This window comes from Pan paniscus, chromosome 2 (assembly GCF_029289425.2).
Source record: "Pan paniscus chromosome 2, NHGRI_mPanPan1-v2.0_pri, whole genome shotgun sequence".
Lineage (NCBI taxonomy): Eukaryota > Metazoa > Chordata > Mammalia > Primates > Hominidae > Pan > Pan paniscus.
This window is the reverse complement of record NC_085926.1, coordinates 135,904,695-136,027,633: the sequence shown is the minus strand read 5'-3', so window position 1 is coordinate 136,027,633 and position 122,939 is coordinate 135,904,695. Positions and strand designations below refer to the sequence as shown.

The following is a 122,939-nucleotide window of genomic DNA, read 5'->3' as shown; positions in this document are numbered from 1 at the left end:
CTACTGGTTTTCAGCTCTCCTGACTGTCTCCACAGGTGAGGATTTCTAGGGCTAGCTGTCTTAGAGACAAGCAGGGACACATACATTGTCTCTCCCTTCTACATTTGGAGAATGCATGACAAATGGTTCTTCAACTATTCCTGACCAACAGGGTTTTGAGGGGTTTGATTAGAAATATTTTCGATATTTCAAAAATATGTGAATTGGCCATGCACATTGGCTCACGCCTATAATGCCAGCACTTTGGGAGGCCATGGTGGGAGAACTGCTTGAGCCCAGGAGTTTGAGATCAGACTGGGCAACACAGCAAGACCCTGTCCCTACAAAAAACAAATAGCCAGGCAAGGTGGCTCACCTGTAGTCCTAGCTACTTGGGAGGCTAAGGAAGGAGGATCACTTGAGCCCATGGGTTCTAGGTTATGGTGAACTATGATCACACCACTGCACTCCAGCCTGGGCAAGACAGTGAGACCCTATCTCAAATACATAAAAAAGTAAATAAATGTACACACACACACACACACACACACACACACAAATTCATTTTGACATTAATGATAATTTGATGTTTATGGGGAGCTTTACCTGGCAGTAAATTATGTTTTTGATTAATAAAAAATGTAGCAAATAAAATAATAATGTATTACTTAATGAATCCAGTTTGCTTAGTGAAAAAGAACATTTCAAAACATGGTGGTGGTGATGATGGCAAGAGTAGTAAGTGGTAAGAAATGTGAGGTTCCTGGGACCCCAGATAACCCTGGATTCCTTCTGGCCTTTTGTGAATCTATGCCATGAATTTATATCAGGCTACATTTTGCAAATAGGCTCATGCTGGTGTTTTTCCCTGTATTAATTTTTTTTCAAATCCTACTCATTCTTAGAATTTCAAATAGGATTGTGTGGGGCAAAAAGTGAAAGTGCGTGTTGTGTACTACTGTCATGTTTGTAGGTACCTCTCGCTCTTTCTCTGCATATATATTCACGCTTATTGGTAAGAAGTCTCTTCCAAGTACCCTGCACTGCCATCTTGTCTGCCCTTGCTTTTTCTCCAGGACTCCCATCCACAATTCAACAGGGCTGTCTCTTTCCTTCTCTAGGGTAAGAGCCAGCATCAGTGCTGATTGGTTGGTATCTGTGCCAGACTCGTTAAATATTTTGAATACCATTCCTGAGTTTCTCATATAAATAGTTAAAAAAAATACAAATGGAATCATAAGATACATGTTATGGCCAGCCATGGTGGCCTATGCCTGTAATCCCAGCACTTTGCGAGGCTGAGGGGGGCAGATCACTTGAGGTCAGGAGTTCGAGACCACCAGCCTGGCCAACACGATGAAACCCCGTCTCTACTAAAAATACAAACATTAGCCAGGCGTGGTGGCGGGTACCTGTAATCCCAGCTACTTGGGAGGCTGAGGCAGGAGAATCGCTTGAACCCGGGAGGTGGAGGTTGCAGTGAGCTGAGACTGTACCACTGCACTCCAGCCTGGACAACAAAAGCCAAATTCTGTCTTTAAAAAAAAAAAGATACATGTTATTTGTATGTTGTTTTTCACTTTAAAAATGTGTATGTCGTAGGTACCTTTTTTCATTAGCACATCAAGATATAATATACTTTTTTCTTTATAATGGTTGCATAGTGTTTCATTGTAGGATACATGATACATAATCTACTCAATCATTATTCGATTGCTGGATATTGACATTATTCTAATTTTAATAGTACATATAATACTATAGCAAAAAATCCTGATTACTGCATTTTTGAGGACTTTAAATTTTGATAATTATTTTTCAAGAAGGCTGTTTGAAACTGTCCATTTTCCCACTTTTCACCAGTTTAAAACATCTATTTAATTTTGGCCAGTATAATAGTTTAAAACATGTAATTTTTATGTTCATTTTGGTAAGGTTGTTTACATGTTTAACTGGCAATTTTTTTATTCTATGAATCATCTCATCTTTTGTCCACTCTTCTTTTGAGTTGTTCTATTTCTTGTTGATTTGTAAGCACTCTTTATAAATTAATGTCACGAATACTGTATCATTACACTGCATTTTTTTTAGTTCTTTGTTTTTTAACCTCATTTAGGATGTTTTCACCACATATGTTTCAAAATTTTTATGTAATCCAATCTGTCTTTTTTTTTTGTTTTTTGGGTTTCATGCCATGCTTCCCTACCCTTCTGTCACCCTGCTCCCCTTCAAGAAATAAAGGCAGAGCTCTCTCACCCAAGGGAATTGTCAGGACCCTGAATCTCAGATGTATCTTCTAAACTAAGTTACAAGGTTAATGCACTCTCCTTGGTGGTATTGGGGCAGGGATTCTTAATTTAGGGGGCTGTGAAGAGATTTTGGGGGTCTGGGAACTTACTTTTTATTTTTACTAGCTGTTAATCAAAATGTATCATTCCTTTCAATTATGAATGTAGGCCACAAACCACAGTAGTATTAGTAGAACCTGTGACTTTGTCATTAAATATTAGTTTTTTCCTATCACATTAAAGTTATTACAGATATCTTGAAATAATTGTTTACACTCTTACTACTTTTAGGTCAGATGCTAGATCTTGCCATTTAATGCATCAATAAACAAAAATGCTATTATTTTACACATTTTCTTATGTTTTCATAGCTATATTTTCAATATTTTGATGTCCTCTGTAATTCTATGTTTTGCTTGGTGCATTTAAAACCATTCTTAGGCCGGGCGTGGTGGCTCACACCTGTAATCTCAGCACTTTGGGAGGCTGAGGCGGGCGGATCACAAGGTCAAGAGATCGAGACCATCCTAACCAACATGGTGAAACCCCGTCTCTACTAAAAATACAAAAATTAGCTGGGTGTGGTGGCAGGCGCCTGTAGTCCCAGCTGCTTGGGAGGCTGAGGCAGGAGAATCGCTTGAACCCAGGAGGTGGAGGTTGCAGTGAGCCGAGATCATGCCACTGCACTCCAGCCTGGAGACAGAGCAAGACTCCGTCTCAAAAAATAAATAAATAAATAAAAAATAAAAATAAAAACCATTCTGAGGAAAGGGTGCAGGCTTCATCAAACTGCCAAAGAGGAATCCCTCCTCCAAAAGGCAAAAGCCCAGGCAGGAGGCAGCTGGGGCAGCTCCTTCTAGATCCCACCCGCCCATCACTGCCAGCCAATGAGGGGCCATATCACAGCCACGCCTTAGGCCAGGCTTATCCAGCTCTGCATTTTCATTTTTTGCAGAAGGGACGTTTTCCTGAGAAAGGAGGTCTTTTCGGTAAGTGCTCAGACTTCCTTCAAAGTGATCTTTTCAGGGATTGGGCTAGAATGTACGATCTGCCTAAGAAAGTTTCCTCTCAGATCCTGCCAGTTCTAGACATGTCAGAGTGCAGGCCTTTCTTTTGTTGCTAGATTCTTAGATTTTTCAGAAACCAGCAAACCAGATTTTATGTAAAATCCCCCTCTGACTGTATGCCTGCCTATCTATACATCAACACAGAAAACCCAACAATACACTTTTGACCTAAAATCACCTCAGGGCTCATTAGTGGCCGGCATCCCAGCGCAGGGAGACCTGCCCCATACACCTCAGACACATTTCCCTTCAGGAGAGTGGGATCCAGAGCAGGTTTCTAAGGTGTGATGCCAGCATTTGGCAGCAGAGGGCACTCCTATTACAGGCTGCCTAGGCTGTGTCCTATTTCCTGAGGTGTAGGAGGGAGACTGTCTGTGAAAGGGGCTGAGCCGGGTCAGAGGGCGGGTGCCTAGTACTGGGCTGAGGAGGGAGTGAGGGGCCATTGGGATATTGAAAATCCATCCTCCTGTCCTCCCACCCAGCAGTTATGGGCCAGCTGCTTGGGGTGACAGGAATGTCTCCCGGACTAGCCAGCTAGGGCCAGTCTCCCTTGGTCTATGCACCTGTCCCCACGGCTGATGCCAGAGCTTGTGTGTGCTACAGTAGAGGTGGGCAGCAGAAATGACAGCTTTCCAGTGCCAAGTGATCTAGTCCTCTAGAGGCTGTTGGTATCCTTGGGACTAAGAAAATAACTTGGCACATGATGGGCACGCAGTAACTCCTCCCTGTGTTGAGTGTTGAACTAAGGCCCAGTAAGGGAAGAGTGTGAGGGTTCCATGCATGAGGTCTTAGTCAGCTCAAGATTCAGGATTTGGTTTTTGGCTAAGGTAGATCTGGGTGCATGTCAAGTCTACTTTCTTACACCAGCCCTGCAAAGGAGGGCACCCTATTTACACATGGGGAAATTGAGGCTGGTGGAAATAACACGCACAAAGGTATCCTCAGAACTACTTTCTGCAAATTTCAGGGATACAGTGGGAAGAGAGCTGAGAAGCAAATGTCCTTGGCGATTTCACAGTGTCAAGTCAGGAGGGCACACCACTGACTTGTAGGCCCAGGGCAGAGCCTACATACAATTTAGCTAATTTGATTCTAACAACTCTTCTAGGTAGAGTTTACTTTTCCCATTTTACAGAGGAGAAAAATGAAAGGTCAGAGAGGCTACGTGACTTTCCCAGGGTTATGTAGCTTGGGAATGTGGAATGTAGATGTGTCTTTGACTCCCAAGGCCTGGACTCTTCTCTTTGCTCTTGTGGGTGGCAGAAAATCCTGGGGTGAAAAAAGTGCCCTGACTAGGAGAAGACGGCAGGAACAAGATCCCCCATCCGAATAGATGGTGCACAGATATCCCAACTTAGTCCTGGTCCCTGCTCCATCCACTATTTTTTTTTAATGTTTAAAAAATTGTGATAAACTGTACATAATGTAAAATTTGCCATCGTAACCATTTTCAAGTGTACAATTCAGTGGCATTAAGTACATTCACATTATTGTGCAACCATCACTACCATTTATCTCTGGAACTTTTTCATCATTCCCAAACTGAGAATCTGTACTCATGAATCAATAACTACTCATTCCCCCTCCTCCAGCCACTGGTAACCACTATTCTACTTTCTGTCTCTGTGAATGGACTATTCTAGGTACAAGTGGAATCATACAATATTTCCAGGTATAAGTGGAATAATACAATATTTGTCCTTTTGTGTCCAGCTTATTTCATTTAGCATAATGCTTTTGCCTTGATCTGAATGTTTGTGTCCCTGCAAAATGGGGTTGAAATCCTGACCCCCAAGGTGACGGTATTGGGAGGTGGGGCCTTTGGGGGGTGGTTAGGTCATGAAGGTAGAGTCCTCATAATTGGGATTAGTGCCCTTATGAAAGAAACCCCAGAAAGCTAGCCAGCCCCCTTCTACTAAGTGAGGGTGCAGTGAGAAGAAGACAGCCTATCAACCAGGAAACAGGCCCTCACCAGGCACCGAATCTGCCAATGTCTCGATTTTGGACTTCCCAGACTCCAGAACTGTAAGAAAAAAACTTCTATTGTTTATATGCTACCCACTCAATGGTATTTTGTTATAGCAGCCTGAATAGACTAAGACAGTTTTCAAGGTTCATTCATGTGTCAGAATTTCCTTCCCTTTTAAAGTTAATATTACATTGTATGGATATACCACATTTTATCCATTAATCTGTTGATAGACATTTGAATTGTTTCCACTTTTTGGCTATTGTGAATAATGCTATTATGAACATGAGTATACGAATATCTGTTTGAATCCCTGCTTTCAGTTCTTTGGGGTATATACCCAGAAATGGAATTGTTGGATCTTTCGGCAATTCGTGTTTAATTTTTTGAGGAACTACCATTCTGTATCCACAGTAATGGTACCATTTTACATTCCCACCAGCAATGCACAGGAGTTCCAGTTTCCCTGCAAGTCTTTGACAATGCTTGTTCCCATACACATTTGCTTTGGCTGTCTCAAAATGTAGAGCTTGGCAGATTGAGATTGTGGTGGGAAGAAAGCCTTTGAAATGGGAAAAAGAGAAAGAGGGAGGGAGGGAGAAGAGTTGCGGAGTGGAGAGAGAGAGAGTGTGTGTGAAAAGGAGCTTTTTTCCCACTCTTCCCTGACCCTCATGGGGGCTGCAGCGACTCCTAGAACCTTCAAGCAGCGAGACAGAGGTTCCCTCCACCAGGCGCAGAGCTCTCCTTACACCTGGCCTCCTATTCCCAGCAACTTTAAGGAGATATTTTTAAGTGGCCATGGTTTTATCAAATGCCTATTAAGTTTTTGCCACAAAAGGATTTTATTTAAAATAAAAATAGGGGTAGGTATTTGACTGATGTCCCTTGTGAGTGCTCTAGAGAAGAGGAATGAATACTGACATGTCCTATCTTCCCAGATGCAGAATTGTAAAACAAACATAATTGCTTTTCACATGTAAAAGAAAACTGGCTTAGAACATACTAGCGTTTTCTTTGCCATGAAGGAGTTCACCTTCAGTGACTAAGCCAGAACTACTAGAGTTGCCGGGCCTAGGGACAGGAGACATTGCCAGTGCTTAGCCAGGCTGGCCAGGACTAACCATCTCTGCAAGGAGTCCACAAGAAGCCTCAGGGCAGCGTTTTCCTGCTCCTATCAATTTGAGTTGAGCAACAAACATTTTGACCAAATATCAGCTCCATGGCACAACTCACAGTTATGGTGCCCACAAAACAGAATCTCAGCAAAGCAACTACTACTATGGGAAGAGATCAGGGACTAACATCAGGAGAAAAAATAAGTTTTTCAGTCCTGGGTTTCCAAGTTGGCATCCCCAGGGCAAACCAGCAGGTTGGGAGGGTAGGGGGTGGTGAGTGGGGGCTGCGGAGGGAAGGTGGCTGCCGTCTGTCTGATCAGACCTGGGGCACACCCTAAGAACTCTCCTAGCTTGGGATCCGGTCAGGAAGAAACCAGGACGGTCCCTTTAGGAGGGTGGGCAGGGCTATCTGCCCGGGGGGGGGGGGGGTGGGCTGCGGCCGCCCCTGCACAGCAGGCTATCGATTGTACCGGAGGCAGGGTGTGGGGAAACCGGGGCAAGTCCAGCCTCTCAGCAAGGCCAGGAAGCCATTTACTTGGATCCTGGATTTTACTAACGGATTAAACGTGGCATTCCCGCCTTCCCCCATCCGTTACAGACCTAAAAATAGCTCGTCCCAGAGGGGCCGGGAGAGGCTCCACCTCTTCTTGAGGTGGGGCGGGGCGGCTGTAGCAGGAGCTGGAGGCACCAGAGACCTCAAGCCACGAGCTGACCGACGCACCGAGGAGCTCTCTGTCCGCGGTCCCGCAGGTTGGCGGCATTGGAGTGGGCCGGGCAGGCTCTGCCTCCGCCGCAGAGAGCGCCCGGACTGCGGGGGGCTGGGGAAGCATCCCGGGAACGGCGGGCGGTGAGCATTCCGGGAACCATCTCTGGGCTGTCTGGGGCGGTGGAGCAAGTCTGGAGACGGACGTGGGGCGAGTAGGGGAGACCCCACGGTGAGCGGGCCGCGTGGGAAAACTATGCCAGGAATTCGTCCCGGGAGCGGGGCGGGTGGGTAGCTTGGCTGCAGTCCGAGGGATCAGCGATTCGGGAGGTTAAACATTAGCGGGGGCGAACTCCCTGCCGGGGTGCAGCGGGGCGCGGGAGGAGCCAGCTGCGTGCGTCCGCGCTGCCCAGGGCGCGCCCTTCTGGCCCGGCGCCGCCCTGCAGCCCGGCCCCCTCGGCCTGCTCGGAACTGCGGCGCCCGGGGAGGGAAGGACCCGCGCGCGGGGGGCGAATGACGGGATGCCCCAAGACTCGGCTTCATTGGGAAGACGGCCTTGGGTTTTTACTTTTTGGAAAAAGAAAAGTGATTTGGGAGGGCTTGATGATCTGAGTGCCGTAGGTAAAGGAGGATTCTTTTAGTAATGAGGTGATTTAAAAGCAATCGCATTGGCATCTTTCGTTCCCCTTCTTCCTTTCCTGGGCTGGACCTCAGCAGGAGTCAGACGTGGTATTTTCATCCCGAGGTGGCTGCGCATAAAGTCCACTGAAGACCTGCTCAGTGCAGGACAGGGATCAGGAGGCAGGGCAGAGGAGGGGGTCCGAGGCTGCCTGGGCAGGGCCTAGTTCACGGAGCACTTCCTAGGGGCCCAGGGCCTAGGCTGCCCCTGCCTGGTCTCCTGGAATTCGATTTCTAACAGGACTTTGGAGAGAGGCCTGGGAAGTATGGGGTGTTCTGACTTGGCTTCTCACACCCTCATCTGCAGATAGGGTGGGTGATCTCCCTTCTCAGTTGCAGCCCCTAGCACCTCTCCTCCCCCTCTCGGATGTGAGGACTGGCCAGTGAGAACAATCCTGCTTAGGGAAGGCTGATCCTCCAGTCTAGTGGCTGATAAGGGGCCTTCTGACAGTCTTGGTCAGACACCTCCCTCATCTGGGAATATTTTTTGATACTATCTAACTTGATAAAATGCCTCATGAAGTTGTATGCTTCAGGTTGGGAACAGAAACCTGAATTCATGTGGGCACCATAGCTGTGGGTTGTGCCATGGAGCTGGTATTTGGTCAAAGGTTTTTTGCTCAACTCAAATTGATAGGAGCAGGGAAAGGCTGCCCCTGAGGCTTCTTGTGGACTCCTTGCAGAGAAGGTTAGTCCTGGCCAGCCTGGCTAAGCACTGGCAATGTCTCCTGTCCCTAGGCCTGACAACTCTAGTAGTTCTGGCTTAGTCACTGAAGGTGAACTCCTTCATGGCAAAGAAAACGCTAGTATGTTCTAAGCCAGTTTTCTTTTACATGTGAAAAGCAATTATGTTTGTTTGTTTTACAATTCTGCGTCTGGGAAGATAGGACATGTCAGTATTCATTCCTCTTCTCTAAAACACTCCCAAGAGACATCAGTCAAATACCTACCCCTATTTTTATTTTAAATAAAATCCTTTTGTGGCAAAAACTTAATAGGCTTTTGATAAAACCATGGCCACTTAAAAATATCTCCTTAAAGTTGCTGGGAATAGGAGGCCAGGTGTAAGGAGAGCTCTGCGCCTGGTTGAGGGGACCTCTGTCTCGCTGCTTGAAGGTTCTAGGAGTCGCTGCAGCCCCCATGAGGGTCAGGGAAGAGTGGAAGAGGAGAACACCATGGAATCTGAGAATAAGGCTAAGCTCTGCAGTGGCAGTACTTCAGGAGAGCTCCCAGGTCCCTGTCATCTCTGTTGAGGTCTCTGGAGCTCCCTTGCATACTGTGTGTGCATAGCCTGTTTGCAAACTGTGTGAAGGTTTCCTTGGCAGCCACAACAATTAGCATTAATGACACGCCTGAGATCCCCCAGTGGGCACTGCTGAAGTTAGCTTGGGAGCCAGGGCAGGTTTGTAAATGATTGCCTGGCAGCCACCTTGGAAACTTGGCTCCCTCAAGTTCTCCTCTTGACTGCATTCTTGAGGAAGCAGAAGAGACAATAAAGTGGTGATGTTGTTGTTGTTGTCTAGCTGTCAGTTTATGTTAAAAAATAAGGTGTTTGGCCAATTTCGAGGAAGTTATTTTTGACAGATTATTGGTGGGCCGGTTTTAGAAGAACCATAAAGTCTCCAGGGATTGTTTCACAGTGGGATGGCTGTCTTGTGAGGTGGTGAACAACTTGTCACTGGGAGTGTGCAAAGCAAGGGTGGTAGATGGGTTTTCTGTATTCTAGATGGGTGTGGGATTGTCCCAGGCAGAAACCAACTCTTAACAATGAAGCAAGTTTGAATGTTAACACAAATATTCTTTTGGGTCCCTTATTCATAATATTGGTCTAGGATTGGGAAGTTTCCCAAAACCCTGTCAATATATCTAAAGGTGATTAAACAGCTTCAGTTTTCCTAATGACAGTGAGTCATTTCTTCTCTCTTTTTTTTTTGAGACGAAGTCTCACTCTGTCGCCCAGGCTGGAGTGCAATGGTGCGATCTCGGCTCACTGCAACCTCTGCCTCCCAGGTTGAAGTGATTCTCCTGCCTCAGCCTCCCGAGTAGCTGGGACTACAGGCATGAGCCACCACGCCCAGCTAATTTTTGTATTTTTAGTAGAGACAGGGTTTCGCCATGTTGGCCAGGCTGATTTTGAACTCCTGACCTCAGGCGATCTGCCCGCCTTGGCCTCCCAAAGTGCTGGGATTACAGGCGAGAGCCACTGCGCCTGGTTGACAGTGAGTCATTTCTTCCTTGTGTTTCTATTCCCAGATGTGGGAAAAGCCGTCTGCTCACAATTCGTCTGAAAAAAGCACGATGTCCTTGCCCCTGGGGTGTGTGGTTTCCAGGTAACATGCAACACTCTCATTTGGCTTTTTGTCCGCCTATCCTAATCAGGATGCAAGCTGTGGAGCTGAGTCGGGTTCAGACAAGCCCTGCTGAAATACAGGGAGAATTTAGAATCCCCAACACTAACCCTGTCATGATTTGCTGTAAACTCTGTCAGCGCTTGCACTTTGGTCAAGAAAACTCAGGTATTGTAATTTCCATAATGGAAAATAATTTGTATATCATTATAATTATCATAATTATTAAGAGTTTGGCATAATTCAAAAGCTCTGGAGTCAGATAGAACTTGGTTGGAATCTTGGCTTCATTATTTAGTAGCTGAGTGAGCAGGGCCCTTAGCTTCTCTGAGCCTCAGTTTCTACATCTGTGAGATGAGACGAACCATAGCCATCTACAAGGCTATATGAGTTTAGAATTACTACTTTTAAAGGCTGGCACAGTGCCTGACATATAGATGTTTGATAAATATTACCTATTATACTATCATCATATCATCATAATCATCTTCAAGTTCCACAGTTCTGCTCCATCTTTTTTTTTTTTTTGAGACAGAATTTCGTTCTTGTTGCCCAGGCTGGAGTGCAATGGCACAGTCTCTGCTCACGGCTGACTGCAACTTCCACCTCCCGGGTTCAAGTAATTCTCCTGCTTCAGCCTTCCAAGTAGCTGGGATTACAGGCACCCACCACCATGCCCAGCTAATTTTTGTATTTTTAGTAGAGACGGGATTTCACCATGTTGGCCAGGCTGGTCTTGAACTCCTGACCTCAGGTGATCTGCCTGTCTCAGCCTCCCAAAGTGCTGGGATTACAGGTGTGAGCCACCACGCCTGGCCCTGCTCTATCTTATAATGCCAGAGCTCTAGGACATCTAAGAATTGGACCCTTAGGGTTCTAGAAAAAGACATGAGTAATACTTTTGAGGTGCATTAAAACCTCATGAACTCAGACCCCTAATTCTGTGTAGCTGGGAGTGGGGCAGCCACCTTCTGTGTTTATGGAGTATGCTCAGAGTGTAAGTATGAAGGTTTCAGGGCTGCTCAGGAAGCAAGCTCCAACACTGAGGCCATATCTTGACAGTCAGTGTGGGCACTGCGACTTCTCATTGATATGCCTGATTCCACCTGCCGGGACTCCTGCACTCTCAGCTCATATTAGTAGCCCATGGGATTAAACTCTGGATGCAGATGGTCAACAAATAAAGCATTTACTAAGTCTGAATGGCATTTCCCTCCAATGAGTCCGAATGAGGGATTCCTACTCAGCTTTTACTCTTTATACTAACTCTTGGCAGTCCATAGCCCCATTACTTCAAGACCCTAAGAATAACAGAATTTTTAAGTCAGATATTCTGAGATTTCAACAGTTTTGCTCCATTCAGTAGCAATCTGGGTGCCAGGTAATGGTCTGGGGACTGGGATACAGCAGATACGAATAAGCCATGGTCTCAGCCCCTGTAAAGTTCACAGCCAGGGGAGTGGGGGAGGAAGGAGACAGAAGTGTCCTGGTATGGGCCCCTGCTTGGTGTTCCCAGAGAACCCTTTCCCAGCTCCTGTCTTGGCACTTGCCGCTCTGTGAGTTAATTTCTGTGTATTTTTCTGTCTCTCTAGAGAAAAAAACTTTGGAGCCAGACACTATCACTTACTAGTTGTGTGACTGTGGGAAAGTCATTTCCCCTGTTTGTTTCCTCTCTCTGTTTCCTCTCTTTGTTCACACTGTGTTTCTTCATCTGCATAATAGGTTGTTGTGAGAATTAAGTGGGATAATACATGTAAAGCCTTAGCACTGTGTATGGAAAATAATAGAATTCCAGAAATGTGAACTATTTTTATTAACAACGGCAGGGATAGTTGCCCAGGTCATCGTTGATCCCAAGTGCCAGTCATGATGCCTGGCACTTAGTAGGGCCTCAAGAATCATTTGTTGATGGGATGGAGATATGAATGTTGCAGAGACACCCTGACAGACAAAGTGTATGCTCTGCGCTCTGGAAGCCCAGGGGAGGGGCAGGGAACTTTGACTGTGAGCCTAGCAGGGATTTATGGTGATAATCATTTATTTATTTATTTATTTATTTATTTATTTTATTGTGGGAAGTTTTTTTTTATTATTATACTTTAAGTTCTAGGGTACATGTGCACAACGTGCAGGTTTGTTATATTATGTATACATGTGCCATGTGGGTTTATTGTACCCATTAACTCATCATTTACATTAGGTATTTCTCCTAATGCTATCCCTCCCCCAGCCCTCCATCCCCCAACAGGCCCTGGTGTGTGATGTTCCCCTTCCTGTGTCCAAGTGTTCTCATTGTTCAGTTCCCACCTATGAGTGAGAACAGGCGGTGTTTGATTTTCTGTCCTTGTGATAGTTTGCTCAGAATGATGGTTTCTAGCAAGGACTTCATGACTAAAACACCAAAAGCAATGGTAACAAAAGCCGAAATAGACAAATGGGATCTATTTATTTTATTTTTAATTTTACTTTAAGTTCTGGGATACATGTGCAGAACGTGCATGTTTGTTACATAGGTATACATGCATGGTGTTTTGCTGCACCTATGAACCTGTCATCTAGGTTTTAAGCCCTGAGAGCTGGGATATCAGGAAGCCCGGTGTGTGATGTTCCCCTCCCTGTGTCTGTGTGTTCTCATTGTTCAACTCCCACTTATGAGTGAGAACATGCCGTGTTTGGTTTTCTGTTCCTGTGCTAATTTGCTGAGAATGATGATTTCCAGCTTCATCCATGTCTCTGCAAAGTACATGAACTCATTATTTTTTATGGCTGCAGAGTATTCCATGGTGTATATGTGCCACATTTTCTTTATCCAGTCTATCATTAATGGGCATTTGGGTTGGTTCCAAGTCTTGGCTATTGTTAATAGTGCTGCAATAAATATATGTGTGCATGTATCTTTATAGTAGAATGATTTATAATCCTTTGGGTACCTACACAGTAATGGGATTGCTGGGTCAATTTGTATTTCTGGTTCTAGATCCTTGAGGAATCGCCACACTGTCTTCCATAATGGTTGAACTAATTTACACTCCCATATGGTGGTAATCATTTATAAGCAGGGCCTTGAAACATGTGTCGACCTTTAGTTGGAACAAAAGGAGGTGGCAAAGGACCATCTATACCAAGAGGCAGCATAGAATAGAGGCTAGCCCAGACTGGAGCCAGGCTGCCTGGGTGTGAATCTTGCCTCTGGATCTTGGGCAAGCTTCTTTATTTCTCTGTGGCTTAGATGATAATAGTACCTCCTCAAGGGCTTGTCCTAAGAAATAGATGAGTGCTTCTTTGTAAAGCATTTAAAAACAGTGTCTATACATAAAATAAACAGCCCAGAAGTATGAAAGTGTGGAAGGCAAGTAATATGGTAAATGGGAGATGCAGCTAGAAAGGTACTTTTGGAAACAGTTCATCGAAGTCTTTGAATATCACTCAGTGTATTTGGAATTAGCCAATAAGGAACACAAAATCCATTCCCCTGTGACTGGAGCTCAATAGTGGTTTCCCACTTTAAACAGGGCCTGCACTCTCAGGTTTGCCATAATCCCTAATGTTTCCTAGCCTAGCACTCCACAGATTTAGTGGTTCTAAATCAGTAAGTCTGGGGATCTGCATTTCTAACAAATTCCCAGGTGATGCTGACGCTGCTGGTCCAGAGACCACACTTTGAGAACCACTGCCTTATTGTATCTTGGATACTAAGATGGAGAATGAGTTGCCATTTATCATAACACATGTACTGTGGTTTCTTTCATATCTGCTACATTTTGTGCATTTAATGTTACTTTTCTGGCCCTGGTGGAACTTGGGTTTGCAATTCCTGGCATAATCAGTATGGAATGGTTGGGTATAAGATCACAAGAGACCGAGGGGCTAGAGAGAAAGAGATTTGGGGGTGACTGAGGCTCAGCCTAGAGCAAGCCTATAGTAGCTGAAGCTGTGAGCTCATTCCTAGGGATAGCGTGCAGGGAGAAATGGGTTGCAGGTGGATAGCAGAATATCAAGGGGGCACTGGCACACCCTGTCATAAAAGAAAGGGGAAAGAATAGTCACTGTTTAAGGAAGAGCATTCAAAAAGGTAGGAGGAGAGATGAGAGAGAGAGTGGCTGATGGAGAGTTCTTGACTTTATTATTAGAGAGAGGACTGTTGGCAAACATCTGACGCCAAAGCTTAAATAGTTAAACAGTACAGTTCTTAGGTGAGCTCACCTAAGAGCTGGGACATCAGGAAGCAGGTGTCTTATTACCCTTGCCCACAGCATGCCTGGTAACCTGCTGTTGCTCCGAGGCACAGCTTGTTGTGAGTAGTCGTCTCTGAGGCTCTGGTGGCACAGTTGCAGCTTTGGAGCTAAGCATGGTGAGTATCATGTCACCCATCTCTACTCAAAATACAAAAAATTAGCCAGGCATGGTGGCGGGCACCTGTAGTCCCAGCTACTTGGGAGGCTGAGGCAGAAGAATGGCGTGAACCTGGGAGGCAGAGCTTGCAGTGAGCCGAGATCGCGCCACTGCACTCCTTCATAACATGGCAGAAATGTGCTAGTCTTCTCATGGCCATGGTGGGGGTGCTTATGTCAGGCTGGTTTTCTTTTTGGAGTACTTGTTGGGAAAGAGTATCTGAGAAAGGGAAGGATGGATCTGAAACTGAAAAGGTGGGCAAGTGGCATCCTGTAGGCAGTCTCAAGACCAGGCTAAGAGGTTTGCGTTTGGTACAGTGGGAATAGGGAGCTATGCTGAGCTCCAGGGTGGGGAGCAGCTGTGTGGTTAATATGGCTCCATAGCCCAGAACCTGAGCTTGGGCTGGGCCCACATAGGCATACTATAAATGAGGAGTGAGTAAATGGATGAATTGGAGGTTTAAGGGATAAAGGATGATAATCTGATCAAAGCAAAATTTTAGGAGGAATAGCCCCAAGAATCAATGTTGAGTGGTTCAAAGTCCATAAGCTTTGGTGCCAGATGAACCTACAATTACACTTCAAATCTGGTCTCCTGTTTTCATCCATTTTGTACTGCTGCAACAGAATGACACAGACTGGGTAATTTATAAAGAAAAGAAATGTATTTCTCACAGTTCTGGAAGCTTAAGTCTAATATCAAGTCCAATATCAAGCTTGAAGTCCAATATTGGGCAAGGGCCTTCCTGCTGCATCATTTCTTGGTGGAGAGTGGAAGGTCAAGAAAGCATAAGAGCAAGAGGGAAGGGGACTGAATTCCTCCTTTCATCAGGAACCTACTCCTGTGATAACTAACCCACTCCTACAATAATGACATTCATCCATTCACGAGGGCAGAGTCTTTGTGACTTAATCACCTTAAATGTCCCATCTCTCAACACTGCTGCATTGGGGATTGAGTTTTCAACATATGACCTTTGGGGGATGCCACTGAACCACTCCAGAAACCAGTTTCCTTATTTGTAAAATGAGAATAATAATACCTGTTTGTAGGTTTGTATTAGGAGTTTGTATGTAGCACAGAGGGTGGCACTCCCTGCAGAGCTGCCATTGTTATCACTGAGCACCTTCCCCTTGCATCTTCTCCAAGTCTCATAGCACCCTGTGAGGTAGGCAGGGCTGGCCTGTCACTGCCTTTCACAGAAGAAGACTGTGGCTCAGTGGGGTCAGGGGCTGTTCCTGGAGGCCCTTCTCTCTCTCTCTCTCTCTTTTTTTTTTTTTGGCCAACCTAGTCCTACCACTTTTTTTTGAGACGGAGTCTCGCTCTGTCCCCCAGGCTGGAGTGCCGTGGCGCGATCTCGGCTCACTGCAAGCTCCGCCTCCCAGGTTCACGCCATTCTCCTGCCTCAGCCTCCTGAGTAGCTGGGACTACAGGTGCACGCCACCACGCCCGGCTAATTTTTCTATTTTTAGTAGAGACGGGATTTCACCATGTTGGCCAGGATGGTCTCAATCTCTTGACCTCATGATCCACCCACCTTGGCCTCCCAAAGTGCTGGGATTACAGGCGTGAGCCACCGCGCCCAGCCTAGTCCTACCATTTTTTAAAGGCCTTCCTTCTGAAGCTGATGACTTCTTTGACTTTCTATTGCACTTTTTTAAGTGCACTTTCTATTGCACTTTTTAAAGTCTGAATCATGGGCCGGGTGCAGTGGCTCATGCCTGTAACCCCAGCTCTTTGGGAGGCTGAGGCGGGTGGATCACGAGGTCAGGAGTTTGAGACCAGTCTGGCCAACATAGTGAAACCCTGTCTCTACTAAAAATACAAAAAATTAGCCAGTTGTGGTGGAGTGTGCCTGTAATCCCGCCTACTCTGGAGGCTGAGGCAGGAGAATTGCATGAACCCGGGAGGTGGAGGTTGCAGTAAGCCGAGATCGCGCCATTGTATTTCAGCCTGGGCGACAGTGCGAGACACTGTCTCAAAAAAAAAAAAAAAAAAAAAAAAAAAAGAAAGAAGACTGAATCATGTAATCTCGAAAGACTTGATTAAATAGGGTAAAGTGTACCTCTTGTTGCCTTAGTCAGATTCTCACTTCTGCAAGAACTGAAATTCTATGTTTTATTTTAAAAAATAATAAAAGTGATAGAAGATGATAAGAACTTTGAATAGTACAGAGAGGTAGAAAGTGAAAAATAAAAGTCCTGTAATCTCCATTTTCACTTCCCAGAGGCAGCCATTGCTAATAGCTTCTTGTCTATCTTTCCAGAAACAGTCTATGCTTATGAAATAATATACATAAGTGAATCATATATATGAATTATAAATGAGCATATTTTATTCATTATAAAACTAATTATAACAAATATGAGTCTTTCATATGTATGTGTGTGTATGGGTGTATATATATGTTGACTCTCCATATCTGTGGATTCTGCATCCGCAGATTCAACAAACTGCGGATCAAAAATATTTGGAAAAAAAGGATAGTTTCTTCTGTACTGAACATGTACAGAGTTTTTTTCTTGTCATTATTCCTAAATAATTAAGTATAACAGCTATTTTTATAGCATTTACATTGTATTAGGTATTATAAATAATCTAGAGATGATTTAAAGTGTGTGGGAGAATGTGTATAGGTTATATGCAAATACTACACCATTTTGTATAAGCAATTTGAGCATCTGTAGATTTTGGTATCTGAGGAGGGTCCTGGAACCAATCCCTCATGGACACTGACAGATGACTGAATATGTGTGTATGTGTGTATGTGTATATATATATAAAATGATCATCATTGGTCTGTGAAGGCCTATTTACCTGTCTATCTGACCATCACCACCCACACACCATCCATCCATTTATTTATCCCCATTCCACACTCCCATTTCCTTCCCTCCTCTCATAGACAACCATTCTAATATGATATATATCTTTCACTTTGGTGAGTTATTAAATGTGATTATATTAATATGTCATTAAAACAGAAATAGAGGTATATATGCCTATTTTGTGTGTGTTTACATATATATATATCGGAGATTATCATTTCATATCAGTACATGTAAGTCTGCTTTATACCAATCAATAGCTGCATAATATTCCATTGCATAGAGATACATTGTACTTTGCTTTCTTCTACTTTTTCTTTTACTTTGCTTTTATAAAAGATGCTACAATGACAATTTTTTCACAAGTACCTTTGTACATATGAGTTTGTAGCATAATTATAATTTTTAGTAGTGGAATGTTCAAAATTCCCATTGATATTGTCAAATTACTCTTCAGAGAGAACAGTTCATATGCTCACCAAGAGTTTAGAGAGTAGAATCTGAGTCTTGGCAAAGAAACTGGAGATCTTTTTACTTAACTGTTAAGTTAAAAAAAAGCCCATGATGGATTGAGCACCATGTGGCAGAGACTCCGTGACTCTCTTAAGCCCCTCCTGACAGGGGTGGACATCATTTCACTCACATTCTAGGAGAGAGAACTTAGTCATATGATCACACGTTATTGCTGGAGAAGCTGGGAAAGGTAGTTCACTCGTGTTCCATTAGAATCCTGTAGTTATATGAGAAAGAGAAGACAGGGTAGACATTAGGAACCTTGGTCACTCACAGCAAGTTGTCGGACTTTATCCTGAGATAAAAATAGGGTTGCAGAAGGACCCATTTCTAAATTTGATAGTCACCTGCTGACAAAGGCCTTTGCCAGGCATTCCTGCAGTGGAGATGGGCTTTGCAGAGGGGGCTCACTGAGGACCTGCTATGTGCCAGGCACTAGGCTGGGTGCTTCACTTGCCTCATTCCTCACCACAGGCCTGCACAGTGGGACCCATGTTCCTCCTTAGACACAGGAGGCTTAAAGATGTGCAGGGACTTGCCCAAGGCAGAGCATTCCAATCCACATCTGTGTGATTGCAAAGCCCATGTTTTCTTTCCACAGCTCTGGCCATGTCAGCACACACCATGAATGCTACAGCTGCTGCACAGACACCTCACTTTGCCCCGCTTAGGCCCTTGCTGGCCAGATATACAGTAGGTGCAGCCACACACACCTCACCTAACTTGGACTCTCTTCTTATTTTCCAGGCCTTCTCTCAGCTCCTTGGCCTACTGCCGTGGCCTTGGTGCCACCCTCCTCTGGTGGTCAGCTCAGGGCTTCCTCTGCCCATGCAGTCCCCAGCTGCCACTGCTGAGGGCCTCAGTGGCCCCCTCTTTGGGGCCTACACGTTCCCCACCTTCAAGTTTCAGCCTCGCCATGATAGCATGGACTGGAGACGCATTAGCACCCTGGATGTAGACCGCGTGGCCCGGGAACTGGATGTGGCCACTCTGCAGGAGAATATTGCTGGCATCACCTTCTGCAACTTGGACCGGGAGGTGTGCAGCCGCTGTGGGCAGCCTGTGGACCCGGCACTGCTCAAGGTGCTGCGCCTGGCGCAGCTCATCATTGAGTACCTGCTCCACTGCCAGGATTGCCTGAGTGCCAGCGTTGCCCAGCTGGAGGCACGGCTGCAGACCAGCCTGGGCCAGCAGCAGCGTGGTCAGCAGGAGCTGGGACGCCAGGCTGACGAGCTCAAGGGTGTGCGGGAGGAGAGCCGCCGGCGTCGCAAGATGATCAGCACCCTGCAGCAGCTGCTAATGCAGACAGGCACCCACAGCTACCACACGGTGAGGAATCTCCACCAGGCAGGGAGAGTGGGAGGGCTGTGTGCCCCAGCCACTGGGGCAACTGTTGCCACTGGGCAGCACTGCTGGGACCATAAGGCTGCTGGGGGGCTGTTCTCACTGGTTAGGAGCAGATTTCAGAGATGCTGCTCATGGCCAGAGAGCCTGGGGGTGTCTCATTAGGTTCTACTGTGTGTGTGTGTGTGTGTGTGTGTGTGTGTGTGTGTGTGTGTGTGTGTGTGTAGATTGTACACGTGTGGGAGGTGTGCGTGTTTATGGAGAGGGTACATGTCTAGTGTATGTATATGCATGAATGTATGGAGAGTGTGTGTGTTTGTAAATGATGTGAACATGTGTGTGTGTTTAATGTGTGTGTGTGTGTGAATACTTGAAGGGTACCTCTGTGTGTATGTAGGGTGTGTGGTGTGTAATGTGTGCTTGTACTATGTTATAAAGGATACAACTCTGGAGCATGTATAAAAAGGTGTATTAATAGTGTTTGTGACCAAGAAGCAGCTTCTCTGCTCCTTCTGGAATCTCCGCCTGGTTCAGCCCACCTGCCTCCACTCCTGCTTCCACCATGTTCATCAGGGTGACCCAGAAGTCCTACAAGGTGCCCACCTCTGGCCCCCAGGTCTTCAGCAGCTGCTCCTACATGAGTGGGCCCAGTGCCCGCATCAGCTCCTTGAGCTTCTCCTGAGTGGGCAGCAGCAGCTTCTGGGGTGACCTGGGCGGAGGCTATGGTGGGGCCAGTGGCATGGGAGGCATCACTGCCATCACTGTCAACCAGAGCCTGCTGAGCCCCCTTAACCTGGAGGTGGACCCCAACATCCAGGCCATGTGCACCCAGGAGAAGGAGCAGATCAAGACCCTCAACAACATGTTTGCCTCCTTCATGGACAAGGTATGGTTCCTGGAGCAGCAGAACAAGATGCTGGAGACCAACTGGAGCCTCCTGCAGCAGCAGAAGACGGCTCAGAGTTAACATGGACAACATGTTCAGAGCTACATCAACAACCTTAGGCAGCAGCTGGAGACTCTGGGCCAGGAGAAGCTGAAGCTGAAGGCAGAGCTTGGCAACATGCAGGGGCTGGGTGGAGGACTTCGGGAACAAGTATGAGGATGAGATCAATAAGCATACAAAGATGGAGAATAAATTTGCCTTCATCAAGAAAGATGTGGATGAAGCTTACATGAATAAGATAGAGCTGGAGTCTCGCCTGGAAGGGCTGACTGACGAGATCAACTTCCTCAGGCAGCTGTATGAAGAGGAGATCCGGGAGCTGCAGTCCCAGATCTCAGACACGCCTGTGGTGCTGTCCATGGACAACAGTCACTCCCTGGACATGGACAGCATCATCGCTGAGGTCAAGGCACAGTACAAGGAGATCGCCAACCGCAGCTGGGCTGAGGCTGAGAGCATGTACCAGATCAAGTATGAGGAGCTGCAGATGCTGGCTGGGAAGCATGGAGATGACCTGCAGCATACAAAGACTGAGATCTCTGAGATGAACCAGAACATCAGCCGGCTCCAGGCTGAGATTGAGGGCCTCAAAGGCCAGAGGGCATCGCAGATGCCGAGCAACGGGGGGAGCTGGCCATTAAGGATGCCAACGCCAAGCTGTCCGAGCTGGAGGCCGCCCTGCAGCGGGCCAAGCAGGACATGGAGCGGCAGCTGCGTGAGTATCAGGAGCTGATGAATGTCAAGATGGCCCTGGACATCAAGATCACCACCTATAGGAAGCTGCTGGAGAGCAAGGAAAGCTGGCTGGAGTCTGAGATGCAGAACACAAGTATCCATACAAAGACCACCAGCGGCTATGCAGGTGGTCTGAGCTCGGCCTATGGGGGCCTCACAAGCCCTGGCCTCAGCTACGGCCTGGGCTCCAGCTTTGGCTCTGGCGCAGGCTCCAGCTCCTTCAGCCGCACCAGCTCCACCAGAGCCACTGTGGTTGTGAAGAAGGTAGAGACTTGTGATGGGAAGCTGGTGTCCGAGTCCTCTGATGTCCTGCCCAAGTGAACAGCTGTGGTAGCCCCTCCCAGCCTGCCCCTCCTGCGGCTGCCCCAGAGCCCAGCAGGGGAGGCTGCTGTGCAGGGTAGCACAGGGAACGGGAGACCCACCTGAGGCTCAGCCCTAGCCCTCAACCCACCTGCGGGGGAGTTTACTGCCTAGGGGCCCCCCTTTCCCATGCCTCCAGCTACAAAACAATTCAATTGCTTTTTTTTTGGTCCAAAATAAAACCTCAGCTATCTCTGCCAAAAAAAAAAAATAGTGTTTGTGTGTGTGTGAATGAATGAAGGGTATATATGTGTGTAAGAGTGTGTGTTTGTACTTATGGAGAGTGTGTGTAAGGATGAGTATGTAGAAGAAGGATGTATATGTGTCTAAGGGTGTATTTATAGAGGGTGTGAGTGCGTGCATATTTATATATGATGGAGGATTTGTATGTATATGTAGAGGAGTGTATTGTGTAAAGGTGTGTGTGAGGGGTTTGTGTGTGCATGTGTTGAATCTATGTGTGACAAGGGATTGGTGGAGCCAGGCCTATTCTGGAATACTGACTCCATTATTCAACCAAGTGACAGTTCATTTCCCAAAGCAACATGGAGTGTTTGAATGTGTCTCCATGGAAGTATGGATTAGGGACATTTGCCCTTTAATAAAAATTGTCATGGTGGCTAGGCCCTGTGCCAGGCTCTGAGGATGTGGGCACAAATCATGCTGGTTCAGGTTTTTAAGACATTCATAGTTTATGGATGGATGGGTTACCTATTTCTGCTTATAACACTTCTGACACCAAATGTGTGTTTTTCTTCCTCACACCAACCAATTCTCCAGTGCCACCTGGGTGCCCTTCAATTCAATTCTGACACTATCTACCTGGAGTTAGCATCAGATCCCATGAGTTAAGGGATCAGTCCCACAAGACTGGCCCCACTTCAGATACCTGGGCCTCCTGTACTTCTGACTAACTGGCTACAAATTGAGGGTTCCCATAACTCCATCTTGAGGTTCAATAATTTGCTAGAATGGCTCACAGAACTCAGGAAGAAGACACTTTATTACTAGTTTATTATAAGGATAGAAGTCAGAACAGTCAAATGGAAGAGATGCACTTGAGGACAAGAGAGGACAAGGTATGGGAGAAGGGACTCGGAACTTCCCTGCCCTTTCTGGGTGTGCCATCTCCTAGCACCTTAGTGTTTACCAATCTGGAAATTCTCTAAATCCCATCATTTAGGGGTTTTATAAGATTCCACCAAGCATGCATAATTGATTAAATCATTGGCCATTGCTTAGTAGTCCAGCCCCTCTTCCCTCCCTGGAGGCTGGAGGGTGGGGCTGAAAGTTCCAACCCTCTACCCATGCCTTGGTCTTTCTGGTGACCAACCCCCATCCTGGGAGGATTACCTGAGCCCGGCATCTTTATCGTAATGAGAGCTGATTAGCCAAAAAAAAAAAAAGGATGGGGGTTGGTCACCAGAAAGTCATTTGCGGGGTGGGGCAGAAGGTGCCCAGCCAACAGTCCTTTCATTAGCATACAAAAAACACTGTCTTAGTAAGTTTAGTGTTGCAATAAAGGAATATCCGAAGCTGGATAATTTATAAAGAAAAGAGGTTATTTGACTCACAGTTCTGCTGGCTGGAAGGTTCAAGACTGGGCACCTGATGAGGGCCTCTGGCTGCTTTCACTCCTGGTGGAAGGTGAAGGGGAGCTGGCCTGTCCAGAGCTCATTGCAAGAGAGGAAGTAAGGGGAGAGGAATGCCAGGCTCTTTCTAACAACCAGCTCTGTCAAACTAATAAGAATGAGAACTCCCTCACCCTCAAGGGAGGGCATTAATCTATATATGAGGGATCTGCCCCATGATCCAGATACCTCCCACTGGGCCCCACCTCTCAACACTGCCACACTGGAGATTAAATTTCAACATGAGATTTGGAAGGGACAAACATTCAAACAATAGTAGACGCTCTTATTACTCTGGAGATTCCAAGGATCTCAGAATCTCTAAGACCAAATATTATTACAAAAGGTGCTTTACTGCCCTTATCACTCTGAAGATTGTAAGTTAGGTGTGTCCAATCTTTTGGCTTCCTTGGGCCACATTGGAAGAAGAAGAATTGTCTTGGGCCACACATAAAATACACTAACATTAATGATAGCTGATGAGCTAAAAAAAAAAAATTCCTAAAAAAATCTCATAATGTTTTAAGAAAGTTTACAAATTTGTGTTGGACTGCATTCAGAGCTGTTCTGGGCCACATGTGGCCTATTGGCTGCAGGTTGAACCAGCTTGTTGTAAGTGTTTTAGGACCTCCTTGCCAGAAACTAGGAAGGAACAAAGACCAAATATACATTCTTTTTTATTTTTTGAGACAGGGTCTCACTCTGTCATCCAGGCTGCAGTCTGATCATGGCTCACCACAGCCTTAACCTCCCAGGCTCAGGTGATCCTCCCACCTCAGCCTCCTGAGTAGTTAGGACTACAGTCACCTACCACCATGTTTGTCTAATTTTTTTAGAGACAGGGTTTCTCCAGGTTGCCCAGGCTGGTCTCGAACTCCTGGGCTCAAGTGATCTGCCCACCTCAGCCTCCCAAAGTTCTAGGATTTTAAGTGTGAGCCACTGTGCCCAGCCTACATTCTTATTGTATCACAATATCACAGTGGGACAGAAGGAATCGTTATGATATATTATTAATTGATAACAAATTGATATAATTGATATGATGTTTATGATTAAAAGGGTCAGAACCCTTTTAGTAGTAAGTCCTGTGGACACACCTGGTTGCTAGGAAGGTTGGGACATAGAGTGTTTATTCTCATTGGCCACAGACTTACTATTACCAAGGAAGAAAGGGAAAATGGGTATTGGGGGACAACTGGCAATTCCTGTCACAATTGTCTGCAAAGATAGCAAATAATCTGCCTATGGATTAACTAACAATGGCAGCCTCCAAAGCTGTGTTGAGAAGAATTCTGAAATTTTACAGTGAGAAGACGATGTGATAGATTGCTTATGTCTAAAATGTCTTAGGAGAGGGATGTGGAATTACAGATGCTGTTTATTTGCTCACCTCTGCCTCTGGTGTTTCTCCACCCTGGGATGGGACCTAGACATTGGCATATTTTAAAAACTTTTTATTATGGAAAATTTCAAACATGTACAATAGTAGAGAGAATAATATAATGAACCTTTATCTACACACTAACAGTATCAACCCATGGGCAGTGTTGTTGCATCTCTTCCCCTGCCCACTTTCCCCTACTTCTGGATTATTTTGAAGCATATTAGTAATATGATTTTATTTGTAGTATTTCAATGTCTCTATTTGTATCTCTAAAAGAGAAAGACTCTGACTTTTAAACATAGACAAACACCATCATCACACTCTGAAAAAGCAACAGAATTCCTTAGTATCATCAAATATCCAGTGTTGACAGTTTCCCGGGACACTGGTAGTATTTTAAAGCTCCGGTGATCCTAGTGGGCAGCATGGGCTGACATCATTGCCTTGCTCAGTAAATTAAATTCTTTATTTCTGAAGCAGCCCAGGGGTCCCAAGGGGATGGGGGCTTTGATATAGGGAAAATCCCAGGCTGACTCAGGTGACCTAATCTTGTACTCCCCATTGCTTCCTCTCTGTACAGTGCCACCTGTGTGACAAGACATTCATGAATGCCACCTTTCTCCGGGGCCACATCCAGCGCAGGCATGCAGGCGTGGCAGAAGGTGGTGAGTCCGGACAGCAGCCTGGGCCCCTTCTGGGACTGTGGAAAGGGCTGGGGCTGGTATTCAATGGGTGGTGACCACCTATAGCACCCAAAACTGCTCTCAGAACCTCACTGTCCAATTGGGGATGGGATGATCCCACCATCCACCACCGGGGGAGCCCACATGGGTTGGAAGGGTTTCTGACCCCACGTGTAAAGAAGGGCTGGGAGTCAGACAGGTAGATTTCACTCTTAGCTCTGTCGCTATTTATTATGTAACCTCGGTCCATGCTTTCCCCTTTGTGTCTCAGTGGCCTTCACTGTGAATGGGGCATTCAGATGGAGTGACTTTGAAGGGCTCTTACCTTCCAGCCTTCTGCGAATCTGCAGTTCCCTGATGCCAGCCATGAATAAGCCTAATGGGGTGAATGGGCAGTCAGACCAGTTCTTTGACTTTTCTACATACTTGAGCTTATCATGATCTAATCACTTTAATTTTACAATTTCAGATTCCAAAATGAGGAGCAAGGCTGTATGTTTTCCCCATAAAGAGATTTGCATATTTTACATTCACTTTTCTTTTCTTTTCTTTTTTTTTTTTTTGAGACAGGGTCTCACTCTGTCACCCAGGGTGGAGTGCAGTGGCTTGATCTCGGCTCCATTGCAGCCTCCACCTCCCGGGCTCAAGCAATCCCCGTACCTCAGCCTCCTGAGTAGCTGGGACTACAGGCACGCACCACCATACCTGGCTAATTTTAAAAATTTTTCGTAGAGATGAGGTCTCACTGTGTTGGCCAGTCTGGTCTCAAATTCCTGGGCTCAAGTGATCTGCCTGCTTTGGCCTCCCAAAGTGCTGAGATTACAGGCATGAGCCACTGCACTCAACCTATATTCACTTTTTGAGGTTCAACAAGAAATATTTGTTAAAACACAAAATATAGATGTAAAAATGCCATTAAGTAAAACTTTTCCTCCTATTTTCCATCATTCAAATTCTCTTTTCATAAAAAAGAAAAAAGTACCACTTACCTAAAACTATGTATTTAGTGTATATCTAATTCTTTTTAGTTCTGCATTGGAGGCTAAGGAAAAATAAATTTTCCATGCCTTAAATTTTTTTGAATAAAAATATGTCTCTGGTATAGAAAATTTAAATATAGGAAAGTAGAAAAGAGAAAATAAAAACCATGGATGGTATCACCAGCAGTTAATATTTTGGTGTATTCTCTGTCATTTTTTTCCTGTAGACATATATAATCATATAATGTGCGCTTTGACTATTGCTTATTTTCATTTAAGAATATGTCTTATTTTCCAATGTCATTAAATTATCTTTGAAAATGTGATTTTTTAATGGCCAAATAGTATTTCATTAAGTGGCTATCATAATTTATTTCACAATTTCCTCCTGTTGAATATATGGCTTACCCCAACATTTATTTATTATAAATCACATGATGATTGATATTCTTGCATGTAGATCTTTGAGCATATCTCTTATTTCCTTAATGTAAAGTGCTGTAAGGAGAGAGAAATGTGTTCTTAAGATCACTTTTGCTATATTAATGGTCATGGCCTCTTTATTCACAGGCAGCTGACTTCCCAGATGCCCAGCTCTCCTATTCCACAGTCGCCTCAAATCATGTTATTAAACCAAATTAATTTCTACTGCAACTAAAAATTGTTTGTTTGTAAAATGTCCAACCTGAGAAACGCCACATCTCTTTTCAAAGAAAAGGCTTAGAATTTTAATAACAGTATGATTTATCTAGTAATCACTAAATATGCTTTAAAAAGTAACAAATGTTCAAGAATAATTGTATTCTTTTTTGACCCTTAACTCTTGCTTTATCATCAGTATGTGGTTTAGTTAGGATGTTTTTTATAATTCATGCTGAATCTTTTTGTTCACTTAAACAATTTAAAGTATACACTTAAAGGAGCTTTGGTTCTTTATAATACATGCTGCTTTTTTTTCCATTTGAAATTTATTTATTTATTTATTGAGACAGAGTCTCGCTCTGTCTCCCAGGCTGGAGTGCAGTGGTGCGATCTCGGCTCACTGCAACCTCTGCCTCCTGGGTTCAAGCGATTCTTTTGCCTCAGCCTCCTGAGTAGCTGGGATTATAGGCACCCGCCACCATACCCGGCTAATTTTTTTTGTATTTTTAGTAGAGACGGGGTTTCACCATGTTGGTCAGGTTGGTCTCGAACTCCTGACCTAGTGATCAGCCTGCCTTGGCCTCCCAAAGTGCTGGGATTACAGGCATGAGCCACTGCGCCCGGCCTGAAATTTACAACTATACACTTATATTATTGAAAAAAGTGAACTTAAAACTACAGTGATTTTTATTACTTTAAAATTCTCTCTGATTACTGTCAGGATACATGGATATGTTCTTTGTATTGATAATTGGTGTACATGCTATTTGATATTCCGTTCTGTTACTATAGTAATTTTAAATTTCTATTTCCATGTGTCAGTACTGTCAAAATACTTATTTTAAGTGACAGTACAATAATAATTCACATTTTTTGAGCTGTCGTGCCAGACACTATGCTAAGCACTTTGCATTCTCACATTTCATCCTCACAGCAGCCCTCTGAGTTAGGTGCTATTGTTATCTCTATTTTCCAGTTTGGGGAAACAGAGGGACAGGGAGGTTATGTTCTTTGCCCAGTGTCAACGTACTAAGTAGCGAAGCTGGTTTGAGACCGAGGTATGGCTGATTGACAAGGTGAGAAACTACACTCCCTTGATTTTTGGACTTAAACTGGTCACCTGTCTTTGCATGGACCCCACAGGAAAACAGAAGAAACAGGAACAGCCAGTGGAAGAGGTGTTAGAAGAGCTACGGGCCAAGCTAAAGTGGACCCAAGGGGAGCTGGAAGCCCAGAGGGAGGCAGAGAGGCAGCGGCAGCTCCAGGTGGGCAGGGAGAGAAAACATCAGGGAGACTTGGGTCATGGACTACCCAGGAGACCCTTGATGCACATGAATCCCACAGGGCAAAAATTCCAGCTAGTTTCCCAGAGCTGGGAGTCAGAGCTGGGATAGTGCCTTCTTGGACATGGCAAATGATTTTAGGTAGCCTGGAAAGGAAAATTGAATTGTTTTTGCCAGACTTATGTGGACGAGAGTAGAGCAGAGAGATGCAGTTTCCTGCATTAGTCAGCACCCTCTGAGGACATTTGAACCTGAATTTTAGCTTCGTACACAATGCTGTTAGTTAACTTTTTGAGGACAAAGACTGGGTTTGATTCTGAAAGCTCCAGAACCCAGCCCAGAGAAAATGCTCAGTAAATGTTTGTAGAATGAAAATACATAAGTTGCCCTGCTCATCCCTTCATTATTCATCCCCTCAGCATGCATTTATTGAGCACCAGCTGCATAGTTGGTATTGTGACAAATACAGGCATACTTCTTTTTTTGTGTGTTTTGTGTGCTTCACAGACATTGTATTGTTTGCACATTGAAGGTTTGTGCCAACCCTGTGTTGAGCAAGTTTATCAGCATCATTTTCCAACAGCATGTGCTCACTTCATGTCTATGTATCACATTTTGGTAATTCTCACAATATTTCAAGCTTTTTCGTTATTATTATATCTGTTATGGTGATCTGTGATCAATGATCTTTGATGTTACTATTGTAATTGTTTTGGGGTGCCACAAACTATCCATATAAGATGGCAAACTTAAACATCTCTCACTTTAAATCAAAAGGTAGAAATGATTAAGTTTAGTGACGAAGGCATGTTGAAAGCTGAGATGGGCTGAGAGGCAGGCCTCTTGTGCCAAACAGCCAAGTTATGAATACAAAGGAAATTTGAAGGAAATTCAAAGCACTACTCCACTGACCACACAAATGATAAGAAAGCGAAACAGCCTTATTACTGAGATGGAGAAAGTTTTAATGGTCTGGATAGAAGATCAGACCAGCCACAAAATTCCCTTAAGCCAAAGCCTAATCCAAAGCAAGGACCTAACTCTCTTCACTTCTATGAAGGCTGAGAGAAGTGAAGAAGCTGCAGAAGAACAGTTGAAAGCTAAAAGAGATTGGTTCATAGGTTTAAGGAAAGAAGCCATCTCCATAACAATGAAAGTGCAATGTGAAGCAGCAAGTGCTAATGTAGAAGCTGCAGCAAGTTATCTTGAAGATCTAGCTAAGATAATTGATGAAGGTGACTGTACTAAACAGATTTTCAGTGTAGAAAAAACAACCTTCTATAGGAATAAGCCATCTAGAACTTTTATAGCCTGGCTTCACAGTTTCAAAGAACAGGATGATTCTCTTTTTAGGGTCTAATACAGCTGGTGGCTTTAAGTTGAAGCCAATGCTCATTTGCCACTGTGAAAATTCTAGGGCCCTTAAGAATTATGCTAGCTCTACTCTATCTGTGCTCTAAAAATGGAACAAGAAAGTCCGGATGACAGCACAGCTATGGTTTACTGAATATTTTAAGCCCACTGTTGAGATCTACTGCTAAAAAAAAGATTCTTTTCAAAATAATTACTGCTCATTGACAATGTTCCTGGTCACCTAAAAGCTCTGGTGGAGATGTACAAGGAGATTTGTGTTGTTTTCAAGCCTGTTAACACAATATCCATTCTGCAGCCCACGAATCAAGGAGTAATTTTGACTTCCAAGTTTTATTATTTAAGAAATACATTTTGTAAGGTTATAGCTGTCATAGATAGTGATTCCTCTGATGGATCTGAGCAAAGTAAATTGAAAACCTTTTGGAAAGGATTTGCCATTCTGGATGCCATTAAGAAAATGTGTGATTCTTTGGAGGAGGTCAAAATATTAACATTAACAGGAGTTTGGATGAAATTGATTCTAGCCATCGTGGATGACTTTGAGGGATTCAAGACTTCAGTGGAGGAAGCCACTGCAGATGTGGTGGAAATAGCAAGAGAACTAGACTTAGAAGTGGAGCCTGAAGATGGGACTGAATTGCTGCAACCTCATGATAAAACTAATGGTTGAGTAGTTGCTTCTTACGGATGAGCAAATAAAGTAGTTTCTTGAGAAGGAATCTACTACTTCTGAAGATGCTTAGAAGTAGTAGACTTAGTAGGCTTAGACTGGTCCTCCCAAGTCCAAAGAATGGGAACTGTGGGATGAATGCTCTTTGGGTCTCCATAGTGACTTGCATAGACAAGGAGGCCTAAGTAGGTTCTTAGTAAATATTTGCTGTAATGTGGAATTAATCATCATATTGTTCTTGCTCTTCTTTTTAGGAAGCAGAGCTCATTCATCAGAGGGAAATAGAAGCTAAGAAAGAATTTGATAAATGGAAAGAACAAGAGTGGACCAAACTTTATGGGGAAATAGATAAACTAAAAAAATTATTTTGGGATGAATTTAAAAATGTCGCCAAGCAGAACTCTACACTAGAAGAGGTACCCAACATAAAAGGCTTTTTAAAGTTTCTTTGTTGGAAATCTGCTTATTCTCAAAATTCATTTCTTAGTTTGTACTGGTTTTATTTCATCTGCTGTTGGAAGCTAAAACACTGTGAGGCCAGTTATCAGAGGCCTGATATTAGAGGCCCAGATTTCAGACGCCTTGGGGTTGAATCACTGCTGTGTCACATTCTGGCTGTGAGACCTTGAATGAGTTAGTTAACCTCCTCATGCCTCAGTTTTATTTCTGTAAGATAGGCTGCTGAGAGGGTTAAATTAGTACATATACAGTATGTAACATTATCCAGCATATAGTAATGTATCAGTAGTGTATCTGGTATATAGTAATATCTCTAGGTATTATTCTTATTTTTGTGAAGGGCTTTCATCACTGGACAAGAAATGGGGCAAAATTTAAATGAATGCATTTTTCTCCCAACAAATATTCCCTGAATACTGGTTACATGCCAGACATTCTGTTGGGGTCTTCAGAGGTCACATGTAATACCTAACATTTATGACTGTATTTACTATTTTCCAGCCCCCATGCAGTATACTTTATATACACTAACTTTTAATCTTCATAGCAATCAACCATAACATTCTCAGAATAGGTGCATCACTGGTTTAGTACTTTCTTTTTAAAGTTTTTTTTAAAAAAAGCTATTTTATTTCTTTCTCTCTTTCTTTCTGTCTCCCTCTCCTTCCTTCCTTCCTCCCTCCCTCTCTCCCTCCCTTCCTTTCTTCCTTCCTCCCTCCCTCCCTCCCCCCACCTTCCTTTCTTGCTCTCACTCTCTCGCTGTGTCGCCCAGGCTGGAGTGCAGTGGCGTGGTGTCGGCTCACCGCAACCTCCGTCTCCTGGGTTCAAGTGATTCTCGTGCCTCAGCCTCCGGAGTAGCTGGGATTACAGGCGTGTGCCACCGTTCCTGGCTAATTTTTGTATTTTTCATAGAGATGGGGTTTCACCATGTTGATCAGGCTTGTCTCGAACTTCTGACCTCAAGTGATCCACCCACCTCAGCCTCCCAAAGTGCTGGGATTTACAGGCATGAGCCACTGCGCCCGGCCGTCATTCTTTCTTTATAGGTGAAGAAATTGAGCCCATATAACTTGCCCAAGGTCACTTAGCTAAGAAGAGATGGAGCTGGGATTTGAACCCAGCTCTTTAATTTCCAAAGGTCCTATTCTTCTACTGGATATACTAACAAGTTTATGCAGGATAACCTTATTAAAGTTATCCCTGGGCTGGGCGCAGTGGCTCACACCTGTAATCCCAGCACTTTGGGAGGCCAAGGTGGGTGGTTCAGCATGACCAACATGGCGAAACCCTGTCTGTACTAAAAATACAAAAATTAGCTGGGTGTGGTGGCAGGTGCCTATAATCCCAGCTGCTTGGGAGGCTGAGGTAGGAGAATCACTTGAACCCAGGAGGTGGAGGTTGCAGTGAACTGAGATCACGCCACTGCACCCCAGCCTGGGTGACAGAGTGAGACTCCTTCTCAAAAAAAAAAAAAAAGTTATCCCTTGACCATATCTTCCCATATAAACCTGTGTGACTAAAACTGTATCAAGGAAAAATATTTTTTAAATGTATTTATCTCTCATTGGTCCTCCTAGATCAAGGAGAATCTTGTTTTTGAAAATGAACTGTCTAATAGCGTTTTTCACAATCATTCCACGTTTTACCTAAAGAAGCACCTAGGCAAATTTTTTTCAAAAGGAAATTGTCATATGCCTGGAGTCTTGGGTGCTCCATCATCCCTGTCTGAGATGGAAAGCCAAAGGTGGAAGGTGGAGGGGTTGAAACGAGAACTCTGTGTGCACTGGGGTGGGGATGGGGGCTCCCTAAAATGACGCAAGCCCTTCCATCCAAAATGCTTCCCAGCTGGGCCAGGGATGATTGTGGCAGAGAAGATGCTGCTCCACTGTTGACCTCATGCTCCTAATATACAGCTCCACACCCATCCTTCCCAAGCGCATGCAAACATCTCCTGACCCCCACACTTCCCCGACACAGTGCTAGCTGACTAGACGTTTGATAAATAGGTATTGACAGGAATTTGAAGTTGTTGTTCAGAAACCACCTCTTCAAGGGTCAAAGGGTTACTTTTGGTCAGAAAATTATGAGTTTTGGTGAATGAGGACATAATCCTTACCATCCATGATATCCTTTTTAACTTGGATCATGTTCTCCTAAACTGGAACATGCTATCTTTTTTTTAATTAAATTTATTTATTTATTTATTTATTTATTTATTTATTTATTTATTTATTTATTTATTTTTTTAAGACAGGTTCTCACCCTGTTGCCCAGGCTCGAGTGCAGTGGCACAATCACGGCTCACTGCAGCCTTGACCTCCCAGGCTCAAGTGATCCTCCTTCAGCCTCCTGAGTAGCTGTGACTATAGGCATGTGCCACCACACCCAGCTAATTTTTGTATTTTTTGTAGAGATGGGGTTTCGCCATGTTACCCAGGCTGGCCTCCTGGGCTCAAGTGATCTGTCCACCCCAGCCTCCCAATGTGCTGGGATTACAGGCTTGAGTCACTGCGCTTGGCCCATCTTACTCTTTTTAAAAAACCTTTCCCCTATAGGATTACTTATATTGTGTTTGTATGTTTGTGTGTCTCACCCTGTCTCCTTTCAATATTTTATTGTTTTACTTTTATTAAAGTATAGGAATCAAACTGGATACCAAATTCTCAGTGTAGTTGGGTAGTCATTTTGTTAATGTATTTTTAAAAAATTTTAAGGGTAAAACCCAGCAAGATTCCATTTAGAATGATTGTAAAAAAAACACTGTAAGATGTCCATTTTCAAAATGCAAAAAATGATTCTTCCTGATGTTAGGAAGGCCAATGAAAACTATATGTATATTGAAAATATTTTTTCCTCAAAACTTTTTCCCTGATACAGAAGTCTGAGAGCTTACTTTGGCTACATTACCTGACTAAAGAGAGAACTTTAGATTAGACCTGGGGTAAATTGAGATGCCAAACGAGTGTCTAGCTAAATGGAAATACCACGAAGGTTTGTAATGCCAAGAAAGTCAGCTCTGTGGTGTGTCATAAGCAGCATATGGAAACCAGGAGTGACACATTAGAACCCAGGAGTTGTGCATACATCTGATCAAGCATTTGACTCTGAAAATATTCAGGGAGTTTAGAAATTGTTAACCTTTGGAACCAGTATTGTTTAGCAATAGTTGAGAAGTGTTAGCAAGAATGATACCAAGTTAAACTTAGGCACTTGGAGTTACTTCCTTAAAGCCTTAATAGGGCTTATGAGTTTTATACAGTCATACAGATAGAAATATGTTGCTTTTGTTACTACGACAGTCATATATTATAAGAAATAATCAAAGGTGGGTGGAAAGGCATCCTCTCTTTGATCCAGTTTTCTGTACCTTTTCCTTCAGGTCACACACACTGCTAGCCCAGGAATCACCAGGTATTGATGACTCTACTTCAAGCTGTGCAAAGCCCTTTCTGGAGACAGCCAGGATGTTTTGTAGGGAGAGAGGCAGGAGTCCTCAGGGAGTGGCCTGGGGTGAGACCCTCCCATAGGCTCTAAGAGTCTCATTCTCATCAGTGTATTCCAGACTGAGGAAGAAATGGGGCAGCAGTCAGGAGAGCTTGGGATTTTGAGTATAGCAGAATTTAAGTGAAATGGAAACTACCCTCTTTAATTTGTTCTTCCATGGAATTGCTTTTTCTATGCAAGGGCTGAGCCCCCAGGAGAGCCCTTGTGAAGGGAATGCTGATTTGTGTGAATATCTGTAGGCGAGTAGGTATCTAGTGAGGATGAGTTGGGAGGATGAGTTGGGTAAGGTGTGCCCCTCTGACACTGTTCTGGGTATAAAAGACAACATCATGATGAGATCTTCATCTGAATAAAACTATGCCCTGGCCTTTTCAGAAACTGCGGGCACTGCAGTCCCACAGTGTGATGGAGTCCAACCTGGGATCACTGCGAGATGAGGAGTCAGAGGAGTGGCTCCGGCAGGCACGGGAGCTTCAGGCCCTGAGAGAGAAGACAGAAATTCAGGTGAGCTGATGCTCCATGCCTTTCTTCCCAGAGGAAGCCAAGAGCCATCTTCTCTTCCAATATATTCTCTCATTTATGAATGTAGAGAAGTTGAAGGACATCAAAGTTCTATATTTTCAGACCTTCTGCCAGTACATGAAAGCATAGAATAGGGTTCTCAGGTGAGGCTGGTGGTATGTGTGCAATGTCAGATTTGCCTAAGATCTTTTAAAAAATACATACAACTCTGTCTCTTATTTGGCACCTTTGCCCCATTCTGATTCTAACCCAGTTGGAAGCAACTCTTAGAAACTGTGACAGTCTCTTGGGTTTGAAGATATTTGGGATGCATCCATTGTTGTGATGGTAGTTGTTTAGCAACCAGCTCTCTGGAATTAAAAAAGCTTTAATTTGTAGCATTTGCCAATTTCCGTGGTGTAAATACTCCCAGCATGGCCGATTTCCTGCTATCAATGTGAGGTCACTGAATGGAGCCAGGAAGACTTGTGCACAGTCTGCTCTCACCAGCTGGTAGAAGGTGGCTCTGGCCACCGCTGGATGAATTTTACTGCAGTCTGGTTATAAAATGGTCTGTATCACTGATAATTCCATGGCAAAGAAGGGTAGTTGGTACAGGTGTTAAATCATGTTGTGCTTATCTTTCTGCTGTCCAGGATTCTTGAGAAAAAATGTAAAGTCTAGCTAACAATCAGCAGTAAGGTGTTTCTGCCGATTGATGTTTGACAGGTTTCACATTATAAAGAGGCCATTCTTTTCCTGAGAACTCTGTTCACATTCTTTGCCTACTTTTCTATTATTGATGTTTCCCCTGTCAATTTGCGAGTTTGTATAATGTATGGAAATTAACTCAGCCCTTTGTTGTTCTAGTTGTGGTTATTTTCCCCAGTATTCTGTTGGTCCTTCAATTTTGTATATTATGGTTTGGCCATATAACAAAGAATTAATGTTTATGTAGTCAAAATTATCCAATTATTCATATTTTCTTTATGGCCTTCCCCATTCTGAGATTTAAAAAGACAACATTCCTGTGTTTTCTTTTAGTACTTTTTGGCCTTATTTTTTGTGTTAAATCTTTGACCCACCTACAATTTATTTTGCTTTAAGATGTGTAATAAGGATCCAACTTCCTATTTTTTTTCAGGTAGCTAGCCATTTGTTCCAACACCATTAGTCAATAATCCATCTCCCTCTCCTCATACTTAGTTTCTATGTATTTCCATCTTTGTCTGGATTTTCTATTCTATTCCACTACTCTGTCTGCCTACCCATGAGCCAGTACTTTTAACTTCCTGTAGCTTTATAACATGTTTTAATACCTGCAAGGGCCCATTTGATAAGCTTTTAATCTTTTTCAGAAAACAGAGTGGAAAAGAAAAGTGAAGGAACTGCATGAAGAGCACATGGCTGAGAAGAAAGAGGTAGCTTTTGTTGGGTGATCTCGGGGAGCTTGGTTTCCTGTGACCTCCTCTCAGAATTCAGCATTCTCCACGCCCCCTCACCCACCATCTCCCCTATCTCACCTGGAACTGGTTGGCAGATGCTGCAGATATTGCTCCTGGCTACTGTCCCCATCAGTACACAGAAGGGGTGAGCTGTCCAGCCAGCAGCTTCCCTGTTCAGGAGCAGGGGCCTCCAGGCCTTCTCCTCTGAATCGAACACATCCTTTGTTCTGTGGTCTTCTTTGCAGTGACCCCTTTAGGCCCTCCAGGGAGGGTTGTTCGATAAACCTCAGATGAATCGCCTGGTCGTTTCACGTTTGGGCTCTTCTTTGAAATTCCCCCACCCTTGGAGAGAACGAGGTGGCTGTGGGCCTCAGTGATAGTTCAGCAGGAGTCCAAAGGGAAGGACTTAGATACCGAGAACAGTGAACAGGGAGCAACAGGCCTCAGGGCAGAGCAAACAGCTTCTGTAAAAATGTCCTGAGCAGGAGGCAAGTTGAGGAGGAAGCTGGTTCATAAGAGCCCCAGGTTCCGCCTGCAAAAAGCTCAGAAGATGAAAAGGCTTAGATCAGTCTGGTCCATGGTAGAGCTCCTCACTCCAGTGTAGGGAAGCACGATCACTCACATGTGATGGTTTTATTTTATCTGAAGCATTTTCTTTTTTTTTTTTTTTAATTATTATTATTATACTTTAAGTTTTAGGGTACATGTGCACAATGTGCAGGTTAGTTACATATGTATACATGTGCCATGCTGGTGTGCTGCACCCATTAACTCGTCATTTAGCATTAGGTATATCTCCTAATGCTATCCCTCCCCCCTCCCCCCACCCCACAACAGTCCCCAGAGTGTGATGTTCCCCTTCCTGGGTCCATGTGTTCTCATTGTTCGATTCCCAACTATGAGTGAGAACATGCGGTGTTTGGTTTTTTGTCCTTGTGAGAGTTTACTGAGAATGATGATTTCCAATTTCATCCATGTCCCTACAAAGGACATGAACTCATCCTTTTTTATGGCTGCATAGTATTCCATAGTGTATATGTGCCACATTTTCTTAATCCAGTCTATCATTGTTGGACATTTGTGTTGGTTCCAAGTCTTTGCTATTGTGAATAGTGCTGCAATAAACATACGTGTGCATGTGTCTTTATAGCAGCATGATTTATAGTCCTTTGGGTATATACCCAGTAATGGGATGGCTGGGTCAAATGGTATTTCTAGTTCTAGATCCCTGACGAATCGCCACACTGACTTCCACAATGGTTGAACTAGTTTACATTCCCACCAACAGTGTAAAAGTGTTCCTATTTCTCCACATCCTCTCCAGCACCTGTTGTTTCCTGACTTTTTAATGATCGCCATTCTAACTGGTGTGAGATGGTATCTCATTGTGGTTTTGATTTGCATTTCTCTGATGGCCAGTGATGATGAGCATTTTTTCATGTGTCTGTTGGCTGCATAAATGTCTTCTTTTGAGAAGTGTCTGTTCATATCCTTTGCCCACTTTTTGATGGGGTTGTTTGTTTTTTTCTTGTAAATTTGTTTGAGTTCATTGTAGATTCCAGATATTAGCCCTTTGTCAGATGAGTAGGTTGCAAAAATTTTCTCCCATTTTGTAGGTTGCCTGTTCACTCTGATGGTAGTTTCTTTTGCTATGCAGAAGCTCTTGAGTTTAATTAGATCCCATTTGTCAATTTTGGCTTTTGTTGCCATGGCTTTTGGTGTTTTAGACATGAAGTCCTTGCCCATGCCTATGTCCTGAATGGTAATGCCTAGGTTTTCTTCTAGGGTTTTTATGGTTTTAGGTCTAACGTTTAAGTCTTTAATCCATCTTGAATTGATTTTTGTATAAGGTGTAAGGAAGTGGAGGCATCACGCTACTTGACTTCAAACTATACTACAAGGCTACAGTAACCAAAACAGCATGGTACTGGTACTGGTACCAAAACAGAGATATAGATCAATGGAACAGAACAGAGCCCTCAGAAATAATGCCGCATATCTGCAACTATCTGATCTTTGACAAACCTGAGAAAAACAAGCAATGGGGAAAGGATTTCCTATTTAATAAATGGTGCTGGGAAAACTGGCTAGCCATATGTAGAAAGCTGAAACTGAAGCATTTTCAAATGGGAAATACATTCACATTCACATTCACATTCACATTTCCTGTTCCAGAAACAGGAGAAATATATTAAGATATAAGACACTGAGTAGAGTCTCACTCCCACCTGTCCCCATCTACCTGTCTCCAACACCTACTGCTCAGGTGACTTTTATGGCTTTCTTTTGTATTCTTCTAAAGTTTCTTTATGCAAATATTAATAAATATTTTCACTTTATTTCTGCTATTACATCAGAAGTAGCATGTTAACTTGTTTTCTTCACCTCTTGTTTTCACCTAAAAACATCCATTTGATGATTTTCAAATGGTTTTAATTTATCTGACTGTTCTTCAATGGGTGGCTACACCTTTCTCTCCTGGTCTTAAAGGCATGCATTCCATTCTTACTTCTTCTCAGGCACAGCACAAAAATGTCCCCAGACTGGAAGGTTGTCTTGTTAGAAAGCCTGTCCAGGTCTCAAAATCCTTTACTGTGCTTGCCTGGCACTTGCCTACAGGTGCTGAGCCTGCAGACACCAGGCACTAAGATGTCCCTGCAGACATTTGACTGACCAGCCATCTTGTGCCCGCCAGCTACAGGAGGAGAACCAGAGGCTCCAGGCCTCCCTGTCTCAGGATCAGAAGAAGGCAGCTGCCCAGTCCCAGTGCCAGATCAGCACCCTCCGTGCCCAGCTGCAGGAACAAGCTAGGATCATTGCCTCCCAGGAGGAGATGGTAGGTCTGCCCTTCCTTTCAGCCAGGCCTTGGTGTCCCTGGGCCTCTTTCCTGTGAGGATCTCCTTGGATTCTTCTGGGCTCATCAGTGCTAGTCTCACCACTCAGGCTCCTTAAGGAGAGAGAAGAGTCCTCTGGCATGAAGGGCACAAAATGATAAGGCTGTAGCTGCCTCCTTCCAGGCTGAAGATGTGCCATCTCCTTAGGGGCTGCTGGCAGATGGGGCCACTCTAACAGCAGAGACCATATAAAACGCTCAGCACCTCACTGATACTTTGCTTATTACCTCATTTAAGCCTCACTACTATCCTTCAAGGTAGGCATCCCCTTCTCCCCATCTTCATTCGACAGATGGTGAAATACGCTGGAGAAGGGAAGTGCCTCACTCAAGTCCTCATGGGGCACTCGGTAAGTGATGAGATTCAACTCCGGCCAGGCAGGAAGAATGCAAAGCGTGTGTTTTTTACACAGTATTCTTAGGCAGAATTCCTTAACCAGTACCTTTTTCATAAACGAACAGCCTCTGATGAGGTGAGAGATAAAGCAGTGTGATGAAAAGGCACTTAGTTAGCACCTTTCTCCTAAAGCTGGCCCCTGTGACTCTTTACCTGTTGCTGACAATTCTCTGCCCAGTCGAGGCTGAGTTCCCCCTCCAGAGCCCCAGGTCTATGGAAAATCTGTATCTTCCTCTGCTGCCACCCACCTCATGGACCAGGCTCCACACAGCTTCCCTGGACTGAGCACCCACTGTTACTGTCTAGTCCTGGCCTCTTGTTCCTGCACCCCTTGCTATTTGTGCTTTCCCACACACCCAGCCACATTTCACCCAGGTGACATAACTACCCCACTGTCTTGCCACTTTTCAGTTTCCCCCCAAAACACTCAGCTCTGCACTAAGCTCTAGTCTGGAGGTTTCCCTAAGAAGGAAACCACGGCAGAGTTTCCACAGTGTTCCCTGCTGGCTGTAATGTCCTGTATGTTACTCAGAACTCTTATTTGCAAATGATTCAGTTAGGAACCTATTGGCTAAAGATAACAGAATAGTCTATTAGGGACTATTATTTTTATTTTCACAGCAAGAGAGGTGACAGTTGCTGGGCTTGGTTAGCAGAAGTAGTATGCCATTGTGAATCCAGACTGTGTTTTTCTTTTTACCATCTTCAGTGTGATGACTTTGTTTCCCGCTTCACTTTCATGTTGCAAGCAGACTACTGTAGCCCCAACCATACAACCATATTTGGCAGAAGAAGTTGATGAAAAGGTCCCTTCCCAAGACTTGTGCTTATCTATATTATTGGTCAAAGCTGTGTCACATGGGAAACTACAGCTGCAAAAAAGGCTGGGAAAGTAAACAACTAGTTTTGCAGTTTGGAGTAGAGGTAGGCAAAGGAGACAGCAGTGGGGAATGGATACTGGATGAGTCATATGTCAGCATGTGCCACTGCAGGTAATAAAAAGCAACCGAAGCTTAAGTAGAAGAGGGAGTTTGTCATAAGGGTAGATGGAGCATCTCACAGAGCTCACGGCAGGGAGCAGCTGAGTCTGGGAGTAAACTGAAACCAGAGACATGAATGTGGTCATCAGTTTTCCTTTTCTGTGTGTCTCTGTTCCTTTCTCTATAACTGCTTTATTTTTTCCTTTTACCCTGAAGATCAGCTTCTGCTGCTTATCTGTTTTATGTGGTAAAACAAATATACGAACCAAGAAAAACCACAAACAATTGGCTGCCAGCAGCTTTGACATCATTCATTACCAGTCCAGAGCTCTTTGCCTTAACTTGGATGTTGGGTCCGGCTGTGGTGTGAAGTCTCATTGTTCACCTGTGGCTGTCCTGCCTGCAGCCATGAAGGGGGAAGGAACAGGAACTTCTTGGAGCGGGGGGGTTGAGCAGACAGTTCAGTGAATGTCTACATCTGGCCTCCTGTCCGGGAATGTGTCTGACTCCTTCCTCCCAGGGAGTGCTCTGCTCAGACGCCCGCATTGTGGGAGGGAGCCTCTCCCTTGCCCTGGCTGTTTTCCATGAATTATACCAATAGGAACAACTGTGTGCCTGTCCCACTCTGTTTCTATGGGGCTCCTGCCCTCGAGCCATAATTCTTCTTTGAAGAGGGGACATTCTTGCCTCCCCACCTTGGAAAATGGAGCATGCTGCCATTCCCTTTCACACACGGACCCCAGAGATGTGTCAGGGGGCTGGGGTGGTGCATCTGAGCTCCTTCCAGTTCCCAACGTGAGTCATGGAATCTGTAGCCATCCCTTCCTCACTGTGCTAGGCAGACACACTGCTCAAAGCAGAGTTCTCACAACGTTCTCTGCTGGTTGTAACCCGCTCTATTCCACCTCTTTGCAGATCCAGTCCTTGTCTCTCAGGAAGGTGGAAGGTAAGTGTCTACACAGGGCAGTGTGTAGCAGTCTTGACTATTGTCTCTGGCTTTTCTCCCTCCTTTTCCCTCTCCCCCAGTCAATTCATGGGTGGTGGATTGGTGACAGCAGCCTGTGGACATGTAGTGTCAGGCTTCTGGGCCACACAGGCTGCAGCTCTGTTTGTGCTGAAGGCTTTCCATGCAGCTGGCAGGGCTTCTTGCCTGGCTTGCTCCTGTCTGTAAAGGGATGGAGGCAGTGGGGAGGAAGGTGGTTATGGGTGGAGTGGGGGCTCATGAGAAGGCTTTTCTAATTCACCATGCCTGCAGCGAATGAGGAAAATCAGGATTCAGGGTTGCCAGCAACTTTTACCTTGTTCCCAATGTTCAGCAAGTTGACCCCAACCCCATGTGAATGTGTCCTGTTTGGCATATACAGTCTCCTCCTCTTGGGTACTCTGGTGTGGGGATGCGTGTGTCTGTGTGTAATGGGGTGCAGGTGCTGGCATCTAAAGGTAGACGGCAACCCACAGGGGACTGCTCCTGTTTAGAGGACCTTGGACAGCCCCTTGTGAAGCTTGGCCCTTCATCCTCCACCCCCAGCTCCCCTGTCCTATGGCTTTAGCTACACTTCTGCCTTTTATTGCAAACTCACATTTCTTCCTATCCCTTGCCTTCCGCCCATCCCCTTCCCAGCCATGTAGCCAGTTCAGACAGGCCCGACCCCTGTGGCCCTGAACTTCTTGAGGGTTGGAGACCCTCTTGAGGGATGGAGCTAGAGCAGAGCCATTGATAATAGACATGTGCCACACCCTTCCCCAGCCACTTCAGATTCATCATCTCATTACATGGCTCACTATTGAATTATCCTCATTTTCTAGATGGGGAAACTGAGGCTTAGAGGGGTTCAAGGACTTGCCATCTCTTGCACAGATAGCGAGGGGCAAAGCTAGTGTGTGGACTCTGATCTTTCTGCCCCCAGTGTCTGCTCCGTCCTGCCTCTCTCCAGTCAAGATGCACTGACTGGAGGGTTTTCTCTTTCTGGCTCATACTCAGCTGGGGTTCTGTACTTTTCTTCTAGTCAGGGATGGGGTCCAGGGCACTGGTGCCACTAACTGTTCCTCCTCTCTTCAGGGATCCACAAGGTGCCAAAGGCTGTGGACACAGAGGAGGACTCTCCGGAGGAAGGTGGGACCTTACTTTCTTTCCTGGGTGTCCAGTGCAGAAACAGATTTGCTGCCCTCCTCCTTGTTTAGTTTGTCTCTACTTAACTGTATCTGGACATCCGAAGCTGGAGTGGAGGGAACTAAGGACATGAAATAATATTTCTTAACACCTTCTGTGTGCCAGGCATGTGACATGCAGGTACTAACATACAATCTGCTGGTTTAGTGATGGGGAAGCCCAGGCCTAGAGAGGGTCATTAGCTTGTCCAGAGTCACAAAGCTAGCAGGTAGCTGAGTGAGGATTTGGAGGGACGTCTGATTCACAGCCTGCCCTACTGACTCTCACCTGCGACTATGCAGAACAGTGGAAGAGAACTCGCTGAGTTGACTTAAAATGGCCTTTGCTGTTTTATTCTACATTGTGAGTGTGCTGCAGACAGGTCCCACAGGGCCTGACTAATGCATAGGAATCCACCTCGGCTCCCTTTTCAGAGCATTGGGCACCTGCTGTTTTTATTCACCCTATCCGGTGACTGACTCTGATTTGCAGACCTCTCAACCAGATGTAGCCAAGGGATGCAAAAGAAAAGTGAAAAAAAGAGAGATGCTCCCTGACTGCAAGAAGATCTTAGGGATAGTTAGGGAGAGGAAGCTCCCAGGACAGATGAGTGAGTGCTGACTGGAAAAGCTACTGACCAGGTCCCGTTTGTTTGAGCAAGGCAATGATATGACAATTTCAGAGTTCCCCAATGGACACACCCAGACAAGTTTTAATTGTGCCATCAAAGAGCTCATCATGGGGTATTTTATTTTTTAAGTAATGTTTTTCTTTATTTTTGAGATGGTAATCTATGCACTTTGGGAAAAAAAAGGAATGGTATAAAAGGGTATACAGTGAGAAGGAGGCCTCCCTTCTGCCCAGCTATCCAGTTTCCTCTCCAGAAGTTTCACTGTTAATGGTTTCTCATTTATCGTTCCATGCTACATGGGAATATGTGCAAATATAAGCACATGTGTGTACCCATTCTTCTCCCTTTTCCCAAATGGGAACACACTGTACACATTGTTCTGCAGTTAGTTATATTGTTAACAACTTACTTAGGAAATGGTTTCATATCTCTTTAAAGAGAACTGCTTCATTATTTTTTCAGGGCTTTGCAGTCTTCCCTTAGATGGATGAACTAAAATTTATTTAACCAGTTAGTCCTCTACTGCCTCCGCCTACCCTCCCAGTGCATTTAACCTTGGGATACAGTTGTAAAAATTAGAATTGCATATCACTTTTGAGGAAGGTATCTGTTGAGTAACTCAGATAGGATGAATCACATCTTCAAACAGTGGATGCAGGGTTCTAGAGAGGAGGAGGCTGAGACTGATGAGTCAGGGGATCCCGTGGCCATGCCCCTGCTGTTACAGTGGAGGTTTTACTTGCTTACTACACTGTTTGTCTACCTCTTCCTGTCCCAGACCAGCAGGCAAGAGCATCACTTGGGAATTTTTTAGAAATACAAAGTTGTAATTCTCAGGCCCCATGCCAGACAAATTGAAGCAGAAACTCTGGGGGCAGGACCCAGCAGTCTGTTTTCAGACACTCTCCAGGGCATTCTGATTCTTGCTCAAGTTTGAGAACCACTGTGAGACCAGTGGCTGTCTACAACTGGCTAAACATTAAGAATCACCCAGGAAGCTTGAACTGTCTGGAGGACCACGCTACACCCCCACATTACCTAAAGCAGAACATGGAGTGGGTGGGTTCCAGGCATCAGTAGCATTTAAAGCTCCGCAGGTGATTCCAATGTGCAGACAAGGTTGAGGCTCATGTCCTGGTGTAAACTTTATTGAGCAGAATCACGCAGGGTCAGAGGTGAATGGGTGGTAGGGGAGGAGTTATTATAACCCAGATTTTTGGGTCCCACCTGTAGAATTTTTGATTCAGTAGATTTGGAGTGGGAGCTGAGAATCTGCATCTCACAAGTTACCAGGTAATGCTGATGCTTTGGCTCACAGTTAAGGACCATTGTCCTAGAATCATTGTTTCTCAGGCTTCGCTGTTTATTAGAATATCTAGAGAATTTAAAATATAAATATCAAGCGTTGGGGTCCACCTTGAGAGATTCTGATGGAATCAGCTTGGGGTGATTCCAACTCGCAGCCAGCAGTGAAATTCACCACCCTTGATTGTGAGTGAGGTCCTTCGGGGATGAGAGATAGGCTTCTGTGTCCTTAGCATCCAGCCCTAGCCTGATTACACTCATGCTACTTGTTCAGTTAATGTCTACTGAGTGAGTCAAAGGGCTTGGTCCTGGTCTTACCACAGAGGCCCCCAGATGGAACCTGAAGAACACTGTAGGAGGCCTTCCCTGACTCACCTTGGACTGCTCCTTTGTAGCATTTACCACATTTAATTGTAATTGCTTATTTTGCTAGCCTCAGGTCAGTATTTCTTAAAGTATGGTCTGTGGCTTACCTCCATCAGAATCATCTCAGTATGTTAAAATGTAGATTCTAGGGTCCTCCCCCAGACCTATGGAATCAGACTCTTCGGAGGGTGAGGTGAGGGACTATTAATTTTTAACCCATGCCCAGGTGATTCTGATATATGCTAAAGTTAGAGGGAGAATCTCCGGTTTAGACAGTAAACTTGAGGGAGCAGCGATCTGTCTCTCTTGTTCACCAGTTTATCACCTGGACCAGAATTGAGCCTGGCATGGAAACGAGATGAGGGTATCAGGTGGGGCTAGGATTAGGCTGGAACCCACAGCAGTGGGGCCTGGAATCTGAGATCAGAAGGGAGCCCAGAGAACAAGCTGCTTTAGGGGCTCAAGTGCAATCTCCAAGTCCTGAGTTAACCGACCAGGATTCCTGGCAGTGTGAGGGCTCGGCAGGTGCAGTAGGGCTCTGGGAATGGAGAACTCAGGTGCCCAGGCTGATCTGGGTGATTGTCTCATGCTACAGAGATGGAGGACTCCCAGGATGAACAGCACAAGGTGCTGGCAGCTCTGAGGCGTAACCCCACTTTGCTGAAGCACTTCAGACCAATCCTGGAGGACACCCTGGAAGAGAAGCTCGAAAGCATGGGGATAAGGAAGGTGAGTTTCAGGGCCATCGTTTTGAGGGCTGATACCTACGATTTAGACACTAAGTGTTCTCAGACAGACAAATGATCGATTGTTCTTTGCATTGTGAGCTCATTCATCTCACTTGTGGCAGCCCGGGCTCCTCTGGCATCTGCACGCCTTTCTCACTTCACAGCGGCAGTGTGATATCTTTCCTCTGTTTCTCCAGCAGCTTCTCAAGACTGGCCCTATTTGGCTGGTGATGCTACCCTGAGTCCTGATTGCTCAGTGTTCTCCACTCATTGGTTACTTCCCTCTGTGTCTCTAAATTTTTTGCTAGAGGGAATTTAATTGGGTCAATCTGGCCTGTGGATAGGTCCCCCCTTGGGTAAGTATCCATCTGCAAGCCCATCATCTGTGGTACATGTGGCTGTGTCCACTCAGCAGGTGGCTGTGTGTGGGCATCACTGAAAGCTGTGTCTGACACCAATTATTTTTTTTTTTGAGAAGTAATAACTTATATTTTCCTATAGATTTTTAGCAGTTACATATATGTATGTATATACATGTATGCATGTATATTTTATTTTCAGATAAAATATCTGAAATTTAATTTTTTTTATTTCAGTGGGTTTTTGGGGAACAGGTGGTGGTTGGTTACATGAATAAGTTCTTTGGTGGTAATTTCTGAGATTTTGGTGCACCCATCACGTGAACAGTATACACTGTACCCAGTGTGTAGCCTTTTATCCCTCGCCCCCCCCATGCCCTTTCCCCCAAATCCCCAAAGTCCAATGTACCATTCTTATGCCTTTGTGTCCTCAGAGCTTAGCTCCCACATAGGAGTGAGAACATACGATGTTTGGTTTTCCATTCCTAAGTTCACTTAGAATAATAGTCTCCAATTCCATCCAGGTTGCAGCAAATGCCATCATTTTGTTCCTTTTTAGGGCTGAGTAGTATTCCATGGTATGTATATATATCAGTTTCTTTATCCACTCATTGATTGATGGGCATTTAGGCTGGTTCCACATTTTTGCAATTGCAAATTGTGCTGCTATAAACATGCATGTGTAAGTATCTTTTTCATGTAATGACTTCTTTTCCTCAGTGTAGATACGCAGTAGTGGGATTGCTGGATCAAACGGTAGATCTCCTTTTAGTTCTTTAAGGAATCTCCACACTTTTCCATAGGGGTTGTACTAGTTTACATTCCCACCAACAGTGTAAAAGTGTTCCCTTTTCACCACATCCATGTCAACATCTATTAATTTTTGATTTTTTGATTATGGCCATTCTTGTAGGAGTGAGGTGGTATCACATTGTGGTTTTGATTTGCATTTTCCTGGTAATTAGTGATGCTGACCATCGCCACTCTGGGAAGCTCTCTCCTCATTTAAGGACAGTCTGGAGTCCTTAGGACCTCCAGTGCTGCTACCCAAGGCTTCTGGGCCCACTCCTCAGCCACTCGTCCTGATCCATTGTCTCCTTGGGTTTGGATTATTCTTGTTTCTCCAGTTCCATGAGGTGTGACCTTAGATTATCTATTTGTGCTCTTTCAGCCCTTTTTTTTTTTTTTTTGAGATGAATCTCGCTCTGTCACCAGGCTGGAGTGCAGTGGTGCGATCTCGGCTCACTGCAACCTCCGACTCCCTGGTTCAAGGGATTTTCCTGCCTTAGCTTCCTGAGTAGCTGGGATTACAGGCACGTGCCACCCCACCCAGCTAAATTTTTTTGTATTTTTAGTAGAGACGGGGTTTCACCATGTTGGCCAGGATGGTCTCGAATTCCTGATCCACCCACCTCGGCCTCCCAAAGTGCTGAGATTACAGGCGTGAGCCACTGCGCCAGGCCGCAGACTTTTTGATGTAAGCATTTAATGCCATGAACTTTCCTCTTAGCACTGCTCTTGCTGTATCCCAGAGGTTTTGATAGGTTGTGTCACTATTATTGTTCAGTCAAAGAACTTTTAAGTTTCCATCTTGATTTTGTTGTTGACCCAACGATTATTCAGGAACAGGTTATTTAATTTCCATGTATTTGCATGGTTTTGAGGGTTTCTTTTGGAGTTGATTTCCAATTTTATTCCACTGTGATCTGAGAGAGTGCTTGATATAATTCCGATTTTCTTAAGTTTACTGAGACTTGTTTTGTGGCCTATCATCTGGTCTATCTTGGAGAATGTTCCATTCTGTGCTGATGAATAGAATATATATTCTGCAGTTGTTGGGTAGAATGTTCTGTAAATATCTGTTAAGTCTATTTGTTCTAGGTTATAGTTTAAGTCTGTTGTTTCTTTGTTGACTTTCTGTCTTGATGACCTGTCTAGTGCTGTCAGTGCAGTCTTGAAATCCGCCACTATTATTGTGTTGCTGTCTATCTCGTTTCTTAGGTCTAGTAGCAATTGTATTATAAATTTGGAAGCTCCAGTGTTAGGTGCATATATATTTAGAATTGTGATATTTTCCTGTTAGACTAGTCCTTTTATCATTATATAATGTCCCTGTTTGTCTTTTTTAACTGCTGTTGCTTTAAAGTTTGTTTTGTCTGCTATAAGAATAGCTACTCCTGCTCGCTTTTGGTATCCATTTGCATGGAATGTTTTTTTTCCGCCCCTTTACCTTAAGTTTATGTGAGTCCTAATGTGAGTTTAGGTGAGTCTTCTGAAGACAGCAGAAACTTGGTTGGTGAATTCATATCCATTCTGCCATTCTGTATCTTTTAAGTGGAATATTTAGGCCATTTACATTCAATGTTAGTATTGAGATATGAGGTACTATTCTATTCATTGTGCTATTTGTTGCCTGAATACCTTGCCTTTTTTTTTTCGTGTATTATTGTTGTATAGGTCCTATGAGATTTATGCTTTAAGGAGGTTCTGTTTTGTTGTATTTCATGGATTTGTTTCTGTATACATATGTAACAAACCTGCATGTTGTGCACATGTACCCTAAAACTTAAAGTATAATAAAAAAAATTAAAAAAAAAAAGATTTAGAGATCCTTTTAGCAGTTCTTGTAGTGCTGGCTTGGTAGTGGCGGATTCTCTCAGCATTTGTTTGTCTGGAAAAGACTGTATCTTTCTTTCATTTATGAAGCTTAGTTTCACTGGATACAAAATTCTTGGCTGATAATTGTTTTGTTTAAGGAAGCTAAAGAATAGGACCCCAATCCCTTCTAGATTGTAGGGTTTCTGCTGAGAAATCTGCTGTTAATCTGAGAGGTGTTCCTTTATAGGTTACCTGGTGCTTTTGCCTCACAGCTCTTATGATTCTTTCCTTCATCTTGACTTTAGATAACCGGTTGACTATGTGCTTAGGTGATGATCTTTTTGCAATGAATTTCTCAGGTGTTCTTTGAGCTTCTTGTATTTGAATGCCTAGGTCTCTAGCAAGGCTGGGGAAGTTTTCCTCAATTATTCCCTCGAAGATGTTTTCAAGCTTTTAGATTTGTCTTCTTCCTTGGGAATAACGATTATTCTTAGGTTTGGATGTTTAACACGGTCCCAAGCTTCTTGGAGACTTTGTTCATTTTTTTAAAATTCTTTTTTGTCTTCGATGGATTGTGTTAATTCGAAAGCCTTGTCTTTGAGCTCTGAAGTTCTTTCTTCTGCTTGTTTGATTCTATTGCTGAGACTTTTCAGTGTATTTTGCATTTCTCTAAGTGTGTTTTTGATTTCCAGAAGTTGTGATAACTTTTTATTTATGCTATCTATTTCACTAAAAAATTTTCCTTTCATCTCTTGTATCACATTTTTTATTTCTTTAAGGTGGGCTTCACCTTTCTTTGGTCCCTCCTTGATTAGCTTAATAATTGACCTTCTGAATTCTTTTTCTGGCAATTCAGAGATTCGTCTTGGTTTGGATCCATTGCTGGTGAGCTGGTATGATTTTTGGGGGTGTTAAAGAACCTTGTCTTGTCATATTACCAGAATTGTTTTTCTGGCTCCTTCTCATTTGGGTAGACTATGTTAGAGGGAAGATCTGGGATTCAAGAGCTGCTGTTCAGATGCTTCTGTCCTATGGGGTGCTCCCTTGATATAGTACTCTCCCCCTTCCCCGAGGAATGGGGCTTCCTGAGAGCTGAACTGTAGTGATTGTTTTTGATCTTCTGGGTCTAGCCACCCAGTAGAGTTACAGGCTGGTACTGGGGAGTGTCTGCAAAGAGTCCTGTGATGTGATCCATCTTCAGGTCTTGCAGCCGTGGATACTATTCCAGCACCTGCTCCAGTGGAGGTAGTAGGGGAGTGAAGTGGACTCTTGAGGGTCCTTGTTTTTTCTTTTCGTTTGTTTAGTGCATTGGTTTTGTGTTTGTTGGCCTCCAGCTAGGAGGTGGTGCTTTCAAACTGTGGTCCTATAGGGAGGATGCATACTTGCCTACTTGCCCTAGGGACACCTGGTTAAGTATTCAGGTTTCTCAGGCGGTGGGCAGGGCCATACAGCTCCTAAGGGATTATGACCTTTGTCTTCAGCTACCAGGGCAGGTGCAGGAAGACCACCAGGTGGGGCCAGGGATAGACATGTCTGAGCTCAGCCTCTCCTTGGGTGGGGCTTGCTGCAGCTACTGTTGGGGATGAGGGTGTGATTCCCAGTCCAATGGAGTTATATTCCCAGGGGGATTATGGCTGCCTCTGCTGAGTCATACAGGTCGCCAGGGAAGTGGGGGAAATCTGGCAGTCACAGGCCTCAGCCCGTCTCCACGCAGCCTGCGGTCCTAAAGTCCGGTCTCACTCGCACTGTGCCTCACCAACAGGAGCAAGTCTATTTCCAAGCAGCCAGTGACCAGGGCTGGGAACTTGCCCCAGACCACAAACCTCCCCATTGAGAAAGCAAGCAGACTCAGGTTTTCGGCATCTCAGGGAGTCTGCAGCAGTGATCCAGTTCCTTTACAGGGTCTATGGATTCTCTCTCCAACTAGTATTTGAATGCCATTGTGCTTAACCAGAACACGTATGTTATTATTAGAAGCACCAATGAAATCTATTATTAAATAAAAACACACCTATTATTAAATTAGCCAAGCATTACACTATTGGAATACTGTTTGTGTAGAGTAAGTTAGAAAAAAAAAATAGACAACTAGGGTTATTTTAGGAAGAATGGTCACTACTTTGATTGTTTTCAACTACTGACTACTCTAACTTTGGCCCTATATTCAGATTTGATTAAGACATTCCTTTCTACCCTTGCATGAATCCTCATCTTGGATTCAGATGCCTCCCTGGACTCTCCCATGGGCTCTGGGTGGACGTCAAAAGCTCGAGCAACTTCCAATAGGTCTTGAAAGGGTACTTGGATTGTGTTTACAGCAGTTTAGTTTTTTAAACATTGTTAGCCATGGACAGTGTGTTTGGCATAATAATAGTAATTGGGAGTACAAAAATGAGCAAGCCGTGGTCTCTTATCCTAGGATTCAGTCAGATGGTAGAAAAGCATGTTCCAACGAAGTCCCTTATGCTATGATGTGGTCAGAATTGTGACACAGTCCTTTGCATTATCCTGCTGTGCACATTTTGATGGGGCTCCCAAACCCTGAACCATTGCACTTTCAGCAACTTTGAAGCCACTGCTTACCCTTCTCTAATCCTCATTTCATGCCCCCCAGTCCTGCAAGAAAAGCACCAGGCACTGATCACAGACTCCCAGGCCAGCAGCAGCAGGTGTGAGAGGCTTAGGGGAAGGAGAAGAAGGGTAGCCTCTCTCTGTAAAGGTGAACTCCTGTCTCCTCTAGGATGCGAAGGGAATCTCGATTCAGACTCTCAGACACCTGGAATCCCTGCTGAGAGTCCAGCGGGAGCAGAAGGCCCGGAAGTTTTCTGAATTTCTGAGTCTGAGGGGAAAGCTTGTCAAGGAAGTCACCAGCAGAGCGAAGGAGAGACAGGAGAATGGCGCTGTGGTGTCCCAGCCAGACGGGCAGCCTTCAGGTACACTGGGGAGAGGGCTCGCTCAGGGCTGTGACCTGTAAGGGTCCCATTCTTGCCAAAACTTGTTTGCACATGAGGAGGGTATAGTCTGTGTCCCCCATTCGGGGCACTTCTCTGAAGGGCTGAGCTGGTAGGGTCCTTACAGGGGACTGAATCCAGAAGTTCTCTGTTGAGGAAATAGGATCTGGGGTGGAGTGGTGGCATTTGTCCAGGGTCACTCGGGGAAGTTGGAGGAGAGCCGGAGCTGGAGCCTGTTGTCAGCCTGAACTGTCCCTGTGCAGACATGCTGCCTCCCTTAGCACCTTCATTCTGTTTGGCTTGTTGCGACCACAGTTGAGTGTCTCTTCAACAGAGAGCAGCCTATTCAGTTTCTGGCTCTACACACCAGGCATGCCAGCCTGGGGAGGCAGGCAGAGGCCTGGGAGCATTGAAGCTGCAGGTGGAGGCAAATATCAATCGAATGTAAACTTCTGCAGAGCTCAGATAGCCCCTGCTCTGGCCATGGGAGAGCATGAGAGGCTGGGCCAGTTCTGCACGCAGATGAATTCTCAGAGCTCATAGTTGGTTCCTTGGGCCAGGTCATAGCTGCTACTTTACCATTTGTCCATGCTCTGGGGGTCATGACAAGAGAAGACCCTGTGGTTCTGGTGGAACACGAAATTCTGTGGACCAGGACCCTTGAGTCTATTCTTACGGAGCAAGTGTATTTGTGTTCCCAGGTTTGAGAGCCCCCTGTTTCTAGAGGGTTCCAAGAGGCCCTGGGCTGCTGTGGTGAGAGGCTCTGGGGAGGGCTTCAGTGGGTCTGGTCTGCTCATGCAGGTTGCTGTCCTGCTCCTTTTACTTTGTCTCCTCAGTCAGGGACACATGCGGCCAGAAGGAGGCCAGTTCTGTATCTCCTGTGTCCAGGAAGAACCAATCTGAGCTCTTCATGCAAAAAAATTTTGCAGAGTATGGCCCACGTATCTCTGAGGATATGAGAGATGATTTTAGTTGCTACATCAACCAATCATTTTATAACTTATTTTTATTTTTCCTCATGTGAATTAGAAGAAAATAACACTAACATAGCAATCCTGTGAGCTCATGGAAATTATTACTTGGACAAGTATCAAGCAGGTATTTTGTGTTTGAAAGCATTGTCATTTTGGCATGAAAATATGGTAAAAAATGTATTGATGACCTGGGAAACTATAATATTTAGTTTAAACTTCTGGTCTTAAAATCTCTAAGGAAAGGACGGTTTTTATCTTGCATAGAAATCTCAGACAGAAGGGTATTTGCCCTGGTTGCCAATTTGCCTTTTATGCTCCAATTTAAACGTATATCCTTTTGCTCATTCAGTCAAATGTTCATTCATTCATTCGCCCACTCATTCATTTAGTACAGTACTTGCTGAGGTTGACTCTGTGCCAGGGCCTTCCACCTCACCTGGGAAACCAGCCAGGACCAGGTGATGTGATGGAGCCAAGCATGGGGGTGGTGGGAGCTCAGAGGAGGGAGGGGACAGGGGCTTGGGGAGGATGAATGGAAAAACCCTCGGAATGCTGGCTTCCAAGAGAAAGCAAAGGTATCTTGCTCCTTCTAGGTGCTACGCCCCACCCACTCCCACACACCTTTGTTCCTGTAGTAAAAAAGCCAGGAGGGAGAGCCCCCTTCGCAGCCTTCCCTTTCCCTGGCCCTGGGGTTCTGCCTTCTCTGGAGATGTTACTGAGTTGTGAGATGAGCGCTGTGTTTTTGTGGCATTTTGTAGACCTTTCCTTCCAGCTCTGCACCTTTATTCTTTTCCTGGGTCCCACAAGTGCTGTCTTAATGCTCACCTCCCATTTCTGCTTGGACCCTGCCTCTTCTGTGGCCTGGGCAAGGCTGTGGGAAGTAGCGGTGAGGGTCCAAGATTGGGGCAGACAGACAACCTGGGTTTGCATTCACCACTTTCTTCCGTGGAGCTGAGGGCAAGCCTCTGTAGGGAAAATGATAGCCTCTGAAGATGCTCGGGGGCCAAGTGGTTGTATGTAAAGTGCTTTTCTTAGTATCTGGTACACAGTCATGGGAAGCTATTGTTATTTTCCCCCAGCAGGCTTGTCTTTGTCTTCCCCTTCTCTTCAGTTCACTCTTTCCTGGAAGCTCCACTTCTGAGTAGACACATTCACTGAGAGCAGTGCATAGCTGGCCCTTGAACAATGCAGGGGTCAGGGGCGCCAACCCCCCATGCAGTTGAAAATTTGCGTGTAACTTTTGACTGCCCCAAAACTTAACTACTCATAGCCTACTGTTGACCAGAAGTCTTACTGACAACATGGACTATTAACACACATTTTGTATGTTATATGAATTATAAGCTGTATTATTATAATAAAGTAAGCTCGAGAAAAGAACATGTTATTAAGAAAATCACAAGGAAGAGCAAATATGTTTACTATTCATTAAGGGGAAGTGGATCATCATAAAGGACTTCATCCTTGTTATCTTTGTGTTGAGTAGGCTGAAGAGGAGGAGGAAGAGGAGGGGTTGCTCTTGCTGTCTCACGGGTGGCAGAGTCGGAAGAAAATCCATGTATAAGTGGACCCATGGCTGTTCAACCCCACGTTGTTTCAGGGTCAACTATATTTCAAACATTTTCTGATCTTGAATTACTGTAAGAAACTCATTTTACATTGTGACCCAATCCACACATGTCTGACTCCCTGTGATGCACTCTCTCTCTTCTCTTCCCACAAAAACTTGCTGATCCGGGACCGCTCTTGTGGGTATAGGTCTTGATGCAATTTGGAAAACAGAGGGGCTGTGTCCAATTGCCTGCCTTGGTACTGCCTTGCCCCAGACTGCATTTGGGAGGAGGTTTGAATGGATCTTGATGGTTCATGCAGTCCTGCGGCGACCTCTGGTGGCAGCGGGGTCTTCCTGCAGGACTGCCTGCAGTGCAGTGGCTGTAGCGTGGGTTGGGGAGAGGGTAGCGGCCTTGGTGAAGTCCATCTAGGACTACTGAGCCCCTCTTCAGGCCCGCGGACTCCTGCTGGTCTTCTGTAATGACAACACGACCCTGGAGCACCCAGCTGCTCTCCTGGTCTCTGATGAAACTGTGGAACTGTGGTCCTAGCCTCGAATCTGGCCAGCAGAACACCTGATTTGGCAGCAGTCATGAAATCTGCTGTGGTTATTACAGCACGGAGAGGGAGTAATTGTTCATTTCCAGGGTGTTGGAGCCGCTTTCTCCCTCCTCTTAGGCTTGAGATCCAGCATGGGTGTACTCCAAAAATCATTCCTTTCTGTGTTTCCAGTCAAAAGCCAGCAGAGCACACTGGTCACCAGAGAGGCCCAGCCAAAGACCAGGACCCTGCAGGTGGCCTTGCCATCCACACCGGCAGAGCCACCCCCACCAACTCGTCAGAGCCATGGCAGCCATGGCTCCAGCCTGACCCAGGTGTCTGCCCCCGCTCCACGCCCCGGACTGCATGGACCCTCCAGCACCCCTCCTTCCTCGGGGCCCGGGATGAGGTGAGCCCCAGACTCTGCCCTCTCACCCCACCTGCAGTGGTGGCTCCTGGATTCAGGCAGTCCTGTTCTGGGCTCCCTCCAGGCTTCTGCAGATAGGAGGGGGGCAGACACATGTGAATAGAAGGTGCCTCAGGTGGGGTCCAGTCTGAGCTCTGGACTTGAGAACCTGTGCTCCCAGCCAAGACAAACCCACCCTCCCCTTACCCATCTCCTCCCCCAAGCCCGTTCCCCCTCCAGAGGGGCTGGATCCTCAGATGGGCAGGGCTCTACTAAGGGAGATACTGGTGTGGCTGCTGCACTCCAGGGGTCTCCTGGCTGTCTTCTGGGCCTGAGGGAGGGAGCAGGGCTGGCCCTGAGCAAACCAAACCAGCTTGAAGCATGATGAAGTTTGGCTTTTGAAATTTTCTTTCTGGCCCATGCATCCCTCATTTCTTCTCCTCCTCGTGGCAGCACGCCCCCGTTCAGTTCTGAAGAGGACTCAGAGGGAGACCTTGTGCAGCGTGTGTCTCTACAGCCCCCAAAAGTTCCTTCCAGGATGGTGCCCCGGCCCGAGGATGACTGGGACTGGTCTGACACAGAGACCTTGGAGGAGAATGCCCAGCCCCCTGGCCAGGGCTCAGGTGAGCTGCCACCTTCGGGTGAGTGGGCTGGGACCACCGGTGTAGCCCTTCTCCAGCCCAGATTTCTCAAGGCTCCAGCAACACCCTTTAGCTTCCTTTAGGCTTTCTTATTTGACATCTCTTTCTCTATTTGGCTTGGAAAGGATGGGCCTCCTTTGCCTCAGATATTTTTTTGTGGGATAGCAGAGATATCAGGAGAAAGCTAGAGTTTGAGCAAGGTTTACTTTTACCCCTTGTTTTGTCATTAAATTGTTAACTGTGGGAGGTTGAAGGGAGCCACTCACCCCTTTTCTCCTCCATGTTCTTTCCAGTAGAGAGTAAACACTGTGGCCAGCTACGGGAGATCAAAGCCTCGCTCTAGTAGTGGTGACAGGGCCTAGGAATGCCTGAGGCATAGGCTTCCTGTTAGGGCTGGATTAGAGGAACAACCTGCACTTGAGGCCAAAGTGGGGGCCCCTCCAGCCTCCCCAAATCCAGATCCCAATCTTACTTGTGTGCAGGGCTGGGTTTGCAAAGCAGACCCTGAGTGTGCAGGCCCTTAAACAGGCAGCTGTAGGGTACACTCCAGCCAGGCTCCAACCCCAGCCACAGGGGCGGGGAGGGTCCGAGAGAAAGAGCTGACACTGTCTTCTGGATCAGCGGCCCTCCTTCAGGTGTGCCGTGGCCCAGGGTGTGTTGTAGGCCCACCCCTCTGCTTGGCTTCTTCTGTGAGAGAGGGTAGTATGTGGGGAAGAAACTGGGAGGGTGTTTCTCCTATCCTTGTCCATCTCGGTGAGTAGAGCAGAAGTTCCTTCTTCTGTGGAAGCTCGAGGCGTGTGAGAGAAGGCTCTCCCCTCTATGTTGGTGTTTCTGGGTGCTCACCACGTGCTCAGCTCTGTGTGGATCTCTTCGCACAAGTCTCCTCATTTACTCCTCACAGCACTGATGAGGGAAGGCTGAGCCACACACATCGTGACAGAAGTTGAAACTAAGCCTCATAGACATTATGACTGGCCCAAGACCACAGAACGATGTCATGGCAAGTTGAGATTCTGTATGATGTTTTCGAAGTTAATGTGTTAGAGTCACTGTTTATTTATTTACTTGTAAACCATTTTTCCCCCCAGAAACAGCTGCCTTTAGCTGTGTTCCCAATGTTAAGAATATCCCCATAGTCTTTAATGCTGTTTGAGTTCATTAGCACCAGATCAAGAGTTGGTGGTCATAGAGTTAAATATCACAGTGGTCAAAGTAGCCTCCAAGGTAAACCTCAGTTACAACTTGAAGGGAAAACAGTTCCCTACCATGAACATTTTGACAAATATAGTTTTCAAGAACACATAGAGTGTAACACACATAACTTTTTGCAACAACTCAATTGTGAAAAATGTGGCTTCCCAGCAAAGCTTGAGACAGAGGAGGCAGCCACAGTCAACCTTTATAGCAGGCTGCCTTTGGGCCACGCAGCCTGTTTCATCATACAGGAAAGCTCTTTGCGCTTTTCAGCCAAGAGACTTAGAAATTCAACTTGTTGGTGGAAAGGGCATTGTAGAGACCTGAGCTAACTGTCATGGTAACTGGAATGAAAATATTCGTTAAACGTATTATTTTCTATCTAACAGGTTGCAATGACTAGTTGAGCATCCTTCTTTTCAAAACAACTGTCTACTCCCATTCTTTCAAGATTTTCCTATAAAACTGCCAACTGAGGCCTGTAGCTTCTGGCTTCAGTTGTATTTTCTAGCCAAGGCTGTGTTAAAGAATATGGAATTTAGAGTTTTGTCTTTCCAAGGTCAGTAAGTAGAAACTCTGGGATGTCAGGCTAGGCTTGTGGTCTGCAAATTTCTTGCTCTTAATAGACTCTGCAGTACTTGGCCATGTTTACAGCATAAGCCAAGCCTGCCAGTCCATCAGAATTCACCAGAAACAGATCTTTGGAGAAGTATTGATGCCCACCAGGCAAGGGCAATAGGGTGGCAAGGTCTTGGGACTGGGTGTTAGGAATCTTCAGAGAAAGTCCTGGCTCTGCCACTTACTACCTGCTTGTCCTTGTGCAGGTGGTTTCGGATCCTTTGTTATAAAATGAGGTATTTGGACAAGGTGATTAATGAGAGGGCAAAGAAACAGTGCCTGCTACATCGTAGGCCCTTAACAAACATTTCTTGAATGAATCAATGAGCCAAGGGCTGTTGTAGCTCCAAAAGTCTGCTCAGACCTTGATTTCATTTGAATCGTAGAAGGCTGTAGTTAGCTTCCTGCTTCCTGGTCATTCCTGAGGTTCATACATCACCTTGGTGTGCCAGGCATCAGGGATCTATTTGATGATCTCTGTCACTGCTTAGCTCCTGCTTCCTGCATGGACTTTGCAGAAAGTCATTCTTGCCTGTGGTCCTCCTGTGCTAATCTTTATGATATTTCTTCTTGTCTCTGTATAAAGATGTTGAGGAACTAACTGCATGTTAGTGATACAGTTCATTCCCCACACTGAGCAGAGGTCCTGCCTCAGCCTCTCATTAGAGGGAAGCACAGCTTCCTAAGCCTCTGTCACTAGCCATGTCATTAAGTTTGCACAGTCACATTTTCAGAATATGCCAAGCCTCTGTTCACTGGGTACCCGTTGGCCTGGCCTTCTCTGTCTCCTTTTTTGTGGTTGCTCAGCCTTCTTCCTCCTGGCCCTTCCGCTCATTCCCTCTATCCACACTGGAGCCTGGACATGAGCCACAAAACTGAGATGTTCATTTTCTAGGCTTCTCCCACTGACACAGCCACTTTTTCACCTTCCAGGAACACTGGTGCAGTCGATGGTCAAAAACCTGGAGAAGCAGCTAGAAGCTCCAGCAAAGAAGCCTGCTGGAGGGGTCAGTCTGTTTTTTATGCCCAATGCTAGGCCACAGAGGGCTGCCACACCAGGAAGGAAGCCTCAGGTAGGATGTAGGATGCTTAGAGTTTACTCTGGAATTCTCTACAGAACCAGCTCTGAGTTTAGGGGGCCTGGGGTGAAGGTTGGGGAGGGCCCAGCAAGTGTCATCCTTTGCCCTAGTGGGACATTGCGGGTGACCTCCCTCTGCCCCTGTGCACATGGAGAGATGGCCAGTTTGGAATACTTGTATCCAAGTTAACATTAAAAAGCCTTTTGGTTCATTATATAAGCAATGCTCAGTAAGTTTTGATTGTCCCATCTCCTGCCTCTCGGAGAGCCTCGGAGCTGACTCTGTGTCTGGCATCCTGCAGCAGCTGCTCTTCCAGCCCGGTCTCATCCCACAGTGGGCTCCTCCCCAGTCCCTCACTCTGCCATGGACCCTAACACAATATGTGTGTGGAGCGGACTCCCCCAAGGGTGGTACTGGAGTGGCCTCGCATAGCACATCAGAGTCGGTAACAGCACAAGATGGGAATATTTAGATACCTCTGTTTTAGAAACCTGAGCCTTGCCTCAGACTGTAGCCACCATCAGATTTTCAGACTTAGAGCTCAGATGTTGGGCTTCCCCGGCATCATCAGACCCTCCTCACTGCCCGTCTCTCCTCCATCAGGGAACAACTTGCACACTGCTGTTATTTTTCAAGCAGAAAACTTTAGAGCTCCCTTTACTTCACACTCCTTTCTCACCTTTCTGTATCAAAAAGGTGCATCCTGGGATAATCAGTGCTATTGCTTCAAAATTTCAAGTGGTGGGCAACCATTCTTTGGTTTTTGATAGCACTCCCTGCTCTTTACCACGGTGTGTTTGGTTTATCACACAGCTCCTGTATGTTTGTGAGTAATGCATCCAAATGATTGAAAAGAAATAACTTGTTCCTTTTTCCAAATTGTGAAAGAGCACCAACAGCCCCAAACAGATTGAGGCGCTGCTCAGAGCATGCTTGCTGCCCTGCACCCTGCATGGGTTCTGATTGGTCGGCCTTACATTCCTGGAGAAGATGCATAGGATGGCTTGTATCAAAGCCCAGGTGGCCAGCAGGGGCACTGAGGACTCCAGAGGGGAAAGCCTTGGCTGCTACGCAGGTGGCTGTGGTCAGGGGGTGACCTGGTCCCTTGGCCGACTCTGAGCTGCCCTGCTGGCTGCAGTGCAGACCCTTCCAGGCTGAAGGACTCCTGTTGCTCCCAAGCTCCTCTCATGCTCCTTCAGTCAGGATGTTTACCAGACCTGAGGGAACCTGTCTGAGAGGAGGCGGGTCATTAGCCCACAGTGCATTCAGCTCGCGAACTTGGAACAGTCGAGTTTCTGGGCTTCTGGCTCTGTCCAAGAGGGAGTTAAAAATCTGCCCAAAGTTGAAGTGAAAGTGAGAGCAACCTTCTCTGCACATAGGCCTTTCCAAGGCACTTGCCTGGGTTTGGTTAGTAGAATTTCAGGGGTATTTGAAATCATCCTGATCCCAGGTCACTAAAGCAGGTTCTCAAAGGCAGGAAGACTTGAGAAGTCAGGAGGAGTAGCATCTCCCTATTGCTTTCTTCCCAGTCTGCATTTGTCCCCATTTCCATTCTGCATTCCCATCCTGCAATGTGCTTAGCTCTCAGCCACCCTCCTCCCTTATCAAAATGCATTTTCTTCTCCCCTTTACCCCCTGCAGCTTTCTGAAGATGAGAGTGACTTGGAGATCTCCTCCTTGGAAGATCTTCCTCTGGACCTGGACCAGAGAGAGAAACCCAAGCCCTTGTCTCGCTCAAAGCTCCCAGAGAAGTTTGGCACTGGTCCACAGAGCTCTGGCCAACCCAGGGTCCCTGCCTGGTGATTCACCCCAGAAGCTAGCTGGCTAGAGGGTTAGCCTGGCTGGGGCCAGCTCAGGTCCACTCCAACAGAAGAGGCTGCTGGGCCTCTTGTCTTCACAAACAACCAAGAGATCATCCTCTTGGAGAGAAGCAGTGCAGGGAATGGATATGATCTCATCCCTCCTGACCTGTGAGGGGCCCTGCTGTAGAGGGCCACAGGTGCCTGACTAGGAGCCCCTAGGTCCCCAGGCTTGAGAAAGGGTTAAAATAGAACCTCCAGGTAGTTTTCTTCCTCTACCTCCACATCCCCCCAAGACTGAAAAGAGTCACTAGCTCTCTTTTCCCAAGCCTTTTATAAAACTGCAGGAACACTGTGGAGATGGTTCCTATCTGGGGTCCTTTTGGGGACATATGCCTCAGTCAGTCATTCAGTGATTGATCCAAAATTATTTACTGAGTGCCTACCTACTCTGCGCCAGGCTCTCTAGCCTCTCACTACTGAGTTAGGGTGCAAGCAGAGGCTGGGGCAGAATGTCTACAGCCAGTGCCAGCACAGGGTAGTAATCTAGTGACAGAGAACAGGGTGTTATGGGGAGCATATGAGAGGCCATCTATCCCAGCCTGGGTGATCCTGGAGAGTTTCCCAGGGTTGTGGTATGTGGCAGGCCTACTCATGGGTGGGAAGGGAGGAGGGCCACTTGGCTGGACCTTGTATCCCCAAAGGACCACACGTGTAATTTTTGATATTATTTCCAAAATCAGGTTTTATACATAGCCATTGTATATTTTTAGTGTGAAAAACATTAATATATTATATGCAAACATTTAAATATAGTACAATGTTTTTAACTCTGGTATGTATTTCATTATTTTTGGAGCTTTCAGAGGGTTGGGAGGGAAGGAAGCAACTGCATCTTAATTGTGTCAGTTTAGGTCTTTTGGGACATGGTTGCCAAGATGGAGTTATTGAGGAGCTGCACTTGGGAAAGAAAAGGAGGTGGAGGTAGGATCCAGTGGGGAAAGGCCGCAGACTGCAATGCACACCTGACCACTGTGAACAGAAAGAGAGAAGGAAGCTGGAGGAGCCAGGAGAACTCAGGGCATTGATGTGGGGTTGAAAAGGTCTCCACTGACCCAGTGGGGAGTTCCTGAGCAAGAACTGCCCACTTGGGAGTCCGCATTGTGCAGAAACGGCCAGGCTCTCATGCCTGCACTGCACTTGGCCATTGGCTGGGGTGGCCCAGACTGAATGAGACCTTGACTTGAAAGCTGGAGTGAACCTTGGAGTGAACCTGTCAGTCAATTTCATTTCTCCTGGTTGAGTGGCATTTTTTTTTTTTTTTCCTGAAAGGGAGACCTAGCAAAGAACCTCCATCCCTGACACAGCAAAGATCTATTTTTAACTTTTTGTTATGGAAAGTTTCAAACACATATATGAGTAAAGGGAATAGTGTGATGAACCCATGTGCTCATCACTGGGCTTCAAATATTATCAACTCAACTCAAGGTCAATCTTGTTTCATCTATTACCACCTCCACCTCACCCAGACTTCCTTTGACCTTTGGGTGGTCCTGACATCTGGAGAGGCCTTGAAGTTCTCGTAGGAAGGTGATGGAGGAAACACACTGCAGGGAGCAAAAGGGGTCTGGTGGTGGAGTAGGGCAGCTGGGGGAGGGGGCAGGCTGAGGGTGTTGTGGTACAAAGGAAGCTGCTCAATAAGGAAGCTCAGGAGAGCTGGAGAGCTGAGGCTACCAGATCAGCCCACAATCTTGATGGGATGGGAGTTGATGAGTAATTGCTCCAGGCTTCCTGTGCTTCTGTGGGGCACCTCTGAGTTTTATTCTGCACGGTTTCTCAGAGTCCCTTGTGGGATTGAGTGCTAGTTCTCACTAGTATGCAGTTACTATTATTAATGCATAGTTCATTGGCCTTCCTCTTTTCTGTTTCATTTTTCTCACTCCCTTACTTCTTTCTCTTATGAGCACCTCTGAGGTAAATTAATCTGCACCCAAGTCCTTGTTTCTAGCTCCACTTTTGGGGGAATGCAAATGTAAACAGTAAATGTGTTTGGACTTGTGTGCACGCACTGGTGATGATTATCAATGAGAATGTCTCTGTTCTTGAATGTTCATCATTACGTTGTATGTTTCTAAATGGGTTTTTCTATCTACTTTGGAGGGTTTGACTAACATATTACTTTGGTGTTTCTATGCTGTGTTCACCCCTTCCCATTTTCAAATATATTTTAAAATTCTTTAGTAAGTTGTATTAGGTCTCAATAGAAACAGAACTAGTAGGATATATAGATAGATAGATACTTATGGGTATTTATTAGCCAGTTTCCCTAATAAATGACAGGGGATTTATTAAGGGAATTAGCTCACGTGATCACGGCATAGGCTGTCTGCAAACTGGAGAACGAAGGAAGCTGGTAGAGTGGCTCAGTCTATATCCGAAAGCCGGAGAACCTGGGACTGTTGGTGCAGGTCCTGGGGCCTGAGAACCTGGAGTTCTGACATCCAAGGACAGAAGCTGGGTGTCCCAACTCCAGAGAGAAAGCCTTTCTATATAGGCCGGCAGCAGATTGGATGGTGTCCCCCACAATGGGAGAGGGCAGATTTTCCTCACTCAGTTTACTGATTCAAATGCTAATCTCTTCTGGAAGCACCTTCTCAGACCTACTCAGAAGTAATGCTTCACAGCTGTCCAGGTATCTCTTGCTCATTAAATTGAACTAAAATTAACCAGCACAAGATTTGCCAGAACTGTGGAACGTATGTAACAGATCATTTAAAAATTAGACAAATGATAAGGTTGATACAGAAAAATTAGAAAATACAGATAATCAAAAAGAATATAACCCACAAATTCAGTCAATTATTGTTAACATCTAGATGTACATGCACTGGTGAAAAAAAAAACTCCTTCCTAGGGTTCAACTATATTCTTCTCTAGCTTGATTTTCTCCTGGAAAACAGATTACAAATGTCTTTATATCAGTACACATGTACATGTCAGTACGTATAAATATAAGACAGTTATATATAATGGCCACCTCGTATTCCAGGCAAAGATTACAAAAATTTTTTTAACCAGACATTTCTACTTTTTGCATTTTATAAATCATGAAGTGATTAAAAAAATGTGTATATGTGTCTTTGTGCACTTGATTAAGATTTCCTTAAAATAAATTCTTAGAAGTGAGGTTGCTGGGCCAACATAATAATGAAAGCCAGCACCATATGCCAGGCACTGGTCCAAGTTTGGTACGAATATTATGATTTAGCCTCACAGCAGCCCTTGAGATGGGTGCCACTATTATAGTACATGCATTTCATGGGCTAGGAATTGAGGTACACAGCAGCTAAGAAACTTGTTTTGGGTCCTGCCACCAGTGAGTGGTGTGACTGCAATCTGACTTTGGCAGCCTGGCCCTGGAACTCTAGCTCCTTTCCCCATGTACTTTTGTTACATATTGCCAAATGCTTTCCAGAAAACTGGAGCCAATTTAGTCTACTAGTGTTTGGAGCACACAAGAAAGCTAGTTTTTGCATTCCCTTGCTACCAGGGATATCATTAATCTTTCAATGTTTTGGCCACGTGATACGTGAAAAATGAAACCTCACCTTTTAAGAAACTTGCATTTTTAAGATTTCTTCTAAAGTAAAATTATTTTTTATTTCTTTTTCATGTTGGTTGTTGCTATTTCTTCTTTTATGAGTTGCCTGTAGTTCACTTTTCTTGTTGCTGTTTTCTTTATCTCTTTATTATGAAAAATTTCAAGCATATATAAAAATAGAATTGTGTAATGACCTTGGTGTTCCTATTACTCAGTTTTAACAATTATCAACCCATAGAGAATCTTGTTTCCTGTATATCTTTCGCCAAATAATATTGTATGTTTTAATATGATACTGCATATTATTCCAAGTAATATACATGTAATATTACATATTATTCCAAATAATATCATTATGTCTACAAACATTTCTGTATGTGTCTCTAAAAGGTACTTCCTTTTCAAAAATAACCATTGTACCACCATCACACTACAACAAAAATCAGTACTTTTTTTCTAAATGTCATCAAATATCAATTCTCTGTCTACAGTTCCTCTATTTTACTACACATATTTGTCTTTTTTAACCTATAGATTCCTCTTTCATTTTCCCCTCTTTCCTGTCTTCCCTTCTTCCCTCCTTTCCTCTCTTCCTTTCCCTTTTCCTTCCCCATGATTTTTATTATTTTTGCTGTTGCTGAATAAATCAGATTGTTCGTCTTGTGGAATTCCCCACAGTCTGGGTTTTGCTGATTGATTACTGTGGTGGCATTTAATGTATTCCTCTTTCTCCTGAACTATCTGTAAATTTGTAGTTAGAGCTAAATACTTGATCAGGTTCAGCTTTGACTACTTTTTTGTGTTTTGGCAGGACTCTTCATTGGTGGTTTTGTGCATCTCCATCAGGAGACACAGAATATCTTTTTCTCCTTTCTCGTGATGTTGGTGATGGCATTGGTGATAGACATTGATGACCATTGCCTAAATACATTTTTTTTTTTTTTTTTTTGAGACAGAGTCTTGCACTGTCACCTGGGCTGGAGTGCAGTGGTGCGATCTCGGCTCACTGCAACCTCCGCCTCCCGGGTTCAAGTGATTCTTCTGCCTCAGCCTCCCCAGTAGCTGGGATTACAGGCGCCCACCACTATGCCCAGCTAATTTTTTGTATTTTTAGTAGAGATGGGGTTTCACCATATTGGCCAGGCTGGTCTTGAACTCCTGACCTTGTGATTCGCCCTCCTCGGCATCCCAAAGTGCTGGGATTACAGGTGTGAGCCACTGCGCCCAGCCCCATCTATTAATTAAAGATCTCTAAAGTTTAATAGTCTGTTTGTTATTCCTTTGACATTTACTAGCTGGAAAACTTCTGTAAAGAGGAATTCTCCACATCAAACTGTCTGGTTGCTCTGAGGTGCAGTTCATACAGGTAAAGCAGCTAAAGGCTCAAGTCTTTCTTTTTTCAGAATAATGAATGAGCTTCCTAGTATCTTCAATAGGTGCCATACAACCTTATAGATTTAAATATATTTGATTTGTTTAAATCCTTTGTACTATTATCCTTATTAACGCTGAGATTGTCCTGTCTTTGGGTGCCTCTTTAATTTGGTTCTCGAATGATTTTGATATGACCTTAGTAGTCCGATAGCTTCCTTCCAGGCTCATTGCATACCTTTCTTGTCCCAGACCTAAAATTAGTAATTTATCTGGGGGAAACCTGGTTTCTTTTAGAAGCAAGTTATATTTATAGACATCTGGGTGCTAGGAGTGCCTATCACTACTGGACTTAGTGTTTCTAAGATCTTTCAGTGCACAGAGATAGGAAATACAATAAAAATATTGTGAGTTCATGTTGATATTCCCTATTCAAATTCCTGACTACAGAAGTTTTACTTTATCTCGTTGACCTAACATGTATATCGCGTTTCTTCCATACCAAAAATCCTGGCTGTTAACATCACAATCATAGTCATAGACATAACAATACCCACCCTATTGCTTATTGTATGAATACTGAAAACAATTTAAAATTTATTATTAACTTTTTTGGAGTTGTTTTTGTCCTTAAGGTAGATCCTACTTGGAATGTGTTTTAAAGTCATTGTAGTTCTTTAAAGTTACTGTGTTTTAAAGTCACTTGTAGTTCTTTTCTGTGGTTATGCTACTGAATGCCTTATTTTACTTTTGATTTTTAGACTGCATTTTTATTGTGTAATTTGTGTCTTATTGCTCTTAAGAGTTTTTAATATATTGAAAATATTAGTCCTTTATTATATATGTTACTTTTTCTCCTTTCTAGTCAATCATTTGTCTTTTAATTATGTTCATGGAGTTCTTTGCTATAAAGAGATTTTAAGTTGTAGCTGTCTAATTAATCAGTGTTTTACTTTGTAATTTCTGCTTTTGGTGTCATAATTAGGAAGGTCTTTTCCATTCTAAGACTTCTACATGTTCATCTATATTTTCTTTTACTAGTTTAAAAAGTTTTAAAATTTTGAATATTTAATATATCCGGATTTTTTGAGGGGTGTTAGCAGTAAGTTAGGAATCTATTTTATTTTTACAATTAACCAGTCGTCTCAGCAGCATTACTTGACAATTCATCCTTTCTTCACTTAAAAAATACCTGCTTCATCAAATGTAAATTATTGTATGTGGTTAGTCTATTCCTGGACTTTCTGTATATTCCATTAATCTGACTATTCCGTTACTATTCTGGTATTGCACAGTTTTGTTTTTAAAAATTCATTTTTAATTGTGGTAAAATAACCCATAAAATTTATCATCTTAACCACCTCTAACTGTATTGTTCGGTGGTGTTGAGTATATGAACACTCTTGTGCAACCAATTTCCAGAACTTTTTCGTCTTCCCCAACAGAAACTTTATACCCATTAAACAATTCCCTATCTCCCCCCACCCAGTTGCAGGCAACCACCATTCTACTTTCTATTTCTGATTTTGACTACTGTATGTACCATATATGGTAGTATCATACAGTATTTGTCTTTTTGTGACTATCTTATTTCACTTAGCGTAATGTCATCAAGGTTTATCCATGTTGCAGTGTGTGTCACAATTTCCTTTTTAAGATTAAATAATATTCCATTGTATGAATATATATCATTAAAAGAATCCATTTGTCTGTTGACACTTGGGTTGCTCCCACATCTTGACTATTGTGAATAGTGCTGCTATAAACACAGCTGTGCAAATATTTCTCCAGGATCCTATTTTTAACTTTTTTGGATATATACCCAGAGTGGAATTACTGGATCATATAGTAATCATATAGTCTATTTTTTTATTTTTCAGGAACCTGTATACTGTTTTCCATTTTATTTTCCCACTGACAATGCACAAATGTTCCTATTTCTCCCCATCTTTGCTGACACTTGTTATTTTCTGTTTTTAAAAAAATATCAGCCATCCTAATGGATGTGAAATAATATCTCATTGCAGTTTTGATTTGCATTTCCCTAATGATTTGTGATGTTGAGCATCTTTTTATATGCTTGTTGGCCATTTGTGTATCTTCTTTGAAGAGATGTTTATCCAAGTACTTTGCTTATTTTAAAATTGGGTTATTTGGGTTTTTTGTTGTTGAGTTATAGGAGCTTTATATATTGTGGGGTTAGATATGATTTGCAAATGGTTTTCTCTCATTTTATAGGTTGTCTTTTACTCTGTTCATTTTGTGTTTTGATGCAGAATTTTCAATTTTTATGTAGTCACGTTTATCTATTTTTACTTTTATTGCCTGTGTTTTGGTGTCATCTCCAAGAAATCCTTGCCAAATCCAATGTTGTGAATATTTCTCCCTATCTTTTCTTCCAAGAGTTTTATAGCTTTAGGTCTTATATTTAGGTATTTGATCCAGTTAAATTTTGTATATGTTATAAGGTGGGGAGGGGGAGGTCAAATTTCGCTATTCCGGACATGGATATCAAGTGTTCCTAACACCATGTGTTGAAGAGACTGTCCTTTTCCCATTGAATGGTCTTAACACCCTTGTTGAAAATCATGTGACCATATATGCAATTTTTATTTCTGGGGTCTCTATTCTACTCCATGGGTCTACATGTCTGTCTTTATACTAGTACTACACTATTTTGATTATTATAGCTTTGTCATAAATTTTGAAATCAGGAAGCATGAGACCTTCAGTTTTGTTTTTCTTTTTCAAGATTGTTTTGGCTATTCAGGGTCCCTTGAGATTCCATATGAATTTTAGGATAGATTTTGCTATTCCTGCAAAAAATGTTGGGATTTTGATAGAGATTGCATCACATTTGTAGATTATTTTGGGTAGTATTTACATCTTAACAATACTAAGTCTTTCAATCCATGATCACATGATGTGTTTCCATTTATTGGTGTCTTCTTTAATTTTTTCCAGCAATGTTTTGAAGTTTTTAGTGTACAAATCTTTTGTTTGCTTGGTTTGGTGTATTATTATCTTATTCTTTTTGATGTTATTATAAGTGGGATTGTTTTCTTAATTTCTTTTTCAGATTGTTCATTATTAATGTATAGAAATGCAACTGATTTTTGTGTGTTGATTTTGTATCCTTTAACTTTGCTGAATCCATTTATTGGTTCTAACAGTGAGCTATTCTTAGTCATGGAAATTTTATCATATGTTTTACCATCTTGCAAGACATAGATACTCGGATTATTTTTCTCTTTTAGAATTTTATATTGGCTATTTTTCAAATTTGAAATTACGTCACATTCTTGTGAGGCCATCCCAATCTCCACATATGGATGAACGCATGGAATGCTCTGATGGGTAGGTGCCTTCATGAATTCTAATTAGAAATCTTCTTTGAAGTTGAGTCTTGAACCTTAGTTGTGGGCATCTTCTGAATACTTCTAAGCAGAAAGTCTCATTTCTCGCAATTCTTCCTGTTCTGGATTCTCATTAGGCTAGTTCTCTGTAGTGCAGGAGTATAGTCCCTGGTAGTGTGAGGTAGCATTGTGCTATAGGCTGTTAACAAAAAGTTTTGCAGTTGACCCAAGGTTGCTAACTTTTATTTTGCCAAGTCAGCACATAAAGTATGCAACAATCACCATCATTTTATAAAGGACACTTTAATACCAGAAGAGTAAGAAGATAAGACTCTCCAAGAATGGACAATTGGCCCCATACTTTGTCTTAGACAAATGAAAATTTAGCAATGGACCAGCTCTGGCCTACAGCCTAGCACTTGGGAGCTGCTGCACTGCTTTGTGTCTTTGGACCATACCAGCTCTTGCCTTCCATGACTGCATGGTTCAATATAAAAAGGGAAAATTTAATTAGCTATATTTTCTGAGGTAAACTGAAGAATGTCCTGAACTTATACATATAGGGATGACATTGATTGGAAATGTATAATAGGTTTATAGTGACAACCTGAAACAGGTTTTTATCACCTGAAAACCTGAGCCCACAATTTAGGAAGTAGAAGATGCTCTGGTCTTGTGGCTGGAACCTAGTAGTGGTGTGTAACTGAGATAAAGATGAAGACCATTTTCAGCTTTAGAAAATCCAAAGTGAATTACATATTTATAATAAGCTGACTCACATGCTATAACCAAATTCTAGGCTTTTAGGGAATCTAAGTAAAGTAACCTCTAAAATCAACAGAGCATCAAGTGTGATTCTGCACTTTTCTTCTCTTCCCCGTGTCTCTCATTGCCAGTTTCTTCTTTCTTTCTTTCTTTTTTTTTTTTTTTTTGAGATGGAGTCTCACTCTGTTGCACAGGCTGGAGTGCAGTGGCCTGATCTCGGCTGACTGCAACTTCTGCCTCCTGTGTTCAAGTGATTCTCCTGCCTCAGCCTCCTGAGTAGCTAGGATTACAGGCATGCGCCACCATGCCCAGTTAATTTTTGTATTTTTAGTAGAGATGGGGTTTTACCATGCTGGCCAGGCTGGTCTTGAACTCCTGACTTCAGGTGATCCACCTGCCTCGGCCTCCCAAAGTGCTGGGATTACAGGTGTGAGCCACCATGCTTGGCCTCACTGCCAGTTTCTGAGGGGAGCTGCGAAGGTCCGCTAAGTCCTCTCCAGGCTTAGGTGGAAAGGATGTGGAAGGAATTGTCCTGCACCTGTGTGGCCTTCTCTACCTCTGTGTTCATGCTTGTGTCTGTTACGAAAGGTTGCAAGCCTATCTCCCTGCTGGATGTAAAGATGCAGGCTCAACGTTTAGCATAGTCGACAGAAAACAGAGCTGCCAGTGGAGACACTAACATGTGTTAAGTTCTTTGGGAAGGAGGTGTCTCTGATGCTTATATCACTTGCATCTGCCCATAGCAGACACTCATCATCTGATAAGCTGAACTGGGCCAATTCCAAGGCAGTAATTGTGCCAGGAGTGTCTTCATGTATTATTCCACCTAATGACAAGACAAGCGAGAAGAGCTAACCTAAGCAGGGAGCCAGAAAGAAAAATGTTTCAAAGGGATAGAGAGGACTTTAAGTAAAGCTTGGGGGCGGTGGGGGGGAATATAAGGACCTGATCCAGAAAAGATGCGATGAGCTGAATTGTTCTTCCATTGGCAATAGCTGACCATTGTTAGGCTTTTGTGGAAGAGGAAGCTGCATTTTGTACTCAATAAACTATCAGTGCAATGGATCAAATGATTGGTATGAAAGAATAGAGAAGTGCCCATTGATTCTGTGATTCTGACCTCAATCAGGGATCTTAGAGAGGAGATCAGTGAGAACTTAGACCACATAGCTGATCACTAAGGGTTCATTGAACCCACAGATCCAACGGCCTTTTCTTTGGTAAATTGAGCATAATAGTCACATGGAGGGAGTGCTTTGGGTTCCCTGAGTGAAGGTGATGGGTTGGTTTAAAAGCTGCCACTGCTTCGGTTTTATTTTGTGCATGTCCAGCCAACAGGTGCCTTCCACACGGTGGCACTGTGGGCCACAAAGTGAATGGCTACACAGGCACTTTTTAATGACAGGCTAACTTCACTGTAAGAAATAAGTGGGGCTCCTCCAGCCTGCACCACCACTCATGGTTTGGCAGGACTTGATGAATTGTCTTATTCATCCAGGCAACTCTCCCGTGATTAAAAAACAAAACAAAACACAAAACCCCCAACATTTAAAGAGAGAAAATGGAGCAGGACAGGGTGTGGCCTCTCTTGCTTTCCTGCATACCCTTGTGTTGCCACGGCCCAGCTGAGGTCCTTGCACAGAAAAGGCAATCAACAAATATTGATGGGCTTCACAACCTGTACCTGCACTCAAGGAGCCTCACTATTAGGAGCTTTTCCGCAGCCTGGAAATATCCAGCATGCATGGCAATCCCACACTGAAAGGTCCTTATGACCCTGTTGCTTCCTCAGCTGCTGTACCATTTCTGTCATTTTGTTTATGGATACATCTAATTGATTTGTCTATACCGGCTGAATCCTTTTCCTCATTCCACCAGTTTCTTATATATATTCACTCTTAACTGAATCTGAGCTTTGGCTGACATGCCCTTGAACTGCCCTTGAACTATTCCTCACTCCTCAACTTCCCCGCACATATGCATACCACCACTATTTATTTTCTTTCTTTCTTTTCTTTTCTTTCCTTTTTTTTTTGAAACAGGGTCTTGCTCTGTTACCCAGGCTAGAGTGCGGTAGTGCAATCACAGCTCACTGCAGCCTCAACCTCCCAGGCTCAAGAGATCCTCCTCCTGCCCCAGCCTCCTGAGTAGCAGGGACCACAGATCCAGATAATTTTTTATTTTTTATAGAGATGGGGGTCTCCCTATGTTGCCCAGGCTGGTCTTGAACTCCTGGGGTCAAGTAATCCTCCCATCTGAGCTTCCCAAGGTGCTAGGATTATAGGTGTGCACCACTGTGCCTGGCCCCACCGCAATTTTCATTATCTCTGCCATCATCACTACCACCTCCACCTCCACCACCATCATCACCACCACTACCTCCTCCACCTCCACATCCACCACCATCACTACCATCACTCCACTACCACCATCACCACCTCTACCACCACCACAACCACCACCTCCACCACTACCACCTCCACCTCCACCACCACCATCACTACCATCACTCCATTACCACGATCACCACCTCTACCACCACCATCACCTCCACTACCACCTCCACCTCCACCATCACTACCATCATTTCACTACCACCACCACCACCACAACCACCACCTCCACCACTACCACTAACACCTCCACATCTACCACCATCACTACCATCACTCCATTACCACCATCACCACCTCTACCACCACCACAACCACCACCTCCACCACAACCACTTCCACCTCCACATCTACCACCATCACTACCATCACTCCATTATCACCATCACTACCTCTACCACCACCACAACCACCACCACCACCACAACCACCACCTCCACCACTACCACTAACACCTCCACATCTACCACCATCACTACCATCACTCCATTACCACCATCACTACCTCTACCACCACCTCCACCACAACCACTTCCACCTCCACCACCATAGCTATTACCACCACCTCTACTACCCCTATTACCATTATTACCACCCTCTTACCACCACCACCATCACTACCACCACCTCCACAAACACCATCTCCATATATTTATGCAAGTAATCTGAACATTGTTGCCTATTTGTGAAAGTAGCTTCCATTGTAGAATGGGTGAAAGAAACTGAAGATGGAGGACAGGAGCTCCAATTAAAATTCTAGCAGCCACAAACTTGTTTTATGACCTTGGGAAAGTCATGGAACCTTTTGTTTTCTCATCTGTGAAGTGAGGAGGCTGGCAGAGTCAGTCCTCTAGACTTACAGCATATATAATTCCATGAATGCTGCAGGCTTTAGAAATTCACTTTTACCTTTAAAAAGGTTAGTCAATTTACTAATTATAACCTGAAAGTCTTTTTGATATTTAGAAAATCCTCTTGCTTTTTCTTTGTTCTTTGAAAATTTAGAGCTGCCTCATTTCATAATGCCTGAAGCCTATATTTATAATCAGCATCTATTTCATGGTTCCGAGCCGTTTTTCACATAATTGTCTTTTTTTTTTTTTGCTTTAGAATTAGTTCTTTTGTGGCTAATGTATAGCAGAAACAAAATGACTTTTGAAAAAGCCCTTCAGGAATTATGGGGTTCGCTGCTATATCATTAGGGGCCCACACAGCTCTGCGACAGAACTGGGTCTTAGAAGGGGAAGGCAGCCCTGTTCTGGGAGACGGAGGCAGGGGGTGTGTGCAGATCTGCAGTGGGCGTAGATGGTGGTTTGAGGGTGGCCTGGAAGAAGCCAGAAAATGGTAGTCTGGACTTCAGAGAGGAGAGGGATGAGGTGTGTCCAGGGAGGTCTGCAGGGGGCAGTAGATCACAGAGCACAGGGAGGATGAGTGCGGAGGGTGCAGGTGACAGCTCTGTTGCTATGTGGGGCACTCTGGGCCCTTCGGCAGGGAACGTCACCTTACCTAGGACCCCCAGATTAGTAGATCTAGGTGCATTTGGGCTTCACATGTCATGCTGGTGACATCATTGCTTACTTGCGATGCTGAGTCACATGTCAGCCTCCTGTGGATGTTGGCTTCCAGCAACTCCCTCTAATCTTGTTGCTGTGCTTTGTTGTTGAGACCAAATACAAATCCTACCCAGAGTATGCAGAGAATCTGAATGATAATGTTCTGGTCTTGTTAAATTTGCCATTTGAAATTTCATAATGTAAATGTAGCATGACACGTCTACCAATCATGTCTTCTCTTTGACTTTTTAGGCCTTAACCCCCACATTCCTAGAATGTGATTTCTTTCAATGTTGACATACCCCTGCCTTCCACACACAGCCATCTGCAGGCCGGCTAGGCAAAAGGCCTGTGGATGGAGTGAGAAGAGCAAGATATGTCCATTGCGCAAGGCATGCCCAAACATTTTCCACCATGGCTTAAAACTGAAGCTGGAGAGCATGATGTCACCATGTCAGCTGGAGGCAAGGAGGCAAGAAAGGACATTGGTTGGAAGGGACCACTGGTGTTGCAGAGCAACAGTCTCGAAGGCTCTCGGAGGCTATGGCTGAGACCACCCCCAGAGGCCTGCTTCATGTGGCATGAAGCCCGTGAGGTGGGGGGAGACTGCCCTGGGAGTCAGAGTTGGGCACGCACAAGGTGAACGATGCCTGCTGCCATCGGATGTCATAGACCTGAGGCAGCACTGTGAACAGAACATGGAAGGGTGAGAGTGGATGCATGGGTCCACACATGTGACAATGGGCGTTTGATAGCCCAGAGTTCTGAACTTATTCTGTGAAAAATGTGAGTGAGAGTCACCCTAAGTCAGACCTTCAGCACCATTTTAGGCACCCATACCCTAGGATGCACATCCTGGGATTCGTACTCTGGGATCCACACCTTGGGATCTCACCCTGGTAAGCCCACCTCCCCTTTGTGTTTCTCAAGCCACAAGTGAGTGGTGCTGCCACAGGGTTCTCCATCTAAGGCACGTCCACCTGGGGTATCAATTTTATTTGAATATCTGAGGGGATAAAATTAAGCATTTTAACTGGGAAATTATCTTTAAACAATTACAACAGATATAGATGTATTTTGAAGCAGAATGCAACATGCACAATACTTCATACTTAGAGCTGTCCACTTGAGTCCTGGTCCTGCTGGCCTTGCAAGGACATAGGCTATTTCCTCTATGTATTTTTTAAAAATTTATTATCATTATTAACATATAATTCATATAACATAACTTCAGCACGTTAAGGTATACAATTCAGTAGTTTTCAGTATATTCATAATGTGCAACTATCCCCACTGTTCCCCTGTGTTTAAGGGTCCCTTTCATGGAAAGGTTCAGGAAGTGCTGCCTGCCGATGCCACTCTGCCTCCAGAGTAGAATTTGCAGCATCAGTGACAGGAGATAGGGAAAAACCTTTATTAGAGGAGGACTGGGTGTCATGGGGCTGCATTTTCAGCTCCTATCAAGTCCTTCCACTTAGGCAACTCTCCTTCTTTCTATTTGGGAGGCAGACCATTGCTTCGTGTGAGAGCTTGAGTATTCATGCTGTGCTGTGTGGATTATCACCCAAAGAAACAAGGATGGAGTTTTCCTGCCATTGACATCACTGACTCACAAAGGACAGCTTAGAAACTGTGAAGACTCCTGAGAGACTAGAAGGGGCTGGACTTGCTTTTAATCAGGTTTCAATGCAGAGACGGGTGTCCTGTCAGTTCCCTTATTCAGAGACACGTTTGTTGTGGCATTAATAAACAAAGTCAGCATTCCCTGGAGACCAACAAAAGCCTGATCCAATGTGAGTTTGTGCCTTTCTGTAAAGATTTGTGGTGGGATTCCAGGCAGTATAAATAATAGTCTTCTACTCACTGCAGATACCTTGACTATTCCTGGGGGCCAGATCCTTGGTTATGTTTTTGTTTTAAATCACATTTTATGCAAATTCACAGGCAGGCTCAAACAATGGTGAGTCCTCTTGTCATTCCTGACCATTAGCTCAGCTGAATGAAGATTCAGGAGTAGGAAAGCAAGTCTCTGAACTTGCCTCTGCTTTGAGATTTTCTTATCTTGCAGACTCTCCTGAGATTTTTGCGACAACCATATACCTTCTCAAAGCCCTATAGCAAAGTCTTGCTAGCTTAGATCCTAAATTTCATAATACACACCCGTTGCAAGTTCCAAGAATTCACTGTATCAGAAAATAGCTCCTGCCTCTTTGAGAAATGGTAATTTTTTACGTAGCTCTGAATAACATAGCTATTCTTCATAGACCACATACTGTGTGCTGGATGCTTTACCCATTATCTTTAATCCTCACAACAACCTTACAAGGTAGGTATTGGCCTCTGTTGACTGGGCTGCTGAGGCTAAGACAGGTTAGTAACTGGCCTGCTTTCACACACTGGGCTAGGAAGTGCCCCGCCTCAAAATTTCCCAAGACACCCTCCCCAGCTTGTGAACCATACTTCTCAATTGGTCTCATGTCAGGAGAATTGAAACATGGGCTTTGAGTCAGACAGACATGATTCAGATCCTAGCACCAGTAACTACTAGATGAATGACTGGGCAAGTCAGGTAACCTCCCCAAGCCTCAGTTTCCTCAGCTGTAACTGTGATAAAGATGCTTTGGGAGGTAGTTATGGGAATGGAATGAGATGAATGCTTCCAAGTCCCCAGAATGGCATCAGCACATTGCATAGCAGACCAGAATCTCGACAAATGATCCTTCTCTTTTCTTCCTTATTCATCTTTATACATGTTGTGGCACCTGGCACAAAATAGGTACTCAAAGAAATATTTGTGGAAGTAAATTCAAAGGATTCTCCATGACCTTGTTTCATACGGACATCATGAAGTGGGACCCTCTCCAAAAGCTCCCTGGAAGAACAAAAGAAGTTTTGAAGCATGTCAAAGCTACTCATGGTTACAATCTTTAGGATGAGGCAGACAGACAAAAATAATGCTAAAAATAACAATAGTACTAACATTCTGAAGTAAAATTTACTAGGTGGAGTGCTGTTGCTCTTCAAGGAACAGCAGTAGTTGAGGATTGTCAAGTACCCTGAAGCACAAGGGACAATAAATGTGACAAGAACAGCTCCTGGGTTTGGGGGATTATTCAACAATGATTAGATTGGTTAGAGACAGTGCACTTTTGTATGTATATCCTTGCTTAAGAGTAGAGAAAATAAAATGTAAGATTTTTGAATATGTAACATGAGGCGTTAGAGTGAATGCATCTTCACTGATGCAGGGAGTGTTTGGCCGGGGTCCATCTCAGAAAGGAATTCAAGAGGGCAAACATGTGGCATGTGTACTGCTGGTTCCCAGTCAGTCCTATGACAGGCATTGCCAACTGATCATGATAATCTTCCATTCCTGAGTCCTTCTCAGCATAGTCAGTTGGGATTGGCCTGAGTTGGCATTTAAGATCAAACAATTTGTTGTCCCTGGCTCCAAAAAGGAACACTTTTGTGTGCATTTAGTACCTGATATTCAAAAACTCCCTCCTCAGGAAGCTTCCTTTAGTCTCCTGACATGGCCAGGTCATGGCACCAAAGCTACTAGCACCTTTCACTACACCACAGAGATTTTAGTGAAATAGCCATATATATATATAAATTTTTTAAACTACTTTTTGCAATGTGTATGCCCTGGAACTCAGACATGAATCTATGCACAGTAGCTTAGAGGACAATAGAAGTATCCCTCATCCCTACTCAAACTTGTTCTTTTTCACTTTTCTTCTCACGAGATGGGACTTCCCAGGACGTTGCTCATTCCTTATGTTTTCCAAGTCCACAAAACCCACATGATACAGTGGATATTTCTGTGGGGGTTGGACCTACACATGATCTTTAATAGAGGCCTGGCCTGGGTGTCCATGTTTTGATTCAGATGCATTGGCTTTAAGTAATAGTAAATCCCAACTGAAATTGACTTAAGCAATAAAGAAACTTACCACACATAAGGCTGGGCGCAGTGGCTCACGCCTGTAATCCCAGCACTTTGGGAGGCCGAGGTGAGTGGATCACCTGAGGTCAGGAGTTTGAGAGCAGCCTGGCCAACATGGCGAAACCCCGTCTCTACTAAAAATACAAAAATTAGCTGCGTGTGGTGGCATGTGCCTGTATTCCCAGCTGCTTGGGAAGCTGAGGCAGAAGAATGGCTTGAACCTGGAAGGTGGAGGTTGCAGTGAGCCGAGATCACGCCACTGCACTCCGGCCTGGGTGGCAGAGCGAGACTCTGACTCAAAAAAAAAAAAAAAAAAAAAAAAAAAGAAACCACACATTATGAAAAGTTCAGAGGCGGGGTGTTGTCAGGTGAGGAACATAAAGTAGAGCTCTGGCTCTATTTCCCCAGGCTCCTTTTGTTCTGCCTTCATCCGTGTTGGTTCATCTTTGGGCTGCAGTATTCCAGTGTATCACATGTAGTCATGCGAATGCTTAGATGGAGGAAGAAGGTGTGCACATGTGTGTATGTATGTTTCCAAGGATGGAGCTGCCTCTTTTGTTGTCTCTTCATTAAGAGCGAAGAAGTTTTCCCTTCAATGAAGAAATGCTGGAATCTTTCCTTTTTGAACCACTAGTCAAAACTGGGTCATGTGCCCTTACAAAACTCACCATAATCTTGCCATATGATGTAGCCATCATGCTCCTTGGTATTTACACAAAGGAACTGAAAACTTACCTCCACACAAAATCCCACACACAGATGTTTATAGCAGATTTGTTCTTAGCTGCCAAAACTTGGAAGCAACCAAGATGTCCTTCAGTAGGTGAATGGATAAATAATTGTAGTACATCCAGACAATGGAATGCTATTCAGTACTAAAGAGAAATAAGTTATCAAGCCAAGAAAAGACATGAAGAAATCATAAATGCATATTACGAACTGGAAGTAGCTAGTCTGAAAAGGCTACATACGGTATGATCCCACCTGTATGACATTCTGGAAAAGGCAAAACTACGGAGACAGTAAAAAGATCAGTGGTTGCCAGGGGTTGGGGGAAAGGTAGAACATAGAAGATTTTTATGGCAATGAAGCCACTCTGTATGATACTACAATGGTGGATATGTGTCATCACACATTTGTTGAAACCCATAGAATGTATAGCAACAAGAGCGAATCCTGTCAACTCTGGGTGATAATGATGTGTCAATGTAGGTTCATCAGTTGTAACAAAGGTACCACTCTGTGGGGGATGTTGAAAATGGGGGAGTCTATGCACCTGTGTGTATGTGAGGAATCTCTGTACCTTCCTTTCAATTTTGCTGTAAGCTTAAACTGCTTTAAAAAAATAAAGACTTAAAAAATGAAAAGAAACTGGGTCATGTGCTCCATCCCCTAAACCACTCACTTGTAAGGGGAATGGGACACCATGACTTAAGCAAATCAGAATATACCCCTTGAGCTGAGGATAGTGCCATAGGAGGGAGGGGTTGATTTACAATATTAATAAGAAAAAAGTGATAGTGATGGTGGAATGGATGTTGAGTAGGCAAGCCAACAGTTCTTGCTCCACAGGGAAAGAGCTGATTGGATCAGAGGTGGACTCTTGAGAGAGGGGATCTCTCTTCAGAGAGGGGTGGCAGACATTTCATTGGCTAGTGGTCAATCAGATTTTCTCTCGAGAGAATTTAAACTAAGAGAAACATAGACTCTGCTTAGGCAGTAGTAGAAGCTTGAATTAGAAGTTCACACAGAATTGGATCTGGGTGGGGCAACCATTGTTAGTTGATGAGTAAGCATTTGGCAGGGACAGCCAGAATCTTGGAGTGGGTTTTCTGTTCCTTGCATATGAAAATACTTGACCAGGGTATTCATAGATGTATGCATCTTAGGGTGAGCACAGCTTACATTTAATCTGGGCCCTCTTCCCACCCAGTGTATGTATCTTTGCAGTTCTCAAACTAATGAAGCCATTTCAGATGGGTAAATAACACTAAAACTAAGATGATGACTGCTATTCAAGGCCCACCTGCTCTTGAGTGTCTGGATAGAATCCTCAGTGACATTTGTATGGGATTCCCCACCTAATAAGGTCAACAGGATATCCAGTTCCTTAGGTCTGACCCCTTTTTGCTAGGAGAATCCTGAGTGGCTTACACATTTGGAGCATAATGACAGCTGGAATTTCCAGTATTTTCTATGCTGGTCCCATGAAGGCTTTGATCACAGTTGCTGTTGCTACTCTTTATCTTGCCCTTACTTTGGAATGATGATTTAGCTTGGTGTAAAATTCTAGCTTGACAGTTGTTTTCCTTCTGATCTTCGAAGAAATGATTACAAAGTCTTCTGTCATTTTTTTGGTACTGATGTCAGTCTCATTGCCATGGATATGTAATACATATTTTTTTCTTATTTTAAGATGTTCTTTTTATTGTTGATATTCTCCATTTTCACTAGAGTGTAGCTAAGCATGGTTTAATACTTCTCAGGAGATAGAGTGTTTTCAATACTAGAATGTATGTCTTCAAGTCTAGAGACATTTCCTCTCCTTATTCTGACTATTCTCCTTTCTTGGAACCTGAATTCAATGCATGTTGTGAAGTTCCCCATCCTGTGTGTTGTGTCTCCAAAGCCTTTTCAGTCATCGTATCTCTTTCCTTCTCGTATTGGGTCTTTGACTTGCTCTCCTCAGTCACTATTGCTGTGTCTAGTCCACTGTTTAACTTATCAGTGTTTCTTGTATGAGTGACTGTATTTTAGATTTCCAGCATTTTTATTTTGTTTATTTTAAAATCCCACATGTTCCTCCATCCCCCCACCACACCATTCTTTATTTTTTTGGACATTTTACATACGCTTATTTTACAGTCTCTTTTAGATTTTTCTATTAGCTATAGATATTGAAATGAGATTTCTCTTGGTTATTACATTGGGTGGCTTTCTCATCATGGTTTTTTTCCACATGCTCTCTAATTCTTGATAGTGAGCTTATCTTTAGTGAGAGGTGTTTTTGTATGGGGAGCTCGTGCATGTCCTGGGGTGTGGATGCATCCATAAGGAGTGCCTACTATGGGACTCAACAGTTTCACCTACTGCAGGCTAGTTTTTTTCCTTTATTTCTTTAATTTTTAAAAAATTTGCTACATGGTTCATAGATGTTATATTTTAATAGCAAAGTTTCTTCATGTTTTTGTAAAATAGATATTTAATACATATCTGTTGACTAAGTGAATACAACTGAATCTTGAAAATATATTAAATGTATGAAACCCAATTTGGAGAACAGTAACTGAAGTGCCAGTTCTACTGTCACAGAAAGAAAAGCTAGCTTCTATGAAGAAAAAAAGAATGTTAAGGGGTTGCACGTAAGTGGAGGTGACTCATGTTCAGCCTGTTTTTGGAGCTTCCATTCCATTGAAACATGAATCAGGGCAGAGCAGAAGAACTGAAGGGCAGTCAGCTACAGGATCTCACAACAGTGTCTTTACACTCATTGTCTATCCCATCCTACTCTGCAAACCGTACCCTCACTAGCTGCTCTGGGATTAAATTGTCCACTGCAGGGGCCATAATAATTTCCTTGGGAGAATCTGGCCTAAAGACAGCTGCTTTGGAAAAGATTTTTCTTTCACATCCTGGAGGAAAATATGCCTGAAGGGAGACTAGAGTTGAACTATTTGCCATCAATGATGATGACTAATTGATAACTCTGTAATCCTTTTAAAAAAATAGGTTTTAGGTGATTAAATGCAAATAGAGTAGTCTTAGTTTCATTTCTTTTAAAATCTTATCTCTTTACAACTTTCATATATACACACAGTTTCCCTGTTACCATCCTAGTGTGAAAAAGTTATTTTAGCAGATATTTAAGTCAATCAACTTGATGTACTGGGCATAAAATTACATTTTTTGCTGTTATTCTTCCAGGAGTCTAGAAATTTCTCACTTTTTAGCTCATTCTGATTGAGAACCAAGGATTATGAAATTTCCTTTATTCTTACCAATACTCAATTCATCCATAAACACACAGCAAAGAGACACACATATCACACAAAATATTCAATGTTACCACACATCAAAAGATCAAAACATAAAAACAAATGTCTAACAAACTGATAGGTTGGTGAGAAATATGAAGTGAAAGTCATCTTTTTTTTTTTTTAGATGATATTACCTCCTAGTATGAGGCAAGACATTCAGAGAATGACCATTGATGAATTCTTTGTCATTGGTACTGGCTTTGCTTATTATCTGGAGACCCGCTGAGAGATGCCTTTGAGATCTGGCGCTTGTGAGGGAATTCTCATCCTGAAACTTTTCACCTCTACATTAAATATGTACAAAGTAACATTTTCAAAAGTATTTTTTCAATTCAGTTTACAAAGTTAAGATTTTCCTGCTTTAGTATTGGGTTTAGAGACTGCCAAGACTTACCTATTGCTGTTACCTACTTAATTCTACTGTCTTTCCTCTTTGTACATACGGCAATATGTGCTTCTACAGGTGGATTCATACTCCCAGTTATGTGAGGCAGTAGGAACGCTGACAGCTGCCCAGAGCCGCTGTGATGGTGGAAGGTGAGGTGCAGTGCCTGACTGCCTCAAATTCTCAGGCTTTGAGTCTTGCATTACATCTAGTGATATCCAGTGTCCTATTCAACAAAGTCTATTTCTGATGCTCTTTATGTCTTCCTGCAGATCCTAGTTTTCATCTAGTATCATTTTCCCTCAGATTGAAGAACTCTTTTAGCATTTTTTTTATAGTGAAGATTTTCTGGCAATGAATCTTCATGGTTTCCTTTTATCTGCAAACTGTATTTTGCCTTCATTCTTGAAGTGTATTTGTACATTTTTTTTTTCGGTCAGCCCCTAAAAAATACCACTGTCTTCTGGCCTCAATTATTTCTCTTTTGATATTATCCTGCAAGTACCTGAGGTTCTGTTTTTGCTAAAATTTTTTTCTCTATTTTTGGATAAATTCTAATGATCTATCTTCAAGTTAACTGTTGATTTCCTCTGTAATCTCCACTTTGCTAAGTTCATACATTTTTAAATTTCAGATTTTGTATTTTTAGTTTCAGAAGTTCTGTTTTCAAGAATAGTTTCTATTTCTCTGTGAGATTTCTTGTCTTTTTAGTCATTATTAGCATATTTTCTTTTATGTATTTGAGCATAGTTACAATAGTTGCTTTACAAATCCTCATCTGCTAATTCCAGTATCTGGGTTATCTTGGGGTCAGGTCTCCATTGATCACCTTTTCTCTTAAAAATAGGTCATGTCATGCACATGTCAGATAGTTTTGGATTGCGTCCTGGATATTGTGAGTATTATGTTTCAGAGACTCTAGATGCTATTATAGTCTTCCAAAGAGTATTGATTTTTTTTTTTGTTTGCTGGAGAAGACAATTAATTTGCTTCTACTCATACAGCAAACTTTGTGTCTTGGGGACATCTCAAGTCTCCATTCAGCTTTGGATCCTAAGTCAGCTGTTTGTAGTCAGCCCTATACTTGCATGGCTTAGGATTTAACTAGAGACCCAGGGAGGGGTTTTTATAGAAAACTTGGATCTTCTCCCTCTGAGTCTCTTTTTTCTAAGACTCTTTGCTCACCTTATAGTGGCTATAGTTGCCCTGAACTCTGTCTCATGGTTCTTCAGGCCAGAAAAACTGCAGATTTTCTAACAGATTTTAGGTACTTCATGCCACCTGACTTTGGCTTGTCCTTGGGCCAGAAGCCTCAAAAACGGAAATTTGCTTTATACCTTTCCTCTCTTTTAAATGTCAGCTACCCTTCAGAATATGTCTGTCTTTGTTCACCCTCTAGTGGCTTCAAGTAGTTACTTTTTGTATTTTGTACAGAGTTTATATTTGTTATCTGCAGGAGGGTTAGCCTGGTGGGAGCTTACTAAGCCATACTGGAAGCGAGTTCCTCCTGCCTAGTTTTTGTGTTAATTTCTGTGGAGTTTTGGTGTGTTACCAAAGAGGCCATGAAGGTCATTTGATGCCAACCCTCCAGTGAATTCCTTATTGGGTTCTCTCTGCTCCATTGGCCGTACCTTTCTGCAGATGGATGGGGTGTGGCCTGTCTGCACAAAAGCTACTGGTGGGTGGGCTCTGCCAGCTGTCATAGGAAGACATAGTCACATTCATTCGCTGCTGACTTTTAAAATATCTCTATCTACATTCTGACTCCTCCACCCCTCAACATTTTTTTTTTTTTTGCAGCTGGACATTTTTGTTTTTCTTACTCTCTCTTAATTATGACTTAATTCTTAAGACTTGGGCAAACACTTCCAGTATCATAAGGGGCTTGCTGCCTGGCGGGGCAGCCTGTGCCCCACTGTGATACTTTATTCACCCTTCAGCGAGACTTCATCCTCCTTACCAGAGGCGTTGCCATGGCAACCTCCCTCTTCTGGGCAATAAGTATGGGTGGCAAAGTCCTACATGCTTAATATGTTTGATATTTTACCTTTTAAAACATTCTTTGGGGAAATTCAAGTTGGCCTGTCGAACAAAATAAATAAGCTTTTTATTGTCAACAAGGGCTAAGGGCGGCAGCTTTGATAACAGGGAAAGCTTGGACTGGTCAAAAACTCGAAACCAGAGTGAGCAGGTCACATCTAGTTCCACTTGAGATGAGAAAGGAATGGGAAACCTCTCAGTGCTGATGGAAACTGACTCAGATCCCAGATGCTGCTGGGGAAGCTCTAGCCTAAGGTGGCTGCTGGGATGAAGTGAGCCCTGGTCCAAACCCAACCTTGTAATGTTTGTGTAGCTGCCACCACTGGAGGGAACAGGTATTTCTCCTACGGACAGTCCACCTTGGGAGTGCTGGGGCTTTCCTTTCCCTTCTGGGTGGCATCACACCAGAGTCCTCTTTAGCCTGGAAGCCCTTAAGAGTGCACATACATCACAGAACCCACTGAGAGCTTTGCAGAGGCTGAGGTACTGGGTAGCCCAATGTCCTCCCCCATCTCTGCCATCTGTCTATGCACTAGTTACAGAGACAGGCTCTTATTGGGCATTATTTAAAATTTGAGTGTTAAAAATTAAAAATTTACAATAAATTAAGTATTACGCTTCTTGGCTTCATTGGCAAATATTTTTTTCTTTAAACTAGATTTATATGAGTTTCTCCCTATCTTTCTTTATTTTTCTCATTTGTGTTTTTCTTCTTCCTTTTCTGTCTCTCTCTCTCCCTTTTTTTCTTCCTTCCATTTAAAAAAATGTAGTTATGAATTTATTTTGCCCATTTAATGGGATTTTCTATGGCATATTGGAAACAAAGTGAGGTGTGGAGTCAGACAAACCTGGTTGGAATCCACGCTTTTCTATTTATTAGCTATGTAGACTTGGCATAGCTGTCCCGGTTTGTTCAGGCTGAGAGGTTTTCTGGAACACAGGACTTTCAGTGCTGAACCTGGGACAGTCCTGGACAAACTGGGATGGTTGGTCACCTTACTTGGACAAGATACTTAGCCTCCCTGAGCCTTGGTTTCTTCACCTGTGAGCTGGGGATAATAATACCTGTCTCATGGGGGCTATTTTGAGGGTTGGAAATAGTGTAAGAAAAGGGCCTGAAACTATGTCTGTGACATTGTAGATTCTCGATAATGATAATGATAATGACAGCAATATTAACATTAATAATCATCTGTATTTTTTAATGGCTCAGAGAGATTTTTTTTCTGCCATAAATGCTTTTCTCTTTTTTCCTAATGTCTTTTCAAGGAGAAAAAGTTTATTTTGTTTTCTTCATTTTTACGTAAGCCTGGGTATTATGGTTTGAATGTTTGTCCCCTCCAAAACTCATGTTGAAACCTAATTCCCAATGTGGAAATAATGAGGAGTGGGGCCTTTAAGAGGTGATTGGGTCATGAGAACTTCACTCTCATGAATAGATTAATCCATTCATAGATTAAGAGATCAGTGAGTTAATGGATTAGTGGGTTATCACAGAAGTGGTACTGGTAGCTTTATAAGAAGAAGAAGAGAGACTTGAGCTAGCACATTTAGCTCCCTCACCACATGATGCCCTGAACTCCTTTGGGACTCTGCAGAGATCCCCATCAGCAAGAAGGGCCTCACCAGATGCAGCCCCTTGACCCTGGACTTCCCAGCCTTCAGAATTGTAAAAAATATATTTCATTTCTTTATAAATTACCCAGTTTCAGGTATTCTGTGATAAGAAACAGAAAATGACTAAGTAACTGGGTTTCTGAAGCTTTGCTGTGTCCAACTAAAAAACAATAGCTGCTGAATTTTCCCTGATGTCTAACATCTCTGAGTAGAATCCAGTGATAACACATGGTTGAGATTATCTTTTAGAAACCTTGAAAAATTCATCAAGAACCCAAAAGTCTTCTTTAGAGATAGGCTGCTCTGTGCATAGCTCATACAGAGCCCCTTCCTTATCAGATGCAGGTCTGATGAGTTCCAGGTGTTAAATATCTGGGGACTCAGGGTCTGTTCTGGACATTTCCCCACACAGGTGGATCTGGTTGGCTCAGACCACCTGCCAACATTAGGCCACCCATCCTGAAGCAAGCCCATCCTGCTGTTTCTGGATGGCCCTTCCAGTCAGGAAAAGGAGTTGGAAACTGAGAAGGCCAGTGGTTGGGAGGAGATGAGGTCTGTGTGTTCTCGTGGAGCAAGCAAGAGGCTAACCTGGTATGGACTCTAGTCTTTGTTCTGGCTCCCCTGATACGCCTGTGCAAAGGCCTTGAGCATGTCATTTCTCCTTTCTGGTCCTTGTTCACAACAGAGGTATGGGCCTCGGCTTTCCTGTCTTCAGAGGTGAGTAAATGGGGAAATGATTGCCAATTGCCAAAGAGTCTCTAAAGGGGAAGAAAAGCTAAAGCAAAATAGTGTGAGATCAGTTTCTGGGCTCATGACCGTTTTAATTTATTGGTTCAGAGTGAACAGAGAACTCTACTCAGCCATGACTTAATAACTTCCTCCTTCCAAGCTGCCTGAGATGGTCATGTCTCCAGGTAATGAGCTATATCTGCTCCTGTGGACTTCATGTCTGGGTGTTGTTTTCTATTTTTTAATTCTTCAGTTTTTAGTTTTTTTTTCTCTAGATATAAAATAAAGCTATTCTCATTGAAGAAAATTTGCAAACTACTGTAAAGTACAAATGAAAAAAGTATCATCATTATATCTCCAATCAAAAGCAACTACTTAAAATATTTTGGAATATATTTCTTTCCAGGGTGTTTTTCAATGCACTGTTTAATAGAATTAATGTTAGAAAAATATAATGTTAATGACTATATAATAGTTTACTTGTATATAAAGACTATTAGAAATCTTTCCCTCATTAGGTTTTTAAGTTGATCCAGTTACATTATTTTAAACAATTGATATATACCTTTGAGCATAAGTATTTATGATTATTTCCTTAGGAGAAATTTAAAGAAGGAGCATTGCTGGATTAAAGAAGAAATATTTGCAGCTTTCTTCTGTATTACATATAATTCTACCTTTATGTTACCCTAAAAATCTAAGTTAAAAGATAGGACAAAATATAATGTTTTCTATGTAAGGAATTTGTATGATCCTTGGTATGCAAGTAGGACCCACCCACTCCTTGAAGTTTCTCTGAAGAAGAAGAAGTCTATGCTTTCTTTTAGCTACCCACTGTGGCAGGGGTGACTGAGATTTCATTTTATTTGGTTATTAGGGAGTAGCTGCATTTAGTGTTGAATATTGTGGTGGTGTGGATACTAAAAACCATCACTGATAGATGATTTTGGGGTATCTAAATTAAATACCCTTACTCCAGAATAGAATTTGGACATATTTAAAGCATTTTAGTGATATTTTGTCTCTACAATATATTATAATATCTTACATAGTGAATATTAAACCACAAGAAACTTTTTGCTTATCATCATCTCTTAAGGGCCTCACATGCTCATTTCACGTTTATTTGGGCTATTATGAAGAGAATACCCCCTTCCCTCTCTAGCTGTGGGTTGGGAAGTATGAAAAATCAGCCTGACTTTAGCTGAAGGAATGGAATTGTTCAAAAGCCGTTCTGAGGCTAGAAAAATGAAAGAAGTGTTGGTCCCTGATGAGGCTCTGAAAATTGAACCGACTGTGTGGTAAATGTGTATGTATGAGCGTGAGCGTGTGTGTGATCCTTGAGTGTTTAGAGTGTTGGGCCACTAGTGGGGCGAGATCAGCGTTGTTGGAGGGTTAAAGTATATAAAGCACTAGGCACAGTACTGATTATTATGATGACTCAGTACAGAAGTTAGATAATGAAAATATGTTAGTGAATCATTGTAATCAATCCTGAAGGTCACATAATTGGTTGGCAATGCAGTCAGAACCAGAAATCCAGGTTTTTGATTCCAAGCCCAGTGCTCTCTCCAGTGGAACACATCAACTCAGAGATATCAGGCATTTTGGCAAAAATTGTGGCTGTTGCAGTAGTCAACCCTGGATAATGTCCCGTGGAGGCAGGAGAGGGCTGAATACTACCTAAGTAAAAGGTAAGAGAACTGGGGACTCCCAGGGATTTTTATGAGTAACAGTGCTGAGTCATATTTTGAGCCTGTATTCCATGGCTTGGTTAGTCCATTTCTGTCTTTGTACAAGGAGATTTCAAAATGCCCCTAAATTTTAGAAAATTTAAATTTGAATAGCTCAAAATTACATAACCAAGGACAGTTTTCTACTGATGACTTTTGTAATCTCACTTGTTTAAAACTGAATGTAAAGTGTTTTGTTTTTGTCTTTTTTTTAAATTTTTAGGTTTTAATTATCAGCTTTCTTTGAGAACCAGAGTAATCTCTCAGATCCTTCCTTTCTGTACTACATACTGTTTGGTAACTAGTCAGAGAAGCTCAGAAGTTATATCTCTGAAGCTTTCTCTGGAGTTCAGTTTCATCCAAAAGAAGAAAAAAATGAGGCAAAGCAATGAGTTTACCTGATTTCTAAGGACCCTGGGTCCTCAGAATACAAGTCTTCATGGCATATGACAAATCTCCATGTTTTGACTGGGGGACCCAGGCTTCATCAAACTAGATACCACTGCTCTGGCTATAGGAAGAGGTTTAGGGATGGGTACATTACTCAAATAATCTAATGTATTTTGTTAGGGTTTTTCTCCTATGCATAGAAGGAAAGAGATGCCTCCCTTTGGCTAGGTTTCCCATAGCTGAAACATGGCTTTATGGCTAGAAATATAAGCAGCCAACACAACAACTCACAATCTTCTTGAGAAGCAAACCAACAGAGAAGACAGCAGAACTGAGATATGGGCAGAGAAAAATAGAGTCTTAATCATAACCCTTGATTCAGCTGTGTCTGAAGCCAACCCTGACCTCAGATACCCCAGTTATATAAGCATTGCCCTCTTTGTCTTAAAGTTGTGCAGCTTGGTTTTCTGTCACTTAAGTGGGTCCTTTACTTGTATTATTCCATTATTCTTATCATCCCTATTTTACAGATAAGGAAATGGAGACTCAGAAAGTTTAAGGGCTTTGTTCAAGCTAACATAGCTGCAAAGTAGTATGACCTGGATTTGAGGTTGGGTTGTTCTGACTATATAGCTTATGCTGCTTTTGTAGCTTGGATACAGCCTCAGTTTATTGAGCTGGTCAACCCAACCTTGGCAGCATCAAGAGGGCAGGCATTGGCTCTCTTGTTTTACTGGCCCACAAACAGGACAATGACATTAGACACTTCGGGCTTGCGCGCTTAGGGTCAGACAGGCTAAACTGGATCCTTGGACCCCATGCTGCATGCCTGGTTGCTCTGGGAACTCCTTTTCATTAAGGCTTCCCAACTTGCAGAAACCACAAACTGGTCTGGAACGACACCTAGCTCTAGGTAGCTAGGCTGCTGCTGAGCAGAAATGGATTCTGAAAGCAGAAAAACTCCCATGAAGAAGCATCCAGCGTTGAGGTGCTGGGACTTCCCACCTCCACTTCCCAAAACATATGAAAAAAGAGCAGAAGCTATTCAACTGTAGGATAACAGTGTTTTTAATATTTAAGTAACAAAACATTCAGGTTAATACTCAATGCATATACAATAAGATAGAGCAACAACAAAAAAATTAAAAAGCACAATCTAACTATATGGAGGCTTTCAAACAATTAAATGTTGGATAGAGAATGCGCTAATTAAAAACCCAGCTGAGCCACACCGCACTACCTGAGACCTGACCAGGGACTTTCTGGTGGTAGAAGGGAGAGCTCATTGTGCCCTGTGGCCTTCAACTCAAATGGATGCTCTTCAACTCAAATCCAGAGAGCACTTAACAATCTCCATGCTCTAGATTGCCCAACCCTCCTCCTTGCTTTTCTTTTTTCTTTAGTTGACTTGTCTGCTCATCCTTTACCCAAACTGAGGCAGTGAGTTCCACAGATACTTCCTCTGGTTTGGTTTAAATGTTGCTGTCTCAGTGAGAAGGGCCTCTGAGCTCACTGCTCTGACTCTTGAACACAACTTGTTATTTAATGGGGCATAATCCGTTCTTTCCCCAGACATAGTCTGTTCAGCCTGAAGATCCTTATGAGTATTCACCAATCCCCTTGGAGGTCACTTTCATATGTACTATTGATGTGAGGACTTTACTCTCAAATAATAACCTAATGGCCAAGTTCCCCTGCACCAATGCTGCTGTGGGTAGTTTTTAGAGACTGCTCTTACCTCAGTTTCCTAGGGGGCCTATCTGGCTTTGGTACTGGGATGGAATTCTACTGTCTTGGAAGGAATTTAGACTTTCTGCTCAAAAGGGCAGTGATGTAAGCTCAGGGAAGGTGTGTGGTTGCAAAGAGCTTTCAGTTTTGCCCAAACATCTGATAGTCCAACCACTCTAGGTGAATTCAGAGAAGGGAACAGCTCTCAGAGTAACAAAACTGACCACCAGCTAGTTGTGATGGCGCACACCTGTAATCCCAGCTACTTGGGAGGCCAGGGTAGAAGAATTGCTTGAGTGCAGGAGTTTGACGCCAGCCTGGAAAGTGAGACCCCGTCTCTAAACAAAGCAAAACAAAACAAAACCGACCACAGTGCCAGGAAAGTGCTACTGCCAACTGGCAGTGGCTTGTAACCATGCAAATGTGGATACCTGTCACTTGGAAACATTACATTTAATTCAGGCTCAACTTTTTTTTTTTTTTTTTAAAGAATTGGTTTTAACCTACTTCCTAGGACTTGCTGTGTTCCATTATTTATTTTTTATTTTTTTAGACAGGATCTCGCTATGTCACCTGGCTGGAGTGCAGTGGTGTGATCATGGCTCACTGCAGCCCCAACCTCCCTGGGCTCAAGTGATCCTCCCACCTCAGCCTCCCGGAATGCTGGGACTACAGGTGTATGCCACCATGACGGGCTGATTTTTTCTCTGTATTTTGTAGAGACAGGGCTTCTCCATATTGCCCAGGCTAGGCTCGAACTTCTGGGCTCAAGTGATCCTTCCTCCTCAGCCTCCCAAAGTGCTAGGATTACAGGCGTGAGCCACTGTGCCCAGACATTATTTACTTTTTACATGGCTTACACTTACTATCATGTACAATCAGAGCCATAGAGACCTCAAAGGGAAAGAATTAGGATCAGGGAGCTTTTCATGGAATTTGTACTTAAGCATGACTTTACAAAGTACCATATAGACAATGTCAAAGCAATTATTTTTTCATTTCCTTCTATCCACATGTAGGGGTGAGGCTAATTCACAGAGATAGTGTATCATTTTACTAAAACATTATTTATTTTAACTATATTTAGGACTTAAATAAAAAAAAATAATTTTCTCATTCATCTAGGGACAATTTCTGACCCGCGACAGAAAGAGGACTCCAGTGGAGAGCTCAGGAAACTCCTAGAATGGTGTTGCTGGAATAAGAAGATGTCAACAGCAGTAGAAAGGTTTGGTTGCCTCAAACTGAGAATGACTTTGGTTTGGTAACTTTTAAGATCACAGTGTAAGAAAACCGAGATCATGGGCTGGAGAGATTACAAATATCTTTCTCTTATTGCTTCTTCTTCAGTAAGTGTTTATTACTAGCCAGGTTGGGGGTGGGGAGACAAAAGTCAAACAGCAGAAAATAACATCTTTGGGTCTACTCTTTCCTTTCAAAAGTTTTCTTGGGGATAAGCTGGGAAATAGATCATCAATGGGTTTATTGACTAGGAGGAAGAGGGGGAGTCTGTCTAAATCATCAAAATGTGAGAGAGAGATTAAAACCACATTCTCTCATCAGAGTAGAAAGTTATATTTAAAAAAGAAATAGAGGATTGAAAATGTGAGCTATAGCCTCTAATTCATAAATAACTCAGCTGTTTTATGGTGGAATATTTAGAGACAGAGACTGAGGCTAAGACCATTTGGCCTCTCCAAAGATGAAATCAAGGCTTTTCTAACTTCCAGCTGTGAGTCAAAAGCAAGAAGAAATCAAGATGGGATCTCCTTGTTTTTTGGGTTAGCTCTCCAGGAGTTTCTTCCGCCCGTGCTGAGAGGTCTTAGAGCATTACACATAGTCGTGCTTGGAAGGATAAGATTGTACCTCGTCCTCTGTGCGGGCACCTCCATCGTATATCTTCTTGTTTTTGGTGTTGGATCCAAAGCCAGTGCTGGCCTTGAAGCCTCCAGGCTTGTAGGCAGCACTGTGGCCCGAGGCATGATAAGAAACGGCTTTGTAGCTGAAAGAAAAATAAACATTCCATGATTGTAGATGTCTTTGTTAGTAGGACCAACCTCCTATTTACCATAAACTGTCTCAGTCTTGGCACTGAAAGTCCAGTGTCCCTGGAAACCCATCAGTCCGGGGCAAACCAGGATAGTTAGTAACCTTAGTTTTTGGTACACTGGTTTTACTGCCTCTGCAGTGGAACAGAAGTTCTTGCACTGTTTTAGAGCTTTGCTGAGCCGAGAACAAAATCTCCTGAGAATAAAATAATTGTGATTCCAAATGGACATTTTTGGATGGTGGAGAGAGGTATCCCCAAATCCTCGGTAACTAATGAGTTCCCTCTTTTAATCAATAAAAATACAGCTGAACCAGAAACAATGTCCAGGGGAACATTGTTACGTCAAAGGATCATAGAATTTGTGAGCTGGAGGGTACCTACGTTCAGCCCATTGCCTCAAGCTGCTCATTTCATGGATGAGGTGATAGAGGCACAGAGAGAGCAAACAACCTGCTGGAGGTCACAGGGCTGGTCAGTAGCAGAACCACACTGGAATCCAGCTGTCCCCACACCAGTTCAATTTAGGGAGTTACAGCAGAGTTTCTCAGCAGCAGCACTGTTGACATTTTGGAACAGATGCTTCTTTGCTGTGGCACAGTTCTGTGCGCTGTAGGGTGTTTAGCAGCATCCCTGGCCTCTACCCGCCAGAGGCCAGTATCACTTTCCCCCACACTCCCAAAATTGTAACAGTTAAAAATGTCTTCACGTGTTGCCAAATATCCCCTGGGGGGAAAATTGCTCCTAGTTGAGAACCATGGAGTTACAAAACAATCTCAGAAGGAACCAAGAAGGATGGATTTTTCTTTCAAATAGGATCACATTTAAATCAGTCTAGGCTGAAATATTCCCATTCTGTTCTTTAGGTTCCCCCTAAAAGAGAAGCTTCGATAATCCTTAAGTCAAATAAAGTTCATCCATATACCTAGACTAATTTTTTTTTTTGGCTGCAAGTTATACATTAAAATAGACCCTGAACAAATAAAAACGTCTGGTTGCAGCGGAACAGGGAGACTCACTTGGTTTCTTCTGGTGCCAGGCCCCGGCAGGCGATGCACATCATCACACCCCCAATTAGTGTGAGGCCTCCAGCGACCCAGCCCACGAACAGAGCCGCACCAAATGTGTACCTGGGTAGGGAGATGGTGGCTGTCAATATGGTTGACTCAACTCTCCAGGCTCCACCCACTGCACCTGGCTGTGCCTGTTCTTTCTGTCCCCACTTTTGGATTCCACATCCATCCCTGCCCATGCCCCTGAACACACATTCCTGTGGGTCACAGCCAACTGATCAGGTACCCTGGAGAGTAGAATTGGGACTAAAGTTAGGGGGCAAAACAGCAGGGGGATTCTAGCATCACTCAACCATAAAATTATAAATCTTATCTCTGTGACACATCTCAAGAAATATCCCTCCCCTCTCTACTGGCAAAAGAAAGTGTCTTGAAGGTTTGGCAAGAGAAATTTGAAAGATATAAAATCAATCTCGACTGGGTGCAGTGGTTCATGCCTGTAATCCTAGCACTTTGGGAGGCCAAGTTTCAACTGAGGTCGGGAGTTCAAGCGCAGCCTGGCCAACATGGTGAAACCCTGTCTCTACTGAAAATACAAAAATTAGCTGGGTGTGGTGGTGCACGCCTGTAATCCCAGCTACTCAGGAGGCTAAGGCACGAGAATTCCTTAAACCTGAGAGGTGGAGGTTGCAGTGAGCTGAGATTGTGCCATTGCACTCTAGCCTGGGCAACAGAGTGAGACTCTGAAAAAAAAAATCAATCTCAAGTTATTATTTCTGAAGGAATTTTAGTTCTTTGAGTTCTCAGTATGGGCCAACAAGCAGTCATCTTAACTTATCTCAAATAATCCTTACAACCATCCATGCAGGTAGAGCTATTACCTTCAGAAGGAACTAAGTTGAAGTGACTATTCATTCTTTTATTGATGTCTTTACTTATTTGTTCAACAAGTCTTTATTGAGCTCCTACTATGTGCAGAGCCCTGCCCTGGTACTGGGACACAGGGCGAACAAGGTAGACAGAGACCCTGTGCTCATGGTGCTTCTGTTCCAGCTCACAAGAGAATTCTAACTTGGGGTGGTCTGACTCCAAAGCTGGTGCCCTTTGCCTAGGGGGGCTGCCTCCAATAGGACTCAATTACATCAGATCAGGATTGAGAACAAAATCTCCTGAGAAACAAATAATTGTGATCTCAAATGGACATTTTTGGATGGTGGAGAGCAGTATCCTTCTTCAAGTGACCAAAAACTATTAGGATGTCAGTGCGTATTTTAATGCCAGCTGATAACTTGATTTCCAGCTCCATGAGCTCTGCAGAAAAGGAGAGCTCAGCATGGAAAAGGAGTGCCTTCCCTTGGAAGTTTCCCTTTGTGTTCCTCAAAGAGCATGGGGACTGTTTGTAGAACTCTGTGAATTACTAATATGTTTAAAGTCTACGACACAAGCTAAGAACGTTATACCAACAATAGGAAGACAAGTAATATGTGTGCAAACCTCTGCAACCTAAGAAAATACAATACTTTAGATGTGCTTTAAAAGCACACACATTGGCTGGGTGTGGTGGCTCACACCTGTAATCCCAGCACTTTGGGAGGCCGAGGCAGGCAGATTGCCTGAGGTAGGGAGTTTGAGACCAGCCTGGCCAGCATGGTGAAGCCCCGTCTCTACTAAAAATACAAAAATTAGCCAAGTGTGGTGGCAGGTGCCTGTAATCCCAGCAACTTGGGAAGTTGAGGCAGGAGAATTGCTTGAACCCAGGAGGCGGAGGTTGCAGTGAGCCAAGATTGCGCCATTGCACTCCAGCCTGGGCAACAGAGTGAGACTTCGTCTCAAAAAAGAAAAAAAAAGCACACACACTTTAGCAGGATTAAAGTAAACAATGTAAGCTTCATGATCAAGTATAGTTGACTGAGCTCAGTCCTTGAAAAAGTTCTGGGAGAAAATTTACCTGTAGGCTATTTTTATTTCCTTGGACTGGGAAAAAGACAGAAATTTGGTTTAAGGGCTTCTGCCTTGGCATGAAGAGCCCTGCCCCCTCATCCTACCCAGTGTGGCCGGGGGCTGAACAGCGGATCTTTTCCTGGGGCTCCTCCTAGGGGGTCCCTAGGTGATTTCCTGGTGACAGCCCTGGTCCGTGGGCCCTGACACAGACAGAGCCCCTGTCCTTGATACCCCTATGGATGGTTGAGTGATTGCTTAATGCTAATGATAACAACAATTGCTACCATTTATTAAGCCCTTACTGATATTGTGATAAGCACTTTTTACCAGTATCTTGTTTAATTCTCCCAATAGCCACTGTGATAGTATTTGTCACTTGCATTTTACAGATGAAGAGATTGAGGCTCAGCAAGGTTAAGTAACTTCTCCAATGACCCAGGAAGGACACGATATCATCAGGATTCAAATTCAGGTCACTTTGCCTTCAAAACTCTCATTGTTAATGCATCTTCTGAGCATGAGGGACAAAGTCCTTTTCCTCAACTTAGACACTCTGGGTCAAGGTTAGCAAACCTAAATACTTACCTGGGACAGGCAAGAAACTTAAATGTGAAGTGAGCTAGATAGAAGAACATATTTCATTTTTTCAACTGTAATATATGGGAAAAATCCCTATAAGCATGAGTTGGGCTATTTGGGCATAGTGGGGATTGTGGTAAACTGGACAGAGTGAGTCCTAGCCAAAAGGGCAGCTCCCTCTCAGCTGCAGAGATGGAGGTCATATGAGAATGAGGGCCCAGTGTAATGCTGCCAGATCTTCTGATTTTTTACACAAGGCTGGAAAAGCAGAGTATGTGTATGTGTGTGTGGGGTGAAGTCTCCTTGTAGTAGGCACTAGTGGTGCTCTACCCTTTAACCGTTTCTGTGGGTCTCTTCTCCAGCTTGTGTATTCCTTTTCCTTTACCGGCTGGCCCCTGTGGCTGCCTCTGGAATTCTGGCTTTGGTTTAGCCACTGAAGCCACTCTGCCCACAGGGACTGACTGGCACCGAGGTATGAAAGCTCAGCTCTTTAGTTTGGTGTTGAGACAACTCTGGCGTATAATTCACACTGCACAGCTCTCCTCAGGATCAGGCTGAGTTCAGGGCTTCACCTGAAATCACGCCCGTGCTTGGCTTCCCTTCCTTCCCGTCCCTGTTTCCTTCACCCACTAACCATCTCCCTTTTCTTAAAGAACTCTGGCACTGGGATCCTCTTCTCAGGATCTGTTTCTGAGAAAACCAGCCCTTAACCCTTCTAATTTTTTTTTGTTTTTTTGAGATGGAGTCTCGCTCTGTCACCCAGGCTGGAGTGCAGTGGTGCGATCTCGGCTCACTGCAACCTCTGCCTTCCAGGTTCAAGTGATTCTCCTGCCTCAGTCTCCCAAGTAGCTGGGACTACAGGCGCCTGCCACCATGCCCAGCTAATTTTGTATTTTCAGTAGAGACGGGGTTTCACCATATTGACCAGGCTGGTCTCGAACTCCTGACCTTGTGATCCACCCACCTTGGCCTCCCAAAGGCTGGGATTACAGGCGTGAGCCACCGCGCCCAGCCTAACCCTTCTAATTTTTAAAAGTTGGTAATTGGTTCAGATTATAAAATGAAATGTTTTATACAAAACACCTTGCAGACTGTGTACAGTGTGAGGGCAGGCAGTTTGCAGCTCTAGTCTGGGGCTTAGGCTCTGCCACTGTTACATACAACACGGCAATAACAGAGTCGGGGAACAGGAGAAGGAGGGGGGTCCCAGGACCAAGTGGGGCACTGGAACCAAAGCTCCATCAAGGTTACTGCCAAAGTCTTTCTTGGCAGCTGGGCTGTCTTGTAAGACTTCTGGGTGGAGAAAATGAGAAGACGAAAGGGAAAGACAGCTGCCCATCCATGGAGGGAGAAGTTCAGGAGGCCTTTCAGAATTCTATAGTCTTAATTCCAGGACTGAAGCTGCCTGCCCGTGGGACAGGAGCTGGTGCTAGGGAGATGGTGTGAGAGAGCGATAGCAGGCATTAGTGCTAAGTGCAAAGTGGCTGGTAGATGGCTCCTCTGGGCAAGGGCAATGACCCCAGGCACCCAAATACTCTGGGAAAGGTGGGCTTTTCTAAGTAGGGTGAGCAATCATTCTGGTTTGCCCATGATAGAGGAGTTTCCCAGAATGTGGAACTCATAGTGCTAAAACTGGGAAAGTCCCAGGCAGACTGGAATGAGTTGGTCAACCTACTTCTAAGTTGCACCTGTAACTAAGAGACCATGAGAGGAACACAGAGTAGGATCAGGGAAGTTTTTGGGGATCATTTCCTTTACATTCTTGAAATAAAGCAGAAAAATGAATGGGGATTAGAGTTCCAGGGAGCCAGAGGGTAATGGATTTATCACACCCTCCGTCTCCGTCTGTACCCCATGTTGGTGTGGCTGGAAAAATGCCAAGTGCATGATCCAGAGATGACAGGTCACTGAGGTCTAATATTTATATTTCTTCTCAAGAACAAGATCTTTCTTTTTCAGGAATTTGCTCCAGCTTCTTGCTATGAGATCTATCCCTTTAAAGTGACTAAATGAATATGGGCGTTGGTATTGCTTTTCCATCTTTTAAAAGTTCTACTCTCCTTCAGACACCAAATCGTAGTGGGGTTTCATCTCCCTCTGCCAGACTGTACCCCCTGTGAAAGTGGGGACTTTGTATCTCCAGCACTCTGAACATGTCTTGGCTTACAGCAGGTGATCAATACATTTGTAGAATAAATGAATTAATGAATGAGAGAAAGAGGCAGCTATACCAGGAAGGAACATCACTTTTCTCACCCATACTGCACCTTGCTAATTTCTATTCAAACGTTTCCCTGTTCCTAGCCAGGTTCCAGTTATGGACTGTAGATGTAAGTTGATGTTCATTTACTTGCCTGGGTTAATAGTGCCTGTTTCATTGCCACCACAATGGGGCTTATGTAAGAGTGTTAGATAAATACTATGAACTGTCACTGTATTTCAATGCAAATGTCAGATCAGCCTCAAGTCATATCACCAAGGATATTTCACTGAAATGAAGTTTATGAATTTACAGGTGATTGTTGATTTATGATATGGCATGGTTGTCTCTGATAATTTTTGCTATTTCAGGCACTGACAGTCACATTAGGTGCATGTGTTTAATCAGATTCTTATAACAATATTCATCATGGTGAATGCCGAGACCTAGATTAGGAGGTTACCTGGTCTGAACAGTCTGCACCATCCCACCCATGCCGGTGTACATGTTAGCTGTGGACATCCAGAAGTTAGTCACCAGCATGTTGGCAAACACAGACACTCCAGCAATTGCACAAAGACCTGTGGGCAAAGAAAAAGAAAACTCCAGAGTTAGTTTCAAGGGATTACAATGTTTCTGAGGCAGTTTATGCCTAGATGAGTTTAGATGAGTAGGCTGCAGAATATTGTATCCCTATAACCAAGCATTGATTATTGAATTCTTGCTATGTGCTAAATATTGTGATAGGTGCTTAGAATATTTTATATCGCTAATTGTGGAAGGATATGTGTGTGTACAGAAAGAAATTTTTCATGCATCTTGGGACCAAGGCTCAATATTCCAAATATTTTCAGTCTGGTTCTTTGGTAATGTCAAAGTATCTTCCCTTAAAATCATTTTCTAAAGCCTCGCCAAGAAAATGCCTTTTAGGGATCAAGTCACATGACTCTTTTAGGGTTGAGAACCTCTTTTTTTTCAGCTGAAGTTAAGATTCAAAAGCTAACTAAGTTTTTTTTTTTTAATAAAAAAAATTTCTTTTAATCGACATAGGGTGTCACAATGCTGCCTAGGCTGGTCTTGAACTCCTGGACTCAAGTGATCCTCCTGTCTTGGACTCTCAAAGTGCTGACATTATCGATGTGAACCACTGCACCCAGCTAAGAACCTCTTATATTGGGGTTGGAGTGGCAGCTAAGAAGGACCTTAGCACTCATGATACACAATTGGACCTCCACACTCAGATCATGAATCTCAGTATGAAAAGTTCTGAACCACATTCAGCAGTCGGGAGGAGTCATGTTTTCTCTACCAGAATAATTTTGCTTTGACATTCGCAGAAGTGGGAACTCCAGGCTCTGTGTTTACCTGAGACAATGAACATGATCCCGGAGGTCAGTGTCATGTTGGCTTTGGCAGAGTCCTCCATGCTGCCAATGCGGATGCATTTCAGGGCAAAGATGGATACCAGGAGGCCAATGGCACCCAGGACGATGCCTACGATCATCAGGGCTCGCACTGCCTGCAGCATGGCTGTGGGACAAGGGGCAAGACACAAGCAGACAAATAAGACCAACTCAGCACACTTGATTAGGCTGTGGTTTAATAAAACAAAGCAACCACAACTAACCTGCACCAAACCTCTGAGAGACAGCAAAGTCCATAAACTGTGAACCTTGCCATTGTCAAAGGATGTGGAATTGTGGGAAATACAAAATACATTGCTTACAATTCTCTGACTGATGAAGGACATGCACTCAGATGTCTTCAGAATCAGAGAATTATGGATGGTTGGAACTTGGGGGGGCCCTTGGATTGTATCTATTTCAGCTTCCTCATTTTTAAAGCTTGATAATCTGGGGGTCGGAAAGGGGAAAATAGTTTGCCTAAGGTAAGAGTTCAAATTACTGATAGAGCTTATAGCTGTGACTTCTAACCCAAATATTTTTCTTCTCTTGTGTTTTCATATGCGCTAAAAGTTTCACATAGTTGTGTCCACTTTAGGAAACCCGGAATTCATTTATTGCATATGATGAAGTCAAGGTTGCTAAGTGATATACCAAGGATACTCAATTTTGTCCCTTTCCAGAAGGAACTACTAAGATTATGGTGAGCTGTAGGTTTCAGATGTATATAAAACAATATAACAATATTAGGCCTTTCATCTAGACTACAGTTTATCAGCAGTTTCCTTTCTAGGACTCAGTCATAGCTATAGGCCCTACAGGGACTCTTCTGCAGTGCCTTCGCCTCCAGATATATCCAAAGTTGTTTCTAGTGCATCCTTAAATTGCAGTGACTCATAGCAACAATTGTTTACTGAGCCCTCCTGACTGGCCATGGGATGACAGTAGTTAACAACAGGTCAGACATGGTCTCTGTTGTCATGGAGCTTATGCCAAAGTGGCGAATGACAGCCACTAAGCATGTCTATTACAAGTATAATTAATTTAACAAGGAAGACAAATTAGTCCTTCATGTGTTCCAGAAGGCAAGGCCCCTAGTGTGGTTGGTCTGGTGGAGCTGAACTGCAAAACTGTGTGGAGATGCTTATGTGCTAGACACCAATTGTTTTATCCCTCCAGTGTATCCCCTTTTTTCCTCTTAAGTCCATGATTTCTGAAGGAGTTGCTGTGTCTTACATCAGTGCTTTTCAAACTACTTAAAAATTTAAATTTCTAATCTGTCACAAATTGACATCCTGACAAAATACAAAATCACCTGCTTGAGTGTCACAGGCATGTCAAATTGTTATAAATGTTTAGAAATATTTATTCTTGATTTCGGTACCAGAACTCTTCAGGTGGGTAACACATAGTTTGTGGGCCAGCTTGGTACACAGGCCCTACCTACTTTGAGTAGTAATATTGACCTTGATCTTTCAGGCCCAGACTTTATACCTGGTGCCCTTGACCATGGCAAATTAATCCAGCATGGGCATCTGAGTCAAACTGGGCAGATGAGACCCTTATACAGAATGTTTGTGCTGGACACAGAGAGCATCAGGCCAGTCTCTCTCCAGGGGCTGAAAGTGTAAGATGCTGTCCTTGGGAGTCCGTGGTTTCCTTCAGGTGGTGAGCTGCTGTATAATGGCAAGCAGATGAAACCCAACAGTGAGGTAGAGAGCCCTGACAGTGTTTGAGCTCCTGACTCCAGCTTTTCCTATGGTCCACATACATTCCTTCCTTAGGTTTCAGGTGCTATCCCAGCACCATTATTATTATTATTATTTTTAAATCCCTACCTGTTTGAACTAATTCAGGTTGGGGTTCTGTTACTTGAAATCAAGTGGTTCTAACTTATGGAAGATGGTTTCATCAGTGTCTAGACATGCTAACCTTTAAAGTCTTATTGTTTTTGGAGAGTTTCCACCCCTCCAGGTTCGAAGTCATGACCAGAGTGCTGCTGAAGCCCCTTGCAGATGTGAGGGGACCTCTCATGCCAAGTCTTATGGCTGCAAAGACATCGCATTCCACAGTGTGGTGTCAGAGAAGAGGTAAAGGGCATAATTTTTCTTTTTTGGGAAATTGCTGATTTTTTTTTCCTAGTTATATAAGCAATAACTGCTCAATATAAAAATTTCAGGATGTATAGAAAACCATAAACAGGAAATGAAAAACAATAACCTGTTATTCCAACACTTGGAGATAGCCACCTTTAGCATCCTGGTGGGTAGTTTTCCAGGAGGGAATTTTTTAAAAAGGAGAAACAAAACCCTAATGAGGCTCCCCCTGTTACCTAGACCCAAGGGAGCAAGTCAGAAGCCAGCTAGAAATGCAGATGGAGACCTTGCCAAGTTTTAACTAGAAGGGGCTTGTGGGGTACATTCAAAGGAGGTGTCATTCCTACCCTCAGTGAGACCAGTTAATAACATCCAGGCAAAATTAAAATTTGGGAATGGAAAAAAAAACAGGAGAAATGCTTAACACTTTTTTTTTCTCTTTGAAGGAGATACTGAGGGAATCTGCCTATAGGGCTGTAGGCAAAGGGCTCAGAGGAAACTGTAAACAAAACAGAGAGTTCTGTCCAGCCCTAGTTTTCATAGGCAGTTGCTACTTTTTAGTGAAAGCTAGTAAGGAATTTTCAGACATTCAAAAATGTAATCCATGGGGAAAAAACCCCTACAATGTAAGTAATAAAATTATCACCCATTTTATGGTTGAAGAAATGGAGACTCAGGTGAGGTAACTTGCCTAAGGACACACACCAAGGGAAAGGAGGCAGAGCTGGGAGTCAAATCCAAAATTGCCTCAAAATCATTACTTTTCCATCACAGCACATTGTTTTGAGGCACCTTATTCTGGAAAAACAGGTAAAGTCCTGGCTTCCATCAAGGTACAAGGATCTGTATACTCTTACAGAATGTATCCTCCAAATTTGGAGACTCAACCATAAACTATCATCCTCCGAAATGGATGCTAAGAATGTGGAAGAAAACATTCTCCAAATCTTCTTAGGGAATAACCTGGCCTGGTAGATTATTTATAAATGTAACTCTCAAGATGACAGCATTCCCATCTCCTCCAGCAGTCCTGGGAGAGAACTCTCTCCAGTCACCTTGGGAAGATTTCCCTCTCCTACAACAGCTAACATCAGTGGAGCTGCCAGCATATTCACTCTAAGGTGTGTATGTATCATAAAGCAATTTTTCATGCCAGAAGAATCGGCAATCAATGAGAAATTTTGAAAAAGGAGAGTTAGATAATGTAGAACTTGTCAAAGTGCCTCCTGCAATGTCTGAGGAACAGAGGCCCTAGCAGCCTTCTCACCAGATATCTGTCTGAAGTATGAATGACAGTGTCCACCTATTCTAGTTCTATCCCATTGATCTCCATATACTTGATTCTGATTCTCTTCTCCTAAAGAAACTTCTGATTTTAATTTTGCTTCTTTGCTGGGAAGAGAATTCTACAAACAATGATCAACAGTCTTGGTCCCACTGGCAACTGTCATGGGAGCAGGTGCCAGTAAGTGGGAGGAAATTGGCTCCACTGCTCATTGCCAGAAACCCCCTATGTCTAGTAATGACCATGGAGATTCATGGTGGTAAACTCACCTTCCCCTGCACCTGCATGGTCCTACCCTCTGGGATCCTAATCTTCTCTATAGATAAGTAAACAGAGAAAACTGCCACAAAGCAGGTAGCAGGTAGGTTTCTCTTTTAGCCATTCTGTCTCTTACTTGATATTCTGATCAAGAGGCTTATCAGCTGATAACAGGTGAGTCAACAGGCTCTAAAGCCTGATTCCCTGCACCAAAGGTGTGACTACAGCATTCTTCCCAATGAACAATGAAGTGTTATCAGACCTGAAGGGTGGGCAGGATTCAGGGCTGAAAGAAGCAAACAGAAAAATAGGAACTCAGTGTTCCCTCCCTGTTGCAAAATACCTTAATTCCCCAAGTAGCTGTGAACTGACAGGTGAGGTGCCCTTGGGTGTGGTTTTTTTCAACACAGGCTGCACCTGAGCATCTTCTGGGGGAGCTTTTAAAGAAATACTAATGTTTGTTCTCACCCCCAGAGATTTTCATTTAATTATTCAAAGCAAAATTTCAAGGAATAATGCGAGACAACAGCTTTCAAGAAGGGCTCAGCAGAGGTACTCAGAGTGGAGAGTTGGGCTGAAAGAGGGTTCTCAGGAGCTGGCATCACTAAGTGGAAGTGGGAGTGAGGATGATGGGACAGCAGTTCACCAGCAGCCAAAGGCCTGGACTGGGGCCCTGGTGGAGTAGGCAGATGGGAGGAGCCATACCTTCAGGCATAGCTTGGTCCTAGACTGGAGATAAGAGGGCTAATGGAGAAGCCCAAAGTCGGGGAGCTCAGAAGATGGTAGTCTGAGGCCAGACCCCAGAGGAAATGCTCTTGAGAATAATATGGGAGAGGCTAGATTCTCTGGAGATTCCAGGGAATCGACACAGAGGTCGTTTGTACCTTGTAAAATTCTACAGAACAATGTGATACCAGGTGAGTGTTATTAGGTAAGTCATTTAAGCTCAGTGAAAACAAGTCCTCAATTCTGGAGGTAGTCAAAGATATCTCTTGCATAGATCTGTGAGGATCAGATGCTACTTGGCATAAACCTAAGCCAGGCTCAATAAATATCAGTTTCCTCTCCTTCCCTAAAAACAACGTATCCCTTGGCAACTCCACAAAGCTTTGACTTGTACTAACTGTATACAAATGTGAATCCTCTCACATAATGATAAAATATGGTTGAGGATTTGAAACAGCCAGGTGTGTGAATTGCTATGGGCAAGAGGGGAAGAAAATTTGAAAAGAAGAAAAGAAAGGCCTGACTCTAGCAGCATCTAAGTAGTGGAGAAGATCAGGAAAAATGGACACAAGACCCTCAATGAGCAGGGAGCTAGCTGATGGGAGAGGCAGCATAGGTGGGTTTCTATCCTCATTGACCTTCCTCTTCACCTCTGCTATGATTTGAATGTGTGTTTCCCTCCAAAATTTATATGTTGAAACGTAATCCCCAATGCAATTCTACTACGAGGTGAAGTCTGTAGGAGGTACCCTCAGGAATGACATTGAGGCCTTATAAAAGGCCTTGAGGGAGCCTGTTTGTCTCTTTTGCCCTTCTGTCCCTTCTGCCATATAAGGACACAACAAAAGGCACTATCTTTGAAGAGCGTGAACCCTTACCAGATGGAATCTGCTGACACCTTGATCTTGGACTTCCCAGCCTCCAGAACTGTGAGAATAAATTTCTGTTGTTTATACATTACCCAGCCTAAGATAATCTTCTTATAGCAGCAGGAACCATCCAAGACATCTTCTAAGGTGAGATGCAACTACAACTCTGATGATGTGTCTCCCCACCATGAAATGATGCTGCACCACTGACTAGGCCATCCTAGGGCATGATGCTTTGTGGTAGCTGCCTCTGCCATCTAAATGGGGACCACTACAGCCACAAGCTGAGCAGGCATTCTGGTTCCTAGCTTTTCTCATTGAGAAATCAGGGCAAGCAGCCTCATTTACCTAAGTTGCAGGTTCTCTTGAGCTATGTAGGCCCATTCTCAGCTCCCTGTGGTGTCTTCTTCATAGGTACAATAACGTGTAAACATTTAGATGTTTGTCTACATATTTGAAGAGGCATGCTGATGCTGAAATATTTTTCTCTTTTGAAGAGAGGGAAAGCAGCTTGACTGAAAACCAATAGACTCCCCAACTTTATAACTAACTTATAATCACTTCACCTTCTAGGGCTGGTTTCCTCTACCAGAAAATGGGGAAAGACAAACTGGTTTCACAACCAGTGAAACCATTCAGCCAATAGCGAGAAATAAACAGACAAGCTCCTTTAACAATGATACTTATGAGAAGTCTCATTTTTTTCCCTTATGGATTTTTGATTTAGATTTTGTGAAGGTTTTGTGAAACTGTTCTCTGGTTAAATGTGGTTTGGTTTAAAACTTCATTCCTGTGTCTGTAAATATGATTTATAGGTTGATAGGAAACTCTGTAACTCTCCAGTGGCTGTTGTTTTTACACACTGAAGCAGAAAGGGGAAAATGTAGATAGTCATATAAAAAAAATCAAGACCCTCAGTGCCTGCAAAGGGGCTGGGATATAGTGAGGTGCTCAGAACACGGGTAGGATGGGGATGGGAAGGGAGAACACAGAACCTTAAGTGATCTTTACTTTGGATATTTGAATTCATAAAATGTTTTTGAGTTTGGAGGAAAAAAAGGCTAGAAGAACAAATGTCCTAACTGAGAGCCCCGAGTGATGTAGACACAGCAGTGATGATTTAGTGATGCCAAGAGCTAGATCTTGTAAATGGGTCACAGGGCACTTTCTTTCTTTGTTTTTTTTTTTTGAGACAGAGTCTCACTCTGTCACCCAGGCTGGAGTGCAGTGGCGCGATCTCAGCTCACTGCAACCTCTGCCTCCTGGGTTCAAGCAATTCTCCTGTCTCAGCTTCCCTAGTAGCTGGGACTAGAGGCGCATGCCACCATGCCTGACTAATTTGTTCATATTTTTAGTAGAGACAGGGTTTCACCATATTGGTCAGGCTGGTCTCGAAATCCTGACCTTAGGTGATCCATCCGCCTTGGCCTCCCAAAGTGCTGGGATTACAGGAGTGAGCCACCAAGCCCGGCCCAGCACTTTCATATAAATGTCTTACTGTGAGGCATTTCACAAATGGGGAAAGTGAGGTCCAGATATGTAGGTGGCCAAATTGTGCCCTTGATTCCAGCTCACTTCCCTCTAACTGTAAGGCTTACCACTTTACCAAATTTAGCCCAAATGTTTGCAAACACTTTAGAAAAAGCATTACTTGACTGTGATGTCAAGCCAGGGACATGATGGAGCCAGGGACATGAGTTTGCCATATCTTTGCCCCCTCTCCACTCTGCTCATTTTTGGCCCTTTGCTCATCCCTTCTACTGTTTCCAGGGAAGGCATGTGTGAATGGGATGCAGGTCATCCATGCTTTAAACTTAATTCATACTCCTAATTTCACATCATTGATTATATTGTTACAAATGGGTCAACCCCCATATACCCTCTGCGCTTATTGTGCTCAAGCCTAGACCAAGCTCTTCAATTCTAAAGGCAGCCCATTCCTGCCTTTAGAAACAGGGTCTGGGCAGGGGAAAAGGATGCAGACTTAGAAGCTTTGCCTTGTGTTCACATCCTGTTTCTGCCATCTTCTATCCACGAGGCCTTGGGCATGTCCTTCCTTCACCCCCAGCCTCAGTTTTCAACTTTTTAAACCTAAAGCTAATACATATTTTCCTGATTTTTGTAAAGATTAAGTTGAAGAGCCAATATGCAGCTCAATAAATAGTAGTTATTTTTATTTCTGGCACTGTCCTCAGAGTACTGCATGCTGTATTGACTGTGTAGAATACAATGAGATTGAATCTTGAGCTATCAGTTATACAGAGCTGGTAATATACAAGTATACAGTCCTGCTACCACCACCATTTACCTCATTAGTCTATCTGTAGTTTATACAATACAACTTGTTGCATTGAATTACATTCTTCTATAGCTGTAAGTTCCAAAGAGACATGATGATACATTTTTGTCAGACGAATGAAAAGTTAAGTGAGATTTTGCAAGAACAGAGATTGTACTTAGGAAGAATTTAATAACTGGCAATGATTATTATAATTATTTATTTATATATATATTTTGAGGTGAGATATTGCTCTGTTGCCCACGCTGGAGTGCAGTGGCATGATCACCGTGGCTTTGAATTTCTGGGTTCAAGTGATGATCCTTCTGTCTCAGCCTCCTGCATTGCTAGGATTACAGGTGCAAGCCACTGTACCCAGTGATAATTATGATTATTAACTAAAGTATTATAGGTATCTGCCTTTTGCCTTTCTGTAAACACTTTAAGGCTTACTTCTCTGCTAAAGAGTGATACTTTTCTGGGTTCTAGGTCAAAATTAAACTCTCTGGGAGAATCATTGCAAACTTACATTTCTCCCTCCAGGCATTTCATCCAGCTCCTCTGCTTCAGGTCTCTCTTCCCCAGTTTCCTCGTTAAGCACAAGAAAATACTTTACACAGCTGTTTCTGATGAGAAGTTAGGCATTAGGTCCTGGCTTGTTGTTACTCCTTCCAGCTCCTTTAGGAGCCCCACAGGTGTCATCTCGGGCTGTTTTATCTCCTTGCATTGTTGCCTTTAGCTTTTGAGTTTCTTTCAAGCCTTTTCCTCCTGGTAATCTTCCTGCTCATTCTTACACTCTTTAAATATTTTTTTAAAAATATTTTATTTTTAGAGATGGATGGAGTTTCACTTTGTTGCCCAAGATGGAGTGCAGTGGCATGATCACAGTTCACTGCAGCTTCTAACTCCAGCTCCAGTGATTTTCCTGCCACAGCCTCCCGAGTAGCTGGGATTACTGGCATACACCACTGTGCCCAGCTAGTTTTAAAAAATTTTGTTACTGTAGAGATGGGATCTCATTTTGTTGCCCAGGCTGGTCTTGAACTCCTGGCCTCAAGCAATCCTCCCACCTCAGCCTCCCAAAGTGATGGGATTACAGGGGTAAGTCACCACTCCCAGCTCCTGCCCATTCCTTATCTAAGTCATCAAATAGATATTTGTATTTTGGGGTGCCAATTTGTAGTGTAGCCACTCCTGCTGCATGAGGACTGTCTGCTTTTAAGTCCACAGTCTTCTTGAAGGCCACAGATTTTCAGTGATTTCAAGTACCTCCTTTTCTGCAAACTCAATCCCAAGAAGTGTTTTTTTCTGGCTTTTGGTGAAATCCTCTTCCCTCAACTCAGATAGGCAGAACTGGGGTATACTTCTGTGGTGGCTGCTGGGAACTGTACCCCAGTTCCCATGGTGGTTCAGTCCAGCTTGGCTTTTCACAGCACAATTGGGAGACAGGACACAGAGCAGCACCGACTTCCCCCTCCCCCAGCCCCCTATGCTTGTTGTGCGCCATGCTGGGTTTTGTAGGAGATGCAAGACGGGCACATCAGAGTCCTCTGGCCACAATCTTACCACCGACAGAGCTTACCAATAGATGGTGTTGTGACCAACAGTTTCCAAGAGCCCTCAATGCATGGCTACTGGCCCTGACATTCACATTTGCTGTCCTCCAGATGGGATTTGAGGAAAGTCATTTCTTCCAGCTTCCCTAAAATCCTTCTCAGAGAGCCAAGGACCTCTCCTTTCGTGGGTCTGAAACATCTCAGGGTTCCATGAGTGGCAACTGGCTTCTCTCTCTAAGAGCTCTTTGTCTGGCCTGACACGGAATAAAAGTACCTAGCATCACCAATTCTCCCACCTCTCTTCCTCCCTCTCTTCCTCTCTACTTTCTTCCTTCTCGCCTTCCCTCCCTCTCTCCCTCACCCACTGTTCCTTTCTTCCTCCTTACTTTTTGAAAAAAATGTGCTTTCCGCCCCCACCCCCATGGCCATATTTACATTCCTCTGTTATTAAATGTTAGGGAATTTTTACATTGCAGAAATTTACCTTAAACCCCTCCTCTTTCCTGATTCCAGGCCATCCCCACCAAAATGTCTAGCTCTGAAATTACACACTATATATTATCTTGTGTCAGATGATAGTTTACACATATAATTCTATCATATTTGTTTGAATATGAATTAATGGTATATCTTCTTTTGCAATCTCATTGGTTTTGACTATTTGATGTTCAGGGAATTATCTGTCTGGCAGAACTGAAATTAGTGTGGTTGATGTGTTGCAGCCCAGGAAGTTACTATTCAAATGCTCCCTGTGGTAGAGACAGTAGGTGCTCACTGAATAGCTATGTGCTCCTACATCTCCCAGCTCCTGGGGCCATATGGCTAGTTGTGGCCAACGCACTGTGAGTGACATGTGTTCCTTTCAGACTGAAGCAGTTAAGAACTGTTGTGCCTCCTTCAAGCCTTTCTTCTCTTGCCCCAGCAACTTTGAAGAGTGTAGCTACAAGGAGGCTGCTCTTCCCACAGTGGACTTTATGTGGGCAGGAAGTAAACTTTTGTTGTGTCAAGCCATTGAGATGTTTAGGTTTGTTTGTTGCAGCAGCAGACATTAACTACTCTGACTAATAGAGTTCCTGAACTCTAGTCTCTGCAACACAGTAGGCATGCAAGAGATATTTGTTAAATACATGATTGGATGAACAAATGAATCTGTTCCAGGCAGGAGGAGGACCAGGTCCTTTTCTATATATGGAGCCATAATAAAAAAAAATTTGTAGTACAAAAATGATTTACTGGCCTTTTTGGGGAAGACCTTAACCTGTTTTTAGTTCAATGGCTTGCATAAACACTTAAAATGAACTATTCGTACTATTTAATTCAACTTAGTTTATCAATCCTTTGCTAAATACTCACTCTACCAGGCCCTTTTCTGGGAAATGGGGAAATAATTCTTATCCAGCTGAAGGGAAACACCACATAGAAGCTGAATGACACAAATGTACAAATAACCAAGTTAGTAAGCTAAAGTTCAGACTCAAACAGAACTCCCTTAGCAAAACTGTCCTGATTTCCTCCCCTCCTGACTCTTCCTACTGAATAACCACTTTCTTCCTGGTGCTCCAAACACTTGTGTCAAAGCCCCATGACATGTGTTGCCTTTGCTTTGATATTCACACACATGCCTGTCCCCTCTGCTGGAATTTACGGTGCCGACAAGGCCAGTTTTGTGTTGTGTACTCTTTGTAGGTATGCAATAAATGCTTCTCAGATTTGAGAGCAGTGTCACGAGGGGTGAATATGCTCAATGCTATGAGAATGCTCTGGGTTTGGTACAGAGACTTGTGGAATCTTTATTCAATTTGGGGGCTTGAGGAGGTTTGGAGGAAGATTTGTGAGAGGACAGTTGGGGTGGTGGAGGGGGGAATTCAGAGGAGCAGGAGCAATGGATGTCCAGGACCAAGTCCAAGGTATACTGAAAGGACAGAAGAAACAGGATGGGGGAGTAAGAGACTGCCAAGGAAGGTAGGTGAGGGGTTAGGAAGGCTTGGTGTCAGGCTGTTATGTGTGCATCTAGTTAAGCTGGGAATGGGGAACCGTGGAAGTTGTTTGGGTTTTGAAATGTCTAAGGAGATGAGAACTGAGAACTAGGAGTTGGTGACTGAAATACTCCCCTTCATCCTCTGCTATGGTCAAAAAAGCAAACATTCTATAGAGATGAAGGATAGAAACCAGACTGAGAAAGGTTAAGGGTGAGAGGTAGTGGAAAAACTTAGTCTTTTAATTTGGTTTGTCAGTGACCCAGGAGAGAGACAGAACTTGACAATGATCAGGATCAACAGATTTCCCCAGGAAGGAGGCCATATGCATAAGTGAGGAGAAGAGATGAAAGAAGCAAGGAGGAGAGGGGCTGACCAACAGGGCATGATCCCAGACAGGTGGCATGAGGCCTTCAGAGCCCTGCTGGGGAGGTTGACCTTAGCAGGAGAGGTTGACCTTAGCAGGAAAGCAGGGAAGATAATCTTGTTCCGTCAAGGGGGAGAGGTGGAGCTATTCTGAGAGGGTGTCATGGAGGTAAGATCCGTTGACAGAATAGGAGTGACAAGTCACAGTGGACGCAATGGGGTTTGCCCATTTAGGAGAGTGGGAATATTCAGGAGCCCCATGTATGGAGACTGTGATACACAGTGAGCAAGAGGTTGATAATATGTAGTGGGGCCCTGGGGAGAGGTTATTGAACATGAAGTCATAAGACATCATGCCTTAATTTTGAATATGAGGACAATATTTTTTCTTTATATGATAGTTAAAATTAGACATAACTAGCAACTCAACACTCTGTGTGGCATTTCCTGCATCTCACCTCTCCCCTCCCACTACAGCATAATCCCTCCTCAGTCTGGTTCTCTTTCTTTTGGCCAGGTTCTACCTCCCTTGCTTCCCTAAGCAGGTCTTTCCCCGGAGTCAGTGATCCTGTTGGTCCTGCAATAAGTGGCTTCCAAAAAATGGAATAAATAATCAAATTCTTCTACTCTGACACCCATCTTCTATTTCTTTCTGAAAATGAACTTGGATTAGTTGAATTGCTTTTCACAATTCAATTCAGTTTCAAGGGCTCTACAGCCTCTTCACAATTTCTTGCAAATTTATTTCCATCTACTTGTTTATAAAAGGTATTTGTTTCAGAGAGGCAAAACCTAACATTGTTCTCCTTTCTCCATCACACTCACATCTTGGCCACCCCTTAGAGCCACTAATTAGCTAGAGCTATTATTTTCTTGTTTGCATTTTAAAAATACAAATAGAGCTCCCATATTATTCAGAATGAAAAGTTGCTATGATGCATATTTGAAGTAATTATCTGTATTAAAAGCAGGGGTTTAATTTATTTCATCTTTAGGGGTGAAAGGATGTCACATTTGTAATTATATTTATATTCTGACATAATATAATTATAATTCTGTAATTATATTTTGATATACATTGATTTTTAGGACAGTATACAAGATATTCTTAATACAAATGCAGCAAAAGGATATTTATAATTTAATGGCAATATTCTTTTTGGCACCCACAGAGACTCCAACTTTGAAAAATTTAATTGAAATGGAAAGAAAATTAAATTAGCTCTCAATAAACTTTTCCAGATATAACAAAATACTCAGCATCCTGCTTCCCTGCTTCCCTGCTCCCATGTATGTGCAGGCAGGAGCAAGCCACATGCAAGTAATGCACACAATTTATTTTCTCCTTGAGAAACACGAGTTTATTCCAGGTATCATGAACATACCCTTACAATAGACCCATTCTTCTTGAGGCCTGCCTCCTCACTAGCGATTCCTTCGCCTTGAGTGTTAACCCTCCCATTTTCTCCTGTATGACTGTTGCCCTATTTGACACGAGCCAGCTTCTCCTTTTATTCACACCTTTCATTCTGAGCCAGAGCTGCCAGGGTCCTCACCTAGAGGTGGGAGTGGGGCTCAACGCAAACGCCCCCTTCCCTGCTCACCTGGTTCACCTGGCTCTACCCCGGGATGCACGGTGCCTACCTGGAAGGCCCAGGATGGTGAAATAGGGCCTGCATTCGGTGAAGCCTGAACTCTGCCTCACGCAGCTCCTCCAGAGCCCTTCGTACTGGAACACGGAGGTGACGGGGTTGTCGTACAGGTCCTGGGTGCTCCACATGTCCATCCCGGTGGCCGCGATGCAGCCGGCCAGCCCCAGGATGGACAGGAGGAACGCCACCACTTGGCATGTGGTGGTGGACATGATCCTGGCCGCCCGCCCTGCCGCCTGCGAGAAGCTGCCGCCCTCCTGCTGCCGAAGGTGTGCAGCTAACGCGCTCCTGAGGGGAGCTCTTCTAATCAGATGGTTTCCCTAGGCTCTCAGTATTTGCTCACAGTGTTTTCCTTAGATAGCTCAGTTTCGCTCCTGGTTCAAGGGCATTATTTTTACATTTGTTAGAGAAGCGGGCCCAAGAGGCACTTGTCTGCTCTCCGCAGGCCGGGTGGGTTCAGCGCAGAGGAGCAGCCAGGGAGCAGAAGGACTCCCTGCTCCGGGCCAGACCGGCCTCCCTCCAGCGCTGGCTCCTCCGGAGAGCACCGCCATCTGGAGAAAAGGCTGACGTGTCCCCACCACGGGGAACGTGACTGCAGACCACTTTGGCTGACCTCGCTTAAGATGGCCCTGGGAAGCACCCACCGTGCTCTGTCTTAAACCAGACTTTTCACATTTTCTCCTCACAACTCATGAACGACTTTTTTCACTTACATCTTTCCATTTTGATCTTACAGAAATGGGTAGGGCAGGCATTATTATCCCCATTTTTTTGGGGTGAGTCAAGAAAAGTACAGATAAGTTAAGGGACTTGTCCCAGTGCCTGGAACCACAGATACTCTAAAAACGGCAGGGGTGGGGCTCCCACCTCAGCTTCCAGTCCAGCGCTCTTTCTCTGTTTCCATATGGAGCAGCAGGGGCAGGCAAAATTGTCCCCACTTTTGAGAACACGAAGCCAAATCCTAGATCTATGCTCTTGGTCCATAAGCATTGGAACTGGGATGAGAGGAAGCCAGGGACCCCGTTGATTTCCATGTCATGCTTTCACTCGTGCCACAAGAACCACATGAGGACTCTGTGGCTGACACAGAAGGTCCCACAAAGGCCAGAGGAGGGACCAGGGTTAGCTGGGCTGAAGTCCTTGGCCTGGTCACGGAGAGGCTTAGGATCTGCTCCTGATGCTGCCCCTAACTTGTCGTGTGCTGGGCAGGTTGGGGGCAAACTCCTAAGCCCTTGTAGGTCACAGGTTCTTCATCCACAACATGTGAGATCTAAACTAGAACACTCCAGAGCCTTTTCAGATCTCATACACTATCTTCTACATTTTGCAGAAAAGTTTTCACTAGAATTGGTCAAAATATTAGGAATTGTATAATCACAGTAGAGAGACTTGGCTGAAGACATCAGGTGTTATGTTTTGTCTATACAACTAAATTTTGCTAGAGAATTGGTTGACGGATATGGGGGCCAGGTATGTCTGGCCTCTGAATCCAGAGACTTTTTAAAAATTTTTTGAGATGGAGTCTCGCTCTGTTGCCCAGACTGGAGTGCAGTGTTGTCATCGGGGTCACTGCAAATTCTGCCTCCTGGGTTCAAGCAATTCTCATGCCTCCGCCTCCAGAGTATTTGGAACTATACATGCATACCACCACACCCGGCTAATTTTTATGTTTTTAGTAGAGACAGGGTTTCACCATGTTGCTTACGCTGGGCTCGAATTCCTGAGCTCAAGTGATTTGCTTATCTTGGCTTCCCAAAGTGCTGGAATTACAGGCGTGACTCACTGTGCCTGGCTTCCAGATATATTTTGTTTTTATTTATTTATTTATTTATTTATTTTGAGAGTGAGTCTCACTCTGTCGCCCAGGCTGGAGTGCAGTGGCGCAATCTTGGCTCACTGCAACCTCCACCTCCTGGGTTCAAGCGATTCTCCTGCCTCAGCCTCCTGACTAGCTGAGATTACAGGCGCCTGCCACCACACCCAGCTAATTTTTGTATTTTAGTAGAGATGGGGTTTCACCATGTTGGTCAGGCTGGTCTCGAACTCCTGACCTCAAATGATCTGCCTGCCTTGGCCTCCCAAAGTGCCAGGATTGCAGGCGTGAGCCACTGTGCCCGGCCCTCCGGAGACATTTTAATGACACTCTCCAAAATCTGGACCTCAAGGCCCTGAAACATACACACACACACACACACACCCACACCACCCCCCCCCCCCCCACATACATACTCCAATCTTTAACCTTTATAGGTCTTTACAGGTTCTCCAGGAAACGAGCCTCTGTGTCTGGACATTTTGTTATCTTGGGTGCACCCAGCCTCCGCTCCCACTGCATTATTCCCAGCAAACACAGAAAGCAAATAGGGAAGAACTACGCCTAATTTGAATGGAGGCAACACTCCCCTTCACTGCACACCTTACTTTAGGTTCTGTGATCAGTGTTTCTAGAGAGTGAAGCATGAGCCAGAAAGCCTAAAATAAGAAGGTAAGCAACAGTTACATGATCTACAGTGAAGGAATGTTGATGGCAGTGTGTCCCTTGAGTTGTTACAAGGCCAATTCTAAAAGGAGGGAAGGGGACAGTTAGAAGTGACACTGGTTTCTGCTGGTGGGCATAGATTGACCAATTAGGTTGAAAACTGTTGTTGGAATAATTCAGGAATGATTCTACCACTGTTTGCATAGACAGAGTCTATCTTACTTTTATTTCAACCAACAGGCAGGCTTTTTAATCCTCATTTTAAAAATTTATTTCATTTAAAAAAATTTATTTTACTTTAAGTTCTAGGATACATGTGCAGAACGTGCAGGTTTGTTACATAGGTATACATGTGCCATGGTGGTTTGCTGCACCTATTGACCCATCATCTAGGTTCCCTCCCCTCACCCCCCCAACCCCCGACAGGCCCCAGTATATGTTGTTCCCCTCCCTGTGTCCATGTGTTCTCATTGTTCAGCTCCCACTTATGAGTGAGAACGTGTGGTGTATAGTTTTCTGTTTCTGTGTTAGTTTGCTGAGGATGATGGCTTCTAGCTTCATCCATGTTCCTGCAAAGGATATGATCTCATTCCTTTTTATGGCTGCATAGTATTCTATGGTGTATATGTACCACATTTTATCCAGTCTATTTGGGTTGGTTCCACATCTCTGCTATTATAAATCATGCTGCAATAAACATATGTGTGCATGTGCTTTTATAGTAGAATGGTTTATATTCCTTTGGGTATATACCCAGTAATGGGATTGCTAGGTCAAATTGTATCCTTTTATTCTTAAAAAGCTCTATTGGTTTGATTTTCAGATGTTCAATTTATGACATTTGTCTAACCCTCCCCCGACAATGCATATACATGTGTTAGAATACCACCAAAAACATAGATTGAAGATGGAAAAATAAAAAAAATTTTGATTAAAGTTATCTATTTTTCATCTATGGCAATTCCTCCCCCAGTTTCCCTATGCAAATGTTTTCATGCAGAGTTTCAAAATAGGGAAAAATGTTATTCAGATAATAAGGAATTAAATTTTCTTTCTTGGCTGAAATGGTGACAGTGACACTTTTTTGAAAATAGAAAAAGTTAATTTTAAAGGATAAACTAAGACTATCGCTACCTAGGCAGAATACTGAATGAGAGGAGTGAAATTGTAAATCTACACACTTCTTCTGTGTGAAATAAATACTGATGTGTTTTAAAACACCTGGAAGATAGGATTTTTCACTTCCTGGTAAGTTTTCTGGGCTCTGAGCAGACTACTATTTTAGCCGTATCTGCCAAAAAATGAATGGGGGTCTGCAGAGGGAAAATATGACTTTCTCATTTATGGCAATAGGCTTTATTGAAACATATCAATGTATCTCTACCAGGTAAGTCCGGATCTGATTCTGTTTAACAATAATGGGGTTGGTAAACTTTGTTTAATCACCTTTAAAATGGAGCTAAATTTTTGCTGACTTCCTAGGGGAAATCATCCCTGCGTTCAGGTTTAAATATGGCCCTGGCAGTGTCATTTCAGGTTGTAAGTTTCCAAGAGCTTATATTATTTTACTGCCATTGGAGAAAACATTTCCACCACTTTTTATAACACTGTCTATGGTAATTAGGCAAAAATGGTGGCATAAATAACAATAGAAAATATTATAGCTAGGAATTAGGAAGAAATAAAATGAATATACTAGTGAGAAAAATAATTGACACATCTATTAATTTTTTCTTCAAAAATATTACCACATATATCCCTAATTTTTAATTTCACCTTTTGGTGTTCATAATAGAAAATTTGGAGAGAATTTGAACAAGTTGCTCACAATTTTAAGCCCTAGACAAAATATTTGGCATAATTCCTTCTTATCAATTATCTGTATGTATTTTTTTACATAATTAAAGGATAATATAGTTTGATGTTTTGCTCTTTTCACTTAATTGTATTAGTTTCACCAAAGCTCTTGTAAACATCATTTAATATGAGTGTGTTAGTATTTCATTATATAGAAGTGCTATTATTCACTTATTTTTATATAGTTAGATTGTACCTTCCCCCATTTTTTTGAATAAAAGGCAATGTTATGATGAACATCTTACATATAACTCTTTGTCAGCATTTCTGATGACTCTTTTAGGATAGATTCCTAGGAGTGAAATTAAGTTGTCAAAAACTGTGAAGTTTTAAAAAATCTTTTTTTATACACAACCATATTGCTTTCTATGAATTTTATCCTAAGAGCAGTGTTTGAAAGTTCTTATCTCTTTACATCCTAGTCTACATTGTGAATTTGGTAAGTTATATATGTATATGATTACTTGTTTTAACTTGCATCTCTTTAATTACTGAGTTTGAGCCTTTTTGAAAAAAACGAATATGAGTTCATGTCCTTTGCAGGGACATGGATGAAGCTAGAATCAACCATTCTCAGCAAACTAACACAGGAGCAGAAAACCAAACACCGCATGTTCTCACTCATAAGTGGGAGTTGAACAATGAGAACATATGGGCACAGGGAGGGGAACATCACACACCTGGGCCTGTTAGGGGGGTGGGTGGCAAGGGGAGGGATAGCATTAGGAGAAATACCTAATGTAGATGGTTAATGGGTGCAGCAAACCACTATGGCACATGTATACCTATGTAACAAACCTGCACGTTCTGCACATGTATCCCAGAACTTAAAGTATAATAATAATAAAAAAAATTTCATCATCAAAAATAGAAAAGAAAAAAAACAAAAACCCCAACAAGTTTGTATGAAGCATTTGATTTTTGTTCTTTTCTTGAATTGTCAGTTTGTATTCCTTCCTCATAGATTTACTAGAATTTTAGCACTTTTTCTATCAGTTTATCTGAGCTATGTATTTGTTAAGGATTTTAATACATTGCTGTAATTACTAAAAACATCTTTTCCCATTGATTATTTGCTTTTAAATTCCATTCATGATTTAGAAAAAAAACATATAATGTATTTTATGTGCTTCCTGGTGCCTGGTACATAAATTATGCTCAATAAATATTTGTTGAATGATGTAGTCATATAAATTTACTTTTTCTTTGTGTTTTCCTCCACTATTTCTATGCTTAGAGAATAATTTCCATTTAGGAGATAGTTATTCTAGAATTATTTTATAATTTTAAAATATTTAAAATTATCTGATATTTTTAAATATTTAATTAATCTGGGATTTATTTAGGTATATTTGTTAGTTATACTGTAATTACTTTTTCCTTCCAAAAAAGCTAGTCAATAACTTCTGCAGCATTAACTAAATAAAGTTCCTTTTTCTTCATTGCTTTGTAAAACCTCCTGTATCTTGTATTCAACTCACATATATGTCTATCTGATTTTAGATTTTGTTCCATTAATCTGTTTGTCCATCCTTATGCCAAAGCATATTTTTAACTTTCAAAGCTTTAAAATTTGGTTGAATATCTGGCAGCGTTAGCCCATCACTTTATTCTACTTAAAAAAAAAAACACTTTCGTTTTTTTGTCTGCTTCTTCTTATACCTAGACACTTTGTCAAGTTCCCATGGGGAAACTCTTACCGGTATTTTGATAAGAATTCTTGTAAAGGAGAAGAGCTGAGGCTCTGAAGAACGCCTGTATGGTCTGAATCTTCATCCTGCCATTTACTACCACAGTGCCATTAGGCAAATATTTTAACCTCTTTGTGCCTGTTTCCTCACCTATAAAATGAAGATAATACTACTACTTACTTCACAGGGTAGTTGCAAAGATTAAAATATGTATAGGTAATTTATCTAAAATTTTTTTTTTTGAGATGGAGTCTCACTCTGTTGCAGTGGTGCAATCTTGGCCCACTGCAACCTCCACCTCCTGGGTTCAAGTGATTCTCTTGCCTCAGCCTCCTGAGTAGCTGGGACTACAGGTGTGCACCACCACACCTGGCTAATTTTTTTGTATTTTTAGTAGAGACAGGGTTTCACCATGTTGGTCAGGCTGGTCTCGAACTCCTGACTTCAAATGATTCCCCTGCCTTGGCCTCCCAAAGTGCTGGGATTATAGGTGTGAGTCACCGTGCCTGGCCTAAACTTTTATAATTATATAAGTTATGTATATTAATACAGGCATATATTAATTTCTTAAAAATTTTTTTTTATTATTCCTGCCTCTCCAGCTAAATCAGAGCAGGCATATGTTAATTTCTCAAAACAATGCCTGGCACATAGCAAGGTCTTAATAAATTCTATTATTATTATCGTTACACATTAATTAGGGACAAATTTACATTTTAATAATAGTCCCATCTAGAAGCCTGTATTATATATTTCCATGAAATCTTTAAACAATTTCTTAGTAAAACTTCTTTCATTTTGATTTTGCCAAATATTTAAGCATATTATTCTTAAGCGTTTAACGTATCTCATTGTACTGTGCACTCCACCTGCCCTAGCCCATATCACATATAAGCAGAACTAAGTCCTTTTAATTTTCTTAACATAGTACACTCTCTCATGCCACTGTGATTTTCCAAGATGATGGTCTCTCTTTCTGGAAAACCCTTTGCCTCTTTATCTTCTTGGGTAATTCATATCTGTTGTTATTAACTCAGTGCAGCTGTCATTCCTTTTGGAAGCCTTCTCTTTCTTCACGGTCTGCACCCTGTACCAGACATGACACTTACTACAATTTATTGCTGTGGTTCTTAACCAGGGATGATTTGCCCCTTAGAGGACATTTGGCAATGCAAGGAGCCACTTTTGGTTGCCATAACTGGTGTGGGTGGGTATTGATGCTACTCTTGTCTGGTGGGTAGAGGCCAGAGATGCCTTTAAATGTTCTACAGTATACAGGAGAGGCTCCCACAGAAAAGAATTATATGGCCCACAATGTCAATAGGGCTGAGGTTGAGACTGTTTACTGTATGTCTGTCTTCCTAGATTCATGAGCCCTTTGACACCTATATTCCCTATGTGCAGACAGCCTGGGACATAGTAGGTGTTCAATAAATGTTTGTTGAATGAATAAATATTTCTTCTAATGCCACAATTTCTATGTTGTTGTTTATTTCCTTATTATTTCCATGTGTGTGAAAGGACCAAAGACCTTTGCTTTTTGTTCCTTGATCTCTCCAAGAAGGGACTTTGTCTAAACCCAATCAGCCCAGAAAAGGTTGACTACTGGTTATGGGCCTAGTGAAATGACTTTGCCCAGGAAGGTGACCACCAGTTCTATGCCTAGGGTTTCTCTGGAAGATTTGGTCGTGTCTGTCTTCTTCCCTCTGAGCCTAAGTGTCTGTGTTTCCATCCTCAGGGTATGTTAACTTCTCAATGGAAATTTAAAAATTCCATACTTTCATTTCAATGGAAATGAGAAACAAATTAAAACAAGAATGTTCCAGATCCTTTGGCTGGCTACTTATGGATTATGTTTATGTTGGTGTTTATGATCGTATTTGCACCAGAGGACAGCCAAATGACATCCTCAACTGCTAATGAACAGAGTCATGTAGATTAAACAGAAAACAGAATTGGGGGAACTCCAAACTCAAATGCCTGCACGCTGGCGGTCAGTACATTAGCATCACCTGCAAGCATTTCACAGGCCTGTCTTTGGTCAGACCTGATTGCAACAATTATTGGCAGTAAATACACACCAAACAACTTTTTTTTCCGTCTAATTCTAGAAATAAGTGGGTTAAGATAGCCATTCGAACTGGATTTCAGGAGCACCACAATACAATCTTTCCTTAAACAAGGAAGACCATTGCAGAGAACTATCAAGTCATAGACACCTCACTACCCCAGACATCAGAGAATGCTTCGCTGAGAGGGTGGTGGCTAAGTGTGAGGCATGATTACCTTAAAGTTAATATTATTTTGTAAAACAGTTCTATGTGAATAGAGAATTTATGTCATTAATGTCAAGGTTGAACACTAAAACAGGTGAAATAAAAAAAAAATCCACTTGTTTGAGGTTGTATCTTTGTCCTGTTTCACCCCAAATGAAAATGAACACTATCTCTCACACTCAGTTACATTTTAAATTTGGGCTTATTAGTTTTTTAGTTTTATGTATCTTACATTTGCAAATGTGGTTTTTGTACTTGTATAAGACATACGCATAAGGAATTTAAGTCTATTGTTATACTTGTATATATTAAAATAACATTAAAGTAAGTATACTTTAGATCAACCTTGATGGTATGCAAGAATTTTTTCTTTTAAAAGGGATTCTATAATCTATATTCTCTTTGAAAAATACTTCTATAAACTATCTATTAAATAGTCAAAGAGTTTTATTTTACACACACACATGCGCACACACGTTTTAAGAGAAGGCATAACAGGTAGATTCAATCTGGTTTGTTTTTAGATCTTTGAGCCTGGGCGAATCACCTTGCTCCTCTGAGCCTCCATCTCCCTATCTCTCCAGCATAAGAATGGGGGAATGTTGCTGGGCGCGGTGGCTCACGCCTGTAATCCCAGCACTTTGGGAGGCCAAGGCAGGTGGATCATGAGGTCAGGAGATCGAGACCATCCTGGCTAACACAGTGAAACCCTGTCTCTACTAAAAATACGAAAAAAAAAAAAAAAAAAAAGAATGGGGGGATGTTGACAGCTGTTGTTAGTCCAGGACCCCATTCAAGGAGAATTCTGTATGGGCCTGCAGCATCAGACTTAGGCAAGAGATGAGGACAGGAAGGTGCTTCTGCACTGGGAATTTCTACTTGGGTCAGGAGAGATTTCTGCTTTGTGTTTAGGGCTCCCTATTAGGGCTGCAAGCCAGGGCTTAGGTGCGGACAGGACAGGGTTTTAGCTCTGGCTACATCTGCAAGTGTCCTTGGGCAAGTTACTCAGAATCAGTTTTCTTGTCTCAAAAATGATAATTGTAGTACCAAACTAACAAGGTGGCTGTAGAGATTATACAAAATATTGTAAGGCAGTTGCCTACTCAAGTGCTAGTGCATGATTTGTCATTGTTATTTTCCCTTTGTGAAGCAGAATGAAGCCCTCAGATATCACTGCAGGTGCTGTGTGTGGCATGAGGTCAGCCATAGGCTGATTCTCCCCACTATGGCCTGTAACTGCATGGACCCAGGTCCTAGCCACTGGGCAGGTTTTGGGCACTTCGTATCTGCAGTGAGGGAGAATCTCAGTGGCAAGTGGTTAGACCAAGAGCTAAGGAGGGGTCAGCAGGACATGGGAACGTGGAAGAGGTTCACCTTCCTTCTGGTCCCTGGTGGAGGGAGACCTCACTGACCAGCTGCCAGTTACCCACCCATCTGGCTCACGTTCCGCTGTTTATACCCAGTCCCTCCTTCTCACTTTGGTTCTACTGCCTTTGCCTTTGACTGTCCTACTGATTCAATCTCTTTAGCATCTTCTTGCCAGATTAATATCCTTGAAATACCACAATCCCAAACCAACCAACCAACCAACAAACCAACCAACCAACCAACCAACCTCTCAATGGCTTCCAAACACCTTAGCCTGGCACCCATTGCTCTCCATAATCGTCCCCACATAAACCTTCTTCTCCAGCCAAGGTCATTCTCTCATTGCCCCTGAGTAAGACTTGGGCGGTGGCACCCTCATGGCTTTGCCCATGCTGTTTTTCCTTTCTGTATTGCTGCCATCTCCAAATCTTAACTCCTTTTCACAAGACACTTGTGGTTTTTCTACCTTGATGGAGTCTTGCAGTTTCACCCTCTTCTCCTGCCACACTGGCCCTCTGTCTCCCTCACTTGGCATATTGTCATATCCAGCCTGGTGCACTCTTTTATATTTTTGGGAATGGTAGGCCCACAGATTCCCGAGGTTATAGGAAGCTCTCTGTAAATAAGTGTTGAATGTATAAAAGAATAAATCACCGTATGATTCAAGTCTTCTGTTGTTACCTTTTTTGTGTGTCTAAGTTTTGACCCTGCAGTCAAATGGCAAATTCCTGGAGGAGAAAGCCCCGTATTTTCCATTTCTGATCCTGTTTACATTGCCCCCCTTAGATCAATGCCCCTCTCAAGACTTCAATATGTATTTATGAAAGAAACAAATAAGCAAAAATAAAAATGACAAATTTATTCATTGTCTTACTCTCATCTGAGTGAAAGACATTTTTAACATTCTCTACTCTTGTGACTTGAATTTTTCTTCTAGTTAAAATGACCAATCTACTAAGCAAATAAACACAATCCTTGTGTATTGAATATGCCAATCCCTAGAAGGGGGCACGGCAGCCTGCAATACCTTTCCCTGCATGGCAGCGCCCATTTGCCACAGCAGAAGCCCCTGTGCAGAGAGCGCCCTGAGTCTGGTTCCTTGTCGCCAATATTTTCTGGAGATCGGGAACCTGGAGCCCCAGTGCAGGGGCCCATCTGACGTCCCAGGGAAACACAGCCACCTAGTTCTTTTTCTCTGCCTTTTTCCTCTGCCCGATTTCTATTACTGTTGCTTACTTAGGTGTCCCTGGAAGCTGAGGTCAGGCACAAGGAGACCTGAAGATGGAACTCTGTTCAGGAGATAGGCAGTCCCCAACTCAGTGAGGGGGAATCCCGGGGCCGAAGGAACAAAGTGGCCGAAGTCTGGGCCTCCTGAGTCCTGTTCCTATGGGTGATT

The 122,939-nt window shown here is 43.4% G+C and overlaps 2 protein-coding genes and 1 pseudogene across 15 annotated transcripts; 2 read left to right on the top strand and 1 right to left on the bottom strand.

Annotated features, from left to right (window-relative positions):
* Positions 1–6,838: 6,838 nt before the first annotated feature.
* Positions 6,839–104,724, top strand: DZIP1L (DAZ interacting zinc finger protein 1 like). Of its 14 annotated transcripts, XR_010111657.1 has the most exons (20): positions 6,899–7,265; positions 10,179–10,315; positions 18,628–19,209; positions 24,861–24,945; positions 27,729–27,850; positions 30,167–30,328; positions 34,251–34,379; positions 35,735–35,797; positions 38,517–38,657; positions 41,007–41,037; positions 42,151–42,204; positions 45,138–45,271; positions 50,968–51,160; positions 54,436–54,652; positions 55,103–55,272; positions 58,036–58,175; positions 90,753–90,855; positions 98,458–100,900; positions 101,932–102,027; positions 104,011–104,724. XR_010111657.1 is itself a non-coding variant. In XM_063602950.1 (18 exons), the coding sequence occupies exons 3-17, from the start codon at positions 18,709–18,711 to the stop codon at positions 90,810–90,812; spliced, it is 2,202 nt and encodes a 733-aa protein (XP_063459020.1). In that variant the 5' UTR covers positions 6,899–7,168; positions 10,179–10,315; positions 18,628–18,708; the 3' UTR covers positions 90,813–90,855; positions 98,458–104,724. The 14 variants fall into 14 exon arrangements, 11 of the variants coding, with proteins under 11 accessions (XP_054966495.1, XP_063459018.1, XP_054966496.1 ...); XR_010111659.1 differs by lacking the exon at positions 10,179–10,315 and having other exon boundaries at positions 90,753–100,900; positions 101,935–102,027; XM_063602950.1 differs by having other exon boundaries at positions 6,899–7,168; positions 98,458–104,724.
* Positions 19,772–21,476, top strand: LOC103786759 (keratin, type II cytoskeletal 8-like; annotated as a pseudogene).
* Positions 91,458–112,084, bottom strand: CLDN18 (claudin 18). Its single transcript, XM_003822485.6, has 5 exons — positions 111,865–112,084; positions 98,773–98,937; positions 97,871–97,988; positions 92,694–92,804; positions 91,458–91,629 (listed from the first exon to the last, which is right to left on the bottom strand). Exons 1-5 carry the CDS (start codon positions 112,082–112,084, stop codon positions 91,458–91,460), a joined length of 786 nt encoding a protein of 261 aa, XP_003822533.2.
* Positions 112,085–122,939: the final 10,855 nt, after the last annotated feature.

Excerpts from the sequence above, each read along its gene's own strand:
- CLDN18 (XM_003822485.6), bottom strand. The coding sequence starts at position 112,084 with ATGTCCACCACCACATGCCAAGTGGTGGCGTTCCTCCTGTCCATCCTG. Across the intron at positions 98,938-111,864 it reads CACCATCCTGGGCCTTCCAG|CCATGCTGCAGGCAGTGCGA; the intron begins GTAGGCACCGTG and ends CTTGTCCCACAG. Across the intron at positions 92,805-97,870 it reads GTGCAGACTGTTCAGACCAG|GTACACATTTGGTGCGGCTC; the intron begins GTAACCTCCTAA and ends CTCCCTACCCAG.
- DZIP1L (XM_055110520.2), top strand. The coding sequence starts at position 18,709 with ATGCAGTCCCCAGCTGCCACTGCTGAGGGCCTCAGTGGCCCCCTCTTT. Across the intron at positions 27,851-30,166 it reads AGAGGCAGCGGCAGCTCCAG|GAAGCAGAGCTCATTCATCA; the intron begins GTGGGCAGGGAG and ends TCTTCTTTTTAG. Across the intron at positions 41,038-42,150 it reads GTCTCTCAGGAAGGTGGAAG|GGATCCACAAGGTGCCAAAG; the intron begins GTAAGTGTCTAC and ends TCCTCTCTTCAG.